This window comes from Arvicola amphibius, chromosome 12, assembly GCF_903992535.2.
Source record: "Arvicola amphibius chromosome 12, mArvAmp1.2, whole genome shotgun sequence".
In the NCBI taxonomy this organism is placed as follows: Eukaryota; Metazoa; Chordata; class Mammalia; order Rodentia; family Cricetidae; genus Arvicola; species Arvicola amphibius.
Genome location: NC_052058.2, coordinates 143,623,567 through 143,767,745, shown reverse-complemented (window position 1 = coordinate 143,767,745; position 144,179 = coordinate 143,623,567).

The window sequence follows — 144,179 nt, the reverse complement described above, 5'->3', positions numbered from 1 at the left end:
GAGCCAACATTAATATGTTAAAACGATGTCTTGTTATTTTTAAAAGGATGTTTCAACACAACCTTGAAAACCAAGGTAATAAGCAAACACATGTTTTTTGAGCGCTTCAAACATTACAGTGAATGCCTGCCCACTTGCCAGTTGTGAACATGGGTATTTCCTTTTCATAACCTGGAAAATGAGAACCATGCAAAAGAATCGACTTTTCTAGCTAGAACCTTAATCTTTGTGGTTGTTGTTTTTGGTGGTGTTTTTTACCTTTTTAAAAGTGAAGACAGAACCTCTTTCTTTGTCTGGGGAAGGGAATTTCATTAAAGGTAGTCTTTCAGAATAATACATTGCAACCCAGGCTGTTAAGGATGACAGACGGAGACAGAGGCTGGTTTATGGAAGCTACAATGAACATGGTATCGAAGTGAGCACCAGGCGTGGTTTCAGCCCCCTGATCTTGCTTGATTCTATCTTCATGTTTTACACTGTCTAACGGCAAGGAAACAATGACCAAACTACTCTAAAAGACAGAACAGGAAGAGTAGATGCTTATTGATAAAGAATTTTAAAATAATAATCACACTGATTGAATAATTGTTATTTACTCCTCGCCTTACCAACCTGATTATCCATACGAACAATTGCATGTCTTCATAACAAAGAACCAGAAAGTTCCAAAGAGGAAAACACACTGCTTCCCAGGCTTAGCTAGCAGAGCACATAGCCCCAAGATGCCTCCTGAGACAGATATTGAGAGCTGTGGCTCATTCTGAGTTCCCAGGCCCTTCAAGTATGAGACTTCAATGGCTTAAACCAGATATTTTTCTCAAGAAAAATTCCACATCACTTAAGAATTTATTAACAATTTACATAATTGCTTAAGTAATCTGCGTAATAGACAGAAAGTTTAATTTGACCCCAGTTCAACTGTAACACTTAAGGTTTTAAATTGAAATTGGTATAATTCATTTATGAGAGTAATTAAGCCCGGGTGTCTAACAAATACGCGTGCTGCCTGAGGCCTCCAAGGCCAGATCATGCTATTAGAATGTTTTATTTAAATATGTCAGATCTGTTCCTTGTGACACTCACCCGTGTTAAACCAGAGCAAATGGCTCCTTTGACCTTGAGCTCCACGCTTCTGCGGTGACAGCATTTGAGGCACACAATGCAACTCTCTTTCTAGAGGAATCCATAAGCTGAGGTAATTAACGAAAGGGGAAACCACACTTACCTTTCACTTCTAGAAAATATCCAAATATCCATAGTTTATTATAGATCATCCCATTTTCTTCAGCGTTAGTTTTGTTGTTGTTGTTGGGGTATTGTTTGTTTGTTTGTTTGTTTGATTGATGCAGGGTTTTGTTTTGTTGTTTTTTTTAATGCCTCGTAATAAATTTTGAGTTTAGATGACTGCTTACAGGCACAGGAGTGGGGAAAGTGGAGAATCTGCCCACCTTCCAGTAAATACACATTTGCGCGGTTAAGTACATAATGAATCCCCCCACATTTGAAGGTTAGGTGTCCGGCACTGCAAATAACAACGCCGAAAAGAGCCCCTGCTTGTGTCTTAGGAAGAGTTGAGATTAATACGTTCAGGGTCCCATAGAGTACAGCATCTTTGGTTGGAAAACGCTTCATCTCAGTGTCTTCCTCTGTCATTGCCACCTGTTCAGCCTCAGGGAGCAGAGAATATGCATGGGGGTCAGTTGCAAGTGGCAGCGTGATGAAGACAAAGCCCCTCTTGGGCCCACTCGAGATCCAGCCCTCCTCAGCACGCTCCTGAGTACGCCAAAGAAAATCGCGCAGTGCATCACTGTGATCAATACCCGATCCTGACGCTAAGGCAGCTTCCTTCACTCTTCACCCTCTGAGGAGATTCTGGGATGTGGGATGCTGGAGGGGTGCACCTGTGAGCACAGGTGAGAGGCTAGATGTGGGTGTCAGGGCTCCTTCCTACCACTCCTACCCTGTCTCCTTGAGTCTCGTACTGAGCCTGGGCTTTTTTATTATTTGCCGCAGCTGGTTGACCAGCAAGCTCTGCGGTGCTGCCTATTCCTGGTCCCACCAGAGCTGCAGTTACAGATGCTCAGCCATGCTCATCTTTGCCATAGATGCTGCAAATCCCAACTCAGGTCCTCACACGTGTTCAACAAGGATTCTTAACCGCTGAGCTGTCTTCTCAGTGGAGTACTTTTGAATTGTCCTTTGATGATGATTTTACTCGCTGGCTCAATTCTTATGTCCATCAATTCTTACTTCCTCTTCAATTATTTTCTTGCTTCTTAATTCAGCCTCTTCTGCTGCCCTTGATTGGCACCACTGAGTTAACGGTAATTGATGTTGTTCAAGAAGATCTTCTCCAGTGTCAAACATAGTGCTAAACGCTTGTCATCACTTACCCGTTCAATCATTTAACCATGGCCCTCCTGCCACCATCTTCACCGCAAGAATTCAAGCCAGAGAACCGCATGCAGGTGCCTATGTGACCATCTAGCGACGCACATGAATGATTATGCTCTCAATAGCCCATGAGATTATCAGTCCCCTTTATGGTAAAAATAAATAAATAAATAAATAGAATTTTGTTATTAAAATACAAATGTAGAGATCCACAAAACAGTTCTATAGCTTAATAATTTGCTTGCAGGTTCATAGCCTTGTAATTATAGTCATGACAAAGAAATTGAACTTCTTACCACAGAACTTTCTTCTGACACCAAGACCCTGCAACGATCCACGTTCAGCATTCTATGACATAAACACTTCCAACTGATGTAAACATAGCGTTTCATTTTGGGGGCTTTATTCCCTAAGAAGATATCTCCATATACTACATAAAATTCATCTTCTCTTAAACTTGATATGTTTTACCTTTATTTTAGCCTATTATTTATCTCTACCCCTCTCATTTTATTTTAAAAAATATTTGATTTATTCTAAAACAAATTAATAATATATATATATCATAATTACATATTGTGTATATATTATAGGGTAAAAGGGCCAGCCAAAGAAACACATTTTGATCCTGAGTGCCAGAGTCAATTCACTGGTTCTGAAACCAGAGCCAAAAGGTTCAAAAGGGCCAGTGAAACAAACATACCCTGCCCCTGACCAACCCAGCACAAAAACTAATCGATCCCTGAGCACAAAACCAACCAATCCCTGAGCATGAAATCCAGCCAATGTCTGATCTTGTCCATACTCAGGGGTTGAAATCTGACCAATTCCCACCCTGAAAATCTTCTCCCTGGAAAAGCTCTGTGCATAAGAATCCCTGTAAAAGCCCTGTACCTGTGCAGTTTGGAGCTGCCTTTCTCCACCCTGACAGAGGCAAACACTTCTCTTGATTCCTTCCTCCCAATAAATCTCCTAAATGAGCTTTGGGTAATGATCTTCTTTCACTGGAGTGAAGCAGGGCAGAGAAGTCACCATTTTTGCTGGAGCCGTGCAGAACTATAATGGTCCTCACCGGAGAGGAGCAGAACTGCTACATCTCTGTGGGAAACCATGCCCCACTGGAACAGTACTATAGGTATTGCCTGGCTTCCAACAGTCAGGATACTTTTCTCTTCTGAGTTGCAGGTGTTGACTTCTTTTCAATGGCCAGGATACCTTTCCCTTCAAAACTGTAGCACTCACAGGTATTGCCTGACTTCCCGTGGCCAAGGCATCTTTCCCTTTAGAGCTGTAACCCTTTTAGGTATTGCATGGCTTCCAGTGACGAGGAAACCTTTCCCTCCAGAGCTGTAACACTTACATACATTAAATATATTGTATTTGTGTGTTTGTGTGTGTAGACAAATAGAGAATGCATTAAGATCATATTCATCCCCTATACACTTCTTCCAATTTCTCCAATACCTTAAACAATGGCATGTATCCTTGCCTACTTTACATCCTTACTCATGGTGTGCTGCCCTTACAATGGGTGTGGTGGAATCATTTACTGGAGCATGAACAACCTCCCAGTGGCCATAATCTTCCAACCCGTCAACATTAAAATAAGTACTCCACAAGGGATGGGGCATCGGGAGTACCCATGATTCTTGCTGTAATTTTGACTGGTTTGATCTTATGCAGTCAATCACACTTGCTATAGACTCATAGGTTCACACCCATGTCGCATCCTGAACAAAGCATTTCTCAGCACTCCTCCTCATACTTCAACTCTTACAGAATTTCTACCCTCTGCTACAATGCGTCCTGAATACATGGCCAAGAAGGGAGTTAATACAGATGTCTCATTTAGGGCTGAGCCCTCATGACCACCTACCTGCCACACTTTGGCCAGTTATAAGTCTCTACATTAACTACTACCCATCACAAAATAAGATGCTCCTCTGTTCAATGTTCAGAGTAGCCAAGGTGGACAGATACAAACATAAGTATTTAGACAATAGCTTGACAACATGATTATTTAGCAAAATAACAAAAGGTTTTCTCCCAGGGTGTATTACCTTCCCGGCTATGGAGTTTGTTCTGGTTTACAGTACCAGACATGAATTCTCAGCTGTGGGGCAGGCCTCAAATGTAACCAGAAAGTGGTTGGTTACTCCATAACAATCATGCCACTGTTTCATAGCATGGAAGCATCTGTCCTAGAAGACTGAAATTTGGCATGCAGGCTGAGTGATGGGTAAAACCATCAATGCCTTTTCTCCCCCAGCAGCCTTTAGAGTACCATCTAGAAATAGAAAATCCAACCAGCAGGGAGAAAGCTCTCACGTCAGTTCCAGCTTGATTTCTTTATGCCCAGCATCCCAAGTGTATGGTGTCTTCAGCAGTAGAGTCTTAAGAACTACTTGTAGTGGGAAACCAACCTGGAAATGGTCTGTATTGTTTTGTAGCCCTCTAGTTCCTCCTTGCCCTATAATCCATAGGGAGATGCTTGACTTTGCAATTTTCATTTATAAACCCATGTCTTCTAGAAGTGCCATTGTTTACCCATGCAAGGTGTTTCTAGTCAAACTCTTTTTCAAAATATATAATACTTTCCTTCAGGGTTTGAGAATTTCATGCATAACTATAATGTATTTTGATTATATTCAGCCTCCAAGCCATCTCCAAACTCCTCTGAGTCCATCCCCTAATCTCCCATTATCTCACAAATTCATGTCCTCATATATGCCCCACTGAGTCCAGTTTGTGATGTGCATGTGTTCATAGTATGTGGCTATCCACGGAAAGGCAGTTGATCTACCATAGGCATACCTTTAGGGAACACTGAGAGCTCACCTCAGCAGGAGCCATCAACTGTCAGTAACTTGATTTTTCCCACTTATTAGAGGGAGCATTTTAATATTTACTACTAATTCCCATATTTTAGTGATATTTAGTAATCATTCACAGCTTCCAGGCTACTTAATATTGCAGAAATTTACCATGTTTATTTCCTATTTCTCTCTCTTAATCTGGATTCAGCCACTCTCTCTCAATTGGTGTTATAAAGAAACTTAAATGTGTCCACTTGTATTCATAATGAAGCTTTAGTCCAATGTGTGACACTATTAATGAGCAGGGCTGTTGGGAAGTAGCTAAGGTTAAATGAGGTCTTAAGGGTGGGGTCCTTAACCTAATACATAATGCATAATGATAAACACAATAGGATGAGTGTTTTAGCATCAGAGAATCAGACATAAGTGATCTTTCTTCCTGGATGCCCCTGTGTGAGCAGAGTCTAAATGATAGCTGTCAATAAGCAGGAAAGACGGCTCTCCAGAAACCAACTCTGCAAGCAGGCTTTTTTTTTCTGGCCCTTCCTGTACCCAAAACTGTGATAGAAGCACATATCTATTTTTAAATCCCCAGTATGGGATAATTGGCCTTAGGAACCTGAGCAAGAAAGTATGTTGGGGATAGATCTGTCCGAGCATTAGAAAGAAATGCCTGGTCAAGGGTGGTCCTCTCTTTTCAGCGGATAGAAGTAGGCCAGCTGGAGCATATGAAAGGGTGAGGGTGGGGGAGTCGGGGGTTAACTTTCATTAAAGTGTCTCCCTAACTCCCATCGACAGTTCCAATCAGTATTCAACACTGCAAGTCTTTTCCTTTTTCCAGTGAACCTATCCTGCTTCCCCTTCTCGGCATGCATGTAGGCGTGGCTGTCAAACCTCAAAAGGATGAGCCTCCTGCCTCAGCCTTCCGAGAACTGGGATTGTGAGCATGTCCGATCACACCTTTCTTTAACCAATTCTCAGCTCCATCTTTGCTGCCGTCCTTCTGTACCAAGAATTCTGGCTCTCAAGGGGACAGAGCAGCTGTGGTTGGAATATCTCATATCAGCTCATGGTTCTCTTCCATATTGTACAAACAGAGCTCTCAGAATAATAACACCACACCTGCCAGCATGCGTATGGCCCCTCCTGCACACACACTTTTCTTTAAATAGGATTCCCATAGGGGTGCTCTTCCAAGACCCGTCATACTCCCTGCCTTTACCTTCTTGTTCAGGCAGTTGCCAAATAATTGCCAACTTCATTCTTTCTATCAGACTTGCATCAGTGTCTACATAGGTAATTTAGATGGAGATGATTCATTTTTTTGGTAATTCATGGGAATAATAGTACTTCAGGGTTTCTTATATGATATAAGTTTATCCACCCCTTTTATATGCCCAAACTCATTTTTTCGAGACAAAGGAACATGTGGATCACCTACCTTATCTGGGTATACTTCAAATAGGTTACTCCATCTATTTTTCCTGTGGTAACAATTGACTTAAAAACAATAATGCAATTTTGTTTCTCATATAAATGACCTTTTTAATGTAATCGAGATGGCTGTTTTTTTTTTAATTTCAGTAATTTTTCTAACATCTCTTCTGTTGTTCATCATTCAAGGTAGTTAATCTCACTTCTATGAAATATTCTTATGATATATAGCTTCCAGCATTTCTCTTGTATTTCATGGATGTGACTTAATCTATCAGCTTGTAAATGATCTGTTGCACGCATTATTTGATCAGCACAAAACATCTGTCATGTATAGGTTTCATCTTCTTTGAGTTCAACATGTTTATGCTTTAGTTTGAATTCTTTCAGCCTGTTTTTTTGAGAAAAAAAAAGTCCCACATTTGCACTCTCTGAAGACATTGTTGCTATGTGTACCCGTCCTGTGTTCCTTCTAGCGTCTAGCCCATTTTTCAGATTTAAAATCATTTATCAACCACTCCACAATAGTTTTTTAATTTAATAATTGCAGTTTTTTTCAGATCTTTTCCAATTTTCCTTTCTTTCTTCTTTATCTATTATTAAAATCATTTAGAATCTAAAAATCTCTGTTTGGAATAATGAGATAGAAATTAAATCTCTTTCCTGAGCCTGCCAATCTATTGCACTTTCATCAGAGAAAAATATTGGTCAATTGGATGTCACCTACATTAAAATTTTGAAACATGTTATTAAGATAATTTAAAAAAACAGGTGGGGACTTGGGGAAGGCTAGGGAGGGAGAACTCTCAGAAGTTGAGAGTGCTTGCAGGTTTTCCAGAGGATCTGGGTTCTGTTCCCAATTGCCATGGCAGGCAGCTAACAACTACCTATAATTCCAAGCCCTGGGTTCCAGGAGATCTGATGCCTTCTTCTTCCCTCCGGAGAACCTGTACACATGTGGCATATGGTCACAGCAATACACTAGCAAATTAACATAAAATGCATGGTTGGCGACTTGGTTTACTTGAACACATGACTTTTTTCATTTTTTTTTATGATGAAAAGCCGAAATTAAAACTGGGAGAAAATATTTGCAAACTGACAAAAGACCGACATCTAGATTCACTACAATGTCTTAAAACTGAGCAGCATCTAATACTGCTAAGCAACTTAGAAAATTGCAGGGGACACCAAAGTAGGAAAAGCCATTTAGCCCTGCATAATATAATGATGGCAAATAAACACACAAAGAAGAAATAAAATCAGCCTTCAGAGAAATGTGGACCATAATCACAAGATTATTGTTACAGATATGACTGAATGACTAAATTATATATGCATATATATATATATGCATGTATACATCATAGAAAACACTGGCATCGACAGTGGGAAGAAAATCTATCATCCAAACATTGATGACATGCATATAAGATAGTACCAGCCACTTTGGAAAACAGATTGGCAGTTTATATAAAAGCTAAATATGTGTTAACCTACAATCCAGCATTCTTTAACGTATGTGCCAGACGTAGGAGGAAAGACTATGTCCAGACAAAAACCTGTCCACAGATATTTGTAGCAGGTTTCTTTTAGTAGATTGAAACCAGAAGCAACCCAATTTGTACTCCAAAGAGTAATGCCTAAGCTAGTTGTGGTATATCCATACAATGGAATATTACTGTGTAACAAAAAGGGATAACTAATGCTTGGATCTACAGAGAATTGTGTCAACTAAAAAAGACTGCAGAACATATGATTCCATTTCTGTACAATTTTTAAATTACAAAGTTATAGAAAGCTAATACAGATTAGTTGTTCCTGGGGAAGGAATTAACAAAAGGCAATTAAGCATACTTATTTAAAAAAACACCATTAGAGAACTCTTTGGTAAGGAAAATATTTTATATTTTGAGAGTATCAGTACTTTCTTTGGTTTTTGAACTATGTTTTGGGATATATTATACAGGAAATCTAAATAAAGAATAATAGAGAATATTATATTTTCTTAAACTGTCTCTATGTTTACCTTTTAAAACTAAAAGATAGATAAAAGCGAACAGTCTTAGTTTCGTTTCCATTGTGATGCGTTCACTTTTCAGCCTCGGTCCAGGTGGTGGTGACTTTGCCTTTATCCTCCACGATGAGCTTAGTGATGCTGGCGGGAACCCTCAAGCGTAAGCACAGACACAACGGCTCACGTCCGCTATCATGCAGGGACCACAAAGACAATGGTTCAGCTTGCTCGGGATAGGCATGAATGCCAGTTGACATTTATTTCTCAAGGTTAGTGCCTAGAGTATGGACCTGAGCGACTGCACAACTGCTTTGTACAGATTGGTGTCTGTATCTGAAGCTGTGCCTGGATCCGAGCAAATCGTAAAGCTGAAGATTATGGTTAATGTTATCTCATCTTCAAGAATTCCTTAAAGAAAGAAGATAGGATGTACGCAGAGAACCCATCTCCTTCCTTGGGAGTTCCTCCAGCAACATGGACCAGTGCTTGACTTACTTAAACCTCTAGATGCCCCAGTGAGCTCTGGCAAAATCTCTTCCTTTCTTTTCATTTTGGACCTTAAAAATTTGTCATCTTTGATGGACTCATTTTAACTCTTTGCCTTTGGTATTAACTTCTCGTGCTTAATGTTTTCTCTTTAAAATCCTTCACACAGTTTCAAACAACATTCACAGCCCTCATGCACACCCGCCCCGCCTCGCCCCATGCTTCCTATCATTGTGAAGCAGAATTCACTAAACTCAGATTTCTGATCAACTTGGCTATTTTTGTTTTATTTTTACGTTTTTTTTTAATTCATTCACCGCTATTATATAGCCTTATGGTTTTACCTTATCAGTAAAGCTAATTGGCTAGCTCTTGCGGTATATAAGGCATTGAACCCTCATGACTTAGGAAACCGTTACTCATGGACAGTGCCCAGCTCGCTAGTGAGAGTGTAGTTAGGCTATCTCGCAGTGCTGTGGGGAAGGAGGTTAGCCTGCTGGCCAAGAAAGAAAAGGGTAATTAGACCTTTGTCAGTGACTGTCTGAAGACATGATTTCATTGCACAAACGGACCTCTGCTGTCTTCACCGTGTTCACGAGTGTGAAGTGCAAGGAGGGTCAATACACACAGGGGCTCTGCTCTGCTGCAAAACCTCTCCCTTGTGCAAAGTTCACTCGGCTGTAGCTTTGCTGCTCTCAGACCCACTCAGAATGAGGACGTGCAGTAAATTTAGAGCACACACTGGAGTTACTGATGGGGTGTCAAACTTGAACAACTTCCACCTGAAGGAGTTACCTGCCAGGCAGACGTTTGCGAAATTGATCAGGTGTAATATATATATATATATATATATATATATATATATATATATATATATGCGCGGAACAAAACATAACACGATGGTCTTAGTTTATTTCCTTGTACTGTGATAAAAAAAAAAAAAAACGATGACAAAAATCAGCTTCTTCTGGCTCACCATACTCAGGTTCAGCGCATCAGGGAGGGGATTTTAGAAGCTGCCAAGTTGAGAGCTCTAACCTTCACAACTATTCCTTGAAAGAATTCTCATAGCACACAGCATCACTGTTGCGCTTTGGGGGTGGAAACATTATTTTCCACGTAGCAACTTAAGTTCTGTGTCTTAACGGCCCTGCAGGCGCACATACTGACCTACATAAGGTCAATGAGAACCTTTCCCATGTCCTATACACTCCCCACACCCTCACCTCTCAGGCCTACTTGTTGGAGATTGCTAGCCCCGACCTCCTTAATTAAGAGCTAATTAGACACCTTGTGCTTTTCAGATGTGAAAAACAACAACAACAACAACAAAAAAAAAACACAAAACAGAAAAACAAAAAAAAAATTACTTTGGTACTTGAGATTCGGGTACCAGTTCGTCAGGAATCAGCCTGTGCCTTCTTCCTTCCATCCCAGCGCTTGGGCGACCTCATGGGAAACTGTTGACAAGAAACTGATATAGTCTGTATGTCCTCACCTGGGCCTCTCCTTTATAACTGCAGCCCAGGGCTACGATGTCTTCCATGGTGGCAGAAACGTGATCTGACCTTGGTTTCCTCTGGCCAGAGAGGGCATTTTGAGTTATAGTTTGGGGTTAGGAGGAGTCATCAAAGCCAATTCTTTGCTTGGGGGCCCACTTGGAATTCTGGTATTAGCCTCTACTTTATCAACTTTCACATTAGACTCTATGTCTTGCAGCGGAGATTGATAGAATTCCACCCGGGTAGTCATTTAACTATCCATCGGCTACTTAGTTCTGTTTAACATTGAGTCAATACTCTCTGCTCCCCCAGCCAATTCATCTAGGTCGAGTTACCTTGTCTCAGGACTGGTACTCCGTCTACACCTGGCTCCATCTGAGCCATAAATAAAAATCCCACACACTTTCCTTTCTTTCTGTGCCACCTCTACCCTTCGAAGGCATTTCTCTGTGTAATAGCCCTGGTTGTTCTAGATCTTGCTTTCTAGACCACGCTGGACTCGAACTCACAGAGATCCACCTCTCCCTGCCTTCCTGAGTGCTGGGAACAATTTCTCTTTCTAAAGGTAAGTACATGAAGCTCCTAACATGGACATTCCCCGCCCCCAACCAGTGAATGTGTACTTTATTCTTTCAGTTGTCAACTGGAATTTTATTTTATTTAACTACACACCTAAACCACTGCATCCTACGCCGGCCCACACAAACTTTTCAAAGCTACAGCGTAAATGGTTGAGGTAGTTGCTGAGGGGAGTGTCGAATCAGCTTTTACACATCCTGCAGAAGATCCTTACTTCTTTCCTCAGAATGTGGGCTTGGTGGTTGCTGCTTTCTGCAGGAGGACTCAGGACAACCTGGGACATAAAGAAGCCTGTCTGAGTGACCGTTACATACCACGTGTGAAAGAGAAAGTCCTTAGTGAAGCTGGTTATCACAGGGAACCTGTGCTCCTGGAGATGCGCGGCTTTAATTAGCTATTGATCACTTAGCAAGAGGTGAGGTAAGATTAGAAAAGTCACATTGGATCAGAAAAAGACGGACAGGCCCGGCCCATACTGCACAGTGGAGATGCTGCTGTGAGGGAAAGAGGATTGTGGGAAACAGTGAGGCCAGAAGGGCCGTTTGCTTCAGTGGGGATCCATTGTGCCGGGTCCTGTGCGGTTCTTCTAAGGAGGATTTTGAGGTAAATCTCTCTTGTAAAAGCATTGTTTTTATTAATTATTTTAGAATTGAATATAGTGAATTTTGAATGCATTTACCCCATCCCAACTCCTCCCATAACTGCTTTCTCCTGCCTCCCATCCTTTCCTGCCAAACTTTGAATTTTTCTTCTGCTTGATACTGCAGTGGAAGTTGACCAGGAGAGATGAAACCTCCAGACTAGTACCATTTTTTAGTTCTCCATGTTCTGTGACTAAAGTCTGTGGTATCTTGAGCAATAAGATTTAACCATCAGGTTCTAGAGAATAGTCAATAGGTTTTCTTTGTTTCTTTGTTTTATTTGTGTTCTTTTTTTCAAGACAGGGTTTCTCTGTAGCTTTGGAGCCTGTCCTGGAACTAGTTTTGTAGACCAGGCTGGCCTCAATCTCACAGAGATCCAACTGCTTCTGCCTCCCAAGTGCTGGGATTAAAAGTGTGTGCCACTACTACCCAACTTGTCAGTAGGTTTTAATGCTTGGCTGTCTTTGTAACCTTTTTGGTCAACAACACAAAAAGAGTTAACCCATTTCTGGTTTTTTGCTTTTAATTTTCCAGTATAAAGTATTTTAGTTACAGTATTGCTCCTCCCACATTGTAGGATAACTGTTTCTTTCTATATCATATGTATATGTGTATATCCAAGAAGCTTCGGCGGTGGTAGATTTCTATTTGACATTTTCAAAAGATCTTTAGCATCAGATGTCCGTTTCCATATTTTCTCCCATATCTCTCCTATACCATCTCCATTTAACCTTTTCTATCCTGTTATTTATTCTGATCATTTATACTACTGAGTTCTATTTCCCCTCCCAAAGCCCCTCCTCCATGGCCCTTACCATATTCTGACACCTCCAGGTATTCCAAAGAAAACAAATGTATCTAAAGGTTCTAAGTCAACATCTAGTAACAAGAGGGATATGATATTTGTCATTCTGTGTCTGGGTGTCCTCATTCAGAATGACCTTTTTCTAGCTCTATCTATTTATATATGAATTTATTAATGTTTTTCTTATCTTATGAATAATATTCCACCCTCCACAAAACTCAACTCTAAATAGACCAAGAACCTCAACATAATACCTGATATGCTGAATGTGACAGAGGAAAAAGTAAACAGTACACTTAAAATCATAAAAGACTTCATGGAGAGGCCCTAATGCCTCAGGCATTAAGACCAACAATCAATAATGGGACCTTCTGAAATTAAAATTTTTTTTCTCTACAGCACAGACATACTTACTATAGTGAAGAGGAAGCCTAGAGGATTTGAGAAAAAAAAAATTATCTGATGTAATCTGACAGAGAGATTGTGTCTATAATGTAAAAGAACTCAAAAGAATTAAACTTCAAGGAAACAACCCAATTTAAAAATAAGATATGCAACTAAAAAGTTCTCTAGGAGGAAACGCAAATGGCCGAGGAACTCTTTAAAAATGTCGAACATCCTTAGCTATCAGGAAATTTTAAATTAAAATGACTTTGACTTTGAGATTTCAATTTACCCCAACCAGAATAGTTAAGATCAAATAACAATAAAGGGTGATGTGGATGTGAGAAAAGGGAGACACTTATTCACTGCTATTGGGAGCAAAATTTGTGAGGCAGCTATGGAAATCAGCGTGTATTCTTCTCAAAAGCCACACCAGCCAGCTATATCACTCCTAGACTGTTGTGAAATATTTGCTTAACTACACAAACATATGTTTTATTTGTACATTTTACAGCATAATTGTTTAACTACTAAAGATGTGTTGCTTTTGTTTATGCTGCATTTGTTTAACTATGCAAAGATGTGTTTCTGTTTTACCTTGCCTACCTAAGGCACCTGATTGGTCTACTAGAAAGTTAAATAATCAATAACTAGGCAGAGGAGGGCTGGCAGGCAGAGAAAAATGGGAATTGGCCAGCCATAGGTGGGGGGGGGGGAAGCAGCCAGACACAAGGAAGCAGGAAGTCGAATGGACGGTACATAGATGAGGTAAACGAGCCTTGGGGCAGCACATAGATAATAGAAATGGATTCATTTAAGTTTGAAAGCCTAGCAAGAAACAAGGTTAGTCTAAGGCTGAGCATTCATAATTAATAATAAGTCTTCATGTCATGATCTGGGGGCTGGAAATCCAAGAAAGTCAGACATATTGGACCTAGACCCAAAGGATTCTACCTCTTACTGCAGAAATAACTATTTATCCATGTTCACTGCTGTTCTATTTATGACAGTCAGAAAATGGAAAGAGCCTAGCTGTCCATCAGCTGATGAATGGATAAGGAAAATGTGCTGTATTTGTACAATACAGTATTACTCAGCTATTAAGAAAGACAAAATTTTGAAAATTCACAGGCATATGGCTAGGACTGGAAACAATTATTTTGAGGTTATTCTTTTCACCATCCTGAAAAAAAGTTTTATTGGAGCCAATAATTTTCCATGAAAACAAGTATTCCATGTGTATGAATGAGATGTTTCACCTGGGATTGTTAATTGAGAAATTATATAAAAACTCCTTTCTCATGACACTAATATTATACGGAAAGACGGTGGGATTTTTAAAAGTGATGCATTCAAATGATGTCTTATTTATTATTTTGGAATAGCCTAAACCTAATTATAAAATGCAAATATGATTATTAACTTTGAAAACTATGCCTTAAAGTCCCTGAAGAGAACTTGACATCCTTCACCTCTAAGAAAACTGACCCAGTGATGTGTTAGTAAGGCCATTAAAAGAGGATGCTGCTACTTTCTCACTTCACATGAAGAGATATTTTCCAGAGTCAAGGGCAACCAAGAGAAGATTAAAAATCCAACACAAGGGCTGAAGAGATGACTTGGGTGATAAAGTGTTTGCCGCACAAGCAGGAGATCCTGAGTTCAGATCCCCAGAATCCATGTAGAAAGACAATTAAGTTTGAGAGTGTAATCCCGGCATGAGGAGGCAGAGATGGGGGGGGTGCGACTCAGGAAAGGTTGATCAGTCACCTACTCTATCTATTTAGTGTGTGGAAAGTAAGAGAAGAAAAAAGCTCCATATTTACGTATACTATCCACATATATTTTCTCATATGTGCACATGCCCCCACACACATGCACATACATACATGCGCGCGCGCACACACACACACACACAGAGCTGGGGAGGGTACCCCAACACAGCATCTCCTTTCCAGATTTTGAACACCAAATGAGATGGGGCATAATAGCTGGTCATGTGCTGAAGTATTCCATAAGGAATGTCCTCCTGACTCAGTGTATATAAGCAATCAAAGTATCTGGAATTAACTGACAGAGGTGGCTGAAGGGCTACCGACATTCCAAAGAGTCCATAGCTATGACGAGATATGTTTAAATTTTACAGAAAGAATGAAAAAGAAGAACAAAGTAATGAGCAGAAGGGATGAGAGTGGAGCCAGCTGGCGTTAATAAATGACAATCTCCTGTAGCTGTAACTCATGTCTTCCTCTTTCTTTATTATACAGCCAAGGAAAGTCCTAAATATGGCATTGCACTTACTCTGGGGATTATCATCTGTGTTGTTTTATATAGCAGCATTAAGTTTATGGCCACCACTGTCAGCTGCCCATTAGATGACAAGAGAGCCTGGCATATCACCAGCACCACCCCCTCTTCCTGTACATTTTCCCACACAATGTGACATTGTCAAGTACACCAGAGGAAGGGGGAGACTCGTTGTCTCCTGCCACAGAGCAGTGGTGTACTTTATCTCGTTTATGTCTTTTGAAAAGCCTATGTCACTGGTACTGTGTGCATGTGGGCGTTTAGGTAATAATTGGGAGATGCTGAGCCAGGAGTGATGATGATGTCCAGTGTGATCTTAAATGTTAGTAGTCTAAAACAGGGGGATTGCTGTGAGTTGGAGAGCAGCTTGAACTACATAGAAAGACCTCATCACAGAAAAAAAAGGAAGAAAGAAAGAAAGAGAGGGAGGGAGAGAGAGGGGGGAGGGAGGGAGGAAGGGAGGAAGGAAGGAAGGAAGGAAGAAAGAAAGAAAGAAAGAAAGAAAGAACAATAAACAAATCAAGAACAATTTGGTCATTTTTAGGACTAGCAAGATGGCTCAGTAGGTTATGCCAGCAAGTAGGACATACCAGCAAGTCTGATGCCTTGAGTTTAGCCCCTAGGACTCCAAACAGTAGAGAGAATGAATTCCCAAGGGTTGTCTTCTGATATCCACATGCATACACACACAAAGCCTGCTCATACGAAGAAATAAATGTAAGAAAAAACTATCAAAACAGACATTGAGAAAATTAGTGCCTTAGTGCTTTCTACATAATGAGTTAAAATTAAAACCAGAAAGTTGGACAGATTGCTTAGCGGGTTAAAGGCTCTTTCAGAGAACCTGGTTAAATTCCCAGCACCTGGTGGCTCACAGGTGTCCGTAACTCCAGTTCCAAGGGAGCTGAAGCTGGAATCCCTGTGAGCCATGGTGAATGTCAGGGATTGCATGAACTCTGAGGCCCCATATTCATGTGCTAAAGCTCTAAGTCCAATGTAATTCTGTCCACAGACAAGCCTTGGTCAAAAAAAATGGGGGTACATTAAGGGTGAGGTTCTCAGTCTATAGGATTAGCAGTTTATCAGAAAACTAAGAGACACTCCCCACCCTAATCTTCCTATCTTCTCTCCTTCTGTATGAAAAGCACACTGAGAAAGGGACTTCTTGGAAATAAAGAAGAGAGTCCTTACTAGGAATGGAATTCTTTGGATCCTTGACTTTCCCCTTCCACACTCGAGAGAGAGAAAGAGAGAGAGAGAGAGAGAGAGAGAGAGAGAGAGAGAGAGAGAGAGAGAGAGAGAGAGAGAGAGAGAGAGAATGCTGTATAATACTACCAGGATTTGCTGATTTGAGGTTTATTATGGCACTTTGCTTCAGGTATGCTGGAAGACGGTGAAGCAATGCTGGGGCAGTCAGTATGAAAAACTGAACACCAGCTAATTAAAGCAAAAGTAAAATTCCTACCACCATCCAGCAACTGGACTACTTGTTACATGTTCAAACAATTAAATGCATGGAAGAGATATATGTGTACTTGTATTCACAGTAGCCTCAAGATATAGATTATTCTTACAAAGTAAGGTACTCCGATACCTGGTACTGAATGGGTGAAACTTTTGAAGACAATAGAATTCTCTCTCTCTCTCTCTCTCTCTCTCTCTCTCTCTCTCTCTCTCTGTGTGTGTGTGTGTGTGTGTGTCCTCTCTCTTTTGTCCACACACAGAGACAGAGACACAGAGAGATTCCACATACAGGAGGCACCTTGAGCAGCTACAATCTCAGCAATGAAGAGGAGAAGAGTGGGTAACAATGACCAGAGACAGAAAAATGGGGAACTTCTGTTAATGAGTATAGAGTTTCAATTCTCTGGCAGAAAAAAAAAATATTCTGAAAATCCATAGAGTAACAATACAAGAATTCTTACCACAATTGAAATGCACACTTAAAAAATTCAAGATGATAAATTTTATGTTTTATGCATTTTAATAACAATTTTAAAGCAGCCTCGAAGAAAGGACTGACCAAAAGATTCTCCCTGGGCCGGTACCCTTTGTGTTCCAAACATTTTCTAACAGTGCAAATTTTCAGTTCTTCCAGCTGTTTTATTGTTTGTATTATTTTTATGATTTAATTTGTGTTTATATGAGGGCAGAAGAGGGAATTGGATTTTCTGAAGATAGAGACACAGGTGGCTGTATGTCACTGGGCCTTGGCATTGGGAACCAAACTAAGGTACCATATAAGAGTAATATGCACTGTTAACCATTGAGTCAGCTCTCAATTTCTTGTGTCTTTTTGTTTCTTCTTCTTCTTCTTCTTCTTCTTCTTCTTCTTCTTCTTCTTCTTCTTCTTCTTCTTCTTCTTCTTCTTCTTTGAATATGGCCTCACTCAGAGCTCCAAACTGCCTTCAAACTCCTGTTGATTCTCCTGCCAAAGCCTCAGAAGTGCTGAGGTCAAGGCTATTCCAAAATAGTAACTCTAAGTCCAATAGAACTAAAGATCCTGGAATTCCTTTTCTCAATCCATACTGAAAAGACAACGGCTCTAGAATAAAGACTTATCCTTTTGTAAGTTTTGCAATTGCAGGAGTAAAACAGATTTAATTTTCAGTTTGATGGAACTGAGAGTTTGGGGAAGAGGTTAATGAGGAACATTTCATCCAGGCAACAAAGCACAGCTGCTGAGTCCTTGGATTTATAAGACAGTGTATGCTTCCAATCTGTATACATCAGTGGGCTTTCTGCTCCCACATCTTGGGCTAAGGATTTCAACGTGCTTTGTGAATAACTGTTCTCTAAAATTCTGCCCCCTGGAAGCCCAAACTGATATTTCTTACCATAGAGCACCAGCCTCATTCTGAAGAGTGTAGAGGAACATGGGAAAAACTTCTCAGCCATGTTTAGGTGTAGGTTGGGAAGCGTGAGGCATGGGAAAGAAAAGAGAGGAGCAGGGGTTCATGAAAACAAACTGGAAATTGTAACTCTCCTTCTAGTGGCATTTGAAAACAATAAACCACCGGGGTGTTTCTTGCCTAAAGAGTCAAAGAATATGTTAACAAGTAAGCAATGCACGCTTGTCATGTACTCAGACCTGTGAACAAGTCTGAGATAGAACACTGAGAAAAATTAAGTTTCTGACCTAGAAACGATTCCTTGGGAAACTAGAATAGAAGGATTAAATGGGGAGAAGGTGGAGGGGAGAGCAAGGTAAAGAAGAGAATATGGGGAGCAAAAACTAACACTAAAGACTTTTCAAAAACCATATGGGAGCCTATTTCTATAAGAACTTCTTAAAATATATGCATATTTTAAAGAAATTTAAATGGAGTCACCATATAATTCCCCAAATGTATAGCTTATGCTACCAAGTAAAACAATCAAGGTAAGGAGTGGATTATATGTAGAGTTATTGCCCCATAGATGCTTTTTTAAACATCACAGGGTATTTATTGGTTATACTCGAATATCTGAAGACACCACATCATCCAACACAAAGAAATTGAACTGATGGCCAACTGAAAGCATCACCTCTACTACCCAGCATTCATGGTTCTAAGTGGTACTTTGCACACTATTGGAATAGTAATCATCAACATTACACAACTACAAATTCTGTGACCTACAACTGCAACCTGTCTACAAGATATGTTGGAGTGATAGTGGCAGAACGTTATTGGAGTAAGCAACCACTATCTGATTAGATTTAAAGTAGTCCACTCTATAAGATGAAATCCATACCTGACACTGTTAAAGTGTCCAGAAACCTGAAACTAGGTAAGTTGTGGGCTAGAGATGTAGTAGGGAGGCCACTAGTTAGTTCCCAGCTGCTCAGTCCCAAAATAACCACACAGAAACTGTATTAATTAAATCACTATTTGGTCTATTAGCCCTAACTTCTTATTGGCTAACATTTACACTGTAATTTAACCCTTTTACATTATTCTGTGCATCATCATGAGGTCGTGGCCTACCAGCAAAATTTTAGCGCATCTGCCTCCAGCTGTGACTTCATGGCTTCTCTCCTGACTCTGCCTTCCTTTTCCCACCATTCAGTTTAGTTTTCCACACTTAGCTCTGTTCTACCCTAACAGGCCAAGCCAGTTTCTTTATTAACCAATGGTATTCACAGCATATAGAGGGGAATCCCACAGCATCTCCCCTTCTCTGTTTAAATAAAAGGAAGGCTTTAACTTTAATATAGTGAAATTACATAAAACAGTTATCAAGGAAAAATTACGCTTACAATATTTATATCTATTTTATCTTTTATCATAACTAAGGAAAACTATAACTATCAATTCTTCAACTCTATCAAGCCTCAAGAAGGATATAATGTTATCTAAGTAAACAAGAAGTCCAAATCTCTAGAACTGACAGAGACATCTCACTGCCTGGACAGTCACCCAAAGTTTGTCTGTACCATTGGGGCATTTATCTTCAGCCAAGTGCCCATACTATTCATCAGACTTTTCCATGAAGCAGGAAATTTCAAAGACAGTTCTGTCTCTATTGGCAGTTTGCCAGTAACTTTCTTCTGTATCTTGCAGAATGTCTAGCACAGTCTTTCATGAAGCAAAAACCCCAAAAGATCATATCACCTTTAGGCAAATTCAGTAGCCATTTTCTATGGGTCATACATGTCCAGTTTATACAGCATACCATCAAGCAGTCCGGGAAAGAGCAATTTTTTGCCCAAATGTCTAGCCAACTCCATAAGGAACCTCTTTGATGTACATCATTCCCTTAAAGTAGCTTGGTGTTGCCGGGAGAAGATGTGTCTCACTGTCATGAAAAGTCATAAATTTTTAAAATGTTTTAAACGCCATATTTTGAAGGTCTCTGAAATATTTGAAAAATACCTATCTATCTGAAATATATCTCTATATATCTAGAAAGCCTTAATATCAGGACTACAAACTTGACTATTATATATTATTTATTAACCTATATTACTCAAGAGCAGAATATACATATATTAAAACTGACCTTTTTTTATCAAGAAACCAAGATCCACACCAATCCAAAGTATTTATCTCTATATCATTTCCCCCTTTAAATGTAAACAAACATTTATAAACAATATTTGGCCATGTGGGCATAGTTCTTTCCAAACTGCTTCCTGATTTTTGTTGGGTGAACTATTTTGGGGGGTATTCAAGGCAACCTTTTGGGGGGTTTTGGTCCATCAAACCACCTTAGTCTGGAAGGATTCCACAGGTTCTCATCTTCTGTGGAACAAAAGCAGAGCATCTTTTCTAAAGCAATATATGCTTAGGCCCATATTTTAAAGTCAAGATACCTCTAAGATATATAAGTTGGTTTAGCTTAGCATCCTGTACAATGAAATGTCTCTCTGTACTTGGCTCATTCACAGTCAAAAACTCTAAATAAAACAAAATAGCATACATAATCCAGACTCTCTGTGAATTTTTTATCTTTACATGACTTGTTTCTTTACTCTTTTTAATCTATGAGTGTCTGTATTCTGTCTCTTTAAAGACTTTGTCTTATTTTTTTAAACAATTTACTTCTTTTCCAACTCTCTTATACTCCTTTTCTTCTCTTTCCCAAGCATACATATATCTATCCAACACTGTGGCCCATTTAGAAGTCTTTTTATCTGGATTTGTCTTTATTGCTTATCTGTAATTCTTTTCTGACCAGAAGTGCTTCTTAAAATGCTAAGCCCTTCTTATGAACTTGTATGACAGCATTGCTAGGGAAAATATGCCCCTGCCTTATTGTTCCACCCAGTCCATTCACTGCCTCTGAAACTGTAGGGTGGGATCAGTCCTCACTACCTCAACTCTGATAACCAGTTGGCCCATGCTGCCACAAAGTAATTTGCAGCACACTGCTCAGAAACCTCAGTTAAATGCTTGGCCTCCTCAAAGAATCAGAGCCGTTTATGCTGGTGAACCAGGAAGCCACGGTTTTAAGATGCATGATTTTTTTATTATTATTATTTGCATCACTGCTTGGCCTATTAGCTCTAACTTCTTATTGGCTAGCTTTTACATCTTAATTTAACCCATTTTCCATTATTCTGTGCATCACCACAAGGTCACTATTTGGTCTATTAGCCCTAACTTCTTATTGGCTAACTTTTACACTGTAATTTAACCCTTTTACATTATTCTGTGCATCATCATGAGGCCTACCAGTAAAGTTTCAGCATGTCTGTCTCCAGCAACAGCTCCATGGCTTCTCTCCTGACTACCTCTTCCTTCCTTCTCCCAGCATTCAGTTTAGTTTTCCCTACCTAGCTCTGTTCTACCCTATCAGGCCAAGCCAGTTTCTTTATTAACCAATGGTATTCACAGCATACATAGGGGAATCTGATATCATAGGGGAACTATAATGATATAACTATCATTATTCTGCTATAGCCACATGGCAATCAATTGACGCCTAATGACATATTGCCATAGCCATAGGTTAGTGTTTCATCCAATCCTCATCAGAGAAACATCTTGTAGTAGGTGACAGTTGACATAGAGACCTACAACTGAACACTGTATGAAGAGTGAGGGACTCTGAAACACTCAACTGCAAATGGGGTGGGGTATCTTTATCAATCTTTTCCCCTTAAGGTTCATGAATCTATGTGGAAGAGATGACAGAGATTTTAAGAGGTGATGGATAGCTACACAGGAACTGCATCTTATGGACACAACAGATCTGACAAACATAAAAACTCATAGAGACTGTAAGGAAGGCAAGGCATGATGACAACTTACACAAGTTAAACCCAGGCAAAAATCTGAGCACAGAGATCTTATTTATAGTCTCTAGGTTGAGCACAGAAGGAAGAGAGGTCAGAAATGACATGCTTGAGAGGAGATAGGAATCAGACCCTGGAATGCTCCATAAAGTTTCTTTTTTTTTTTTTTTTTTTTGGTTTTTCGAGACAGGGTTTCTCTGCAGCTTTTTTAGAGCCTGTCCTGGAACTAGCTCTTGTAGACCAGGCTGGCCTCGAACTCACAGAGATCCGCCTGCCTCTGCCTCCCGAGTGCTGGGATTAAAGGCGTGCGCCACCACCGCCCGGCCTCCATAAAGTTTCAATGCATGTATACTATGATGAGAGTAAGAATCTGGGATGTTAATAAATTGTGACCTAAGATTGAAATGTGAAAATCTGACCTATCTGTCACCATGGTTCAAGGAGCTAAAATGGAATTAAAAGTAAACATTGTGCGGGGGGGGGGGCAGTGAAGACACCATGAAGTTGGGCATCCAGAGCCTAAGCTTTGTGTTTCCACCCTCTTTCTTGTTCTATCTAGCGACCTAACTTCTGCTCCAGGCACAGCAGAAAGTCAGGGAGAGAACACCCTCCTGATGCCTTAACTTAATAGCGTTAACATTCCCAACCATCTCATATGACTTCCAAATCATACCTCCACAAATCATCAATTTGTGCGAGTTGAGCACAGGAAAGCTGGCTCTGGAGAGATAACATCACAGAACTGCTTTATTTTGTTCCAAAATGAAACCACAAATGTGGTATTGGAGACACCCCAATGCAACAATTTGTTATTGATGTGACCTTTTTTTAAAATCTCTAAAGGCTGACTCAAAATTTGAACATGTATAGTCGATGTATTCTGTATATTTATGAAAACAGAAAAATGCTTTTAAACACTTTAAACAGTATAAGAGAGCACTGTACAGTCACATAACTACTTTGAGTGTAAAAAGCAGAGGAGATCATGGGGCAATATTATTGTCTCTTGTTACATTTGTATTAAATTTGTTTTGGGCATAATTGATAACTATCACATATCACAAATATCTCTAACTGCAGAGAAGGCCACTGAGGAAAAAAAGTGGTTGCTAATGTGTTTCTTTTAGAATGTTTTCTTATTATCTAAGTACATAAAATTTGCAAAATGCTGAGAACATTATCTAAACAAGAGTATTAAATGCAAGGCAGACTGCTACATAATTATAAGAAATAAATGGATATTAGCAAACTAGAATTTCCTGCTTCTTACTCAAATCTTATAAGAAGTGATGCTTCCTATCAAAGCATGTATTTTCAAGTAGGCAATTCTTTACTGAGTGGCCCAAAGACCCACTTGAAATGAGTTCTACAGACGTTTAAAGGTGGAACACATTTTCAGGAAGTCCTGGGATTCTGCTATAGAATGTTTTTCCTGCTGAATAAGAACCTTTGTGAAGAGTAAGCAATCAAGATCAGAGAGCGCAGTGTATAATTCAGAAGGGGTCCCTGAATATATTCTCTTGTACCGTAGAGTGCTTGAGTTATGCCTGGCTATTTTCTCTCTCAGTACCTTCCTGCCAAACATATTTGCTTCACTTGTATATTCAGATACTAGGAAGATAAATGGAGAACATGAACCCGTCCCAGGATGCTCCAGTGTTTCTAGATTTCTACATGTAACCTTCATTTCTAAACTTTTATAATGGTAAAAGAAACCAGGAGGGAAACTCCTGGCAGCCGTGGGTTTACCAAAAGATTATTTTCACAACCCATCTTAATACTATATTAATATCATTAAATCTTAATGCTGAAATCTCATAAATCCTAGCTTTAAATTTTCCCTTCATTAGTTCAATCTAGCCACAACAATATACAGCTCAAATTTAGTGATAAATATGCGTGTTAGTTTTTGCAGAGAATTCTCATTGATGAAGTTCTCTGGTCTTGGTTCTGATCCATGATAGTATGTCTGAGGGCAGAACAATTTGCATTATTTGCGTGATATAAAATTTCGAGTCAGGGGCCAGAGTTGTGTCTCCATTTAAAGAATCCTTGTCTCACATGAAGGAAGCTCCCAGTTCCATCCCTGATGTGACAAAATCAGTTGTGCTAGTGCACATCTATCATTTCAGCACATGGAAGATATCAGTTCAGCACATTTCCGCAGTCCGATCAGAAGTTCAAGGTCATCTTCCAGTACTTAGTACGTCTGTAGCTAGCCCAGGCTCCGTGAGACCTTGTCTCAAAAAGCACCAGCAGTTTGATTCAAGGAAAATTTACACTGATGTGTTTATCTCGTCAAAACATATTTCCAGATAGGTATAAAATCACAAGGTCTACAGAATCTGCCTTGTCTTGGAGGAAGCATCGGACTTTACTCAAAGTATACCGTTATAGCCTAAAGCAATATAATTGCTCTTCGTCTACCAAGAGTTGAGAACGATCCATCAGCTCATCCGACATTAGGGGCTTAAGTGCAACTGAATCCTTGTCAGCTCATTCCAGTAGCTCCATCCAGGGAATGAATTTGCATTTCGGCACCATTTGATGGCCTGGAGTTCTTAATTATGAAACAAATGGAAAGTTGTTGCCTGATGCTGACAGCTCCTTTGCGTACCATTCTTCTCAGAACATGAATGATTAATGGAATTTTTCCCAACACCATCAAACCTGTTTATTGATGAAATTAGTGCTGAAACTGAAAGGTCGCAGAGGAAAGACTTTTGCGATCATGTCGCAAACCTGCCAAGCTCTCTGGTGACAAAGAGGAATAATAGTCTGCAATGGTTCGGAGTGGTTCCAGATATTCTGAGGATTTGGTTCTCAGTGGAACTTCTTTTCCGTTAGATGCTGCATTAGGAGAAAGCATTGCCATCCAGTTCAGTGTGAGCATTGCTGTCAGGCTCTGTGTCCTCATGGGGAGCCTATGCCTTTGGGAAGACGCAGGGCCGCCATGCTTTTGGGGCAGCTTCCAAAAGCCTGAGTCAGCAAGAATGATAGAGATATGGACCTTTTCCAAGTTATTTCTCTGGAAGTCCCCAACAAATCCCAGCAGAAGCTCAAGGCTGGCTGGCAGGGCCTCAGGAAGGGGAGTGGTGAGGCTATTTCCTAAAGACTTGTTTTTGTCTTACAAAACAAAATCTTTCCGGTGACTTAGATAAAGAAAATGTAAAAGTAAGGAAAAATTAGGTGCCACACCAAAGTCTAATAAGCCATAAGGCATAACTAAGAAGAAGCATCCTCATCTAGACCACAGTTTTCTTTGGGACTCTTCAAGTTCCATAAGCATACATGACTTTCATTTTGCACTGAATGATGCTATTCCATATCCCTGCAAAATTAACATCCTCTGACCATCTACCCCCATCTTTCCTGTGCTTATCTGCCCTGCCTTCACAATGAAAACCATGGTTGGCGTGCTTTTGCTCTATCAGAGCTTGCAAATATCCTTCCCTCTTTAATTAATTTCCAAAACTGACAGTAACCTCTGTAGTATGGTAGTAAATATGAAATTACTAGGTGAGTGTTTCCAACATTTGGCCGTGGCTGTGCAGATGGTAATTGTGCCTAGCCAGGAGAGTCAGAAATTCACTTCATTATCAAGAAGTGGCCTGTGAATTTATGGCCACTATTTTCAAGGTGGAGAATTCATCACACCTAACAGACCCAGAGTTGACACCGCCTTTGGTAATTAATCAGTGCTACCATTTTGCAGTAAAGGAAGAAAGTGCTGGCAGTATCTGCCGCCTTTTAATCACCACGCAGATGAAAGTTGCTGATGCCTGTTATTGGTTTTAATTGGGTGTTATTGGCTGTCCAACTTGTAAATTTTGGTGTTTCTCTGCCAAATCAATGTGTAATGTTATATCTGAGAAGTGTAAGTTGTTATTTCTCCCATTTATAACTCTATCTAATGATACAATATGGCTTTTTGTTGTTTCGTTCTGTTTTTTTTTTTTAGGGTTTATGTTTCTTTTGTTTGTTTTTGCTTTGTTTTTGTCTTTTGGAAACAAGAGTCTTACTTGTTCCAGGATGGCCTCAAACTGACAAGTTAACCTAGGATTACCGAGTATTCCTGACCCTCTTGTCTCTATATCTCAGTTCTGGGATTAAAGGTGTATTTCACCATACCTGCTCTAGGTGGGACACGGTGTAAAGTCAGGGCTTCATGCAATAATCAATAAGCATTCTCCCACCCAACTTACATGCCCAGTCTTCCTCAGTCCAGCAATATTTCTTTTTTAAAAAATGAGTTTTCACAGTGTCTGCTGGAGTGGCAATTAGTTTCTGGATATTAAAATGAATCAGCAGATAAAATGCTGAATCTGTAGATTCATTGAATTGGATGCAGTCAGTCTGCTTAGTTTTCCCCCCAAGAAGGGTTTCTGAGTCAACAACGTCTCTAAAGCATTATGAAGCAACGACTTCCCCCGTGAGCATAAATAATACAGCTCCTTTTGCTTATGAAATTCTCCGTCGTTGTGGTGTTAAGCCTTGGACAAGAAAGTAAAGAGATTCACCGAGGATAATACCTAATTTGTATGTGATAACAGCAACCATTGTCAGGTAAAAATCTCTGGGTACATGTTACTGATGTGGGTGACACTGTAAATAACAGGCTATCGGAGTTCCTTTCATTCCAATTGGCACTGACTCCTGACAAGTGCAGTGGAGCCCATTCTGTTTTGTTTCCTGATATTCATTCCAGTCAGAACCAAGTGAATAAAGTACAGGGCAGCTTTTGATTTTTTTTTTTTTAATGAGCAATCTCTGGAAGTTTTGCCGCCGGTTCTCGGTAGACATCTCCGTCTCTGAGAACTTGCTCCATGTTCACAGTTTTACTTATTCCACCCAAAGTGACAGACACCATGCAACGGACAAATACCAAGACAATTGGCCACAAAAACATGCAGATTAGCCTCCTCTGTTAGAATGGGGTCCCGATCTGAAGAAGGATGTGTGAGTTCTTTCTGTCTATTTCCAAAACTATGGGAGACTTATAACCATGCCCTGGGAAAGCAATAAGAATAAAAGATCCCCAAGAGACTTAAATCATCAGTGCTGGAACTATTTTATAAACTTGACAGGGTTTTTTTCTTTGGCCTCTAGGTGGCTTAGGCATACCTGGTATAAGGCTTTCCAACATTTCAGTGAGCAAAGGCTTTACACCCTCCTAATTCTGATAAATTGTTTCTACTTTTCAGTCTTTGAAATGTGGCTCCTGGATAGAGTGAGGTGAGTTCTCACGGTTTATCAGCTATAAACTGAGGCACATGGGAACATGACTCATTTTTTCCCTTTTTCTAATTTCTGGAGTCAGGTGTGCTGATTTGCAGAGAGAGGGATGAGAAAGGGGAGGCAGCCAACAGTACAGACAAAACAGACAAATGCCCACGCTTAATGGGAGTTTCTTGGATAATGTGTTGACACTTCTTTTGAATTCAGCCACAGTCTTGAGATAGCATATTAGAACTTGGCATCCAAGAGAATTGAATATAGCCCAGACATTGCCTGTGAGATGTAGAGATATCATTTAGCTTTTTGATATCTTACTTAGTGCAATCAGTGCACTCATACATCATTGTTGCTATGTCATGCAAACTCTGGATTGTTGGTAACTATTCCATGGTGAGTGGTCTGGACTGGGATTCCCTTTTGAACTGTAAGTGACATTTGTTTGTGTGCCTTTTGAACTGTAAGTGACATTTGTATGTGTGTGTTTGAGAGAGAGAGGGGGAGAGGGAAGAGTGAGAAAAGCAGAGAGAGAGAGAGAGAGAGAGAGAGAGAGAGAGAGAGAGGGAGAGAGAGAGAAGGTGAGAAAGTGGGCTTGTATATAACAAATTAGAGACCAGACTTGAGAACTATCCGTTTCAGTTACCCTGCTGACAGAAAATGGAGACCTCTAGAATGTGTTTCTTGCACCCAGGGATTACATTATATTTATGAGACAGAAAGAGGGGTGCCTATTCCCTGAAATCATCAACTACCACAACTGTTTCCCTCCTGTTCACCACAAGGTTTTCTCTGATGTCCTGACCCTGCCCTTCTTCTATCTCATATCTATACTATACTAGCTCACTTATTAGCAAAACTTAAAAATTTGTGAGAATATCAACAATGAAGAATAAAGAGTATGCATTAAGCATAGTCATTTAAAAATAAAAATCCCACCTAGTGGGATGACCAAGTGCGACAGTAGGACCTAATAGAGAGAGCAAACACAATAAAGTAAAGCAGAGTTGGCTTTTCCCTCCCTGACAAATTTAGACAATCCTTGTGTTAAAAAAGATGTCAGGCTCCATGACCCTTGACAGGTTTCATGACCTCTCTGAGACTCCGATTCACTGCGTCTAGGGTAGGAATAAAACAGCATCTAATAGAGTTAGTGGTGAATATTTTTGAGACCACATTGTAAATCACTCAGGGCAACAGCTGGCATAAGGTAGAGCTACAGAAACATTTGCAAAAGACAAAAAAAAGAAATAAAAGGATAGGGAGGATAAGATTTTCCTAAATGATATTGGACACCTCTTACTAAAGTATGTGTACATATTTGGTACAACATAAATATACATTTGCACATGTATACAAACAAAGGTAGAAAATATATTTGCACCAAAGGACTACACTGACATTTTAGTATCCGAAGTGGAAACAATGTTTTCACTTATTTTTTTAAATTGGCATCTCAATGGTCCAATGCAAGAAATTCAGATTTAAGAGGCTAGAGAGATAGCTCAGTGGCTAAACAAACTTGCTACAGAGCTTGACAATCTGAGCATGGCTTCTGGAATGCCATGTAAGAATTGGCACTGTCTCTTAAGCATCTATAATCTCAGTGTGCTTCTACATGGAAATGAGAGGCCATACAGGAAACTTCCAGAAGCTCACAGGCTGGTAAGCCTGACTTACATGATGATGAGGAAATGAGTCTCAAACAAGTTGGAGAGTGAGAACTTATACCTGGAGTTTATCCTGTTACTGCTCCTTATATATTGTAACACTCACATATGTGTACCCTCCAATATACAAACACACCTACTACAAATACACACACACACACACACATACACACACACACACAGAGAGAGAGAGAGAGAGAGAGAGAGAGAGAGAGAGAAAGAGAGAGAGAGAGAGAGGTACAAAGCATTCCATGTTTTTCTTTGGAGCTCTAATAACCTCCTTTTGGAGATGAATGTTTCATCTTTGCATCTCTCTGGGTCTTTCAAAAGTCAGGCTTAAGAGCTAGTTCAGTGGTTAAGAACACTTGCTACTCTTGCATATAAACTGGGTTCTATTCCAGCTTCATATGGTAGTTTACAACCATCTCTGATCTCCATGAGCACCAGACATGCATGTGATTTTCAGATATATGTTCAGTTAAAATACTCCTATGGGTAAAAGAAAACAAATATAAAAAGAATTCTAAGAGTCTTTTATGGTAGCATCCTTCCGTGTTCCTCAGAAGCTACTTACAGACTTGTTTGCTGGTATTCCTAGAGAGTGATTGGTGAGGATACCTGTTCAGTAGTTCATGATTGTAATGAGCTTTATGTCAGACACAAGAGTGCCTACTTAACCTGTTTGTACTAGTATGCTCTTGTGAAGGAGTTGCTTGAGGTTTATGTTCAATTGTTGCCTATGAGACTTAGCTCAGTTTTGACTCTTAGCTTCTTCCATAGGCTTCTTTAGGGGTTAGACTCATAGAGTTTCCCAAGCACAACATCATATGTCAAATTTTAATTTTATATGTTATCAAAAAATGACTAAGAAGCAAAGGTAGATATCCAAGGCTGATCTCATAAGTTCTTCTTAACTCCACTTCCTTAGACAATCCCTCCATCAACTCCTAGGGCTTGTTCCCAGGCCTGCTTATGGTCATACTGCGATAACAGCACCTACAGTTCATTGACCACAAAAGAAACAAAGACAACCTCAGATCCCCCTGTCCAGCAGCAGTAAGGAGCCCACCTTGGTTGGTATAAGACAAGAAATGGGCCCATAGTTGGAGGAAGGAATATCAGAAGCAGAGAACAAACACAATTCCCATCAGAATAGTTTTTGAATGTAAAATATTTTAATAACAGGAAACTGATCCTAATTCCAGGAACCATTGTCTTGTTACTTTAAAACACATAGAAAGAAATGGATCAGCAGACATGACTGAAAACATAAAGACCTAATATTTTCAAACAGCAACCACTGTGAACCTGTCTGCTCCATTGTGCTTCTGCTCAATGAAAATTTGAGGGAAAGGGGAGAATACAGATTATAGAAAAAAAAATCACAAGTGAGCTAAGACCTACTAGAACTAGACCCCAGCACAGGAACCCCTTTTCTGGTTATCAAGATGGACACTGATATAAACCTCTTGGTTTTTATTATTCATGCTATCCCCTTCTACAAGAAAACCTACTGCTGGCTCGGGAAAGTGGCTGAGCTCATGGTTTCATCTCCCAGTGATGCCTGGGCTGGTGTTTTGGATGCCCAAATGGCAGAAGTTAAGTGCAATCTTTTTTTTTTTTTTTTTTTTTTTTTTTGGTTTTTTGAGACAGGGTTTCTCTGTAGCTTTGGAGCCTGTCCTGGAACTAGCTCTTGTAGACCAGGCTGGTCTCGAACTCACAGAGATCTGCCTGCCTCTGCCTCCCGAGTGCTGGGTTTAAAGGCGTGCGCCACCACCGCCCAGCGTTAAGTGCAATCTTATACCAGCTGATAGCTTTTTAACAAATGAAATGTATTAGTCTAGTTTAGATTTGCATAGTGCTTGGGTTCACAAAGACAATTTATTTTGATGAATCATGCGCTCCATAGAAGCGACTCATACTTCTCCCCTGCCCACTCTACTCTCGTCTTCCCCCTTCTCCAGAGTCACTACTGTTTTTGCATCTCATATATACGTACATGCATTTCTCTGTGTACGTGATGTCATATGTCTATAAAAAAAAAACCCATTTAGGGTCTACAGGCCTAGGGAGACGGATCAGTAGATAAAGTGCTGAATACCTACAAGCATGAGGACCCGAGGCTGGACCTCAAACACCCATGGAAAAAGCCAGGCATGGTTTCCTGCCAGGGTAATGCTAGTGTTGGGAAGAGTACACCTGAAGCTCACTGGCCTGCTAATCCTGCTGGCCTGGTGAGCTTCAGACTCAGTGAGAACCTTTCTCAAACAATAAGGTGAAATGTGAAAGAGGAAGACACTGACATCCGCCTCAGCCCTCCTCACACACATGTACAGTTGTGTGCATGTCCATACACAGAAACATGTATACGTGAATAACTGGAAAGAAAGGAATTCCAGGGACCATAAATGAAATGTGGTGGTTTGGGGTTTCTTTTTGTTGTTGTTGTTGTTGTTTGATATATAATCTAGGCTTATTTCACTTTACATGATCATCAGGGTGTATCTAATTCCCAGGAAACAATGCAGTTTTATATCTGAAGAGAAAACAGTGGCTCCCTGTACCCCAGTTTTCTCATTCATTGGCTGATAGGCACTGACATTGGCTCCATAATGAAGCTAGTATAAAGAGTGCTTCAGTAAAGATGGATGTGTAAAGCGTCTCTGGGACATGTTGGCCTAGATCCTTTCAGGCACATATCCAGGAATGCAACTATCCCTGGTCACACCTGTCATCCTAGTTTAACTTTTGAGGGAACTCCACACTGATTTCCATAGGGACCATCCTAATTTACATTGCTCCTAGGTTTGTACAAGGGTCCCCCTTTCCCTAGATCCTCCCCAACATTTTCTGTTATTTGTTTCCTTTGGGATAGCCATTGTGAATGGAGTTTTAAAAAAAATAATGTTTACATTTTCCTGAGTGTGTGTGTGTGTGTGTGTGTGTGTCACTATGCATATGACTGGGGATGTGATACACATGTGCCATTTTGCACTTGTGGAGGTCAGAGGACAACTTAAGGAAGCCAATCCTGTTCTTTCACCATGTAGGTTCCAATGATTGAACTCAGGTTGACAGACTTCACAGCAAACGCCCTTACACGATGAGCCTTGCCACCCCTAGCGTCATTTTCATTTAGATGGCCAGGATATGTGAAGTGGCTGAACTGTTGTCTTCCTCATAACTTGTCACTAACTCCTTGGTACCATTCTGTGAGTTAAAACACGGTATCAGCCCACCTTGTATTGTCACCGCGTTTCTTGCCTAGGCACGTAGGATGGTGCTGAATGGCTGGAAGCTCTCCCTTGGGTCCTGAGACTGTGATCAACTGAAAATCCATGCACAGTATGGTGCACACATTCTGCAGGGGTGAAGAAGTCTGCATCTTTCCGAGTGGCTGAAGTACAGCCGGCTTGGGAGGCATGCACGTGGAAGGGTATCCCTGGATAAATTTTACCTTAGAAACGGTCTCCAAAATCTCGCAGCACTTGAAGCCTCCTCGTGGAACGAGGAGGTGTTATTTAAAATGGATGTCACTGTGCTCTGTGCCCAACTGTCAAATGTTTACTGCTAGGCTAGGAATCAGAGAACATTGAAATGATTGGTTTGAATTAGTTGATTCAACTCAAAGACTTAGAGAAAGAGAAAATGGTGAATATTTTTTGTTGCTGATTTCTGCATTATTGAAATTAGATTTTTTTTTTCTAACCAAGAGTTGCCCTCCAAACTTTTATCATAGTGAAAAAAATCACCTTAGAAAACTACTTAGGGACCAGGCAGTCTGCCTGTAACCATTGTACCTTGCTTGGATAAGCCATCCTACCTCTACAATTGGCAGTCTTGTCTTGTGAAACAGCTGATGGATTCCATCATTCCAAAAGTTCTTTCTTGTTATGACAATCAATGATTATCCCTTGGTTATGTGTTCCAATAAAGCAAAGTTATTGCATACCTATGAGTTTGTAATAATTAGACACTCCGGATTTAGTTCTTAAGCTTCAGCGCTAGGAAAACATGGAAGGGAGGAGATGAGGCAGGCAGGGAGGGATAGAGAAAGAGAAAAAGAGAGGGAGAGAGAGAGAGAGAGAGAGAGAGAGAGAGAGAGAGAGAGAGAGAGAGAGAGAATCGTTGATATAAGGATTTATGCACTTGATTTATGGTAGCATAGACATAGGAAAAAGGCCCTAATGCCCATAGTCCACCTTCCTATGAGATGAATAAAGGCAGTCAAGTTGCACATCTTCTATTTGCCCATTCTCCTCACCCACAAACTCCTTAGAGAGATGCTTCCAACCAGAATTGCACCCTCTGTGTCTGAGCAGACACAGGGGAGCCACTCTGGGACTTCTTGGCTTAAGCTTTAGCTGGAAAAATAAAAGGCAAAGTATGTAACAACAATATGCCACTTTTAATATAAAAAGTAAAGGGGGTACAGGTGAGTGTGAGCATCCTCATTCTCACCAATGGCCGCTGCTGTCTCTGAACAGAGATACGGGGCGAGTCTTCTTGGAGGACTACCTGACTTCTCCTCTCCCGTAGAGAAGGTGAACTGTGCACATGAAGCCTGAGGCTGGGAAGGACAAGGACTCCTTCCTGGAGAGAAAACTGTTCTTCCTGCAGCCTGAAACTGGCCCAGTGAGACTAATGTTGGCCATCGAGTTTATGGGACTCTAAACTAGTGATTCCTATGGTTTAATGCTGCTGCTGGGTGTGGCCATCTGCCACAGCAATAAAAGATAATTAAATCTATCATTTGTGGACCTGTGAATCTCTATTGAGCATCTAGGAAGAGTAGATGGAGGAGAAACCAAGATATGTTATGTGAGAAAAAAAAAAGTCTATTTTCAATGAAAGCAGATGAAAATATATTTGCAATTGTTTAATTCTAGTAAATAATGCGATGCATTGATTAGGCGTTCATGTTACCTTAACAAACATGAGAGTTCTCAAAAATAAATATTGAAATGAAAAGATTACAAAATGGTGGCATGTTTTTAATTATGGACTTGTCTAAAATAGTAGGATTTGAACAATAGAAATCAAATTATCTCCGATGCAGATTGTGCTGACGATGAAATAAACCAAATAACTAAAGTTCCTTGAAACTGAGTAACACCGGTGAGTCTCAATCTTAGATCATGCCTGTGTGATCATCCGGTGTGCATATGTGTTATCAAGCCAGTTAAGGGGGTCCTAAGACCCTTAGGCAAATGGCACACCAAAGCATAGTAATCAAAATGGCCAGGCAAAGCCACTTCCCAAGAACTGAACAATCAACAAGAGTAAAATATTGATATGAACTTAGTAGCAATTAAAAGCCAAGGACAACTCAATCTGACGCTAATGAGGCCCCGATAACAAAGCCTGCTTCCTGGAAACTGTGGGAATTCCAACCATCTGCTTGCCTACCTAAATGGCAGGAGCTGCATGGCATTGCGAAGGCTTCTGTAGCAGCCAGACGTCCTGGCACCATAGTGGATGAAGCACTACAGCACCCTCCCTTAGCCGGCTAATTTTAGTTTATCAATATCCGATGTGATTAACTCTTCAGAGCTCACTTAATAGCTACCCACATCCAAGGGGATTTTGCATTATCTGCAAGAGACAGTGCAGAAGGACTGCAGAAGTGGCCTACATGCTTGGCCCTTTCCGAGAACCTCTACGTCCCAATGGTTAATCACACATAGATTTTAGTAAACATTTCCATGACTCAAAAACCATTACGATTCAATTCTTTGTTACTTCCTACATTCTACAAGCTATATCCACAGTCAAATTTCTAAGTAGAACAAATGTAGGAACATGCATTTGAGCGACACATGGACGCCGTACAAATGCCCACCTCCCTTCTGAAAGGTTGTTTTCAATGTGTAAATCTTTCCCACACTTGCCAATTTTCTCTTTTCTTTTTCCCACGTATTTTAACTCCCCAAACCCTAAAGACCACCACATCAGAGTAAATATAGAAAGGATCCAAACTGAGGAATTCCTTTGTATAGAAACAGAAGGTTGCTTATTTTAGCTTTCTTCTAGGCAGGAAGCAACTGGACATAAGTAGTGTCAACTTCTTTGACCCGTTTGACTAAACACTTAGGAATTGTCACATAACCTTAATGAGATGCCCCAAAGGCTTTTCCTCTACTGAAATACAACCTCAAAGATGGGGAATTTTGTTCTGAAGACAAAGTTCCTACCAGCAGCCACCCAGGGTTTTTTTTTTTTTCCTTTGAAAGCACAGTCTTGCTACAGTTGAGTGATTATAACAGACTCAAAGCCTCTGAAAGTAATGGGATTACTCCAGCATCACAGTTCACTGGCTAGCCTCGTTTTGGAAAATTCATCTCCCTTAATGTTGTTATAGTAAGGTGAGGCAGCTCTCACCTACAAGGTGTAAGTTCTGATATTTTGCAAAGCAAAGATCAGAAGTGAAAAAGAAAAAAAAAAGAGGTATGAGTGGTGTTAGGGAAGCAAATAAATTAAAAAAAAAAAACACTCAGAAAACTGAACCTCTCACTAGGCCCAAAAGAGTTGGTTTTTTTTCCCCATTAATTGCCATATTCATTGAAGACATGTATAAGAGCTAGAACAGGCACGGGACTGTGCTCACAGGGGGCACTGCTGGAACAGAGCCATTCGGAGCAGCCTACCCTGGCATGCTGTACAGGGAACACAGGACATTGTTTCCATTCGAAATGCTTGGTTCTGCAATCACCGCATCTCATCTTCCATGAAGCAATCGCTGCACCAGATCAGAGAAAGCATCCTGGGTTCTAACCTTTCCTTCATGAAGCAGTACAGAGGGAATTTGAGCAAATGTCAAAAAACATTGCATGTCTCATATCCTACCAGACGTTATACAAAGCACAGCTTGGGAAGGGAAGGAGAAAAAGAGATATTTAAAGCCCCAAGGCAATAGGAGAGATTGGGTAGTGTTTTCTGTCATGATGTAATACTGAAGTGGACATCTTACAGACCAACATTCAGGTAGAGGGGAAGACCTGGAAAAACGTGGCACAGTCAGAAATCCTATGGGACTCAGGACAGTGTGGGCAAGGGGCATAGGTCCAGATGCCACAGATGCCGGAGGTGACGGATGAACCGTCTGTGTGACCTGGTGCGACCAGGGCAACAGGGCAGGGCAGCATTTTAGGTGCATCCATGAGGCAGCAGTGTGGTCCTGGGAAGGAGACAGTGATGGAGCAAATAGTAAGAATTTGTTTATTATGATTGTGTAACCCTGAGAAAGATTTCCCGAAAGGCTAAATCAAAAGCAGAGGTTGTCTTAAAGACTTGGAGTAGATCCAAAGAAAAGCAAAAATATTAGCCCCAACCCTTAGCTTCTCTTAACTTGGGCTGCATGAAGGGAGAAGGGATGGGGCTGTGCCTGCTAGCTCTGTTGATGTTTAGCAGCCACGGATAAAGGGGGAAAATTGCAATGTCAGCGTTGCAGATTGGTATGTTCATTAGAGGCCGCTTCCTCTCCTTGGTCATCTATCAGCCTTCAGCTTTCGACAAACAATAAATTAATTCCTGGAAGACGCATCTTTAAAATCTTTTGGGCAGAGTCAAATGGGTTGAGTTCACAGACCATGAGGGGGATCTGGGTAATTTCTAAATGACTGAGTTTGACGTCATTAGTGTCACCAAATGTTAGCGTGTGATATTGACTGATGTTGTCTGTCTGAATGTTAGTCTATACAGACAGATCCCGTAGAAGGCCAAGGCACATCTGATTTCTTTGGAATGGCTGCAAACAAAACTAGTAAGTCTAGAATGTGAACACACTTTCCTTTTCCACTGAATGTTAGATACTGCGATGACTCTTATCCAGCACGGCATGTTCTATGTGGCAAGGTCCTGATTCTGTTGCTGGAACACTCCGGACAAAGCACACAGGGCAGGGATGAAAGGAGCCAATGTGGAAGTTCAAAAAGAATATTATAGGAAATTTCTGTTAAAAAAAAAAAGGTTTACATATTTTTATAGAAGTCTTAACAAAGTGATTGACTTAATCTTAGTGAAAAGAATTAAAGAAAGGAAATAAATATAATAAGTAAATAATAAATCAAGAGAAGAATGGTCAAATCAGTCATGGTACATGTATGATAGAAAAGCATATGGCTGGGAGATAGCTCGATGGATGCTTAGAATGATTGGTGCCCATGAGGTCCCGGGTTCCAGCTCTATTACTGCAAAACAAAAGGGGGTGAGGGATAGAAGCACATGCAACCATTTAAAGGAATGTCATGAAAATACAATTGCGAAATGGGAAAGTATCCAAGGACAAAGATACACTGCTCACAGTGATCCCACTATCTGGGCGTCTAGTATACAGACTAATGCAGACGGGTGTAGTGGTTTATATAAGAAATGTCTTCCCTAGTGTCTGGCATTTGGACAATTCATCTCCAGTTGGTGGTAATATTTGGGGAGGCTTAGCAAGTGTAGTCTTGGCGGAGGAAGTCTGTCATGGGGATGGCATTTGAGAAGTTAAGACCTCACCCTACTTCTAGCTCATTCCCTCTGCCTCTGCTTTTTGCCATGTCTGCTGCCGACTGCCATGTTTCCCACCCTCGTGGCAGGAGGACGCTAAGACAAAATAATAAGCTTTCCTCCGGAAGTTGCTTGGTCATAGTGTTTGAGCACGGCAACAGTAAGTAACTGAGACACGAGGTATATTAGCAAAGGCAAAGACAAACGTGAGAAGAAGCTGTGTCGAACCTCACCCAGAACTCCTGAGAAGAAAGGGGACAGAGACCTGTGAGCAGCAGGTAGGAGGGGATTATCTCTACACACCTGTGCTATGTAGATGTCCCTATACTATGACCACTTGGAAAGTGGCTAGTCAAACTGCGGGATGAGTTTTTAACCTGTGTTTCATTTGAAATTGCTTTCAAACTAACATGCATAAATTACTATCATGAACAGTCATTATCAATAAAATAAGAGAATGGACCGAAAGTCTCAAAATCTCTCAATGCAAATTCATGTGCTTTTATTCATACACCACCCATGTCATAATGCATGAGTAGATTAAAGCCGTTGTTTTTTCACAAAAATATACACATGAATCAAAGGAAGGCTTGGCAATTCTTCTGTGATAGAACATGTCAGTGCCAACAATGAGTATGGTTATTTTTCCTAACAGTTGTCATTGAGTCCAATGGATTTCCTGACGCAAACCCTTATCTAAGATTTTAACCTAATTTGCTAATTAAGGGGAAAAGATGTGGAACCTTCGTGAGAGTTCTCCAATATGAGAAGATGTGGGCTAGTCGAAATCTCCAGGGACAGAACAGCCCACCTGGAAGTCCAGGTCCTGGAAAGCTTTTGGATTCTGGAGAGAAGCTGACATCAGAGGGCACAGCGCTAACACTGCCGTGTCTTTATGGGAGGGACATTTGGCTCAGCAACAAAAGCATTGAGTGTAGTGTTCAGTCTTTGAACTGGTGACCTTGTTAGTTATTGATATGGCTTCCAAAAGCCACATTGACCATTGGTTTCTTCGAGATCAGTGGACTGATCAAAAGGGAAGAAAGACAGGCAGGGTCCCTACAGTGGCCATTTAGCCTAGCTATGCTCCCCCTCTAGGCTAAGCCAAGTGGCTGTTTATGAAGTCTTGATACCAGAAAGGGAAAGTTTTTAAAATTTAGAGATTTTGATAAAGCTTTCAGATATTCCTCTGTAAGTCTGAAAAACTGAATTCACATGGCCAGTTACTACAACAAGAGACCCTCATCATAAAAGTATAATATGCTTTGTGTGTGTGTGTGTGTGTGTGTGTGTGTGTGTGTGTGTGGTGCTAGGCAGCAAACTCAGGGTATGGGGCAGCTAAATACAGGATTTCCTTATGAGAAAGCTCTCTAATCAATATTTGATATGATTTAACAGCTTCAGAGTCAAAATAATAACAGTAAGAAACTCAAGAACTGTTTCCTTTTGTGCGTGTGGGGGGGCATGCATACATGTCTGATTCCCCATTTACAGGTGTCTGTGCAAATAAGATCGTGTGATTTGAATAAGGAGCCCAAGGATAGAGCCCTGGTTCTTAAATCATTGTTGCAATATCTCTCAACAGAGTGAGGAACTCAGCAACACAGGATAAGTGAGCTAGCCAACTTGCTGTGAGGATCCCATCTCTGTCTCGGAGTGCTGGAATGACAAGCAGGTCCCCATGTGTACCCAATATTTTATGGGATTATTGGGGATGTGAATTCACTCCTCCTGCTTGTGTGTAAGCATTTCCTCTTAGCCATTTCTCTGCCTTCCACTCCAAGTGTTCCGTTCCTCTGTGAAAAGCGAGTGTGTGCTGAACACGTTTGGATCATACAAGAGCAGAGTGTGACCAGTTAGTTGAACATGTTAAGATGACACAACCCTCTGTACCATCACTGTAGCACCCAGAGATCTTGTGAATTCTAAGCAAAAGTATTTAAAGGGAAACAAATGGCCGTTAACATTAGCTGTAGGATTCATTTTCGGGGTGGGGGGGGGGCAGAAATGAACTCACCTAAATAAGATTACTTGTGATGATACAATTTAGATTTGTTTGACATATTGTGGTGCAATATTTGAAATTGCTAATAAGTCTCTAAAGCTGCTTCACACAGGAAAACAAATTAAATCTGCCTATTGTAAAGAAATTGCCTCAATATATGAGATGTTAAAACACAGAATGTTTCTCTTTAAGTACTCTTTAAAGGCAGTCCTTTAGGAATATATGATAAAGAATGAGAAGTTTGCTAGGGCACTTTAGCCTCAGCAAAGCCATTTATGCTTGCAAATGCCATGCTGAGTAGGCTCTGGAGAAGTGGCATCTTCACGGTGTGTTTAAAAGCCAGCTCGCAGTTACGGTAAGAACCGTTCAGAAGACTGACAAGTCTTGATCTACCGTTGTAGTTACTGGGAGAAATAAACCTTTTTGGTGCATTAGACCTTAGAGAACATGCACATTACAAATTAAACTCGAGATAAGTCACCGTTTGTCTAATTGATCAATTTAACATGTTTGAAACGTTTGCTATGTTAATAAGGAAAATCCTTTGGAACTCAGAGTTGGAAATGTGTTTTAGAATCCTCACGTGCCAGCAGTCGTCCAAATGATGCATTGAGCATGACTCTCTGTTAACTTGAATGACATCATGCCCCATGTAAGGGAGCTGGAATTAATCACGGTAACTCTGTTGTACGACCTACTTTGGCATTTTCATCTGATGGAGCCAGGAAATGGGCTGGCTAATAGTCCATTTTGGACTATTCGAAGATCTTAGCAATTCCATATTTAAGCAGGTTAATAGGATACTAATTGGGGCCTAGGTGAAAAGTTCATGAGAAAAATGAACTCACCTGGGCACGAAGCACACGGGCAGCCTAGCTGCCCTCACCCGCCATCACCGCTCTTCCAAATGCTTTCACCTTGCCACTTAGAGAGGAAGAAATCTTGCACCTTGGGACACTTGGACAGCCACCATTCTGTCTCCTGTTCCCTGAGAAACAATGGCTGGCCAAAGGCCAGGGTCATGGACCGGTAGCAAGGTCAGCCTTCTGCCTCGTAGGAAGTAAAGAAGAAATCCCAAAGGGTGAAAATGCATACTGAAATCAAGCCCACTTGAGAACTGTTATGGATTTCAGCAGAAGTCTGTTTTGTTAAGATTTCAGAAGCTCTGGCTTTAAGAAACATACATGAGCTCCTATTTACCACTCCTAAAAGAGAAGAGTGTGTCTATTGCTATTGTTTAGTACAGAAAGTTCTGAAAATCCCTAGTTTGGGTCAGTGTTTCTCCATCGACCTGCCAGTGGTTCTAATCAATAGCCCTAAAACGTAAACAATAATAATGTCTCTCGGCTTCCTCCCCTGTAAACGTCATAATAAATCCTCACACTTCTCGAAAATAGTTTGGCCTCCTTCCTTTCCATGCTACTCCTGGCAGTGAGTGTCCTTAGGGTATCCCTGTATTGTCATTTCTCACTTTGTCCTGTTAGAATGAAGCCACAGATCACACAGTGTCCTTTCCCTAATATTCCCCTGGGCTTTTACGTACAGAAAGAGTTAAGACTTTTTCTACCATAAAGGTTCATGGCATGTCTTCACGTCTTCCCCTCCCTCCTTGTACAATCCGTCTTGCAGGTTTCCAGCAGCGACTGAGGTTTTTAAAAAACAGCTGTAATCTGCGGCCATTGATGGTGGAGTGGATTGTTTGCCAAACTATTACCATAACTGTCAAACAAAACCAGAAAAAATAATCTCATTGCGCTGGACAGATGCGTTTCCTGCATTATTGATATGGTCACTCTGGAGTAATAGAGAAATATAAAGCCTTGTTCTATTTACAAAAGGAGATTGGCCAAGTCCTTGAAAGTGAACACGAGGGACAGGCATTTACAGGAAGTGAGATATAGGCAACTCAGGAAAAGTTATGTGCCAGGGTCACATGACCCTGGAGCCTGCAGGAGAGCAAGGCTGCTGGTGGCGTGGCTTCCTCTGAATCTGAAAGATCTCTTAAAGTGGCTAGGGACAGCCTGGTGGAATTTGTCACTCATTTTTTTTTAGTCCTATACCCCAACAGTTCACCCCAAATATGTCAGCTGGTCTAATGTGTCCCTTCCAATGGTCTGGGAAGTGAGTGAACCTCTTTACGCCAGTGTTTCATAGAAGAGTTGAAGTCTTGATCTCAAGCAATATGCCCCTGCTGGAATGAGTTAGACAGACCTTGGGCCAGTAGGCGTGTCTGCTCCAGGGCCATGCTACCATATTTAGAGCTATGAATGAGGCTGAAGGATTCTATTGGTTGAGCATGCACACTGGGAAATACCACTCACTTCCTGTTAATTATATTTAATCTACTCTGCACAGTCTAAGGTAGAGATATCTTTCATTCATTCTCAATATTCATTCTCAGTTTTATAGTCTAAGGGCTGTTCAACTTCTGTAATGTGTGGATGGACAGAAATCTTACATAGATGACCTAAAATGTCAACCTGTAATTACCTCTAGAGATCATTCTTACACCATCTTCTAGCTGTTACAGTGTCACATGCAAATATATACAATACATTAAAATATGCATCTCTATCTAAAAAATTTCTTACAGTAGCGCAAAGCAGACCACCATTTTTTTTTCTGACAGAAACAGAGTGCAGTTATACCTCAGATCTGAGCCGATCCTGAAGGACAATTACTCAGACCTCGGTAAGATGGGTTACATGGAACCTCACCACATATCCCATAATAAATACCACTAAGGCCGTTGACTGTGACCTGAAGAAGCTGGTTTTAGATGTTTCATGGCCGAAGTTCATACTTTTTGATGGCTCTGTTCTGAATTCACAACAAGGAGCCAGAGATCTTAATTCCAGTGTAAGCAGGCCAAGACTCTCTTAGCGTCCTTCTTTTATACAAATTCATAATTCTAATATATGTCACAAACAAAAGTGTTAAAATTAAGGAGGTCCTGAGAACAGAAAGACAGTGAGTATATGTGTATGGTAGTGGGCCAAGAAGACCCTGAGGATGCTCTTGTTGGAAGGGCTGATGCCTTATGTCTTCCCTAGATGGAATGTGTACAAGAGAGTTGGGGTGTATTCTGAGGCTATTTTTGGAATGGCTATTATGGCACAAGAAGAAAACCTCGAAGCACTCCTTCCACGGACAAGAATCTGAGCTTTCAGTGGGTGTGGTGTTCCACATCCTAACTCTCTGTTACTCCTTCCTAATGGAGGAAGCACAGGCCGCTGCTTCATCTGAGAAAGCCCCAGAGTTCAACTGGGTTTTCCGCCACAATCATCTTCTGAACCACATAAACCCAGGTCCACTTATTGTGGGTCAGAATTCTTCATCTGGAAATAAACAGGTTGGTTGGCGTCTGTCTCCTGAGCTGAGACATCGTCATTTTCTCCTCCTTTTGAAACTGTCTCTGGGGTTCGAGGTAGCTTTTATTGAGCCAACTATCTGCTTTCCCTGATGCCTTGCCTTATCATACGACGTCCTTGTGTTGTGGGTCACACCAACTGACCCTCCTATATTAAATCCCAAGCCTGTGGCTGGAAACAGCTGAGGAATTAATTCCAATGCTGGAGTTGAATTCCTGATACCACAGTGGAGTAAACCACATGCAGAAGAAAAACCCTGAATCGCAGGTCTTTACCGTAGGTAGTGCGGCCTGAACTTATCTGTTTTCCTACTTGGGTTTTGAACTAATTATTTTTTAATTTTTTTTTTTTTTTTTTTTTTTTTTAGAATGAGAAGTAATTTTGCAGGTAAGAAAAGAAGAAAAAATATTTTTTTTTCTTCCTGACTCCAAACGGGGTTTTTCCAACACTGTATATAAAATGACATATTGTCGATCATTTCATGGCCTAAAATCACACGCATCCACATTAGCCCAAACAGGTTCTGATGGTGCAAATATAGTTCAGTGCACACTGAGCATGGCGCCGAACCATACTGAAGGCTGCCGTGCCACCAGCTGAGCTCCTGAGCTTTATCGCCTGTCCTGAGCGCTAGATGCCTTGTAAGCTGTGTAACGGAGGTGGAGCACTGACAGACCGCAATGAAGACAGATGGACCCCCTCCTCCACGGGAGTGGGGAGTGAATTGCTCTGTTTATGGACACCATAAATTATAGCTTCCTCCATTTTCTGATAACCTGTGGTCAAGGTAAGGATGTCCATCTCATTGATAAAAGTTGGCTTGTTCACCCAGAGACACGGCATCCTGTTTATATGCACATATAACCGGGCACGAAGGTTAGAAAGTTTCCTACCGGCTTGCTGGATGGACTAGAGGAAAAACTGAACACTTCAAATCATCTTCTTCCCTTAAGCTGGAGAACAATGCACGCTCAAAAGGTAGCTAACGTTTCAATGGTGCATTGTACATCTCTTTTAAAGACTTATGAAGGGAAAGCCCTTTTTTCCCCCATACATAGCCGTTTCTAAAATGTGTCTAGAGAATCAAGGAAGTTTCCAAACCTATTACAAATTGATTCAATTAACCTTTGCATCTTAGCTTTGACCCAGACTCTGTAGCAGCCTCCTTAAACGCTGAACTACCCCCACCTAACTCACAGTGTATGTTTGTTTTCTTGCATGTGCGTACATGTACACACGCACACACTCATGCACACACGCGCACGCATGCGCATGTGCACCAGGCATCATTTACAACATACTCAAACACATCCTCTCTTACCCCGCTATAGCAACTGCAACGGCATTTTTAATTGAAAAGCATAAATTTGGACTGCTAAATCTATTAACGATTTGTTTTAATTAGGAACCCAGCTGCTTCCTGAGATTCTGCAGGCTGGGGTTCAGAACTCCTGCCATACTGAGAATGAGTCTCCAGTGGGTTGCTTCAGTCTCCCAGATCAGCATTTTTTAAAGACTCGGTGGTAGGAGAAACTGCGCAAGCTTCTGGGCTGTGAAATCCCTGCCGCATTTGTCCTTGGGGGGAGGATGGAATTGGTTTGTTAGTGTAGCCAGAGGCCCAGCCTTGACCTCTGTCTTGGCCCTGTTAGATCCATCAGGCAGCCTGATCTTTCGATCACTCTCCTTGAGTCCTTGCCAACCGGACTCAGAGATGAGTGATCGTGATTCATTACGGGGTTCAGACTTGTACTGCCATCGGTAGAGAGCTGCTAATTAATTGAAGTTCAAAGTTTCCAATAGGACCCATCATTTTGTTTTGCTCTAATGCTGAAGTTCAGATGACAGCTCTGTAGGAAGCAGCTCAGTAGAGGGTGAAGGGTGGGGTTTTCTTTTTGTGAAATATTTTCTTCAGCCAATGCCAACATTAAGAGGAATATGCATAATATTCTGTTCACCAGTGAGCAAATTCATCTTAGTATGTTTACTTTCTTATTTTGCCCATGCTTTAATTCAATCCTCACTCATAGCCTTCTGGGTCAAATGTGTGGTACTAGAAACATGAAGAAGATGGAAGAATTACATTGTTTAGGGAGTCTAGAGTTCAGCGGAACAAACTCAGAATGTGAAAGGATTAGCAGAATGGCGTGGGCCCTGGTCAGTGTGTACACAGCATGCAAGAGCCATGGTGGTTGGGAGAGCCATCATCTGTAAAACTGAGAGTACACTGTTGGGTAAGCACACATTACTAAGGGAGGAATTGGTGGATCAAAGAAAGGACAGGCACTTTCCGTAACTGACTGAGGGAAAAACTGTATCTTTCGCAAAGGCCTATGAAGAAAGGCTTTAATAAGAACAGCATGATGAAGTTGGAACTCTGAGAAGCTAGGCATGAGATCAGAGTACTGTAGAAGGAAGGTAGCAACATAGCAACGGAACCAAGAGGTGAGGCTTACAATGGGAGATGAGGAGATTAGGCCTGATTTTCAAAAGCCGCTGGACCAAGGACAAGAAAACATCAGTTTAATGTGACAGGAAGCTCATCTGGAGACTTATTTATATGATGGTGCATAAATGTAAACCAGAAATGAAAACACACTTGAAGGCACTGATAATTAGGAAATGTCTCTAGGATTTCAAATACATGACAGATTAGAAAGATCCTTAGAAAAGAGATTGGCAGCATATAGACAGTCACCTCTCTGTCACACTGGCAAGGGCTGATGAAAGACTATTGCACAGTGTCTTCTGGAGAAGGATAGTCTGCAGGAAGAAAGAATTCCTTGAAAACTGGTGGCTAAAGATGGACTGTAATGGGTTGCTTGCTTGAGAGCTGAAAAAAAGTCACCCAGTGATACCATATGCCAACTCTGCAATCACAATATGGAACGTGAAAGTTTGGAGCAGAACATGCTAAAATTTATACAAATTCAATCATAGAAGAAAAGTTTCAAAAATGCGTATTTGGTTTAAATGGACTTCATTAGCTCACTAACGTATTATCAATTCACTTATCAAGAAAGCGCTTTCAACATTTAATATAGCAGGAAATAGCCCTGAAACAGTAATTGATAAATGATGGTCTAGAGGACAAACGTAATACCCACTGTTGTCCATGATTTTGTAAATAAAGTTTGGGAAAACTTTATTGGAACACGGCTGCGTGGATTCATTTAGATGAACCTGTGGCTGTTTTCTTGTTACTGTGGCTGAGATGTTAATTGAAGAGATTTGCTGATTTACAAAGCTATGTAGTAAAACCATCAGAAGATGCTCACCCTAAGCACAGATGAAAATGAGAAAGGCAACGGGAAAAATGTTTAACTCATTGTGAAAGTTGAGATGTTGCCCTCCTCTTGTCCCCATGTGGCTGGACCAGCTAGAAGAAGAGACTACTTACAACCTCCCAGTAGGATGTTTATTGATTCTGTCCATGTGTTATCATCATACAAAGGTGGATAATGCATTTATGGCAAAGAGTGGTCAGTATAAGAATTTGGATGGCCTGGGTACAGGGTCCCCCGGAACCCACAGACTTAAACCGAGGTCTAGGAACCCCAAGGAGCAGCCACAGGAGGGCAGCAAAGTCACATGACGCCAAAGATAGCTTCTTGAGAGCAAGAGGGGCCAGCAATGTGCCTTTTTAAAGCATTGTCTGGGATTTAGTGTAATGGACGCCGCGATGCAAGGGGAATTTTGTTAGCATGACAAATAGCTTCCCTTGGATCAAATTAAGAAATTGTCAGAAATAAAACTTTGATTTGAGAGAATCCAAACATATAAAAACAAGGAAGGACTTGGATTAGCAGTTGATGTGTCAACTAGCTCCTGGAGACTTGTGTGTATGTTCATTTAAATCACTAATGGTCCCGTTTTATCTGAATTCTTTGCAGGAAAAATAACATAAGCCCTACCACAGCAATCCTTCCATGAAAAAAAAAAAAAAACATGGCTTCTTATAATTATTTTCCTGCAACAGTGAACACTGAGATGCGGTATTTCTTTTTGTCTTTCTCCCCTTTATCACGTTTATTTATTTTGTGGTCTGCTCATGGCAAACATTGGACTAGAGAAGCGGGTATAGCATAAGATTAAAAAGAGAGCGATGGGGGCTGTTTTGTGATGTTCAAATCATACTCACACCAGGAATAACAAATATCCCTCGGGGGTAACGCCTGACTTAAAAGGGGAGTTTTGTTTTTATTTCTCTTCTTTGCTTTGATTTTGGTCACTTGTTATGCCACAGTTTGATTTCAAAAATGTAGACAGACTTCTTCTAAAATCTTCGGCGTGGAAGAGCAGAGGTTTGTAATTGTGATGTAGACAAACGTACTCATTTCTTTTGTTCAAGTTCATTTAGAATTTCTAATTTTAAAAGCTGAGCTTACAATGAATTTCTATAGTCGGTTTCACTGGACTTATATGCCACTCGAATGCTGACATGGGTCTTACAGTTGACAAGCCAGTCTTGACAGTGACAAGGCCACAGTTCCACCTTACTGTACTGTTCTCAGTCCTGGTAAGGCTTCCTTGGTGGCATGGTGGTGCATCCATCAAATGTTTGCTGAAATACTTACTTTTTTTAAGCCCTTGATATTTGGGAGGAGATTGATGGCTGTCTGAAACTTCTTAATCAGGATCTATTTTGACCAGCTCTTTCCAACTGAGGAGAAGTGATTACTAGATAATTATAGCAATTAAAAGAACATTTTTTTTTCTTTGATTATCACAATAGTTAAAAACCTTACACTTTGGAAATGAGAAGGAACTTTAGTTTAAAAAAATGATTAACTTTGGAGAACTATGGGTTGTAGTGGGGGAGAGAGAAAGGTTGAGACAGACTGTAGGGAGTGAGGAAGGGGAGGAGACAGAGGCAGAGAACCAGCAAGCTTTGGAGCAGCAGTAGAAAGAGGTATACGTGACTGAATAGCTCTAATAATGCTTAGTCTTTAGAGAAGAAGAATGTATGTAGGTCTCTATCAGATTTGGATGCTAAATGCAAACCCCTTTTGCTTGCTTCATTTACATAATTGTTCCCGTGATGCATGATCTTTGCAACTTGAATTCTCTGAGATTTGCTTCCTGGGTCTTTTGTAGGACTGTGGAGAGTGAAGGATGTGTTTCTCAGGTAAGATCCCCTGAACACAGATTTGTATTTCCGCATCTGAGACACACACCGTGAAAGGATTCTGAAGCCGGAACAAGCGACATAGCTTCAGTCAAGGATAGAAGCCCGGGTTTTTGCCTGACAGCCCTGGATTCCAAAGAATCCTCTCCTCCACAGATAGCACATTACACAGTGTCTGGAGAGCTGAATCACTGCGTGCTCTAGCTTCTAATGACCCTTATTCCCTGTGCTCTCGATGTTCTACAAATTCATTCCTCATTAGAGACACTCCGTCAATTATAATCATACTTTTTTTTTGATAAAGAGCAACAGAGGAAAAACACCAGAAGAAGAAGTGGTAAGGAGAGAAAACAAGTGCAAGGAAAAAGAGTTTTATTGAGAAATACCCATGTGTAGCTTCACATGGCAGGCCTGTTTAGAGTACTCCTTCACATAACACTATGGTTTCGGGTCAAACCAGAAGCTCTTGCTTTATAGAAGCTTACAATGGAGGAGAAAGACAGAATTCTAGTGTCTCCACAAAGCTGAAAGAGTGTGAACAATATAATAACTTGAGTGTGAAGAGGCCACAGTGAAACTTCATGCACTATACTCAAAAGTTATTAAAATATGAATAAATCTAGTTCAAGAGATGGCTCAGTCATTAAAAGTACATACTCTACTTGCAAAGGGCCCACGTACAATTTCTTGCACCCAGAGGCAGTTCAAAACTGCCTGTAACTCATGTTCCAGGGAAGTCAGATGCCTCTGGCCTCTGTAAGTATCTGAACTTACTTCTGCATACACCACACATAGATAAACATACTTACACTTAATTTAAAAACAAAGAACCTTACATAGAAAACTTTCTAAGAAATTCACTAGTACCTTAATTCTAAAGCTTTGTTTAGTTAATGTTGTCAATAGAATTGATTAAATATTTGTACTTTTAAAATATTAATTTTAGCAATATTTGATGAAGCAGAGCTTTTGTGTTGGTATTCTGATTGGAATTGAACTGCAATCGCGTCGTGATGTTTGGATACTTTTACAAACTTACAATGTGGTCAGGTGTGTCAAGCACACCTTGTGGCTTCCCATTTATTCACTTCTCCCCTTTCACTATACATTCATTACTTTCCTCATTTCAATGACACATTCCTTGATAAATCAATGCAAGAAATGAAGGGTTTCTCGAGGCTCACAGTTTGAAGACCTAGTTCATCATGAAGGGTCAGGAGATGGGCTGTGTGCTTGAGGCACTTGGACACACTGCATTCATAGTCCAGAAGCAGGGAAAGAACTGCCAGTGCCCAGCTCACATTCTCCTTTTCCCCTTTGTAATCCATTTTGGACCCAGACCTTGCATGGTGCTGCCTATCTTTAGAGTGGGTCTTCCCTTGCCGTTAAACCTCTGTGGCAATGCCCTCATGGACATATTCCAAAATGTGTCTCCAAGTTGATTCTCAGTCTAGTCAAGCTGGCAGGAAAGACTGACCGACCACCACAGAATCCTTCCAAGTTTGGTTCAGCTGGCTGTTTTGTTATTATTCTCGATTTCTTCCCTTACATTCTGTTTTGATGTTATTTATGAGATTACATTTGAGCAGAAAGAGCTGTTTCTAAGAGAAGACAATGAAGCATGACCGAACAGTACAAAAAAGAACATTTTATGCAGGTACAAGAACTAAAGCACCTTGGCAATGAGGCTAACAAATACACAGAGCAAAAGCAAGGAACAGAAAGTGAAAAGTGAATGCATGTGTCCAGAAACTTAGGAGTTCATAAAACTGGCAGCGTAGATGAGTGGGGGGGCAATGCTTTTCTTTTCAAAAATGTATTACAGCAACTCAAGTGCCATTTGGAAGAAAATAATACTACATCTGTACCTCTCTTCCTATGCCACTAAAAAAAAAAAACTAATAAGATTCAAAACTGAAATCAGACAATAAAGAAAATATTATTGGGCTTCATAAGAAGTTGAAGCATCAGTATATTTAAACATGGCCCGTGGAAGAAAGGAAGGAATATAAATAACATAAGCACATAAAATGTAGAAAGTTCTGATGGCAAAATATCACAAACAAAGTAAAAATACAAATAGCTGACTGAAATAAATTATGACAGATGGAAGACCAATTTCATTAATGTACGAGGCTCTTCGACAAACATCACATAGAAATGGGCAGAGAACTCAAGATGGCAATCCTTGGGAAAATAAAAACAAATGACTAAACAAAGGGAACAATGCCAGCCTCATTCATTGGGAGCACACGCGAAGCACAGCGAAGATAGGCAGCATTTGTCTGTGACGTGACCGTCTGGGGCTTATAAGCCTGCTAATGTGTGCACGGACAGAAGGACCAAGTAACCACGTAAGTGTATACAGTGATAGAGAATTTGGGCAATGACTTGGCAAAGTCTGGTACAAATGAACACGCCTTTCAACAGAGAGATTCTGGTTACCTTACTGGCCTGTTACCCACGTGTTGAAGTGACCTATGTAGGAGCTGAAGAGACGGCTACAGAAGATAGTGTTTGCTCTATCTGAGGACCCAAGTTCATTCTCAAGTGCCTTACAGCTGCCTGTCAGCATTTGTTTCAGAGTATCTGGCAACTTCTGGTCTTCACAGGTACTTGCATACACATAGAACACACACACACACACACACACACTACATACAAAGAAAAACTCAAAAGAACTCTTCAAAACATGATCTACATACAATCATTTTTATGAAAATTTTATTTGAAAACTCTATTTTCAAAGATCCTTTTCTGTTGGTGTATGTGATCAGTTGATAGATGGTAAGGTAAGGCTTCTGAGCGAGGGCTCAGTGGGTACAGGACTTGCTGTGAGAACATGAGACCCAAGTTCAGATCCCAGTTGCGAGCCATTGCAGTGCACATCTGTGACCAGCCAGCTGAATGCCAAGTTCCAAGTTTAGAGAGAGACTTTGTCTGGAGAAATAAGGTAGACAAGAGTACAGGAAGACACTGAACATCTTTCTCTATGCTCTACGTGCACCTGTACATGTGCATACCCAGAGATAACATATACACCTGTACATACACATAATAAGTCACACAATAAAGAAATAAATAACTGTGGGAAAGCAAACTTTTACTAAAACTTAGTATGTGCACAAATGCTGGTTTATATTGCAACCTGGGATATATTGACATTAAAACTTTAAGGTTATAAGCCTGAATAGTATTATGATATAATTTTCTTTGTGATGAATGTGCATTATTGAGTGTGACGGAGAGGGTGATTGTGGAAAAAGGATGTGAAGGAGCTGAGAGTGGAGTCTGGAAGTAAAGATTGTGATCTTTACTGTTTTGTGTGCTGGTTTTGGTAGCCATTCCACAGATGGCCATGGTTGTTAAATGCCTAGAGCTGAGGTCAGCAGGATGACAGACTGGGAAGCAGTAGATTGCTGTTTTCACAGATAGATGCTAAACAACCAACTAGAAACTAAATCTATCCTTATTGGGGCTCTGGAAAGCATGGAAGATCTACAGTAACAAATAAACAACCAGTGAGGGAAATGTCACAGCTGAAATAATAGATAGTTTCATGGAGTTTTGCTCAGCCTCCCCTTATTCTCTCTCTTGTGCCAGAGGATACTATTAGGGGAAAATATGAACTCCATCTCCAAATACCTTCCATAAGTCAGACAGAGAAGAATGAACCAAATTATCAATGTACTGGCCTGTCTACAGGCTGATTAACTGTCTTGGATTTTAGGTCTGAAGGACTGTGAGGACAAGCCAGGTATGAGAAACTGCAGTGTGCTGGCAAGTTTTATGTCAACTTGACACAAACGAGAATCATCAGGAGAAGGAGTCTCAATTGAGAAAACGTCTCCGTAAGATTGGGTTGTAGATAAGCATGTTGGGCATTCTTGTAACCTGTGATTGATGGAAAAGGACCCAGATCTCTCCTGAGGTGGGTGGACCTGAGCTCTATTTAGAAAGTGAGCTGAGTAAGCCATGCAGAGCAAGTCAGTAAGCAGCACTCCTCCATGGCATCGTCGTCTGCTCCTGCTTTTAGGTTCTTGTTCTGCTTGAGCTCCTGTCCCAACTTCCTTTGATGATAAGGACGCATGAGCTGAATCAACCCCTGTCTCCCCAAGTTTCTTTTGGTTTCTTCTGTATTTCATCACAGCAATAATAATCCTAAGACATGCGGTGTGGTTAACTACAGATTCCCGGAGCCGAAGAGTAAAGTCGGAGAATCACAACAACTAAGGACTCATAGAGAAGTACAAGGGTTACTCCTAAGAAAACAGGGACATAAAGAAGCAGTCATTTATACTAGAGGAGCAGCAGGGGGTTAGGAGCACATACATAGGCCCAGGGAAAACACTTAGCCAGGAGATGATCAAGAGTACAGTATGATCTCTGAAGATCTCCTCTTGCGCAAAGTCAGTCTACAAAGACTGAGAAAGGTTGACTGTATTTTTTAATAGTAAATTTTTAACAAAAGACACAAATGTACAAAGAAATTTAAAAAAAAAAAAAACATGGCCTATTCAAAGGAACAAAAAACAAATCTCCAGAAACTATCCCTGAAGAAACACAATTTCCAGAAACATTGAACAAAGCCTTTAACGCAAATGCCTTACATATGTTTAAAGAATGAAAGAAAAATACAAAGAACTAAATTAAACCAGTAAATGACACACAAATGAAAATATTGTGGGAGACAGAATGATCAGAAAGAGCAAAGCTGGAAAATACCATGAATGAATGGAAAAATTCACGTACTGAGCTGCAGTGGAATTAAAATGACATTGGAGAAAGTCAGGGTTTTTAAAGCTGTTAGAGAAAAATCAATGTGTCACATGTGAAGAAGTTCCATAAATTTATTAATAGATTTCTTGGTAGAACCTTTTAAGACAAGAAACTGAGATGTTATACATAGAGTACTGATATACAGACAACTGTCAATCAAGAATTTTACACTTTCCTTTAAGAAGGGAGAAAAAAATATCATATTACTAGATAGACTAAAAATTGAAGGGACCCATCACCACTAGACCATAAGAAATACTGAAGAGAATTCTTCCTTTTTAATATATACTAGACAGATGTCTACACAGGACTTGAGTCTGTCTCATATGATGGGATGAGTGAGGAACAGTAATTCAACAGTCCAGAGCATGAATCAGGAAGGCCCAACAAGGGACACCCATGCTGTCACTCCTGATGATCACAGACCTTCTGTCAACCGAGTGCAGTATGTTTCTTATTGAATGCGATAAAGCTACCGATGCCTATTATGTATGCTCACTAACACATTGCCAGCAATTCTAGTGACAGTGTTCTAATACTGACTGTTCTCCTAAATCCAAACTGCTCCACCATTATCACAATTTTTTTTGTTGCAAGTTTATGTTTCAACAGATTGTGACTTTTACAGATTCTCCGTGAGAGCCGATATGGTAGGAATGGGTCTCAGTTCAAAGAGTGTTTCTGGTATCATGGTGATCTGATTCCCTCAGGAAGAGCTGCTGCACAAATGTTCACAGTGTCTGTTCTAGGGATCAAGGAAGTCTTAAAAAGCCAAGAGGTCTTAAAAGATCAAAAGGTATCGCTACCCCAGCTTTAGGATCACAACCCTTTCATGCCCCAACCCTGTGGCACTTTATAAATCAATCAACCTCTTGGAATCTATGTTTTAAAAACTGTACATGCAGGCTAGGGATGCCTCTTGACAGGAAGTCGGCCACCTGCACCCCTGTGATATAGATACAAAGATATGAGATAGGGGAGGCACCTAAGTATAACATGAAAGTCTCCTAATGCTGCTTTCGACCTCTGAATCAAGGGATTCTAAGTTGTGGGTAGTTGGTGTGAGAAACCAGCCATCACATCATACAAGCTAGGTTCATCTTCCCAGTCCTGGACATGGGGTGGTTGCTTCATCATCTGCAAGTGGAGATGCTAGCCACACTAGCCAAAGAAGTTTCTCCCATTCCTAGAGGGAGACCACACCATGGGAAAGCAGATTTAAATCGTAGGCTGTGAAGGGTTCTGAGTGTATTGGGCGCCTGGCTCATCTCAGAATCCTGTTGCCAGGCCAGCCAGGCTGACAGGAAGAGTGAGGTATAAGTCTAAGCTGCACATGCTCTGGGCTGTTGAATTACTGTTCCTCACTCTTCCCATCATAAGAGACAGACTCAAGTCTTGCCGAAACATCTGTCTAGACACTGTTTCCAGGCAACATGGTGCTCCATATTCTATCATTGGACACACCCAGGCATCAGTAGAGTGAGTGCCACTCCTGCAATCCTGATTCCTCTCTAAGCTTAGAACTTTCCTCCCTTTCCCCATGCCTGATTGTGGTTAAGATGTAAAACAATAGTAATATTAATAATAATTAATAATAATAATAATAATAATAAAAACATTCTCCATACTTTGTGAGTCTTTGTTCTTTGTAATTAAAATGAGGAAATACTCTCATTTCTGTTTTGGGATAAAGAAAATTAGATTTTTCCTATTCTTAAGGTCCAAAGTTCAAAGGTGACAGCAGTCTTAGGAAAGATAGCCCTTAGATCTAAAAGAGCAGACTTGGCAGCAACTACAATGGAGATGTGGGAACAGGTTGTTGTTTGTCTTTATTAGACACTATCTTTTCTTACTAACCATTTAACTCCAGGAGCACTAATGCAAAGAATGTGCTAGTGACAACCAGGAACCAGAGTCCTGATTTCCCCCTAAACATAGTAGTATAATTATGATGTCGGGTGATGTAACTGATTTTATAACCATAATGTTTTTTATAGGTTATAAACCATTGTAAGTATCGTATGAATACTAACTGGGTTGATGATGCATAGAAGACCATGGAACTCTACCCAGATAGCAGAGGGCATGCCAATGAAGAGGGTACTCACTTTCTGGACTGTGAACAGGGCTGAAAAGAAAAGCTCGGGAGAAAGGAACTACCGCAGAGGAAACGGATCTGGAGCATGGTCTAGTTCCTGATGGGCAGGAGGCATGATGCACTCAGGGACCAGCAAGATGGCCGGACTTTACAGGCCCCAGGGTCAAAGGCTCAAAGAAGTAATATTAGCATCCCACAGAAGGAGCCTGGACCACAGAGATGAGCTTCTGTTTGTGTTCCCAGAAAGATATAGTCACTGTGAGGAGTGTGGCATACAACAGGAAGTAGGTGAGGGGAAAAGGCCACTGTCACCTTCTAGTCCTCTTCTTCTGAGGTCTCCTGCTCATTGGGTTCACCTGGAAATCTATTGGCCAAGCACCCAGGGTGTTTTGATCCATGGAAAATATCAGGTGGGAAACTGATCAGAGAATGGAGTTGTAGAGGATAACAAATGAAAAGCAAGCATCATACACCTCAAATCATTTCAGGAATTAAAATACAGAAGAAACCACAAAATAAGCACTAATTATGTTTATTCTTCTCCTGACTTCTTAAGCCACCCACTTCTTCCTTGACCTTATAAAAACCTGAAGCCATAAACCGTGGATCAATGTCGAGATTCCAACTGGTCGGAGTCAGCATCCCAAACACCTTGAGAACAAACTTAGACAGTGAACTGATTAGGGAAGGAGTCCATAGTCACTTCCCTTGGCCAGATAATTCCTGGGTTAATCCACAGCTCTTTCCCACACCACTCCAGCCTGTGCTCTTGACACTTGAGAAAGACGGGGCTGTTTATATTTTGGTAGAGAGCTCATACTATCAATTTGCACATTAGTGAGCCCAGCTCCTGCGCGTTTCTATCGGGGTGTATTGAGTCATGGCTAGAGAGATAGCTGCTGCTCAGAGGGGGGAAAATACTTAGCTGTCTGATGAAATGTTTTAAATGCATAGGGTTCACCTTGGGGTTGGCTGCTGTTCAGATTTTATCCATTAATAACACACAGGGCTGCCTCTGTACTCTCCGGGGCTGATAGGAAAAACAGTACTGCTTACAGGTCTTTGCCTAGCCTGAGGGAGGAGATTCCAGATGCAAGCTGTGGACACACACACACACACACACACACACACACACACAAACCTAGTTCACATGCTTGAAATGGGACTTCTGATTCTTTTTAAATAAAGTAACACCACCAAGGACCCTTCCATTGTGTAATATTATGGTAATATGTGTGTGATCTGAGAGCCTGAATCTAATAAGCTTTACTCTTACACACACACACACACAGAGAGAGAGAGAGAGAGAGAGAGAGAGAGAGAGAGAGAGAGAGAGAGAGAGAGAGAGAGAGAGAGAGAGAGAGAGAGATCACTGAGTTCAAAGCCCTTGGTATCGTGGTGGATATGAAGGGTAAGTAAGACCCTCTGACAGTTTGTCCTATTCAGTTTTAAGCTGGTACTTGTTCTTATAGGAGGAAATCAAAGTAACTAAAGTAAGCCAATAAAAATATGCTGTCTTGACTTATCAGCAAGGGTTTGTTTTTAAGGAAGGCCCATTTTGTGGTCCTCCACTCTCCGTAGGACATGTAAGGATGTTTCATGAAGAGCCTCTGAGCAATTAGGTTTCTACCATAAGTTGGTCGGCAGATGTAACCTGCTAAGCAAAAATCAGGATCATTTTGTTTGCAGTCTACACACGATTATCTAAACGCTGATTATGGGCATGCTTGAAGTGTGTAACGAATAGCCTTTGCCACAGAGAGGGGTGTTTTAAGCGTTACTTAGGAAACGAATCGTTGGTGTGTGAAAGCATAGAAATCGAGAGGAACGCTGAGAAGAAATACACAGTGGATGATGACTGGATTGTTTCCTATAGACTCGGGCTGTGCACGAGAAGGGGATGACTTTAGCCAAGCCAGAAGGAATTTAATTTTCTTATAAAGTAGAAATGCCTTGACTTGATTAAAGTCTGTGCGTGAATGTGTGTGGAATGTGGTTCTGCATCGGTTCCTCTATGTGAGTGTGTGCACACACGTGGTAGAGTGGATGCATGGACATCAGAGAATGGACAACTTCAGACGTCAGGTGTTGCCACTGCATTGTTTGTGGGGGGGGTCTTTTACCTGTTCCCTGCATGGAAAAGGACTCAAATCGCAAAAGTGGTGAGACAGTAAGGAAAGTCACCAAGAGAACAAAAATGAAAGGAATAGAAGAAAAGTATTATAGTATTAGAAGAGAAACAGGGGATAATGCTTATTTTACAGGAATCATGAAGGAAAAGAAAACAATGAAACTTGATTATTTTTTTCAAATTAAAATTTAATAATTTTCAGAAATAGATTTTATATATATATATATATATATATATATATATATATATATATATGGAAGTCACCAAAATGACTCAGTGGATTTGAATTGCTTAATCCAAAATGACTTTCACAGCCTTGACGCCTGAGAAGCCTGTTGCATATATATATATATATATATTCTTGATTATCATTGAATTTTTGCATGTGAAATTATTTTATCACTGTGTGTTGGTTTAGGTGAGAGCAGATGCACATCTGTCGCTTTAGCTTATACAATTTATTTGATTTTTTATCTAGAAGCCTTAGAGACTGGTATTGTTATCTTTGTAATATAATGATTTCCCTAGGAATCGTTGACTTGAGACGTTTGTTATTTCGCAGTTCTTAAGGGAATTACAGCGTGCGTTTGAGGCCACGATCAGAAGAAAACTCCTAAACCGTAAACATGTTCATCACGAAAAACGGATGGAAAAAAAAACTTAAAAGTTAAACACCTGCCTCAAAATCTAGAACAACAAATAAGCAAGGAGGCGCGAAGTGTGGGAACAGTAAATCTAAAGTCACATGGAAGGTACAGAAAATTAGTTGCAGTAATTGATAATTCTGAGTTCCGTGTTTTAAAAAAATTTACAAACTAGACAAAGTCCTAGCTAAATTCATCCCCAGTGACAGTTTGACATAAAAGAAAGAATGATGAAGAGAAAATAAACACTGGGAAGGAAAACAAAAGTTCAAATGATATGAATCTGTTTTACAAATTTCCATGCAAAGCTTAAAATGTCCCTAAAACAATAATCTCCTCTAAATGTGACCTAAACTGAAATGGATTCTGTTACAAGCTGAAAGCATAAAAACTGGGCCAGTGGCTTGGTGGGTAAGGGCACCTGCCAGCAGGCGTTATCATCCAACCAGACATTTGTCTTCTGACCTCCACGAGGGTGCCCTGGAGTGATGGTGGTGCCCACACACAAGAGAAATATATAACATATTAAAAAACAACAAGCTAAACACCAACAACGAAACCCTCTAGATGGAAGGAGGAGGAAGAACAGCTACTCATGACTTGCTACCTGAAGTTCTACATCCAGATGACTTCACGGGAAATTCTCCGACATTATTAAAGGGTAGAGATTATGCTATCAATTGCTTCAGGGGATTGAAAAGAAAGATGGCCCTACAATAGCCATTCCAAGATACCCTGCTATAGAACCCTTCACCCTGTGGCTCACCAACCCCCATTCCCCCGGGAACATTTTCATTGTTTTGTGTCTATTGTGGACAATTTACATATAAAATGGTTTGTGCCTGTGATTAAAGTATCATTTTTTAAAGCCATTTTTTCTACCCTCAGCTTGCTAGACTTGGTTGGCTCGTTTACTGAACGCCGACATCATGTGCCCTGTGGAACCAGATGAGTTAAGCCAGCGCTGCATTACCCCTTATGCAATTATTTCAGACATCTCTGGCTCCATTATCTTAGCTTTCTGGGTAAATTTCAAACAGACACTAAATTGAGTAATAACTTCAGTTACTATAACAATTATCATTATTTAACAAAAAGAAACCTCTGTATTGAAGCACATAATTCTTCATTTTCCCTTCCTCCACTGCTAAGTTTGATGAAAAAGCCCAGATTTTATGATAGGATGATTTCCAGTGTAAAGCAAAAGTGCCCTTCTTTATTTATAGCAGGTTTGAAGTGAGAAATTTCTTTGAGAATATTTTGCCAGGAAAAAAAATCTTTGTTTCCCAAAGGATCCCAGAATGCTTTTTTTTTTCATTCCAATGGTGAGAACTATGTAAATTACCATGTCACACATTTTCCCTTTGTGGTGGACAAAATCAGACTCAATTCTTATTTGTGGAGAAAAGAATATTAATCTATATGGTGAGGTTATAGTTTTCTTTTTCTCAGATCTTATGTATATTATTTTACTGAATACAGTTAACCTGCTAAGTTAAATTAATTAAATTGAGCAAATGCTTATTAAATACGTAGAATACAGGGCAGTGAAGGGCTAAATACTAGTACTGACATTGTGTTATGGTTAATTGGGCATTTCTCATATAGTTTGGCAAACAAAAGGCATAAAATCAAATAGCCACCAGCTAGATAATATCCCAACCTTGCTGAACAGTGAATGAACTCCTTGCTGCCTTCCCTGGTGTCTTGGTTCTGGCTATTACAATTTTTACTGCCATGGATAAATAAGTCAGCCCCTCAGGAGTTATCTGGCTTTTGTATCTAAGGATTCAAACAACCCAGATAAGAAAATACTTGAGGGGGAAAAAAATCCCTGCTCTAAATATATAGGCTTTCTTCTCTTCTTATTCTCCAGCCCACACGCTGTCATGGTAATTTATAAAAGCATTATAGAGATAGCTGAAAGCGCATGGAGACCAGATACAGGTCCTGGAAACATGGCACATCATGTGACACACAGGACTTGAGCACCAGAAGATGCAGTATGTTCTGATTTTCTGGAAACAGAGGGTGTCTTGACTGTCTATTCCTTCTTAAGACTTCACCAAGCAGTGCCAAGTGGTGCTGGCACATGCCTTTAATCCCAGCACTCAGGAGGCAGAGATAGGCAGATCTCTGTAAGTTCAGGGCCAATGTGGTCTACAAGAGCTACTTCCAGGACAGCCTGGGCTGTTGTACAAAGAAACCCTGTCTTGAGAAGTCAAACAAACAAACAAACAAAAAAAGAATCTGTTAACTGAGGTTTTCTGTCCCACCCGGTCCTGCACTATTAAGTCCCAAAGAATCACACAGAGGTTTGCGTTAATTATAAACTGATTGGCCCATTAGCTCAGGCTTCTTTTGAACTCTTATGACTTATATTAGCCCATTATTCTTGCCTATGTTAGCCATGTGGCTTGGTACCGTTTTTGGTGAGACAGTCACATCTTGTTTCCTCTGTGACTGGGTCACCATGACAGACTGCAAAATCCTTTTCCCAGAATTCTCCTGCTCTCATTACCCCTCCTCTATGCCCTGCATGGTCGCCCTGCTATACTTCCTGCCTGGCTACCCGCCAATCAACATTATATTAAACAAGTACAAGAAACAAATGTTTACAGGGTAAAACCATTGTCCCACAGCAATTCTCCCCCCCCCTTTTTTTAAAGAACCAGAACTCTAATATCTAATATCCTTTGTTTAGCTTTTCTCCTGACCATTATCCATAACAACTTGTAACCAACATTGTAAACTAAGGAAAATAATCGATAGTTAATTTTTGGGAATGTGGTTATAGTTTTTCAGGCTACTTCCTGTTGGTTGAGGGCACTGATAATCTTTTGGGGACCTCAAGAAAATTTAGAATTATGATCAGTTCATGACTGGAGTATCCAGTGAGGCTTGATCTTCTCAGCCAGCAGTATTGAGGCTGTTCTGGATGTAGAACTCAGACATCTGGTCCATCCACTCCTATCAGAGATTTCTCAGGGAGTCTTCCTTGACCAAACCTTATTTTTTTTTTAGCCCAGAAGAAATCCATAGCCTCTCATTTTCTGTGGAAACAAAAGTAAAACCTCTTCTCCAAATTAGCATATCTTTTGACTTCAATTTTGAAGTCAAGGCATTTACAAAATATTTATGTTTTATTAATCCAGCAGCATTTATATTCCAATGTCTTTTAGCAGTTGTTGCTCCTTCCCCAGCTATCAAGCAATTCAAAGACAACATAATAATATACAGTATCCAGACTTTCTCTGTATTTTTCATCTTTACATAGCTTTATTTTAATCTTTATTTCTTTCTTTTATTTTTATTTTTAATTTTTGGTCTTTTGAGACAGGTTCTCTCAGTGTTTATTTGGCTCTCCTGGAATGCCCTCTGTAGACCAGGCTGTCCTTGAATTCACAGAGATTTGCCTGCCTCTATCTCCCAAGTGCTGGGATTAAAGCTGTGTGCCACCACACCTTGAACTCACAGAGGTCTGTGTGCCTCTGCCTCCCAAGTGTTGAGATTAAAGGTGTGTGCCAACACACCCAACTACTCCCTTTATTTTAAGGACTTTATCCTTTTTTCTTTTTTCTTCCAAGCCTACACATATTTTTAAACACACTGTAAAACATTTAGAGGTTTTCTTCATCTAAATTTTTCTTTACTGTATCTCTCTCTTGTTCTGACCACATGAGTCTTTAATTTGTTAAGTGTTGTGGCTAGGATTAAAGCTGTGACTTTGATGGCTAGATCAAGCCCATTCCTTAGCTTTCTGAGATTCCAGCCTCATGGCAGAGGTACCAGCCAGAGCCATGTTTATTGCCACAACTCTATGGCATTTTAAGGTCTGTACCACCACCAAGAAGCATGCTGTAGGGCAGTCATAAACACCATGTAAGTGTTTTGTGGCAAAGCCTATTAAAAGGGCTGCAAACATTTTGCAGCTGAAGCTAAATCAGGAAGCCTCTCTTAAATGAGACACATTTGCCTCTAGCAAACAGAGCCCACCTGAGAAAATGCTGCTATCAATAGCCATGCTTAACTCTATTCTTTCTTGTCTAGAATTACTTTCCAAGCTCTCTCAGGCTTTATGTGGATGCAGTTGTCCACGTGGGCACCATTTTGTTGTCTGGGGTTTTCTGTCCCACCTAGTCCTGAAGCTGTTAAGTCCCAAAGAATCACACAGAGGTCTACATTAATTATAAACTGATTGGCCCATTAGCTCGGGCTTATTTACTCTTATAACTTACATTAGCCCGCTCGGTACCTTTTTTGGCGAGACAGTCACATCTTGCTTCCTCTGTGATTGGGTCACAACGGAAGACTGCAGAATCCTCTTTTCAGAATTCTCCTGCTCTCATTGCCCTGCCTCTACTTCCTGCCTGGCTCCCGGCCAATCAGCATTTTATTAAACAAGCACAAGTAACAAATGTTTACAGGGTAAAACCATTGTCTCACAGCAAAGATCTTTCAATTTTAATTTCGTGCGTGTTGGGAGGGGTGGATGTATGTCTACCATGCCCACAGAAGCCATAAGAGGGTACTAAATACCCTTGATCTGGAAGGTGCTGAGAACTAATCGCTGGCTCTCTATAGGAGCAGTATGTGCTCTTAACAGCAGAGTTCTCCAGTCCCTCTGCCCCTCTGGTATACGTAAACTCCCCAATGACCTTTGGAAGATCACCTTGAAAAGTTGATGAGGTTTGCTTGAAGCCAAGATACTTTGATGTGCAAGATGGTTTAGCAGGTAAAGAGGCTTGCTGCACGAGCCTGATGACTTGAAAATTTGATCTCAATAATCCACATGATAGAAGACAGTTCATTCCTGCCAATGGTCTTCTGACCTCTATACTCACACTGTGGCATATGAGTGACACACATACATACACACATACAATAATAATAATAATAATAATAATAAATTCTAAAAATAAATTTGTTTTTAAAAAATAAGTTATGTAGCGTTTATATGTCCCCAAATAGGTTCTTTTTCTGTGCTTTGTCATCCTTGTCTATTCCTTTCTGGGTTGTTACACTATCTTCTTTATATATAACGAGCTAGATAGTCTCTTGTTTAATCACAGTTGTATGTTTGGAGGCAGCAAGAGAGGAAGAGGTGGAGGAGAGAGCAACGATGAGGTGAGACTGAGGGCCTGAGAGCTTAGAATCAGAGGATGTGATTCCACAGACTGCTTTCTACTTTGGCTTTACAAACTCCTACCAATACATTGTATCTTCCTCCATGGTGATGGTGGAATTAGGTTTATCTATTGCTGATTCTAACGTGCTAAGCGTATCATTCTATGCTTAGAGTATGACATAGTATGCTCAGCCTCTGAAGCAAGAAAGGCTGGGGAAGTTAGGAAGGGCTACCTGACCTGGAAATTGATAAGCAGGGCTGGATTGTCTCAGGTGGATAGGTAAATTTCCCTTACTACACAGCCAGAGAAAGCCAGAGTCCAAGCACTCACGTTATTGCTTTCGTCATACTGGAAAGTGTGACATACTAGGAAGAGTACTTGTCATACTAAGAATTTCATCATACTAGAAAGACTATGGCAGAGACATCCTTACTGTGAAAAATAAAAGAGACTTCCTGGTAGTATTTACTGTGTTTGGGCTATACTACATGTCTTTATGATATGCTCCTTAAACTTATAAAACAGTGTGGAAGCTGTGTGGATGTCTACTGTTATCAATAAACCTGTGCCTCGTTCCATCCCTTGTCTTGTTGGGGCATTGAAATTACCGCATTCACTCACTCATTCCCTCAGACACCAAACACGACTTACAGCATCAGAGTCATAAACCCGCAGAGACAATGACAGACAAGAGCTGTGGCTGATGCCTGAAATCACAAAAATGGGAGGTAAGGGAGACAGAGTACTAAGAGCTGGAGAGGGAGAAGTTCTGCCACCTATTAGTGTGGGGCTTGGAGGTCCCCGGGGCACTAGAATGCAGACATGAGTCATCAGAATGACTACACATTTTATGTTTCAACAGCAATGAAGACCTATTTGGTATGAGGCTGGAATCTCAGGCCTGGGTAGATAGCTAACTTGCTAGCTGAGTAGGTCAATCATCTAACTAAGGGACCATCCTTCAGGAAGGCAGATCCTCCTTAAACCATGTTGAGGAGTTCGGAGGAATAATGGGCTTGTCTTTCCTTGTTTCCCCTTCCTCTTATTAAAACATGATTTCCTAACACTTTGGGCTCCAATCTTTCTATAAAGCTCCCCTCTCTGCCAAGTGGTTGACCTTCATGCTTGCTTAACTCAGATGCCCTGGTTTTTTTCTCTCTTTCGTCTCCACCTTCTGCCTCCAGGCAGTTGTTGAGATTTACAACTTCCCTGCCCAGGGCTTTACTTTTAAACACTAATAAAATTGTCCTCAAGCTCCTGTTGAGTCTGTTCCTAGGTTATTTTATTAATGAAACTATGGACCCCAAGAGAATACCCCTACTCCAGCAACAGTGGCAACTCTGGTGAAATTTCCCAATTGCTGGTAACATTTCCATTGTTTGCCAAGGTGGGAAGGCTTGGCCGTCCATCCTGGATGATTAGTAGGAAAGTCTGACTGTGGTGGAAAAACTGGAATGGCCAGACACAGAAGAATCAGAATGAAAAGGGCAGTTACTCATCAACTAGGTGAGATGAGGAGCAATGGCTGGATACAGCATCCGAGGATGCCGTGAAGGACAGATGTCCTCTCTTCTAATGACTCAGCACACTTGATGACTCTGCACAGCTACCTGAGATACTAGCTGGCTTAATAACTATTTGAGTTAGAAAAATAGTAGCATTTTATGAGGCAAGAGAATCCTGAATTGGCTCACAGCACTGCTAGAATAACTTCAGCAAAGCCCCAGGTTGGCAAATGCAGAACATCCACAAGCACATCTTTATTAGCGCTGATCACTGTTTAGGCTATCTTTAAGAGTGCTCTTTTTAATTTTCTTTTTAGGATAAAAAGCTGAATTTCGTTGGCAGGAAGGTAATGGTGAAGTGTTTAAGTCATGGAATGAGGATTCCTCGCCTCGAAAAGCGAAGCCCACGTTTCCTATCTTTACATGTTGAGAGAATACTTTGTCAGTTTCAGAATAAAGAAACATTAAAATTCAGCCCTCACTTGAAACCTACAGTGAACAAAAATAAGAGATGGATAGATAGAGAGATAGAGAAAGAGGGGAGAGAGAGGGAGAGAGAGAGAGAGAGAGAGAGAGAGAGAGAGAGAGAGAGAGAGAGAGAGAGAGAGAGAGAGAGGAGAATTGTTAAATATCCGCACATCAGCCAATGGACCTGGTGATCAGCAGAGCAGCTCTACTGTCAAAGAGGGGCTGCTGGATAAAAAACACACGTTTCCCATCTGACAACCCTTGGCATCTCATTCATTGCCTCTACAAATGCACACGTGAAAACCGCCAACACCAGCAAAATTGTGCCCAAGTTTCTAGGAAGTTAAGCGAGCCAAGCAGGGAAAGGAAAAGCCGTTAGATTGCATGTAAAAAAACCTAAGGACCCTGAAAAGTGACCTCCGGATCATTTTGCCAGCGGATAATTCCCAACGCTTTTGGAGAGAATTGTCCTTCTATTCATAAATCAGAGCGCAATTGGAGACAGGCGCACAAAAGTATATAGGGATATTGAGAATGAGCATGCATGATGGGGCTGGGGAGAATGAGAAGGCGGGTGGGAAAAATGACGTGGAATAATGGGCGTTTCTCATCACTGGGGCTCTCTGCCTAGAGGAAAGCCTTGAGGTGATCCCTTGGCCTGCATTTTCTAATGAATCATCTCCCTACCCATCTTTCCCATTGTCAAAGAACACGTAGCTAAGGGGTCAGCATCAATTAATTGACTCCTCATTAGACCCGGAATTATCAACACAAGATCAAGTTCTCAACAAACGCTTGCAAACCATAGGATCATTCACTAGTCAAAGTTCGCTTCTCAGTCACACTAACCATTCCTTGTAAATATGATCTCATTTCTTTACCCAAACTATTGATCAAAGAAATTAGCACAGCCACTATTGTATATCAATATAGCCAATTTGGAAAAGTTCCAAGTTTGACTGCTTGCCCAATTCATAGCGTCACACCCAGAATGACTTGATTCTTGACCTGACTGAATTTGTGGAAGGAATGAAAAGAGGACAGACAAACACACATATGCATTGAATAGTTGGATCATATATATATATATATATATATATATATATATATATATATATACATATATATATGTATATATACATATGTATGTATTTGTGCTTGTATATGTGTATATTTACATATATGTTTACTTCTGACCCCAGCTACATATTTATGTGTGTGTGATGTATGTATTTATCCATAGCCATACCTAGCGTGCGCACTCTGATTGAATGAACCCCAGTGTCTTTGTTACAGTACAGGCGGGGGAGGGGTTAGCTAGTCTCTATAGGATGTCTCTATAGGCCAATAGTCTCCAGCTGCAAACATCTGGAGGAAGAAGCTGCAGTTGCTAGTTCTTACACACAGCGGCTAATTGTTAGTAAATGCTCGGACTTGCATGCACTGTCAACCTCTGCACTAAGACCCGAGGAAGGCTTTGTCATTCTCCCATGTGTCTGAAGCCTTGCCTCTTGACACGCTGTGCTTCTGTCCACAATATACAGAAACTAGAAGTTTCGTCTCCTTTTTACAGATTCACGCAAGCCTCCCTCCACTCCACACAGCACGGGGAGAAAGCATGATTGTATTTTAATCGCATTTGGCTTATTCTTGAGAATACCGCCTTGTGTCTGGGGTGCTCTTTAGATATGTTTTAAAGAATTATCTGTTCATCGTATCTAAGCATTTTTGATTAGTTTTGCCATTTGTTTTAGTTATTACAGCTAAAATCCTCAGGTAAGTCTGGTTTGAACTCTGCAGCTTTAGCGGAGTGTATAGGCACGCCCATGCATGGTGATGTCAACAGAATTTATTAGTATAGTACGGAGGCTACAATTTGTAAGCACGATTTCTCTATTATTCTTATGTCACAGCTTCAAATTAAACTAGATTAGATGGAGACCCCATGCCCAAGTTCCACTTATATGGTGAGTCTCAGGGCTGAGTTTTAAACTCAGACTTAGTAGCATATGCTAAAACCCATGGGTTACTTTTTATATTTTAATTTTTTACAATTTATTTCTCTATGGTTCCTTTTTTGACTAGCTTACTCTACTCACTGCACTTTAGGGACAGTAATGTGTTTGGGGACCTGTCCTTGGACACGTATATCTGTATTGTTCTGACTTTCCTGTGGAGGTGTGCACAAGGAGCCATGTTTCTTTCTTTCTTTCTCTCTCTCTCTCTCTCTCTCTCTCTCTCTCTCTCTCTCTCTCACACACACACACACACACACACAAATCATGCAATGCTTCAAGATAGGAATAATTAAAAATTTGTCCCTTGCACTTGCTCTTGTTTCAATGGCTGGTGATGGATAAATGACATTGTGATTTATTAGCATTTCTCCATTGACAGACATTGATATTACTTTTCACTGTATTTTGCTCTGTGCTGTCTGCAATAAGCACAAACAGTTTTCCTAGAGTGTCAATCTCTGCTAACACTGCTGATCAATCCAGAACAGGTTATATACGAAGGAATAAAGATCATATCAGAAAACGCTGCAGAGGGGTCCTTCAAAAAGTTGAAGTGACTGTGTTCAGATGGACCCCGTTAGGGACAGCTGGGTTCCCTATCAAGTAGCTGACTCCCACAAGCTCCAAGTTTGAACGCTTTACCATCTTCATAGGAAGAAAAATATGGTCATGCTTTAACTACCTTTTTAAAATTCTTGAGTATACTGCCACTGTGCAGATTTTTGGGGTGCTACTGATGTGTGTGTATGCTGGGGCATATTTCACACCTTCAGCAGTCAGATGTCCCCTTGTGTGAGTAGGTTCTTTCCTTTCAGCATGTAGGATGCAGGCATTAAAATCAGGTCCGTAGGCTGTCTGCAAACATCCCTAGCCACTGTCTCATCTGGCCGTACGCTCTTTATCCATTTGAAAAACAAAGAATTACATTACAAGAATTTTAATTCTTTATACTCTCTTTGTCATTAAATTGTGTTTAAATGCCTCTTACTACAAAATGAAATCTTTTTTAAAAAAAATAAAAGGTAGTTCAATTACAGGTAAGGGTTTCTAGGACTTTTATAGGGTACAGTGTTGTTTCCCCTGATATAAACAAGTCAAAACCAAGCAGCTTATCTGGCCAGCGAGTTACTAAAGTTCTGATAACAGCAGTACTTTTTGGCCAGAGCAGAAACATGGATCTTGGTGTTGATTTTACTTCTGAGATGGGCCTCTGAGATTTCACAGGCAGAGGAGTGGAACTAAGAAGTCTTGAGTTCTGAATAAGAACAAGGGCTAAAGAGTATTTCAACCAACCATAAGAGATTAAAAAAAAAAAGAAAGAAAAGCTGTTGAGTTTGACTTAGAAAATGTTGTTCTGGCCTTCCCATGGTGATGGCGGAATAACCAAAGAAAGCAAAACCAGAGATTCAAAGTTGGTGCTGTGAGAGCATGTTAGCCATGGGTTTAAAGCCACACACTGCCCTGTCATCTACCCGTTGCTGTGAAAATTGGCTAAGGTGAGCCTGATCAGGTAGCAATGAGGCCACAAGATGTCTCAGGCTGCTGCAGGCCGACAGATGGGTACAGGTTTTTTCTGAGTGGCATTGGAGCTGCAGCCCTACCTAAGCCAGGAGCACTTGCTGAAGAACAGGAGACCCGCCCTTAGCGTCACTTCTGAGCATCCTCCCCTGTTCACACAGGTATCCCCTCCACTCTCCAGACTGGAGCCTTTCCAGTTGACATTGTAGTGTCTTGTATTCCCAAGTCCCTCTTCCAACATAGCATCATAGATTCACAGGCCTGCATCTTTGTCCTGCCCCCGAATTGCTCAGAATAACAGCTCAGGAGCAGACAGGACCTTCTCCAAGTGACACCCAATATCCTAGGTATTTTACACTCCATGTGATTTTGTTACTTCTTATGTCTGCATTGTGTCAAATTAGCTAATCTGCACAAGTATGAATGGACAAATGGTTTGACACTATTTTGTTCTCCCAGAATACAGATAAAGACTCAGCAGGACTTCCATCTAATAAAACTTCCACCCCAGACAGTGATTCTGATGATGAGAACCCAATCCCCATCCCTGCCGGCCATTTCAGTGTTCACTAAGTCACCCTGGATAGGTGAACTGTCTACTTAGCTCTGTGTGGGGTGAGGCTTAGACCTCATATTCATATAGGCCAGGACTTTTTGTTGTTGCTTTTTGTTGTTTTTTTCTCCTTTCATTTAGCATATGAGGACCATTTTTCTTTTCAGCATTTTTTTTCTGCATTTAATGTGTGGATGACAGGAAAATGCCCATAATTCTTTGCTCTGCAAAGCTTGTTACACAACTCCTTAACACAAAATTTGATGTGAAAATTGGTTCTTTTGAAATTTGTGTGTGTGTGTGTGTGTGTGTTTAAAATTTTTTGGCAGGCTTTGGGAAAGGCCTATTTCCTGGCACTAAAAGTAGCCATTCCTGGCGTGAACACCCCCTGACAATCCCCAGCATATGGTAAGACAAGACGCTTGCCCACCCATCGGGTAAATGCCATCTCTCTGACTGGAGCTATGATAGATGTCATGCTTGGAGAGCAGTGACTGCTGGGTAAACTGCCAAGCAGCCCACTGGCCAAAACTAGTGAGCAGGTCAGAATGTTCCAGGCCCCTGGGTGAGGCTGACCTGTTGATGCCGAAAGCAGAGACCACATACCGAGAAGATGTCTATCCAGACAGGTCTGCCTTTGACTGCTGAGGGGAATATTATTACTGTTTTGCTAACGTAGCTGTGGGGGTTTCTGGGGGGGAAAAGGAGGAAGAAGAAGAATGAAGGTAGTTTGGCTGTTTAAATAGGCATGCTGAGAGCATGGGCTCCACCTTTGAGGTCAGAACTGCCAGAGTCAGCCCTGCCGTGTATGAAAATGGACATTGCCTGCTCAAAGAGGAGGGCATTGGCAGCCAATGCTTTGGAAACCCAGATTGTCAGCGCGTTCTACCTTGAACACTGATTGCCAGTGTCAGTCATCTGTCTGCTTCGATTCTCTGGAAACCACTTTGTAGTCTTGTGCAAAATACATGTGCCTCGTACAGAAAAATCAAACGCTTCGAAACCTGCCCAAAAGGATTAAAAATTATTTAAATAGCAACACCTGGGTATAATGGCAAATGATGTTTGAAAAAATAATTTAACAAAAATCCTTGAATTTATATGATCTGGGCTTACCCATAACTTGCATGTTTCATGAATATTTCCTTTCTCTCTCTCTCTCTCATATTCTATATATATACTTTTCTTTCTTGATTTATCTTCCAATACATACCAAAAGAAAAACAAAAGGACAGAGGGGCTAAAGGAGTGTAGGGAGAGTCGGGGATTCTGGAGGGATGGGGGAGGGTAGTGAGGGAGGGAGAGCTAAAAAATAAGAAATGGGTACGCAGGTCGGGAGGGTTATACTACCGCGGTTAAGGCATGACTACTGAATGTGTTCAGGTGATTTCGTCTTTTGTCTCTTTCTTTCAAACTCCCTCAACTCCTCCCTCACCCCTCCCTCTCTCTCTCTTTCTTTCTCCTTCCTTCCTTCCTTCCTTCCTTCCTTTCTTTCTTTCTTTCTTTCTTTCTTTCTTTCTTTCTTTCTTTCTTTCTTTCTTCTCCTCTCAGATATTCTATCCCAACTGCAGTTTTCCCTCCCTTCTCTCCTTCCAGTCCCTCCCTTTGCCCTTCCCTCTCCCTCAGATTCATTTTTCCTTTGTTTCCCTTCAGAAAAGAGCTGGCCTCCCAGAGATATCAACCAAACATGGCATAGCAAGTCCCAATAAGCCTAGGCACATACCTTCATATCAAGGCTGAACAAGGCAACCCAGTGGGAGAAGAAAGGTCACCAAAGATGGTGAAAGCATCAGAAACATCCTTGACTCTCACTGTAAGGAGTTCCACAGGAACACCACAATACCCAATCATAACATATATGCAGAGCACATATGTCAGATCCATGTAGGCTCCCTGATTGTCACTTCTGTCTCTGTGAACCCCTATGCGCTCTGGTTATTTGAGTCTGAGTCTTGTTCTTGTGGTGTCCATGATATCTCTGGCTCCTACAATCCTTCCTCTTCCAACTGAAGCAGGATTGCCAAAGTTCTGCCTAATGTTTGGTTGTGGGTCTCTGCATCTGCTCCTAGCAGTTGCTGAATGAAACCTCTCTGATGACTGTTCAGGTTAGAGTAGAACAGAATATCATTAGAAATTGTTTCAGTGACTTTTTGTTTCTTGTTTGGTTCTATGCTAAGTCTCTGCGACATCCAACATCTGGATCCAGACACTTCAGACAGTTCAGGAATGGGTTCCTTCTTGTGGCATGAGTATCAAGTTGAACCAGTCATTAGTTGGTCTCCCACGAGTTCCGTGCCAACGTTACCCCAGCACATCTGGAAAGGAGGACAAATAAAAATCCTAAGGTTTTGTGGCTGGGTTGGTCTCCCAGTCTCTCCACTGGAAGCCTTGCCTAGCTGCAGAAGATGGCCAATTCAGGCTCCGTATTTCCCATTACTTGGGGGAGACTTTGCTAGAAACACCCTCATAGATCCCAGGGAGTTTCCATTACACTAGGTTTCTATCTCACCCCCAAAATGTTCCCCAATTTCAGTTGAAATCTACTGTATTTCCCCTTCCCAGGGAGAGTCATGTGTTCTCTCTTTGAGCCATCCTTGTTACTTAGCCTTTCTGGGATATTGATTATAGAGTGATTATCGTTTACAGCTAATATATCCAATTATGAGTGAGTACATGCCATGTTTGTCTTTCAGGATCTGGGTTACCTCACTCAGGATGATCTTTTCTAGTTCCACTCACTTGCTTGCAAATTTCATGATGCCATCTTTTTTTTTAACAGCTGAGTTGTGTATATTGTGTAAAGGTACCACATTTGCTTGGTCCATTCTTTGGTTGAGGGACATCTAGGTTGTTTCCCGATGCTGGCTATTACAAATAAAGCTGTTATGACCATAGCTGAGCAAGTGTCCTGGTGTTAAGACAGATCATCCCTTGGGTAGAGTTCAAGTGTGGTATAGCTAGGTCTTGAGCTAGATCAACTCCAAGTTTTCTGAGAAACCACCATATTGATTTCCACAGTTGGTGTGCAAGTTTTCACACCTACCAGCATTACAGGAGTGTTTCCTATGCTCCACATTCTTACCAGCATGTGGTCTTAACCATGCTGACAGGGGTAAGGTGGAATCTCAAAGTCATTTTGGTTTGTATTTCCCTTGTGGTTAAGGATATTGAACATTTAAGTGCTTTTCAGCCATTTGAGGTTCCTCTGTTGAGAAGTCTCTGTTTCACTCTGTACCCAATTTTTAATTGGATTCTTTGGTTTGTTTATGTCTGCTTTCTTGAATTCTTTATATGTTTTGGTTATAAGCCCTCTGTCAGATGTGGAGTTAGTGAAGATCTTTTCCCATTCTATACACTGAGATTTTGTCTTATTGACAGAGTACTTGGCCTTACAGAAGTTTTTCAGTTTCACGGGGTCACATTTCTTGATTGTTAATCTTAGTGTCTGTACTACTGGTGTTCTATTCAGGAAGTTGTCCCCTGTGCCAATGTGTTCAAGGCTATCCCCACTTTATCTTCTGTCATGTCCACTGTATCTGGTTTTATGTTGAGGTCCTAGGTCTACTTGGACTTGACTTTTTCATGGATCTATTTGCATTCTTCTACATGCCGACATCCAATTATGCCAGCACTGTTTGTTGAAGATTCTTTCTGTTTTCCCTCGTATATTTCTGACTTCTATATCAAAAATCAAGTATCCATAGATGCGTGTATTTACGTGTCAGTCTTCAATTTGATTCCATTGATCAATGTGTCTATTTTATGCCAATACCATTCTGTTTTTATTACTATAGCTCTATAGTAGAGTTTGAAGTCAAGGATGGTGACACCTCTGGAAGTTTTTTCATTGTAGAGGATTGTTTTAGCTCTCATAGGTTTTTTGTTTTTCAGCTGAATACTGTTCGTTCAAGGTCTATAAAGAATTTTGTTGGAATTTTAATGGGGGATTATATTGAATCTGTAGATTGCTTATGGTAAAATGACCACATATTACTATGTTAATCCTACCTATTATAAGCATGGAAGATACCTCAATCTTCTCATATTTTCTTTAATTTCTTTCTTCAAGGACTTGAAGGTCTTTTCATTGCTGGTTAGAGTTACTCCAAGATATTTTACATCACATTTAGCTATTGTGAAGGGTGTTGCTTTCTTGGTTTCTTTATCAGCTCATTTTTAAGAGGGCTACTGATTATTTGAGTTAATCTTGTATGCAGTCACTTTTCTGAAGGTGTTCATGAGCTGTATAGTTTCCTCATAGAGTTTTTGGACTCACTTGTGTATGATATCATATAATTTACAGATAGTGATAGTTTGACTTCTTCCTTTCCAATTTGTATCCCCTTCAACTCCTTTAGTTGTCTTATTGCTCCAGCTAGAACTTGGATTACTATATTGAATAGATATGGATAGAGTGGATAACCATGTCTTGTTACCAATTTTAGGGAAATTGCTTTGATTTATCTCCATTTAATTTGATGTTGGCTATTAGTTAGCTCTAAATTGTCCCTACCATATTTACTTATGTCCCTTATATCCCTAAGCTCTCCATGAGTTTTAGCATGATGGAGTATTGGATTTTATCAAGGCCTTTTCAGCATCTAATGAGATGTTCATGTGACTTTTTTTTTTATTTCCGTTTGTTAACATGGTGGAGTATATTGACAAATTTTTGTATGTTGAAGCATCCCTGCATCTCTGGAATGAAGCTTATTTGATCATAAAGTACAATCTTTTTGATGTGTTCTTGGATTTTGTTTGCAAATGTTTTACTGAGTATTTTTAAATCAATGTTCATGAGCAAAATTGGTTTGTAATTCTCTTTCTTTGTAGATGCTCGGTGTGGTTTGGGTATCAGGGTGATGGTGGACTCATAAAAAGAATTTGGTGATGTTCCCTCTGTTTCTATTTGGTGGAATAATTTGAGGAGTATTGGTATGAGTTCTGCTTTGAAAGCTGGTAAAATGCTGCCCTAAAACTGTCAGCCCTAGGTTCCTAATGGTTGGAAGGATTTTAATAACTGCTTCTATTTCCTTGTGGGTTATAGGTACACTAAATTATTTGTTTGATTTTGTTTTAACTTTCATAAATGGTATCTATTGAGAAAAGTGTATATTTCTTTTAGATTTTTCCAATTTTGTGGAGTACAGATTTTTAAAGTATGGCCTCATCATTTCTTGGATTTCCTCAAAGAGTCTATTTTTATATTCCTGTTTTTGTTTCTGATTTTGTTTATTTGGATATTCTGTCTCTGTCTTTTAGTTAGTTTGAATAAGGGTTTGTTGGTCTGGTTGATTTCCTCGAAGAACCAACTCTTTGTTTCAATGATTCTTTGTACTGTTCTCTTTGTTTCTGTTTGATTGATTTCAGCCCTCGGTTTGATTATTTCCTGTTTACCCAGATTTTCCTTTTCTAGGATTCCCCCAGTTTGTGCTCTCTTTATTGTTTCTATTTCCATTTTCAGGTCTTAAACTGTTTTATTCATTTCTTTCAACTGCTAGTTCATTTTTTTCTTGCCTTTCTTTAAATCTCTTTTATTCATTTCCTCTAATTGTTTGCTTGTGTTTTTCTGGATTTCTTCAATAGGTTTAATTTTCTCTTTAAATTTTAAATTTAATTTTCTCTTTAAAGACCTCTAACATTTTCACAAATTTTGTTTTAAGGTCTTTTCCTTATGCTTCAGCTGTGTTGAATACTCAGTTTGGTGCAGCAGGATAGCTGGGCTCTGGTTGTAACATATTGCCTGGCTGTTGTTGATAGTGGTTTTACACAGGCATCTAGGCATCTGGCTTTGGGGTGATTATTGGCCCAGGTGCCAATTTCTGAATTTGTCTTTGTTGGATGAGTGTTTTGTTTCTTGGTTTCTGTTTCTTCTTTGATGTTCTGGTCTTTGTGGCCTGGATTTCTGGCAGCTGGTGTGAGGGGTAACCTCTAGTCTAGAAGGGAGACTCCATTTGAGTTGGCAGCTGAACTTCTAGTGGCTAGTGTGGCCTTTTCTCCAGTAAGAGGTCTCCACCTGAGTTGGGGGATTAGACATAGTGATGAGCAGGTGAGTGGTGTTTGGGGATAACGTGTATGTTGTCAATTGAGAGAATGAAGGAGGTCTTCAAGTGAACTCTCTATCTGGAGTTCCAAAGGCTGGTGTGGCCTCTAGTTCAGCAGTGAGTCTCTGCTTGGGTTCACCTCTCCTTTCTTCTGAGTGATGTGGCCTGCCCTGAGCAGTAATTATCCACCCAATGTGGAGGTGGGGGCATGGCGGCTGGTGGCAGGTGTCGTGGAAGAAAGGTGTGACAGCAGGTTGGGTCTGTTGGATATGAACCAAGGGCATGGAAGGGTTCTGAGGAAAAGTGGGTCTTTTACCAGTTTTTCTGACTGCGATGACCTGCAACTATAATAGTATTGTTTTAATATGTGTATGTAAATATCTACATTAATACACACATACACGCACACGTACGCACACACACACACACACACACACCCAATCCCTTAAGCTGTTCTCCATGAAGGCTGTCTTAGGCTCAATTTTCTAATACTATAACTATCCTCCTGATTACACCTTTTGATATGTTAAGAAAGGTCCCAGAAGTTACTTAGAATAGTCAATGAATCAATGAAAGTTAAATGACGGGAAAGTTCTCTGTGATTTCTATTGCAAACCTCCAATAAAAGTTTACAGATTTTTATGTTCTTAGCAACACTGACTTTTATAAAACATCATGATCACAGACTAATTTTTTTGTGCTTTGTGGAAAGACAGAGCTGTAAGTTTTTATACCCTAAGAATGGAGGTGCGTGCTAAGGAGACAATAACACGCCCAGCGTGGCTTTAGCTCAGATCATTGGGGAGGACCTGACTGGAATGAACAACCTCAGCAGGCAATGGCACAGCTTTAAGACACTGTTTACTTTTTCCATCCCTGACCTCCATCCCTGGTTCTCCATCCCCACACCCCCTTGCTTCCTGTCTCTTCTTCCTTTATATCAACAGATGGCTACTCTTAAATAGATGTCAAACTAAACTCAAGGTTACCAAAAGAGAAAAAAAATTTTTTCTTTTCAAAATTACAGTAGCAGCCAATGGTAGGTTTTGATTCATGGGGTGACTTGTTTTGGATTTAATATCATGAACTCATTCTTCTATCATCTATAACAATACTGAGACATAAGTCAGAGTGTACTGATATTAATATGAATGGTTTTGACAACCCACCTGAAAATACTGTTTGCTCTTGGTTCCTAGAGATTCCCCAACTCAGTGTTTCTCACAATGCATAATATAGCCATCCCTACCCTGGACATTGTCTGGAGTGGGTGGCTATTGACATCTAACTAGGAGAGAGATAACAGAAATCTAGAGTACACAGAAGGAACTCTTACAACCAGTCTCTGATCTCACATACCAACTGTGCTAAAAAGCAGTGCCCCAGCCAACCTTACAACTCAGTCTTTACTGGTAGGACCATTGAAAACAGACAGCCCAGGCTTGAATCCTGGCCTTCCTGTTTGAACAACAAGCCACCAAGGGGGTGTCGGGGAAAATAGAAAGGATTGACAGGAAGCAAATGCAACACCCGTTTAGCACAAAAGAGAAGAAGTTTACTGAGTATGGTATAAAAGGGCAGGAAGATGAGCAATGATCTTGGTGCCTCCTGCATTAAAGAGTGATGGGGTGGGGATCTCCATTATTGAGAAGTACTTGACAGGGTCAGTCTCCAGGTGTGCCATTTTCCGAAGGGGATCCATACTACGCAGGAACTAAAGTTGAGACTGGTGACGGAGAGTTTCACGTTAGGGTGAGCTTCTGTGTACACACCTTCCAATCCTGCAACCTCTGCCTCACCACTAGGAGTCATGAAGATCAGAGCTGTCTTCACTTGTCAAAGCAGGGTCTTTCTCAAAGGTTTCCATCTCAGGGTGCCGGGCTTCAGCTGGGTGGTATCAAGGTAGAACATTCCAAACAAGGATAACAGATGGGTTTCCTGGGTCAAGCATGTGAAAATTCCTAATGGGATCTGACCTCGCTTCTCTGTCTTCTCAATGACCGTCCTGCCACACTCAGCACTTACAAAGACTAAGTTTTAGACACTAAACCTATGACCTCAGTGAAGCTTGAACAACGAATAAGGCATGTCCTTGTCACCGGGGAAGCCTGTGTGTGAGGATAACATCATGAAAATTGGAAAATGACATATACACCACAGATATACAGCAGCAGTAGAGAGATGTAAGTGTCTCAATGCCTGCTGAGAAGTATTTTGAGGTTTTGAATCGTTTGTTTTATAAGGAAAATGATAATGGGAAGGTAAAGGAAACTTCGGGAAGTACTTAGTGGTGGGTCTTTAGGTCACTGGGTGGATGCCTATGATGTGGGAGCACCCTTCTTTTTGCACTTCTACCCTGGGCCATGAGGCCAACAATTTTTCCTGCCACCTGTCCCCACCACTAAGTGCTGCCCCTCTGTGGGCTCCACAGTGGGTGCCGTCTATCCCGGGCTATAAGAAGGCTCTAAAACTGTGATGAGTTGATAAGTCGGTTATCTCAGGCATTTTATTATAGTGTTAGAAAAAAGAGATTAACATAGGAAGATTTGCTGTGGTGCTTCTTGGTCCTTGCAGTTTTCTCGGGCCCTTTCCCATGTATTCTGGAAGGATCCCTTTGGTTCTTAGTCGTCAACTGTATCAACCTTGTCAATTCTATCAGCTGACGAGCATTAGCTTTTAATTCTTCATTCTGACCATCATATCTTTTTCCAGGATTTTTAATTGTATAGAAGTTATATGCATAGACTTAAACACATAGTGTCAAGCGCCTGCCTCTGTCTCCTGTCTTTCTAAACATATTACCATTTAGTATGCCTTCATATCATGTAGTTTCCTGTACCACCATCTTAGCTTCTTTATTGCCAAGAGCCCCTTTCCAAAGGGGAGCATGATGTTCTCTTGACAAACAGCTGAATTATGTTTCATCTTGCCCAAGGATCCCCACACCTCATCAGGCTGCGCCAAGGGTCTCAACCACCGCATCTTTGGTTCAGATTCTCCAATGTATTGTGTTCCTTTTGCATCTCTGAGACTTTGGTCTCTTTACTTCTTCTCTTTTCTCACCTAGCCTTATTTCCTTTTTACATCTTATTTCCTTTTTACATCTGTGGTTTAAGTAGTCTTCCTTGTGTGGAGACTTCCCTCTATTCACTTAAGAAAAGTGAATGAGTGTGTGTATATGTGTGCGTTTGTGTGTTACGGGGCATAATGTGTGTGTGTGTCTGTTTTATATGGGCATAATGTGTGTGTGTTATATGGACAAAATATGTGTGTGTGTTATATAGGCATAGTGTGTGTGTGTGTGTGTGTGTGTGTTTTATGTAAGTTCTGGGGATGTGAACTCAGGATCTCATACTTGTGTAACAAACATTGCACATCTTGGGCCAGCTCCGCAGCCCATTTTTCACCTTCAATTATCAACTTTTATCATAGCAACATTCTCTGTCTTTCCTATTGGATGTTTATTATACATCCCAAACACAGTCATCTGCATTTGGTGATATGATGATGGTCAATACCCATGTGACCTCCCATGCCAACTCTATCAGGAAAGTAGTGGGTGGCCATGTGAGCAGCTTTATGGTGACTACCAGCTTGGGCCCAGCACCTTAGATACTATGAGGTGGTCTGTGGTGGACAGACATGTAAAGAAAGTCTCAGAGGGTCTGCTCTACCTAGAGTCTTCCTAAAAATACACACTTCGTTTTTTTTCCTTGTGTCTCCATCTCTCAAGCTTATGCTGTATAGAAAAACTGTGTACTTCGGGGTAAGGATGTATCTTAGTAGTAGGTTTCCTGCCTGTCATGTGAAAGGCCTTGGGTTCCATCCCCAGTGTGGAAGGAGATAAGGAAGAAAGGGGGAAGTGAGGAAGAAGGGAGGAATGGGGCCGAAGAGATCAAAACCTACTTGGTTGTCTTTTGGTGAGGGGTTCATTTCTGGAAACCCCATGGCTTATGTATACAGGAGGCAGAACATGCACAATTGGAATATCCAGTGCCCCTCTTCCCCAGGATCCCACACACCCTGCTGCCCTGGGGGACATCAGCTGGCAGGAGAATGGAATCTCTTCCTTAGGCCCCATACCATTTCCTGCAGCCCTCATCAACACAGACACCAATTAGTGGTCAGTACGAAGGTGTTTGGACTTGTTCATTGACTCCGAGTTCCTGATGTGGTTAACAGGCCTGGAAAGAGCGGGCTGAGGAAATCATGTGTTTGAGGACAGGACTCGTTGCTCAGGAGACAGCTGCCTTCCAGACACCAGAGTGCAGCAAGGCTACTGTGGGCCCTAACGAGGCCTACAGCACACAGACCTGACCACAGCGCACAGAGGCAGGGCTTAGGAGAACAGACGGGGCTGCAATGGCCCCAGCAATCTGAAGCCTCTGTGCACTCCAGAACGTCTGCCACCCATCACTGTCACTTCATAGGGACGCCAGGCCCCCTACCTGATCCCAGGTAGGAAGCACTTGACGGTGGTTACTTGTACAGCTGGGATAGGCACAGCTTGCCAAAGCATTTCTTCTCTGGGGGCCGCTGGAGGATAAGGCCTGAGCAGTTTCCTAGACCCGGTCCCAGCTCTCGGTTATGAGACTTCAGGGAATGGAGGTAGAAGGCTCTGCTCTGGAAGAAGGAGAGAGGGCTGTTTCTTCAGAGGATGCATGTTATGTTCCGCGCTTCCTCAGCTCCCGCCTTCCACATAATAAGCCATGATTCTCCTTACAGAATTTCAGATTCTGTATTTTTACATAGTGCTCTACGGCTATGGATTCAAAAAGTCCAAAAAGCAATATCCAAGGAACTCAGGACTGGCAGTCAGGAGGTGTGATTTCTGCCTGAGCTCTCCAGGTCTTAGCTGGGTGACCTTGGACTGATCAGTGCTGTCCTCCAGATGCAGGTCAGCAAGATGGTGAGGCCTTCCTTGTCCATATTACTTCTGCATAGCCTGAGAGGGGTATTTTTTTTTTGAGACAAGGATTTACCATGTACCCCAAGCTATCCTCAAACTCACTCTCCCCAGGTTCCCAGTCACTGTGTGCAGTACACAATTGATAATTACAAGTGTGCAGTACCAGGTACAACTTCCAGCTTCCAGCAGCAGGGTATGAATTCTGTGTGAGAACCCCAAGGCCTCTAACAGCACTGCGAATAGAAGACTTGGCGAAAAGACAGTCAGCTGTTTTCCTGCTGGAATCTGTCTTTAAAAAAATAACTAAGTGGTACTCTGATACCCAAAGTAATATATATATACATATATATGTATGTATGTATATATACATATACATATATATACACACACACACATATATGTGTGTGTGTGTGTGTGTGTGTATGTATGTATATATTCACTCAAGAATACAGACGACAAATTCTTAACAGGATCTTAGCAGGTAGACAATCTCTTGTGGGACAGACAGACTGGAGTATAAGCGTCCATTAGCTTGTTAGAACTATCAATAGAAGATTGGTGGGCCCCCTGTGTTGTGGAGACAAGAGAGATATAGGGATACAGCCAAGCTGAGAAAAGCAGAGGGAGGGAGGGAAGGAAGGAAGGAGGAAGAGAGGGAAGGAAGGAGGGAAGGAGAGAATGAGGAGGAAAGGTAGGGTGGGAAGGAAAGAAGTGGGAATCATGAGAAAACAGTCCCCTGATAGAATCTATCTACAGAACATGATCCAGCCATGTGCAGGCTGGGACGCTGACTGATGGTAGCGCTTGGTCACTCTCTTTGTAACTGTGACCTACGGCAAGATTCTTAGGAGTTTTTATTCACTCTGCATTCCTCTGCCACCTACGTTTGTGGACTAAGTTCATAACTACGGTCCATATTGTAGTAGGTGACTTAGTCAACACCCCAATATGCAAACCAACCTCTGGTACAAGTGTGTCTTAGGTCAGCCTAGCAGGGTGGTGCACGCCTACAGTCCCAGTGCTGGCCAAAGAGAGGTCACAAAGATCAGAAGTTCAAGATTCTACTCCATTCATTGCACGTGAGTTGTAAGACCCAATCTCAAAATAAACAAAAAGAAACTAGTGGATTAGCCAATAAAGAAATTAGGGGATGGAATGTTTTATAGAGTATCGAGAGAGAAGGAAGTGCCCTATATAGCACATTGCTGAGTAAGGAGCTTCCATGCTGTGCCCACCTGTGTGGGCCTGACTTGGGTCAGTGAGAACAGAGCAATACACTTGATTCCTGGGAGAGAGAGCAGCATGCATGAGCATTGCATGATGGGGCTTCCAGATGGGGCTTCCGATTGGACATTTACATCTGATCAATGAGTCTTCTCAGCTGGTAGGAGGGAATCACCTTCTCCCCACCCGCCCCGATTTTCCTTCTCCTGGGGGCAGCGCTCTCTGGAGCTCTGGAAAGCCCCGATGCTGCCTCCTGCTCTCACCAGTGAGTGGTAAACGGAAAGCCAGGTGTTTTTACTGCAGACACTCCACCGGCCAGGGTCCGCTCAGCACTTGGAAGGTAACAAATTTGCTATGTCACAATTGATAATCAACTCTAGTAAAAGAATGTCCAAATCAATTGAGCTTTAGCAAGGGCAAATGGACTGAATGCAGGCGGGCTCCCAGCTCAAGCTGGCTGGGCTTGATAAATTTGCCCTTATTATGGCTATCGATGTTTAAATTTCTTCAGGGATGTTGTTACATGGGTGCCTGGTGGTGACAGAGGGACGGTGACCTCCTTCGATCCTTAATCTACACCTGTTAGTGGGCTCCCTGGTTGCCTCAAGTATACTCGGGCTTAAAGGTTAACAAAAGAAAAACAGGCTGAGTTTACGCCACGGCAGCCACAGATCAATGGGAGTAAATAACCTTCTCTGTCTTATTTCCCCAAGCATCATCGATCCGCGTTCTTTGTTCTTTGTCATGTTTCTGTCTTCTGTTCCCAGGGGACACTCAACGATCAGCTCACATTGGACATGTTAACTGGCACATTATGACAGCAACCATTTTTGTCACACAATGGGGATGGATATATATATATATATATATAAAGAAACTGTGCTTTAGTGTTTTCTGTCGTGTCGACTAGGACACGAATCTCCAACATAAAATTCCTTCGCCTGCGTTTTTTTTTTCTGCACCACAGAATTCCGTAAACTTCTTAGATGTTAACAGAATGACTTATTTGCTTTAAATCTATATCAAAGCAAACAGTGATCTATCTGATCGTTAAATCTCCGGACTGCAAAAGATGAGCCTATTGGCCTCAGGATTTACTTGTCTTTGGGAGCAGGGTCCTTTACTCCCCCTGAAAATTTAAAAGCAAAGGCAAGCCTTCCTTCGTTTTCTTGGTAAAACACGAAGGAGTTATTATTCGGGCCTCGGAAACCTCTTTTCCCCAGAAATCTTCTAGTAAGATATGTGCTCAAAGTGATGAGCACTCATGGAAACATGTATAAACAGAGACTGCTCATTAGTTTCCTGGCCACCCAGACTCAAATAATCCCAAAAATTTATATGAATTACAACACTGTTTGGTCAGTGACTCAGGCATATTTCTAGATAGCTCTTACATCTTAAATTAACACATTTCTATTAATCTATGTATCACCAAGAGGCTGCGGCCTACCAGTAAGGTTCAAGCGACTTTTAATGGCTACATGGCATCTCCTTGACTCTGCCTACTTTCCTCTTTTATCTCTGCTTGAATTTCTTGCCTTGCTATATTCTGCCCTGTCATAGGCCAAAGGAGTTCCTTTATTAACCAATGGTAATAAAACATATTCGTAGCATACAGAGGAGAATTCCACATCAGATATGTCTTGATTTCTTATGAAATTTATTCCATTTAAAATTGAAATAATATAGACATATTCATTGCAAAATAAAACAGTATTTTAATCCAAAATTTAAAGTATAATCAATGTTCCATAGCGGCAAAAGAAAACAAAACAAAAAAAGCTATTGTAATAGAAGGCATATTTATATGGTTAACAGACAAATTTAAAAAAGAAACTAAGGTAAAAACAAAAGACCTTTATGGGCTACAAAATCAAGGTAGGAGGGCCTGTAGAGATTATTCAACAGGGAGGAGAGATGGCTGCCCTTGTCAAATACCCATGTCTGTTCCCAGAACTCATGTCATGTAGCCCATAACCACCTATGACTCCAGTTTCAGGGGCATCTGCAGCCCTCTTCTAGGTTCTGTGACACCCTCATGCACGCAGTACATGTTCACACACACACACACACACACACACACACACACGTTTGTTTACATATAAAATAAAAATTAAAATAAATTAAGTAAGGTTCAGTGAAAGACAGCCCCCTGAAAGTGCATGCAAAATGTTTTTCTTTGGATTTTTATTGATTGGTTGTTCTAAAGAAAATAACTTGGAGGAAATTAAGGATAATATTAACTATGTTCAGGCCTGCTGCCTTAGGAAGCAAGAGTACTATGTTATATACTACAAATGAAGTTAGATGGGAAAAATAAATCTCAGTGTCTGTAGTTATTGTTGTTGGGCACAATAAGCATATGCCAAACAAAATAAAGTCAGTACAATCGTTTTGTGAAAGAAAAATAGTCTAACAACTAGATGGTGCCAGTGCTTCCTCTGTGAACACCATTAAAAGCTTTCGCTTGCTGGTCTAAAACAGCAAAGCAGAGAGTTCTTATTCAGCTCCCTTAGGATTAAATATACTGAAGTCATGTTTTTCAGATTCATTGACCAAACAAGCCTTCACTGATTCATGGACATGGGTAAATCCTATGATTTTCTCTTCTACTTGTCAATCTTTAGCATACTGGTAGAAACCATTAATAATTCTGCAAATTCACTGCTCTCCCAGTTCCCAACCTTGCATTCTGTTGAGTCTGCTCCTTGAAGACTCGCCATCCTTGTAACTTGCCGATGTAGTACATCAGCTTATCTCTGACACTTCTCTCCTTGCAGAAACCACCGAAACGCCATGGTAGACTAGTTGAAACGGCCACTACAGCGGCTGGAGCTGGAGTGTTACATCTTTTTGCTTTGCAAACCCTCAATAGTGAATCCTCAAGTGCCACCCTCGCCGAGCGGGCTGTTCATGTTCTTGTGAACAGATAGATGCACTTGGCTTTCGGTGAGTGATATTTTTATTTTTCTTGCTGTTATGTATGATGTCATACCTGCAAGTAAAGGTTTATTTTGACCCTAATTTCTAGGATACAGTCCATCATGATAGGGAAGTTGTTGCTGCAGATGCCTGAAGCAGCTGGCTGTATTACACCCAATATCAGGGAACACAAAGCCATGAACTGTTACTAGCCTTCTTTCTTATACTGTCCAGGATCCCAGCCCAAAAATGATGCCACACAGTGAGCATGTTCTTCCACTTCAATCAATCCAATAAAGATAGGCCCCATAGAAACGTACAGAAGGCCATTTTCCTGGTGATACTACATCTCTTCAAGCTGACCGTGAGATTAACTATCACAGCAATACAGGGCGGTGGGAGCTTGAGGTGGAGGGTCATACGGTATCCAAAGTCAGGAAGCACAGAGATGAATGCTGGTGTTCAGCTTTTCCTTTTTGATTTAGTTTAGGATCTCATTTGGGATAGAGCCACCCAAATCTCAGAGTAACTCTTCCCACTTTAATTCCTTCAATTTAGAAAATCCCTCATGGACATGCCCAGAGGTTTGTTGCCATGGTGATTATGTTCTTTGTTTTGCATGTGTTATGCTGGGAGCTTTCTGAAGCAGCAAATGTGTGTTCTGCTCACCTTAGGTCACCCCTCTTATGCTTGATGTAGTTAAGTTGTGTCATCTCTCCGTTCACATATTTATAGAAAACCACCTCTAGAAAACGTTTTGTTTATATGTGTTATTCGGGAAAGTAAACCATATGCTGCAAACACAATTTTAGAATTATTAACCTTTGTTTCTATTTTTAATTTATTCCAACTATTGGCCCCTCTCAAAAAGGTCAGTACAGTTATTAAGAAAACATGTTCAAACTGGAGCAGAAATAAAAATGGAGGCAACTGAAAATATTTCAACCTTTGGATTTCTACCAAATAACCTCTTCTTTTCTATCCCCCAAGCCATCACTGCAAGTTAGAAAAGACTAAAGGGCTATTTTCAAAGCCTTAAATCTATTTGGTTTTATAGTAAAAGTCTGTTTGGGAATTGTTTATCCCTCAAGTAAGAATTTTCTCAGATCTTGCCATACTTTAACAGCCAAGAATTTTCCAGAATGTGTATTCAAAGACACCTTTAGTACAGACAATGAAAACACATCATTACCCCTTGTGGAATGGCTACAGGGCTCCTCGTTCCTTTTCCAGCTTGTCAAGATCCACCTTTCTTACATAAGGTTTCAATGTTACAAACAACCTTGGCAAGCGTTTAGATCTGCCCAGAGCTTGGCCCAGGCAACAAAAGTCCTGCAGTTGCTTTACTAATTGGAACATTTTTCATACATAAAAACTTCCCTAAACTTCTGTACATTTTTTTAAATTAGCTTACCTGTGCTGCAATGGGGGCAGGCTTATCAAATGAGTCTCTCCCACCACTCCAACACAGTGTAGACAATTCTGAATTCCTGATCTGAGCTTGACTGTGGGAATTCACCACGGAGCCCAAAGGGTGCTGGATGCAAGTAGATCAAAGACAACTCTACTAACTTTGTTCCCAGAGATAGTGACTCTGCCAGATTTGGGTGTCTGTTGGTCGGGGCCACTAATCATAGTGCTGCCATTCATCTGGGTAGGACGTATATTATTAGATGACAATTAGCATTAACGTTCCCACTGAGTATGACTTTATTATCAGTATGCATCATTGTTTATTTGCCTTCTTTTGTAAGTTGAGGACACACATGAGCCCACTTTTTTAACTGTGTTTACCCAGGGAGACATCCAAATTAAAATGTGAAGTTCTTGAGGCCAGAGTCTGGACCTTGTTCAGCTTTGTATCCCTGTTTTCTTGCCCAGGGAATACCCACAGGAGGGATTTACTAAAATTGTATTAAATGAAAACTGCTCCTGGAAGCCACCAGATTGATCTTTCAAAATGTGGTCCTTCGTGATGAGCTAACTGGAATGACAAGGATAAACGACATTTTAGGGGCAAGGCTACAAAGGGGGCTTTTAAAAAAGATATCCTTCTTGAAGATTGGACAAAGCTCCAGATGTTTTGAGGGTGGGTCAGATCTTCTATGACATGGTCCAATCGGAGAGAGCCTACCCCAGCTGGAACCCACTGATCTACTTTGGCAGGAGACTTCCTGGATTCTGTAGATGTCAGGGTGGTCTTCAGTTTCTGCAATTTCAATAAACTCTTGTGTAACGTGATGCTGTTGGTCTAAAGAACACACCTGCGGAGGGAAACTGTAAGAGACAGACAGAAACCCCTGGTTCTATCCTGGCTATGAAGCATCAGAAATTGAACTTTGTGGTTGATTCAATGTGTCATAGAATCCCAGTTTTCTCAGCTGCTCCACGAAAAGGCAATTCCAATGCCCCAGAGAAGGCTTAGAGCAGGCCTCCACGATTCTTCTCTCAAAGGTTAAAAAGGCAGCTCTCTTGGTTCTTTGAGGGAGTTAAAAATCTGACTTGAAACCTACTAGGAACTTCTCTAGGGTCAGCCGTTTTCATTTCTAAAATGAATTCATGTGTTCGTGTTCTCAATTACCTACAGAACAAATCAAGGGCCTTTAATGTCAAGAGCTCACATGGGTTTGAGAGATGGCTTCGTGGTTAAGAGCTCGTACTTCCTCACAAAAGACCAACGTCAGGTTTTAGCTCCCATGTCAGGAAGCTCAAAACTGCCTGTAACTCCACCTTCAACGTGATTTGATTCCTCTGGTTTCCAGACGTATGACACTCATTTATACATACCTACTCATAGGCATATAAGGTAGATACAAATAAAAATTAGTGTTAAAACTAATTATTCCAAGAGAAAAGAATTGCATTAAATATTATTGTTCCCCTTATAAATATACCTAATAAGATCACTACATACATGAATACTCACTACTGGATACTATCATTCCTTCTGCATAGGAATTTTGTAATATTTATACTCAAATTCACCCTTCAAAACATCATTAAGTATCATCCTGAAAGCAAAGAATGTGTTGAAGTCAATCTTTTTTCTAAAATGGGTTTTAAAGGTGCTTCATGTTTGAAATAACTAGTATTGTTCCTCCCTCTATATGCTGCATTTGATTTTGCATCTGGAAAATAGATCTGCTTAACTAAATGTGAAAGCATATAGAACCATACGATGGCCTAGTTCTCTATTGCCCCCAGATGATGGCCCTGTAGCAGGGCTTAACTGCTTTTCTCTACCCAAGACTTCTATGTAAAATACCATTGCTCAGAATTATTTGGCTAATTGTGCGATGGTAACAGAATTATTCTGAAATAGCCATTTTGTTAATAAACTGATACAAGACGCTGAGGGGGGTAGCTCAGGGATTAAGAGCACATGCTGCTTCTGCAGAGTATCGACATTTGGTTCCCAGCACTGCCATGACAGCTGACAGCCATCTGAGGGATATATTGTTCTTTTCAGACTCTGAAAGCATTAGAGACACATACAGACATAAATACATATATACACAGAGCCAGACAGTCATACACATTGGTAAAGATACCTTTTAAATAAGTATTTATTATTTTCCCTGACACTTGTTCATGCCAGGCCATGACGAGAGGTGATGGGATTCTCTAGGATTCTCTAATCACACACACACACACACACACACACACACACACACACATATATATATATATAAGCTTTTGTAGCACTAACTGACTAGGATAGTGAAATTACTTACTGTGTAGTAGTTTAGAATATTTTGGGGTATGTGTTTCAGGGTTCATGGGAAGTAATGGACCATCATGACTAAGTCTGTAAGTATATGTTCATTTAATTTTGGTGGAAGTGATCCTTTATTAACCTGTTGGGCAAAGTTATCTCTCCCTTCTGTGGCTCTCCCAGCATTATCCTGTCATCCTGGCAGGATCTTCAACCCGCCCACCAATATGCCTGAGCCATGCTCTTGAACCCTCAGAGGTGAATTAAATAACCTCGTTTCTTTCTGTAGTCACTCCACCTCAAGGACCTCAACAAAGGAACGAAAATAAATAGTGACACCATCCCTGACTGGCACGTAAAACTTTGGAAGGTCTTAAGCTGCTTATTAAATTCTGTAGTCATGAATTCGTACAACTGTCATCAAAAGCAAACACGTAGTACCTTCCAGCCTGCACAATAGACAAGAACCATGGCTGCCCCTCTACTCTCCTATGAAGGAAATAACTAGAAGTATCTGATGAACAGTAAAATAGACACACTTTCGTATCAAGAAGAGATCCTTCATTTTCCTTATGTTCTCAAAGCCATCCCTTCTTCCAGGAGTACAATACCTTCACTACGGATAAAGCACCTACCTGTTCTGGGAAGGCCATGCCATCTTCCTTTATCTAAGTACCACAGCCAGTCAATCAAACAGTCTAGGTATTTCTCTCCTCTTCATTCTTTGATGAATGACAGGGATAGGAGACTAACATCCTTACAGATGAAGATGTGGAGAGGTGATGGCAATTAGAAGCACATTTGTAGGTTAGCTCCTGCCTGTAGGGTTCGCCGTGACCAATGGCAAACTGATTTCCCTGTTAGAGGCCTTGTACATATGACTCATTCCTTGTGGTTTTCCCAGAAAAGGCTTTGAATTTTGAGCAGACAAATTTGTTGAATAAGCAGATGCCTCTCACTGTGGTGCTTCATGAAGCAGCAGCCAGCACTAAGGCAACAAAGGAATGGTTCGCATCTGCTCGAATTAATTTTCTTGGGGTTGATGGAGCTGGCCCTGCACCTTCCAGACAGAACACAGAATTCTTCCTTCTAATTCTTTCCTCTCAGCAATTTCCACTCAACAAATCTGCATTATGGCCTTCTCAGACACAGACTCATCATGAGGGTCTAACCAACATCAGCACTTATTGTTCAAGTCATGGGACAGCCAAGCCATTTTAATTTGGGGAGTGACTTCCTGTGATTCTCACCCATGAAAAATTTGGGTTAATTTCATGGAGAGTAAATTTCCTGTCAATTATTTTGTTATGTTAATAATTGATTAAGTCATGTAAAATCAAACCGTGTCTTGAAAGTATATGTTTTCTAGGGTGATAGATAATTATTTCCTGTGGAAGGTTATTATTTCCTATGTATTTTGTAGGGTTTTTGGCAATATAACTCAAGACACACCTGCATCTGGATCTCTAGCTAAAGATATTTTCTATGAAGAACTTAAAAATTTCAAGGTAATTACTTTAAAATTATGTGTTAAAGATATTGTAATGACTACACTTTTATCCTAGCATGAGACTGAGATATGGATCATATGATTAGATATGGTTCTAACAAATCCATAATGTATGGGTCTTAATAAATAACATATTTATTAATAAATAAATTTCAGTAACATGAAATAACGGACCAATGGAATTATAAACTAGAAGATTCTAAGAGTTAGACAAATGAAGTAAGACAACAGATAAAGTAATATGATGTGGGATTTCTTTCTGTATGTTATGAATATCTTTTATTACCTTTGGCTATTAAAGAAGCTGTTTCAGCCAATGATTTAGTAGAGTGAAGCCAGGTGAGAAATTCAAACAGAGATATATAGAGAGAAAGTAGGCAGAGTCTAAGAGATACCATGTATCTGCCAAAGGAGAAGGACACCAGCCACCAGCCAGAACATTCTCCCCGGGCCATAGCCTCTTGGTGATTCACAGATTAATATAAATAGGTCAATTTAAGTTATAAGAGTTATCTAAAATATGCATAAGCTATTGGCCAAACAGTGTTATAATTAATATAGTTTCTGTGTGATCATTTGGGTGTGGGCGACCGGGAAATGCACGAGTGGTCTGCGTACATTAATAAATAGATGATAGATATAGATTAAATGATAAAAAATTCCAACTAGAAAGTGTAATAAATATACTTTAAAATTTTATTATATGTTTTCATTCTGTAGTTAGGGCATGTATGTACACATTCATGTCATATTAATTGTCTGCAAACCATTTTTTTAATACTTTGCATGGCACTATAAGGTCTTAATGTAGTTAGTTTTTCCCTGTTGGGAACATTTCTTTTTAGATAATGAAGAATAGTGCACCTTGCCCAAATTGTCATGAAATTCAAATAAAAAAGTCTAAATTAATGAGGTTTTAGTATACGTGGCACATGGTGAGAACCAAGATCAGATAATCTTCAGATTCTGAACTAATGGCAATTCAGCTTCCCTCTTCAGACACGTCAACCTGATTTAACAGTTGGCCAGGTTTATTTAAAAAAAAAATACACCTAGCACACTTCTTAATTAATTTGAGATACCATCAAGTTCTGTGGTTCATGTCTCAACCGCTGACATAAACACACCCTACCCCACTAACTTCATTATATACTCAAGGGTTCTTGAAATTGAACATAAGATTGTTTAACCTAAGGAAAATTCAAAAAGGGGGATTTTATACTTCTGTTCCTTTGTTTAAATGGATTTCTAATTCCTTTATCATATAGCTGTTAACTCACTGTTAAATTTAATTTTACAAATCAAATGCAAAATCTTTGGGTTCTCTCAGGTCTCCTCAATATTGACATTGATGTGAAGGGCCTTTTGTGTCAATATTAAGAATGAATATGTCTTTTGAGTTGGGTTCCTAGATTTAAAATGATGACTTCAAATATTATTTACAGCTTGACAAGATGATACCTTTATGTAACTATAGCACTTCTGGGGTAGAAGCAAAATAGTCACAAGTTCAAGGCCAGCCTAAACTATGTAGTGAGACTGAGTCTCAAAATACACACAAAATATATACAGAGAAAAGTCTATACATATTATAAGTTCATGCGAATGTAAAGGGCTCAGTGCAGATATGAGTGTAAGAACTCAAGAGCGTTTTAAACCTATTCCTCTGTATTCCATGTATGTTGTGTGTATTCTGTGTATATTGTATGTATTCTGTGTATGTTGTCTGTATTCCATGTATGTTGATACCTGACTCACTGTTTTCTACAATTTCTATCCTAAGATTTTTTTTCCACAACAGGGTTTCTCTGTGTAGCTTTGGAGCCTGTCCTGGAACTAGCTCTTGTAGACCAGAATGACTTCAAACTCTCAGGGATCTGCCTGCTTCTTCCTCCTAAGTGCTGGGATTAAAGGCATGTGTCACCAACACCCAGCTCCATCCTAAATTTTAATAGACTCTTCAAAGCATGTCTTTTTTATTATTGACACACTTTTTAATGTATACTAGAGCCTCAAAATGTCATTAAACTTTTTAATATAGTTGTACTATCTCCAAATAACCACTTGGAAGTGAAATACAGTACCTGGTATCTGAAAATATTCTATATAAATAACCTCACAGTAATTTGTTCTCATGCTCCCATTTACTGAATACATTTAGGCAAACACTTTTTATGCTAGCATGGGAAAATACAGTGTCTCTCTTCTCCCACATTCTTAAGTCCAGCATCTTATTTTATTTTTTATTCTTCGATAAATTCACTATTTTTTCATTGTTATTGCTTCATTTTATGCTTACTTTTCAGAATAATTCTACTATGTAAAAATAGCAATGATAGGCATGATTCCTCTAGGATATTTTACATTTATTTAGGAATAATGCTTAAAGAAGCAAGTGATAACACTCATATATAAGAACATATTAATAAAATTAATTTTCAAAGGACATGACATTGACTTAAGTTACTCTTGCTGTTTAAATGCATATGGTTATAAATTAGGTATAAAATATTCATACTTACAAATTGTTTTAACTAGAATTTTAAGCAGATTCATAAATGAAATGCACACAGAACCATAAAGCCAATGCAATTCAACAAGATGTTTAACATGATAGATGACTCAGCTTTACGAAAATGCAGACTGTGAAGCTTCCCACATATCCTGGGATATGGTTGTCTGTCATGGTCTGAGCTTATCCTTCAATATTCATCCTGAGACTTAACTACAGTTTTAAGAGTCTTGAGAATGTGTTGACTGAGGTTTCTGCCCTGCCCAGTTCCCGCAGTCGTTAAGTCCCAAAGAAATCACACAGAGGTCTACATTTATTATAAACTGGTTGGCCTAGTATCTCAGGCTACTTATTAACTCTGATAACTTATATTAGCCCATAATTCTTGTCTGTCTTAGCCACATGGTTTGGTACCTTTTTCAACAAGGCAATCACATCTTGCTCCCTCTGTGTCTGGTTGACTACTGCAGACTGAAACTTTCCTCTTCTCAGAATTCTCATCTCCCCACCTCTACTTCCTGCCTGGTTGCCCTGCCTGTATTTCCTGCCTGGTTACTGGTCAATCAGAATTTTACTAAAAAATAATACAAGTGACAGGATAAAAGACCATTGTCTCACAGCAAGAATGGAAACTCTTACCAAGCTACGACGTGATAGAAGTGCCATTACAATAAACAGCTTACGACAGCTCTGGAGCAGAATTCCCTGTTAAAGGGGTGAGTTTAGTATGATTGTCTCTCCTTTCCTTCAGTGCTTGGTTCCTCCATGTTATGAGTAAGGCAAAGTTCCTTGCTCGACACATGCCCCATGATCTTGTACTTCTCAGTCTCTGTAACCATGAGCCAAGTCCGCTTTTATTCTACATATGGAGTCCAGTCGGTGTTATTCCTTTATATCAGCAAGAATCAAGGGATTCTATGATCAGTTTGTCTTTGTGTTCAGTATCAATATTGTTTTTACAGATTCTGAATGAAGCATAAGAATATCTGTGCTATGTAAGCCTGCTGTTCTGACTCCCATTGCTACTCAGACTTAGCAGTCTCATCCGTTATCCAGACTCCGCACTAGACCTGTCTCCAAGGCCCAGTTGCAGTGGGCCATTCCAGTGCATCTGGACCACTGCTTTGCTCCCTAGCCTGCAACGTTGTTACTGTGTTATTGACAAATGTGTTCAATGTGCATCTTACTCAATGGCCGCTGAGGCTCTAACAAGAGAAATGCTTCATTGTCTCTTCAGCGTGTTACCTACTACTCATGAAACAGCACAGGCCGTTGCACATACAAACCTAATCCACTTGGGACATCCCTGGGTGACTGCCCCATTCTTCACACTCTTGCTTAAGCAATGACCTCAGGGGCAGCTTTACAGTAGGGCATTGACAGATGCAGTCACAGAGCTGAGACTGGACTCTGGAACTTGGCTTCCAAAATATGCTTTGTCAGTTTGTTCAGAAGGTGACTCTAAAAATAGGAAAACAAAGTCATCGTTGAGGATTAGAGTGTCTTGGAAGCGGGTTTATCGAATAATCTCACTTTGAAATAAGCTACTTTACTTTAGTTAGAGGCCCGAATTTCAAACCTGGTTCTTCATCTCTAGCCATCCATTAAAATTTTGTATTGGTTCCCCCTGAACATCTTAAGAGGGAGCTAGGTGTTGTATCAATGGGATGGACCAGCTCCAAGCACTTTTCAACTCAGAATGTTATGAGCATGCACAGCGGCATGACGGGAAGTAATAGACTGGGCTGCTAACTCTGTCCTCGGATATGCTTTTCCTTACGTTCTCTGAGCCTCAGCTTGCAGAACTATAAGATGAGAGCAGGACCTACAATCTCCATCGGATGCTGGTGACTTAGAGCTTAAAAGTCTTGGATGAAAGGAAACGATTAGGGGCCACATTCGCTTATGCCAAGGCAAATCAAATTCAACTTAATGACTGCCAAAACCATTTCCAAAACAGTTCAACTTCCATCAGAATACAACCATTACAGTCAGCAATATTAATCGCTTTATACTCATAATTTCCACTGAAAGTAGCCTGGTTGAGCCCCCAGATTCCAAATAATGGTTCCAGTGGCGTGGTTGTGTCCTCTATTGAAATCAGGCGTGTCTGGAGTGTGACATGGCATCTGCCTCACAGCTGTCTGAGGCACTACAAATAGACGGGGGCCCTACCAGAGAAGCAACTTCTTCAGCTGACATTTCAAGGGAATGTTCGGGAGAAGTAGCACATGGCTTCCTAGCTTGGAGTCCCGCCAGGATCATTAGAGTTAATGACCATCCTGCAGTGGTGGAACATGCCGTGGGTGCCTTAACGATCATCCTGACTTCCCATCTGAAAGACGTCATCTCTGACAGCTGAGGGTCTGCTGCTTCGAGCCCAGCGCATGAAGAATCTACAGGGCAGTAAATCAATGCACTACTGTGGGCTTTTTGCAAGGCCGGCTGGGATCTTTCTGGTATGGACGGCAAAGACCTTGATCTGCGAAGGCCCAACTTAGTTTTATGCCAAAGCCACTTCCACACTATCAGTAAATTTGTGCTTAGGGGGTGCTTATTAAGTTTAATAGTGGCTTAAAAACAGCCTAATTAGAAAGGTAAATCTGCCGAGGAGGTAATAAAGTCATATCTTCTATGTGTGGGTTTGTGTGTATTTCAGTCTAGCCTTATACTTGTCATTATGTGCATTCTTTTAACTCAATGATAAGCACGCGGTAGGTTTACGATGAATAACTCACGAGTGCATTCTTTTCAGGACATTATAAAGATGGATTTAAGATCTATCAATGTGTTAATAAATGCCCCAACCTGGTTTTAAATTAAAATAATACACAATTTTCAAACATTTATGCTAAATGATTTTAATACATGCACATTAGTTCTCCTGACCTTAATAGTAACATAATTTTTTTAAGAAAAATAAAACATATAGGAAAATTTATAATTGAGTGTGTTGATAGCTTTCAGTAATTGCTAATCCACTAACAACGTCATAGAGCTGGGATTTTGATACATTCCCTCATCTTTTATGTACACAACGACAAGTTACTCTACTTTTATATTAAACAATTTAATTTAATGTGTGTGCTGGATATGTAATTTAAATCACACATGTGTTTGTAGTAATATTACAAAGCTGTTCTTTATTGCTCTAGTGTTTGGCTTTTGCTTCCTGATGCTACCAAAATTGGAGTCTCTTTTATTCCCGAGAAATAAAGGAATTTTTTCCAGAACAAGTTCAGTCCATACATTAAATTAAATTAAATGTTTAATATAAAAGCTAATTAGCAGGTTGTATCTTTAAGAAAAGTCCACTAAGCCAATTTAGTCTAGGGTCAGCACAATTTATCAAGAAGGGGCACACTGGACTAAAACTATATAAAGAGCTTTGTTCTTCTTAGGAAAGAACGTTCATTTATGTCCCCTCTTATTCCATATCATCCTTCTGCAGCATAAAGCAGACAGATATGCCTGGAAACCTCGTTCAAACTTTAGGAGCCGAAGTGAAGAAAAGTATAATGATATTAATGTGTTTCATTAATTGCCGGGGATGTAACCTCATTTGCTCAATTGCCCTGGGGCTACAGTTATGGCTTGACATAAAGAGAAAGCGGTAAATTGGGAAGCAAGAGTCTTTATGTTGAAAACAGAGCTTAGAGTCAGAGGTGGGAAGCCACGTTCCGAAGAAAGCCAAGACTCTGCTTTGCCCATTTCAAGCTGCGCTAAAGGCAGCACAAGGCAGGAATGCAAGGCAACGGGAAACAGCTGTGAAGTCCTGGGAAAAAAGAGGCCAAGTTCAAGTGGAATTTCTGATAACCACATCAGCATTATCTTTCCCAGGGGTAATTGCCAAAACTGTGTTTGTTTATGGTTCCTTGAAGATAAAGAAGAAACTTTGGACTGAGGAGGAGGACTCCAAGTCCCTGAGAAATGAAAGTGTTTAGGATTCTCTTGCAAATCTTGGAATGCATGTCAGACAAGCCTGCCTAGGGGGTATTTCCTGCCCTGCTTTGCAGTCCTGCTGGGCAATGTCCTCCCAAAGCATCCATATTAAGTTGCTCCACTCATTGGCAAGACTTCTTTCCAAGTTTCGAGGCTGGGCTGGCACTCGCCAATGAAGCTTGCTGCAGGAGACTCACTCACATGGGCCTTCGAAATGAAACTTGTGCCTCCAGTCCAGCCTGGTAGCTTGGAGCGAAACACTGATGGCACCTGGTTTATGGGCTTGTAGTTCATTCTCTTGTGAGTTGTAAAGTTTCCAGAACTTTCTGTTGTGTTATTTTATGGAGTTCCACAAAGAAAAAATAATGACAAACGCATGTTTGTGGCACATGGGATTTTCCATCATCTGGCTATTGCTGCAATCCCTTTCTAGTCGTCCCCCACACTTGTCTGATGAATCTGCCATTCGAGCTTGGGACTGACGGTGTGGTGGCAGCAGTGGCGGTGGCGGTGCTGTGCGTGCTTTTGCTGAACTGTCTGCTCTGAGGGGTGCACAGGTGACAAAGGACTTTGCAACTCACTCACCTAGCACAGATTTTGCAGCGCATCTCCACTCATGCCCCAACACTGAACACCTACTTGTCAAATACATGCAGAGCTCTTGGAGGTTAAAATGGCCTCCCTCCTTTCCTTCTTTTGATTATGCCTTGCAATTCCTGATTCTCTTTCACAGAGGCTATGTGTGGGAAGATTTGTTTTCATTCCTTTGACTTTCAAAAAAAAAAAAAAATGGCTGTGATCATAACAATGTGATTGTAACAGTGTGGGAATGTGCCTTGGGTGTGTGATTGAGCTTCTCATAGAAGTGACTCAGCACCGTTAACAGGGTTTTTGTTAAAAGTACTCGATAAGAATAAATAAGTTTATCAAAAGAAGGAAAAGAGGGAGGTCACTTTAATCTCCAAGAGCTCTGCGTACATTTGACAAGTAGGTGTTCAGTGTGTGGTTTTTAAACATAAAGCAAAGAAAGCCAGCCTAAAACCACAATCCCAGAGAACTTGGACAACAATGCAGACACTAAGAGAGACTTACATGGTTATAATCTACATGGGAAGTAGAAAGCAGAAAAAGACAAGATCTCCTGAGTAAATTGGGAACATGGGGACCTTAGGAGAGGATTGAAGAGAGGAAGGGAAAGGCAGGGAGGGGAGCAGAGAAAAATGTAGAGCTCAATATATATCAGTAAAAAAAATATACAGAAAAAAAGAATAAGTAATAATTAGCTACTTGCTTACAGGATACCGGACATAGAAAAAGTTTTGTAGATTTTTGGCAGAGAGAATGTGGTCAATATTATAAAGTTTGGGGAAAGAGTGATTTCCTTTTACCTGTTTTGTGGAAATATGCTAGGAGATTGTGATAGGTGGAGACTAATAACAGAGAAGTTGGGGTATCAAAAGCAGGACAGGTGAACATATAGACAAATCAGAAAAAAAATCTGTAGCTCAGGGCAGCAGGCTTCTAAGAAGATGGAGTACCAAAACCAATGCTCAAGAAAGAGAGAATTCTTGAGCCCTGGTTCATCCCAAGGGTATTTGGATGCTGCAGTGGAGGACGAAAGCTACTGAAGATGAACAAGGAAGAATCCATAGATGGATGGATAAAAAGGAAATGGTTTTTCTTTGTCTCTCTGTGTCTGGCTTATTTCACTTGGCAGAGTGTCCTCCAATCCACCCCTGTAATCCCAAGTGTCAGAGTATTCTATTGTACCATCAAGGCCTGTTTTCTTTATTTACTAATCTGTTGATGAACACCCGGGTCAAGTCCACATCTTATAGATAGTGCTGCAACCACATGGAAGTAAGCATGTCTCTCTGGCATACTGTTTTAGCTGTAAAATGACAGTTTTTAGCTCACCGTTTGATAGCATCAGAATCACAAAATTCCCATCTATCATGTAGTATCTGCAAAACTACTGAATAGTTGGGAGATAAGATTTGAGTGTCAATCTCACAAATTCTGGAATGGCATTAGGGGCTCATATAATCCTGGACCACAGTTTGAGAATCAGATCCAGAAGATAAGAGCTGTAATAGAAAATAGGAACTTGCAATGCAGCCCAAACTGAGACAGTTTTTATTGTTTCAGTAATGAGATGTAGCAACTCTGTTCAAACAGCCTGCTATGAGCTGAGTGCTTGCTATTTTTTCATTCACAGTCTTCAGTACTTTCCATACATACCTACTCTTCAACATGGTCAAAGGATGTGGGGCCTTTGGCAGTTTATGAGATCTTATGACATCTCAGAAATTTTCCTTGTCTCCGCTATTGCATGAGAACACAAGAAGAAGGTTTCTTCCATAAATGAGGAAGTGAACTATATCAGACTAGTTCCTTCATCTTACATTTTCCACCCAAGAACTGGAAGATATGAATTTCTTTTGTTTGTAAGCAACCTAGTCTGCAGCCTTTTAATATAGCAACCAAACTAGACAACAACAGATCCTTGTAGGATTTGAGATCTGTATTCTATAGATGAGAGATTGTTGTCTTTAAATTTTAGATAACTTATTGTGAGATATGGTGCTAATGACTCTTGGGTCTGGAATCCATGCCATATTTTTATATTTTAAAAAGAAATCCTTGACTCTTTCATGAAGGTTTATACACTATTAAGTAACAGAGGTCAGCTTTTAACCAACTCTATTGGCAAATCAATGGCACCGCTACTACTACCCATTTAATCCTAATAATACTGCAAAATAAGGGTGTCGTTATGCCCATTTTGTACACACGTATTGGATCTACAGAGATTAAATTGTTATATGAAATCATAGAAAAGAGAGAGTGGAAGCATCCAAATCTTTCTGGTACTAAAGTTAGACATTTTGCCTCCTGGAAGAATCACTATCCTTAAAAGACAATAATCAGATAATAGATAAGATTTATCAAACAGAATGACAATTCTTTTTTTTTTTTTTGGTTTTTTGAGACAGGGTTTCCCTGTAGTTTCTAGAGCCTGTCCTGGATCTAGCTCTTGTAGACCAGGCTGGCCTCGAACTCAGAGATCCGCCTGCCTGAGATCCTGAGAGCTGGGATTAAAGGCGTGCGCCACCACGGCCCGGCTTAGAATGACAATTCTATGTGATATTTTTAACCCTAGAAGAAAATGTATTCTATATCTAGGGCAGCATTCCTTGTCAAAGATTTAAAATAATAAACAGACCTGCATACTACATAAGTGTAAAAAGTTTTAGAAGACATGAATCAGGAATAGACACAGGGAGGAGCTCCATGTAGGAAACAGAATGATCAGAACTGACCTCACCCCAGGACCAGGCAGTTCATGGTTTGAAAGGAACACTGATCTTATTATTTGGGAATCAAAATTCTTCATGTGGTTGCCAACACAAGTGGTCCAATCCCTACCCATCCTCCCCTTGCCTTTTCTAAATACTCAATTTGGCTACAAAGTGGATGTCTCCCCTTCCGGTTCCCACCAGGAAGTAGTGTGATGTCATCAGCGTCTCTGGTTGGCTATTTGCAATGCAAAGCTCCGGGGTTTGGCACAAGAGAGAGGTTTCCTGTAGAAATGTGCTTAGTCCAGAAGCTGAGGCTGAGTGGGAAAGAAGCAGGTCCCCTCCCAGTTTGCAGGGGCTGTCAGAGTAACAAAGCAGAATAGGAGAGATAGGAGCCCAGCACCTTTGGGTACCACCCAATAATCACATGACAAACAAATGCATCTAAATGTGACCAGGACTGACAAGTCTGAGCTAAGAGCGGGTGGCATTGCCAGGCTAGGATGGAGGATGAGTGGGTGTTTCTCTGCCTATTCCGAAGACCAATGGGGAGGCACTAACATGGTCGGGCAGCCCACCTGTCTGCTTGGATGCCATTTGCCTTCTCAGTGTTACTTCTGAAAAACTGCACTTTTGCGTGTGGCTCAAGATGGTGGCAACTGGTCCTTAAAGAAGAACCAGTACTCATTTCAGGAACAGGACTAGACTGCTGAAGTCCCTGTGCATGCTCACACAAACCCAGGAATCAGGCAGAGTCCAAAGTAGGCAGAACCCTTTAGGGGTACAGAAAGCATCGTGGTTAGATTCTGGGGATGGAATCATCTGGAATCTACCTTTCCCTTAGATGGCATTTGTTAATATTTTCCTTACGAAGTACATCGCTCTCTCTGGAGAGTTTTACTCGCTGGCAGTGGTGTTGAAGGAGCCTGTCTTTACTCAGAACCCCAAAGGTCTCAATTATGACACCACATCCTTGTTCACTTTCCAAGAAACTGATCTTTTTCCTTAATTTTCTTATTGTGTAACCTTCCATTAGGAAAATTTACCACTCCCGAGAGATGAAGTATAGACAAATAAGTTCTGTTGTAGATTATGCGATGAGTAGAGAAGGTAGGGAACAATAAAAAGAGAAGCTGCTCGAAGCCTCTCTAAATATCAAAAGGCCTAGTAGTAAAGGCTGTATGTGTTTGTTGGGGGCTTTCCAAGCTCTCGCAGTGCTGACAGTATTGTAAGAATTAATTATAATCTCACAAAGCAAGAAATATCTTTAAACCTAGTTTTAGTCATCAGTAAGTATGTGATGGTACACACACAATCACTTGGGTTTCCAGCTGCCTAGAGGGGATGGCCAGATGTGCTTCTCTGTTTTAAAAAACTACAATGGATACTTCACTTTTGTGTTTAGTATGAACATTCCTATATATTTTATTTACATTTTATGTATTACTAATGTGCACCTCTCTCTGTCTTTCTGTGTGTGTGTGTGTGTGTGTGTGTGCCCGCGAGTGCACGCACATGTGTATATCTCTATGTGTGTAGGGATGCAAGTGGGGTGGGGGTTAAAGGACAACTTTCAGAAGTCAGTTCTCTTCTTCCTACAATGAGTTACAGGAATGACCTCATGTTCGAGGGCCAAAGCTCTTTTACCCACTTAGCTCTCTGCTTGGCACAAACTTTTCTATTTCTAGATTTACGTAAAATTATTCAGATCATTTTCTTTACTTTGTTATCTTTTGTTGATTCTTCTAGATTTTCCCATAAACTTTAGGCCCCCTTTAAGTAAAATGATTTCAAAAACTTTTGCAGATTTTCTTTTTTGACTAAAAGTGGACAGTATTTTCTCAATATTCAGCTTTGGCCCATCTTCATCTCAGGTGCAGGCAGAAGCAGTGAGATCCTCATGCAGATTGCTCTTAAAGTCTTTGCGTATCTATTGATACAGATAATGTCCAAGGCTGAAGGAGTCCTTCCAGAGTCTCATTTATGAATAAAACACTCTAAACTAGAGAATAAATGCACATCTGTCTCCTCTTACAATACCCTTCCAACAACTGTGCTTAACATTAATGAGCCACTTCTGGGTTCCAGGCAATCACTCTGTACCACTAGGACCTAAAATTGTATATATACAGTGATGATAGTCTGACAGTTTTCTGTTTTTCATCTTAATATGGCAAAAAACACTCTACTAATTTCATCACACATTAGGATCCAGCCTCAAAAAATAATGACAAAGAATTTTGAAGTTCGTTACATGGTCATTCTCCATTTTTTCATATGTATAGAGAAAGACACCAGTGAAGTTACATGGGAAATAGCCTAATTTGCTATAAAAGTTATTGCTTGCAAACAGAAGGGGATTTTCTGAGGACCAGATATGGCCCTTGGAAATATTTTCAGGAACACTACTGGGAATTAAGATCAATGATAAGCCTAATACTTCTCTATGCAGAATTTTCTTTACCATTCCATGAAATACTTTTCCATTAATTACTGTAATCATTAAAGTCTCTGCCCTGCCCTGTGTGATGTGGACTTTCAGTGGCATCTGGATTAAGGTCTCACCCTCTTTGACTCCAGTCAGAAAAAGTCTCAAGTATCAAGACCACAAGGTCAGCTGACCGTTTAAGAAAATAAACTCAGTTATTTTAGTTTTACAGTTGTGTTTGTGGGTCTGTTAGTGCAAACATGTGTGATTACTAGCATCTCTAACTAAGAGGATTTTGCCTTGATTCTCTTGAATTCTTTTCAGGTTCCTTCCAGTGTTTCACTCCTGTAGGGGCTGGAGAGATGGCTCAGTGGTTAAGAGCATTGCCTGCTCTTCCAAAGGTCCTGAGTTCAATTCCCGGCAACCACACGGTGGCTCACAACCATCTGTAATGAGGTCTGGCGCCCTCTCCTGGCCTGCAGACATATACACAGGCAGAATATTGTATACATATAATAATAAATAAATAAATAAATATTTTTTAAAAAGATTTGAGGAAATCCTGAGTGAATGTGTACTGTTGACATAGGCAAATCCATGGCAAGGATCAGTACCTCAGATCCACAGAGACTGGCAAAGATTTCTTCACATGGGGTAAACACAGAATGACAAAGTTTTCCTTTGGTTCAAGTACAAGTACTTATAAGCATTTGGCCACTGTGTGCAAGATCTAGCAGCTGCAGCTTCCTCTCCCTGGATATTTACAGCCTGAGACTGCTCCCCCACAGACACCTTTAGGAAGACGGACCAGTTTCTTCCCCCAATCTGCTATGTACAAGGGTTCAGGTCCAGGGGTACTATGGAAGTTGATGCCACTTCGTTGGAGTGGTCACATCCCACTTGATGCCAGCTTTACTGTGCATGCATCTGTCATTTCTTTAGTGTCTGTCCTTTCTTCAATTTCTCATTTGTTTCATGTCCCTGCCTATCAGGGACCAAGCCACACAAGGACTGGGCCCACCCCTGCACCCTTCTTTATCTATTTTATTTGGTTTCATGTTTTTTTAGTATCTGTACTGAAGACTGGTTTTACTACTTAAACTTCAGTCATGACCTTTTCCCTCACCAAAAAAGATAGGTAAGAAGAAATGTGTCCTGATAGAAGTTTAGACTCAGACTTCTACAGCAGTGGGAGCCTCTTCCCTGACTCTCGAGTTAGTATTTAGTCCTTCTAGAGCCAGATAAAACAAGTAACTATAAAAACCATGATTACATATGTAATACACATCTCATCACAAGCCACGAAAAAGAAGAAAGAAGATGACAAACTGACAAATCCTATTGCTAGATGGTAATGCATATTTTTCCTTATTTATTATACAACCTGTTGTATATAATAGGTGGTGAAGAAATATTTGAGACAATTCATGACCCAATAGAATGACTACAGAAGATATTACAACAAGGGTTCATCTTCAAACCTCTGGGCTAGTAAAGCTAATTGGTCAAAGGAAAGGAGAGTAATCCTAGAGGAAATGCAGATTTGACAAGAAACAATGACAAAATACCAGCTGAATGGGGACCAGTTCTTGTGGGATGGTACACATAGTGTTCTTATTATGAAACTTAGGGCAGAGAAGAAGCTGAATCTAAGTGACATTGAAAATGGTCAGTGAACAAAGAAGAAGGGGTGCTCTGAAGAGCATTGCCAGAAATCTACTTATAATACCACCTGATCAACATTTGCATTAATTTGGATGCCTTGATTAAAAACCCATTAGAATTTCTATTTCTTTAATATTCAATCATAGCATAATAAAAACAAATATATAAATGCCTTATTACATGCCAGAGGGTTATTTAAGGATGTCATTAAATAATAACATTATTCTGGAAACCCTCCTCCTACCCTCAGGACCTCAGAGGAACTCTGAAATACAGGCTGCAACTACACAATGAAGACCAAGAGGTGAGTGACCACCCACTTAGTGGGGCACCCAACTCTTTAGGCCCTCCATATCGGGGCAAAACCCTAGGCTTCTCCCTACATGTTTCAGCTTCTCTAGTCATCCAACAGGAAAACCTCATGTAGGTAGGCTACTCCAATGCCCCCACCTGATTGATTGGACCCTGTAAGCCACAAGTCCCACTTTTTCCCCAAACCCTCCTTTCCTTCATGACCTCAGAGGAACTCTGAAGCATACTCTTTGGCTACACAGTGAGGACCAAGAGAGAAACTCTACAGTGCAGGCTGTGACTACAGTGTGGACCAAAAGAACAAACCAAAATAGCACACCAAGAGAGTAGACCAAGAGAGAGTAGGCCAAGGAAGTTCTCAGCAGCCCCCTGAGACATAAGACAGTGATAGTATAAAGCAGACCAACAACAGTTCCCAAAGACACAGATAGAGTTGCCAGGATTGGACCAAGAAGCAAAAACACTGCTGGCACCAAATGGATGAAGAGAGAGGTAGGAACCAATGCAAGAATTCAACAACATAAAAAGCAACATGGTAACACCAGAACCCAGTGGTCAAACAACAGGAAGACTTGATCATCCTAACCCAGAAGAAGCAGAAGAAAACAGTTTTTTATGTGCCATTATGCGGATGATAGAGACTTTAAAGAGGAAATAAAAAAAAATATCTTAGAGAAATAGAGGAAAAGAGAGACCAAAAAATGGAATAAATTCATAAATCTCTTAAAGAAATCCAAGGAAAAACAATCAAACAGGTGAAGCAAACAGTTCAAGACTTGAAGACTGAAATGGAGAAAACAAGATATTCCATGACAAAACCAGATTTAAACAATAACTATCCACAAACCCAGCCCTACAATAAACACTAGAAGGAATACTCCAACCCAAGGAAGCTAACTGCACCCACAAAAACAATGGCAACAAATAGCCTCACACCGGCAAATCCCAAAGAAGAGAAACACGCAAACACTACCACCAAAAAATAGCAGGAATTAGCAATCACTGGTCATTAATATCTGTTAATATCAATGGACTCAATTCACCTATAAAAGGACACAGGCTAAGAGAATGGCTATAAAAGCAAGATTCATCCTTCTGCTGCATACAAGGAACACATCTCAACCTTAAAGACAGACATTACCTCAGAGCAAGTAGGGAAAAGATTTTCCAATCAAATGGACCTAAAAAAAACCTAGCCGGTGTGGCTATCAAAATATCTAACAAAATAGACTTCAAACTAAAATCAATCAAAAAAGATGGAGAAGGGCACTTTATAGTCATCATAGGAACAATCCATCAAGATAAAGTATTAATCCTGAACATTAATGCTCCAAATACAAGAGGACCCACATATGTAAAAGAAACATTACTAAAGCTTAAATCACACATCAAACCTCACACACTAATAGTAGGAGACTTCAACACCCCACCTTTCCCCAATGGACAGATCTACTAGCCATAAACTTAACAGAGAAATAAGAGAATTTACAGATTCGTGACTCAAATGGACTTGACAGATATCTACAGAGCATTTCACCCAAATGCAAAAGAATATACCTTCTTCTCACCACCCCATGGAACCTTCTCTAAAATTGACCACATATTCAGTAACAGAGCAAACATCAACAGATAAAAAAAAATTGGAGTAACCCCCTGTATTTTACAGAATCACTATGGTTTAAAGTTAGAATTTAACAACAACACTAATTGCAGATAGCCTACAAACTCAATTGAACAGCGCTCAATTGATTTACCCCTGGGTCAAGGAAGAAATAAAAAGAAAATTAAAGACATCCTAGAATTCAGCAAAAATGAAGGCACAATGAACCCAAACCAATGGGATACTATGAAAGCAATACTAAGAGAAACGTTCATAGCACTAAGTGCCCTCATAAAGAAAGTGGAGAAATCTCACACTAGCAGCTTAACAGCACACCTGAAAGCTCTAGAACAAAAAAAAAATCAAATCAAGGGCTTAAATCAATAAAATAGAAACAAAAAAAATACAAAGACAATGAAACAAAGAGCTTGTTCTTTGAGAAAATTAACAAGATAGACAAATCCTTATCCAAACTAATCAAAAGACAGAGAGAGGATATCCAAATTAACAAAACCAGAAATGAAAAGGGGGACAGAACAACAGACACTGAGGAAATCGAAAGAATCACTAGCTCTTACTTCAAAAACCTGTTCTCCACAAAATTGGAAAATGTAAAATCTAGTCACCATAGACCCTTCATCCAGCACCTGATGGAAACAAGTCAGACACCAGCAGTGGAGCACTAGACTGAGCTCCTAAAGTCTGGTTGAAGAGTGGAAGGAGTGAGAATATGAGCAAAGAGGTCAAGACCATGATGGGGACACCCACTGAAACAGCATACCTGAGCTAATGGGAGCTTACCAACTCCTGATGGACAGGGAAGAAACCAGCATAGGATGAAGCTAGGCCCTCTGAATGTAGGTGACAGTTGTGTGGCTGGGGCAGACTGCGGGGTCAGTAGCAGTGGCACCAGGATTTGTCCTTGCTGCTTGTACTGGCATTTTGGAGCCCATTCTCTTTGGAGGGATACCTTGATCAGCCTGGATATAGTGGGAATGGCCTTGGTCCTTTCTTGGAGCAAAGTGCCTTGCCCTCTCTGGGGGCTGGATGGGGGTGGGGTAGGGGAAAGTTGGAGGAAATGGGAGGAGGGGAGTGAGAACTGGAGTTGGTATGTAAAATGGAGAAAAGATAGTTTGTTTTTTTTTAAAAAAAAATAAATAATAACATTATTCTTTGAATTGGAAACAGTTTATCCTTCCTGTCATAGATGAGCCTACAAATCAAATGTTGATTACTAATGTTAACATTAGTCATATCAGCTGGAATTCCAACCACCATCTTTGACTCAACAGCCCTTGCTGAGAGCCATAGCTGAACACAGTACACTACATCCTAAGATATATCCTCAAAGCTCTGGCCTTGGTTTATACACTTTTCCTCAGAGGGTGATGGGAACGGTGGAGTTTGGAGACAGGAAGTCTGAAAGAAGCCACTCTGGTGGCCTCTTGAACCACTGCCAAGGCCATTCCCCCTCTGCTTGTCACAGACAGTGAATCCTACATTCCTCGCCACTCTCTCTGTGGTCTCCATTAGAGAGTCCAACAGTTACTAGATAAAGTTAAAGACTCATGTAGTGATCTTCACACTAATTGGACTGTAATGTATAGCCTCGGTCAAGCGCGTCTTTCCCAGCCATCCTCTGTGCAGACAGCAATCAAGCCATTTCCAGAAGATGCATTGGCTGTTGGGACCCGAGAGTAACCTTATGCTGCGCTGGCCTTTTAGCAAGGAACACAATTAATTTTGATACTGAAGGGCAATTAAGTGTGGTTAAAATGAGGATCTCTTGGAACACAGAATGACAGAGGCTGTGGAGGAAATATTTTTGCCTCAAATGTTTCAGAAGCCAATAAGCACTCCCAGCTCTTGTTATTCCAAGTCCAGTTGCCAAATTCCCATTCCATTGCAGCACATGAGAACCGAAATGAGCGGTTGTGTTAGCCGTGTTGCTATTCTGAAAGATTGCTTACATCAACTATTTAGCCAGCTGCAGTTCTGAAGAACACATGTTGCGTCTGGATACCTGTTAGACTCATACATTTGGAGAAACACCTACACAGACTTTTTTAAAACACATGTGCCCCACTGTGGGTAAGACACCATGTGTTGCAACTTGCTCAAGCTCATTTAGAGATTTTCCAGAACTTTATCACACAACAATTTAATGCAAATGGAAAATAGAAAAAATAGCTAAACAGACAGTTTCCGGAAGTAAATATGAGGTGGTAATGCATCTCTGAAATATTGCCTGATATTATGACATGGTAGAGCAATGTAAATTCAAAACCTAAGGAGATATTACTTTATAATATCAGGTCAAAAGGGAAAAAGCAAGAAACCATAAATATCATAAATTAAAAGAATGTGGAAAAATTGTGACATAATGTTCAGAGCAAGTGGCAAGGTCACATGACAAACTTACATTGGCGATCAGATTTCTGGTTTATGAAAATGTCAAAGTGTGTATAGATATACATGTGAACATGTGTATCCACGAACATTCATATCAAAACTATTAACACTCAATTGTCCATCCATTTATGAATGGATAAAGCCATGTTGTGTATAGAGCACACAGAATATTATTCAACCACACTAAGAAATTGGGTTATGATGCATGTTACAACATGGGATAAATTTTGAAACTATGAGGTTAAGTTGAAGAATAGAAACTCCACATTTGTGTGTGGCCGGTGGTAGGCACATGCCCGTGTGATCTGATCTCTTGGGTGGTGAGTCAGGAGGTTGGTGAATTTAAGGCCAGCCAGGGCTAATTAGCAAGGACCTCATGGGACAGAGCAATGGAGGAGGAGGAAGAGAAGGAGGAGGATAATGAGGAGAAGGTAGAAGAAGGAAAAAGAGAAGAAAGGCAATAGAATGGGAGGAGTAAAAATAAACGGCCAGATCCTAGAGTTTAAATCCTGAGTCCATAAACATGAAATGTACCACAGAGACAAAACCACAAAGACCAAAATTATGTTCATGCTGCCAGAGCTGAGGGGTTTATAGGAAATAATAGACAGTGGTGAGTTTGCAGTAGGTTTATGAAGATGATAAACCTTATGGATATTCTAGAAATACAATAACTAAAAATTGCACATGAACTCATTAAACCGGTAGAGACTTACCTGAATAAACACATTAGTGTAAAAAGAAACACAGCCGTCTCTCACATTGGGTAAAGATGCTTGTTTGTGTTGCTATTATTGATCAAATTAACAGACAGATCATTAAAACTTCCAGCCACCTACTGCTTGAAATTTATATCTACAGGTAGACATCTTATCTTTCCAAATATACACGTGGAAGACACATCAGAAGAAGTCTTGCTATTGTTATCTTCTTCAGAAAGGGAAATTCCACACTGGAAGTAAAGGTAGTCTCCAAAATTCATGGAAAATTCCACGGTGATAAGGCTCTTAGGATAAGAAATCATCTTGACTGTGAAAATGGAATGAGAACAACCTACATGTGACACCCTAGGTCGGTTTGGGTCTGTGATTAAAAACTTCCAGGAGAAGACAGTCTGGGCTTCAAAGGCCCATTCCTCATGCACCAGGAGGGCAGCTGCGGGGATGTTTCTCGTCAGAAGGCTGATGAGATTCATCGCAGTGCCGCGTTCACAGACCATGCTCCCATCAGCCTGATTACCATCTCAGTCCACTGGTTTTGATCTTGAGCTTGCTGTCACCGAAACCATTAACACAGATTCATGGATGCCTATCTCTAAGTGGGTCTTGTTAGTGGTCAGGAAAGATTCTTATATTAATCCTCCACTCTGCCAAGCTTACAAGATAAAAACAAATGCATCTTTATCAAGATAATAGGAAGTCGAACTGGCTGGAAACGTCCTTGCTGTTCAGATCCTTGGCATTTAGAGTAAGAAAGGGATTCATTGCTCATGTTAAAGCTCTGACATTGCAAGATTCAGGTGGTGTGGGAGGACATGAATAATCCTGGTAGATCCTGGATTGGTGCTTTCAGGTGACTTACACAAGGCAATTCTTGTCATCTCCCAAACAGCCTCTCCTTCTTCCACCTGTTGCCAGTGATGTCCCAGAAACCTAAAAGCAGGGAAAGGACTGTCCTTAAAGGCTTTGCTGGTCGTGGTGATGGGGTGTCCTTGCCAAGATCCAACTTGTAGATTTCTGACCTCCAAAATCATGAGAAATTAAATATTTATTTCAGCCATCACTTTATGGTAATTCTGGTGCCAGTCACATGAAAATTATGCACTTGCTTCAGTGCCTAATGAGAAGCATCTTTAATGTGTGCTCTTCCTACCAGGCACTGCCATGACTAACAGGGCACTTTCAGGAGACCGGAATGGGCAACACTGCCAAGTGTCCACCTCAGTCATTAGGGTATCACATCTGCATCCCTCCTGGATCTGTTTCTCCTCAATAATATCATATCATAGAATGAAAAGAAACCATAAAACTATACTCTTGTTTGCCAAGCAACATGAGCATATTTTAAGAAATGACAGAAGCAATAAAGTAGCAAATGTTTAGATCTATAGGCTAGCCATTGGTTAACACTGTCCAGTATGGGGTTCTAACTGCTCAAAAGAGCATGCTACACTTTCTTAAGAAAGCACAAGCAGGGTTGTTTATCGAGCACTGCAGCATAGAACTGGGGTCAGGATGCAAGACTTTTAGGCTCCATTCTAACTCTCCAGACGATCAGCCTATGGCCTGTCCATTGCTAGTGGAAAGAGAGATTGAACATCTTTAGAACTCACATGGGCCTCTCTCTGCCAGTACACTATGCTCAGCCTAGGAAACACCTGTAAACAGTTAAGAACAAAAGTAAAAGATGGAAACGCGGAAGGACTCATACAGATGTGGGGAGCGACAAGACGCAAAGGAGGATAAAAGAACATGGAGTGAGGTCATGGAAGTCATTGTGTTCATGTCCAAATTGTCGAAGAACAAATATAATGAGTAGACACACATTTAAATAATGCACAATACCAGCAAAGTATCAACTGTAAAATAATATCCCAATGCAAAATCAAAAGTAAGCGATGTCCGGACACTATCGCTACCCTTTTCACTGACCTGTAATAATTTTCTTGTTTCAATCCTAGACACCACATTTTAGATGTCAAACACTAATTTGGACCATGTTTCTTTTACCCTACCTGAGAATTCTTTCCAGTAATCTCTGAAAGGCTGGTTTGCTGGACATGAATTCTTTAAGCTTCTTAGTATCATGGACAGTTTTTCTTTTTCCATCAACTATGGTAGGTAGTTTGGCAGGGTATAGTAGTCTAGGTTGGCATCCATGGTCATTTAGATCTTGTACATTATTCCAGGCTTTTCTGGCTTTCAAAGTTTCCACTGAGAAATTAATGACTATTCTGGTAGAGTTTCTTTACATGTGACTTCTGTTTACTCTCTTGCAGCTTTTAGTACTGTTCCCTTGTTCTTCATATTTAGTGTTAAAAGTATGATATGCATGGGGACTTCAGTTTCCAACCATATTTTTAAAAATATTTTGAAAATTTAAAATATGTTTAAGTATTATTGAAATATCTGTCAACAACATTGCTACTGACCAGTGTCTTCCAAATCATGCCGTATGATAATTTGTGACTGATCTCCACAGTGGCTTCATCCACTAAAGGAATCGCTGTGTCACCACAACCTGCCCCTGGACCTAATGGTTGTGAGGACTTTGGATTTGTCCTAGGCTGGGTCTGTCCAACGTTAGCTTGTCTTATCTTTTGAAAATGGCTTCTACTTCCCTTTGGCCTGTCAGAGAACTATGTTGATGCATATCTGTTTGACCTTCTTCTCTGCATTAAGTGTCCACCACTCCCTGCCCTTCTCCAATATCCTCTTCTTTCTTTCATGAGTTTCTAAAGATCTGCTTCCACTGTTATTTGAGACAATGTCAATTTTGTCCTTATTCCCCATCTCTTCCTTCACTGAGTTGCACAGGGGATAGACACTAGTCTACCAATTTACCAATATGTATTTGCTATGAAATTGACATTCTTTTTTCAACACTTATGTTATAGAAAACTTAAACTCTCCATCTAACTCATGCCTAGTGTTCCTTATGATTATCGTTATATAGTTACAAGTTTTGAACAAATGCTTGCACGTCATAGTTAATAAAGTCTACATTTTGTTTGAATTTTTTTGAACCTGCGTATCATTATATTACATTCTTTATCTCTCTCTTGCATGTTTTTCTCTCTCTGTCTCTCTCTGTTTCTCCCTCTCTCTCTCTCTGTCTCTCCCTCTCTCTCTTTCTCTTGCATTCTCTCACAAGCTCTCTCTGGTTCTTCCCTCTCATTTTGTTCTGGAGATCCACCTGAAGCCTTCGAAATGCTAGACAAAGTTTCCACAGCTAATCTAGATCACCAATCCCAAGTCTTTGCTTGTTTTTAACTTTAAATTTTGAGGTATGACTTTAGAACTCACTAAGCTGCCAAAGCTGGCCTTGAATTTGAAGTTTTATTATAATAAGTTATATGCGTTTATTTCCACATTGTCTATTACTGGTTTCCATGAAAGCTACAGTAGTTATATAACCTTCCAAGCTTAAAATATTTACTCTTTCACACTTTCCAGAAACAGCTGTTTCTTGTTCTCAGCATTAAACTCAACAACATTGTTCAAGGGTTTGTAAAGACAAAATAAATTTAACTCAAAATGGAAAAGTAATATATTTCTCTAATTGTTACTGGACATAACTGTAAATACAAGTAAGAATTGATCATTCTTGAATAAAAATAAATACAAACATATTATTAAGAATATTTGTAGACAAAATATTTATTGATAAGCCAGAAAGATCATATTACTAGCAAGCATGTATTTTAATGGGATAGCTCTCATATCAGATGCTGTTTCCATTTGCCTGTGTTCTCTTGAGCACTGGAAATCTGACTATTACACAGGAGAGGCACTAAAAGTATAAAATACTCAAGATATCTTACTATGTATGTATTGATTCTAAATTCATTTTTATAGCACCAGAATTTAATATAATTCATATATATATATATATATGATATGTGTATATGAATTTCAATGTAGCATCAAAAAACCCCAAAAACACACATGATGGCTTTTATTTCTAACTAGACAATTCTTTTAGTGTGCAATTAGTCACTATTTGAATGTAATTAAAGCTATACAGACTATTATTTTAAAGTTAATTCTTCATGTTAGTCTAGCCCTGCAGCAGCCACATATGACTGACAGGCACCATGCTGGTCAACCCAGAACACTGCATAAACACATCTTTTCTATCACTGTGGTAAACTTCACTCGGTAAGGCTACCACAGAGGAGAAAGAATATTTCTTAAAACTTTGTAACTGATAATGTAGAAAAGCTTGCTGGAGGAAAGTCAAGCATGAAAGCGGAAGGGAAAAGATGGTAGCAGAGGAACGTAGCTATCGTTCTGAAAGCCACTTCTTTCAGGCATCTGCTTCTTTCTGACAACCCTGGTTTGTTTTCAGTAAAACGACCAACTACAGTCAGAACCCTAATAAATAGGGAGGGAGAAAAATAATCTCAAGATATGAATAAAAAAAATAGACAGACAGCTCGGACACATTTAAGAATAAAGCATTGTTGAGTAGAGTCTAATGTCTTAACTATGTTTTTGTTGTGTACATTTTAAAGTATTTCGACTGCAGGATTTATATGACTGTGCTGGATATTACAAGGAAGAAACAGGGGCTGGAGAGATGCCTCAGAGGGGCTGGAGAGATGGCTCAGAGGTTAAGAGCATTGCCTGCTCTTCCAAAGGCCCTGAGTTCAATTCCCAGCAACCACATGGTGGCTCACAACCATCTGTAATGGGGTCTGGTGCCCTCTTCTGGCCTTCAGGCATACACACCTACAGAATATTGCATACATAATAAATAAATAAATATTTAAAAAAAGGAAGAAACATCTTTCCCTGGATACTGGGGAAATCATTCTAATGGCAGGAAGCTGTGTTTTCTATAGAACCTCTGTTAGTAGCAGATGCAATTCCAGGTACAGGACTTCCCACATGGTTCACTAGGATGCAAGAATCCATGGTGTGGAAGTCGGGAACAAGCATACTCTAACCACAGGAGCAGGAAGAATTGGATGAGACCATTGCAGTCTCCTCGCTGAGCCGACAAGGTGAGATCTGGGGCTGTAGAGAACTAGATGAATCTTGTCTCACTGCTCCTAAGCCCTAAAATGAAGAGAGGTCCATGGAGATGTTACTGTAAACTACACCCTCAACATAGGTCATCTCACCTAGCCTTTCCAAGAACTCTAGGAAACAGGTTCAACTATCATCCTCAATTTTAGAAGTAAATGAAACGTTGGGATCATGAAACTTATATCTTTTTTTTTTTTTTTAAAGGTGCAGGGATGGTTTGCATCTGCAAAGCCAACATTTTGTCCCTCAAGCCTACAGCTTTGTTGTATCCTAGGGAGGCCTTGCATGTTTAGCGCATGCCTACTCAAGCACAGTTTCTCCATCTGTACGGTGGTTATAATCAAAATTATGCAGACAGATGCTAATAAAGAATATAAGGCTGGTGAGAGGGCTCATAGGAAAAAGTGTGATGGCATGGGTTGAACCCCTGCAACCCATTAGAGATGGAAAGAAGCATCTCCTGAAAGTTATTCTCTGGCCTCCACAGGTGTTCCCTCTCTCTCTCTCTCTCTCTCTCTCTCTCTCTCTCTCTCTCTCTCTCTCTCTCTCTCTCTCTCTCTCTCTCTCTCTCTCTCTTTCTCTCTCTCTTTCTCCCTCAGTCCTTCACTCCCTTCCTCTTCCCAACCCCTCCTCACATACACGCACACACCATAAACACATGCAACAATAAAAAGTAAATATAACTAGGCGTAGGCTTATGGTGTTAATGTTACATCACTCCTGCTTGCAGGAGGAAGAACCAGAAGGTTATGTTTCATGACAATGTGCATCTTAGAAAACTGATATATTCCTTTTGCTTGTGATAAAGAAGAGAGCTTTAGCTGGCCAACATACTATTCTACGTTGCCATTCAGGAGCCTCAACCTTTAATGTTTGAATAGTTCTCCCATGTCTGGATATCAGTGAATGTGAGCTATGTCTTTTGTGACAGGACTTATGCTGGAAGAAGACATGTCATTTGTTCTCGTGCTCCACTGAGAACTTAGATTGCTACCAAATTTAATTCACAGAGTGGCTGGGAAATAAAATCTCATTATATACCCAGCTACTATGGAATGAAGAAGTCTGATTATTAAAGGGACTGTAGGTTTTGGACTGCCACTGAGTCAGTTTATCATCAACATTAGCTCCTCCTTTCCTTTAGGGTTTTACCTCCTTCCCATCCCAGGTACTCTTCTGCCGGTTTGTGAGCTTGCACATCAAGTTAGGAGTCCTTCTGAGGTCTCTTTAGAAGTCCTGTCCCTAAAAATTATCTCTCATAGTATCAAAAGTTTCCATGAAAAATACCAAGGAAGAAAAGCAGTTAATAGTCCTTCTCAGAAGGGAATGAGGTGTCCAGGCTTTCAGAATCCCTAAATAGATGAAAAAAGGAAGCAAGGATCAAATCAGGATGCCTCAAGGCCGGGTATTCAAACATAGACATGCATAGGAGAAAGCACACACAGAAAGGAGAAACAGGTGTGTGCTGACCTACAGAGAGTGGCCATTAACACAGAAGGAAGTAGATTCAGAAAGCAAGAAAAGGTATAGAATCTGCAGCCCTCAATTCCAGTCTCAGAGAAAACATTATCATAACAACTATGAAATGTAATCTTTCCCTGAACACTGTATATGTGTAAATTGAAAGAAAAGCAATTTGAACTAAAATAAAGCTCCAAACAACAAAGTTGCCAGTTTCTCAACTTTCAGAGCAGAAGCTAAAAAAGCAGTAAAAACTGCAACACCTTGAAATATTACTAACTTCGTAATAATAGCAATGGTCCCCAAGGAAAATGACCTGGAAGAACTTCCAGACAAAAAGTCAAGATAGTGATTGTAACATGTTTGAACAACTCAAGGAAGATATGGATGTAATTCATGACAACAAAGTGCTGAATGAATGAAATTAGGAAGTCAATCCAAGATATGAAAATAGAGTTCACTAAAGAGATAGAATTGCTGAAGAAAACACAAACTGAAATGATGCTGGGTATGGAAAAAGTAAACATGTTAGTGGGACTCGCTCCTCAAAAATAGAATATGTCATGTGAATAGCAGTGTCAGGGCTAGAAGACAATGGAGTACAATTTTATCATTCAAGAAAAATTGTTGACATATTTAAAAAGAAATGGGAATAGGAGATAGGAGATCTTTGAGACACCATGAAAAGACCTAACCATTGAATTCTAAAAATTCTAGTACAAAGAATAGAATACTTCACTATAGTAATGACAAAGGCATTATGTTGAGTATTTTCAACATAATCATAAAAGAAACCTTCTCAAGCCTAAAGAAAGAGACGACCATTCAGATTCAAGAAGCCTGAAGGATATCTTATAGACTAGACCAAAAAAAATGACAGTCCTCAAATATCATAAGGATAACATTAAAAACATAGAATAGATAAAGGTTAGTAAAAGCTGCAAGATAAAAAATGTTAAGGCACTTATAAAAACATGACCATCAGAATAACCTGATTATTCAACAGAATAATTAAAGCAGACTGTTTGGAAAGATATACACACAATTACAGACTCCACTATTATAACCAGCAAAACTATCTATTAAAATTGAAAGAGAAATAAGAACTTCCTATGACAAAAACATATTAAAGAATTTGTGACCAGTAATTCAGTTCTATAGTGGGTATTGTAAGTAATTGTTCAGACCAAAGAGTAGGATAAACAGAGTCAAGAGGCCACTATGGATAAATAAACAAAAATAGAATAGTGTGCTTCCAAATATAGCTAAGAAAATACTACAAGATCAACAAAATGACAGGAAGAAATACACAATCTTCAATAGTAACTATGAATATCGGTGCTATCAATTCCTCAAGAAAAAGATGTACACTAGAGTTGATTTTAATAAAAATGACCTGTCTTGCTTATGCCTCTAAGAAAAACATCTCACCATCAACTATAGATACCACCCATAGTAAAAGGATGTAAAATAGTAGCCTAAGTAAAGGGAACTAGAAAATAGCAGGGGTAGTTATTGTTATATCTGACAAAGTAGGCTTCATAACAAAACTAGTAAGGAAAGATAAGAAAGATCACCACCATAAACCAAGAGGATATTGTATTTCTAAACATGGTCACACCAAACACACATGTGCCCAATTTTATAAAATCTATACTACTATATAGAAAAAAATAAATTAATACCAACACGGTGATAATGGATTATTTCAATATACTCCTCTCATCCAATAGGAAGATTGTCCAGACAAACACTACACAGAGAAGCATTAGAGGTAAAATAACCTCATAAAATAAACAGAAGCAAAATACATCTATAGAAAATTCCACTCAAACAATGAAGAGTTGTTAGCAACCTATGGAACTTTCCCCAAAACTCACCTCATAAAAAGACACAAATAAATCTCAACAAATTCATTAAAAATGGAAATAATTTTTAAATTCTATTGCATTGCAATAAAGCTAGCTATAAATACCAGTAGAAACCAGTATATATAGAAAGTATATAATCTCATGCAGAAAAATCTGCACCATTGAATGATTACTGAGTCACCAAGGAAACAAAGAAAATAAAAATTTTCCTAGAATGAATGTAAATGGAAAAAATAACAAAATCTTTGAGACACAAAAAAGCAGTCCTAAGAGGAAAGTTTATAATATTAATTGCCTTCATCTCAAAATTTGAGAAGTAGAAAACTATTGACTTAATGAAAATGATGCTCATTCACAAACCAGACCCAAAAGCAGTAGATGGGAAGACATAATCAAAAAGAGGGATGAAATTAATGAAATATAAATAAAAGCCAAACAATACAAAGAATCTACAAAAGTAAAGGTTGATCCTTGGAATCATAAACCAGATTGACAAATCTAACCTAAAGAAATGGCGAAAGCAATAAAATTGGAAATGGGAATGGGGACATTACAGCATATACTGATATTAGTCAGAAAATCATAAGGATACCCGCAGGCCAGCCTGGGTCCTCGGAGTCTGGGCTGGCTGAGGATATTCACATTCCTGCCCTGTGACTTGCAGTGGGGTGGAGGGTGTGAAGGACAGGTGCCACTATGATGAACAAATGTTTGGTGGAGAAATGGGAGAGAAAGAGAAGCAGAATAGTTCATGTGCTGTGGAAAGAGGTAGAACACATAAAGCCAAGGCGGTGAGGAACAGGATAAGCTGGGTAGCCATGGTGATGTCTGAGCCTGGGACGCTGCCAAGAACAATGTCTGGTTCTGTGGTCCTACTATAGCTGGTCTCTGTATTGACATCCATGGCATATGCTGCCACCGAAGGCCACAAGAATGCCCATGCAGGTGTTGGAGGGCCATGCTACCATGAGGGCCTTACCAATCTGAGTGGCCTGTACTGTCACCTGAGACCATGGTGATGTTTGGGTCTGAGCTGCAGGGCCTTGGGTTGGTCCAACCCATTTAAGAACTACTGAGCATCTTAAACACGTCCTGCCCAAAGGTAGCTGCAGAATCCCCACAACTTTGGGCAGCAGCAGGATATCAGAGAGGTGTTTCAAAGAGGGTCCAGTGATGATGATGTACCATAAACCAATAATTCAATGCAGTGAGCATATGCAAGTAAAGCTGATAGGAAAAAGGGATATCCTGTGTGTCACACCATGGCTTCCAGTTTCACTGGGATGAATGAAGAGGTGTTGGAAAGGTGGGAAAGACAAAAGAGCAAAATGGTTTTTTGTTTGCTTGTTTGATTGTTTGGTTGGTTGGTTTTATTTGATTTTTTTAAAAATTGTACTCAAATATTTTTCCACATATATACAAGTTATCTGATTCTTGACAAAGATGCCAATAACATACACAGTAGAAAAAGACAGCATCTTCAGCATATGATGCTGGTAAAACTAACCTCAGCATGAAGAAAAAAGAAAGCAAACCCACATATCTTTTCTCTTTGGGCACATGGTGTTTCAAGGGTGAAGCGTAGATGCCGAGGGACCAGAAAATGAGTGGAATTGGGGTGCATGATATGAGATTTCTGAAGAATCAATAAAAAATTATGTTAACAAAAATACAAAGAAGAAAATCATAAGAACATACTTTAAAAAACCCTTTATTCCACTAAATTGGAAAATCATGAAGAAATGTTAAATTTATAGATACATATGACATTCCAAAGCTAAAACAAAAAGATAAATAATGATTTAAACATTAAAAGAGAGACAAGATGAAGCAGTAAGAAAAAGTGTCCCAACAATTAAAAATCTATAATCAGACGGATTCATTATAGAATTTTAGTAAAACATCAAAGGTAAATTAACACCAACACAACTTATTTTGTGAGTTAGAAAAGATGGTGGGCTTTCAAAGCCTTTAAGCTAAGCAGTATTATATTGATATCAAAACAAGTTAAAGGTACATTTTTACAAAAAAGAAAAGAAAATTACAGACTTACCTCCCTAATGAACAAGATACAAAATTTCTCAATAAAATTCTGTCAAACTAAATTCAAGATCACATGAGAAAGATCATTAATATTGATCAAATTGGTTCCATTACAGAGATTCAGGAAAGGTTCAACATATATAAATCAATAAATGGAATTCATCACATAAATTGACTCAGAGAGAAATCAGATGATTATTTCAATATATGCAGAAAAGTCCTTTAATAAAAACTCAACATCCCTTTAAGATAAAAGTCATGGAGAGAGTAGGGATAGATTAGGTCAATAACCAATGTTATACTAAATGAAAAAATGCAAAGAATTTCCACCAAAAAAAAGGAAAGAGAAAATGATGCCCACTCATCCACTTCTATTCAATATAGTGCTTGAAATTTGAAATGAAAAAACATTTAAAAAATGTGAACAGGAAAAGAAGTTAAAGTATGTCTATTGGCAGATCATGTGATTCTGTATAAGAGCCCCTAAAGATTCTTGAAAACATGCTTAGAGCTTACAAAAACTTTAAACAAAGGTGTAGGCAATGAAAGTAACACATACAAAATGAGTAGCCTTCATATATATCAAGGACAACACACTGAACAAGGTATCAGGAAAACAATCCCATTAGTAATAGGCACGAAAATAAAATACTTAGGAATAAACTTACTCAAAGAAACAGAAGATCTTTCATGCTTATGGACTGAAAGAATTAACACTGTGAAGTGACTCTTCTATCAAACGTAAAAGAATCAAACTTCCAGGATCATTCTTCAAAGACACAGAAAAAATACTCTTACAATTTATATAATGACAATAACATGTATTCACATAAAAGAATATCCAAAGCAATTTTGAAAAAAGAATTCTGCATGTGTATCTCCCTATCTTATTTCAAATTATACTATATACCTATAACAAAAACAAACAAAACCAAAAAAAAAACCAAAACACCAGACACATTGGACTCAAATATTTGTCCACATATATACAAGTTATCTGATTCTTGACAAAGATGCCAATAACATACACAGTAGAAAAAGACAGCATCTTCAGCATATGGTGCTGGTAAAACTAATCTCAGCATGAAGAAAAAGGAAAGCAAACCCACATATCTTGCCCTATACAAAATTACTTTCAAATTGAGCAAGGACCTCACCATAAGACTCGACTGTCTTCAACTGTTTGGGGATGGAGTGCAGAGGACACTTCAGTTTCTATGATAAAAATGACCTCCACTTCAAATCAGAGACCTGAAAGGGGTAGACGATAAAGTGGGGATAAGCCTTGAACACATTGGTATAGAACATGACTTTCTGAACACTGATAATCAGGTACTAAAATCAACAATTAATAAATGGTACTTCATGGAACCAAAAAGTTTCTGTAAGGCAAAAGACACCATCATTCAGAGTGACAGCCAACAAAATGGGAAAAGATTTTTTTTACCAATTCCACTTCCAATAGATGACTAATATCCAAAATATATAAAGAACTCAAGATACTAGATATCAAAAACAAATAGTCCAATTAAAAATTGGGGGACAGATCCAAAAGAGAATTTTCAGTAGAGGAAACTCAAATGGCTGTGAAATAGTTAAATGTTCAATATCTTTAGCCATCAAGAAAATGGGAATCAAAACAACTTTGAGATTTCATCTTATACCTGTCAGAATAACTAAGATCAATAACACAAGTGACAGTTCATGCTGGTCAGGATGTGGAGCAAGGGGAATACTCCTCCCTTGCTGGTGGGAGTCCAAACTTGTATAACCACTTTGGAAATCAATATGGTAATTCCTCAGAAAGTTGGGAATTGATCTACTTCATGATCCAGCTATACCACTCTTGGGCATATACCCAAAGGTCCATCCTAACCATGAAGATATGTGCTTTACTATGTTCATTGCTACTTTGTTCATGATAGCCAGAAACTGTAATCAACCTAGATGTTGTCCCTCAAGAAAAGAAGAATAAAGAAAATGTGGTGTATACACCAATGGATTATTACTCGGTTATTTAAAAAATGCCATTATAAAATTTACAGACAAATGGATGGAACTAGAAAAAAAATCATCCTGAGTGAGAATCCCCAGACCAAGAAATTTAAGTATGGTATGTTTTCACTTTTAAGTTGATATTAGTAGCTAAATAAACAGTAGCCAAGATATGATCCGTAGACTTACAGAGTTTAAGTAAAGAGAAGAGGTCTAGAGGGGCTGCATGAATCTTCTTGGGCAAAAGAAATAGAATACATTTTATGGGCAGACTGGGAGTGGGTGGGAATGGAAGGAAAGGGCTATTAGGTATAGGAGAGATAGGGTGGAAGGAGAAAGTTCAGAGAGAGATGGCTGGAATTGGAGGTCATTTGGGGAGTGGTGTGTGAACCAGTGCAGTGGAAACTTTCTGCAATAAATGACGATGACTCTAATGAGCACTCCTAGTAAAGGAGGATTTGGAGCCACAATTGACCATCTCTTGTCTCCAGGTGAGGCTTACAGTGCAAGACTGGGTTACATTCAATTGAGTTGTTGGCCAAGGAAATCCCATAGAAATCCCCCCAAACAACCCAGTCTGTGGTTAAGACAAATAATCAATCTCCACAAACTGACAACAGGTCTCCATTACAGAGAATGTACCCACATAACCCATTGAACACAGAGAAGTCAAGGTGGTATCTACATGGAAGCTTTACCCCTCCATTCTAGTCTCTTTGGTGCGGGAAGGGACTCTGCAGGCTGTTGAAAGAGGACTATCTGACACCAGCCTAGTCACAATACCTTTGACCCACAACCTGTCCTGACAGCAAAATATGCTATAGAAATGATGGCACAGAAGTCGTAGGAGTAGCCAATGTCTGGTTGGCTTCATGGCAGTGAACCCATGCCTGACACTACTTGGGTGACCATGAACCAGAAACTAGACAGTTCAGAGATCTGGGATAAAATCAAACACTACTGGTCATTAAAAAAAAAAAGTAGCAATGAAATGATTCTTAGTGACATTCTGCTATACTTGTAGGTCAGTGCCTTATCCAGTCATCACCAGAGACGCTTTCTATGGCAGCAGCAAATGGGAACACAGGCCTAGTCAGACATTATGTAGAGGGACAGAGTTAATGGAAGATTTCCATTGCATACATCCCCTGGGAGCTCAGGAACTCCTATGGAGTGTGCACACATGCATGCGCACGTACGCGCACATACACACACACACACACACACACACACACACACACACACACACACATCTCTTTGAAAGGAAGTGCCCAAAATGAGTGGACAATGCTTCTCCCTGAAGACTTGAGATATTAAATGAAAATCTCAGTGTCAGACACAAGTCATCTCACTATGAGTTATTAGACAGGGAAGCCCCAGAGGTATTCAGAAGAACAAAGATAATTGCCATTGCTCTGGGTTTCCCACCCTACCTATTGCTGAAGAAATTACTCACTTTGGATGTAGGTCTTAGAGAAATGAACTTTAAACTGATAAGGAAACTCTCTTCATGCTGGCTGACTTATATAGCGCCAAGAGCTGCTACACAGGCTGCTGGGAAGAAAAGGCCAATGGCCTCACCAGCCTGGGACCCCAAATGTGATAATGCAGACCTTCTGGCAAGTACTATGTATGGTGCAATAGTGACGTGAAGGTTGTAAGGATATCTGAACACCTTTTGATTGAATATGAGATCTGCCCCACAGGAAGGATTTTATACTCTTTAATGAACACCTCATCAAAAGCCCATGACAGAAGAACCCAGAGGCCCTGACAAGGGGGTTAAGGGATCTACTAGTGTTTTACCAAATGACTGTGGTGTCAAACTGTATTCTAAATACGTGTGTTTACACTTGATGTATGCCGCTTTCTACTTTGGTAGGAGAAGCTTCTTTTTGCAGTGGATAGTGGTTAATGAATCAGCCTCACATAGCAGCAAAGACCTAGGCAACTTCCTGAGAGACGGGAGAAAGAATGGTAAGAGTGTGCAAGTGGTGAGGGAAGCTATGAACAGCTGACTTCTGGATATGATGTGGCCATTGCACGCATCAACTCATGGAGGCTGTGTTTACCTCTACAAGACCTACAGACGATGAAGCAGGTGAGAATTCTATAGATATGGGGAGGGGTCTCCAAGACCCCAGTGTAAACGGAGGAGCTATTGTGCAATAGTGGCTTCTAAGTGAGAGTCATTCTTCTTTGGGGATATGGACTATTAGGGTTGCTCTTGCCCCAGTGGATAGCCATACAACCTCGTACACATGGGCCACACTAATTGGACTCAGTCACCCTAACAAAATAACCAAATGATAAGAGGTCTTGAAGCTGGAGAGGAAAAGAGAGAGAACACTAGAGGGGATAGGAAAGAGGTAGTGCATTATGGATGTGATTGTTACAAGTGGAAAATACCTTTATTATTATAGACTTATTTTTATTTCTGTGTCTATGTGTATATATGTGCATGTGTGTGGAGGTGTCCTGAGAGGTCAGAAAGTACTGGATCCTCCGGAACTGAAGAAGCAAAAGTCACAGAAAGTTGTGAGCTGTCTGACATGGGTGCTGGAAACAAATGCCCAGCTGTGGAAGAGCATCAGGCACTCCTGTTGAGCTATTTCCCCAGCCCCTCCCCAAATATCCTTTAAAGGAAAATAATCCTATTTGATAGTCCTTTAGTTAGATGTATTTGGGGGATAGAACTGTTTTGAATTTTTAAAGATTTGCATATAAATAAAAAGCTCTCTTGGACATAAAGCCCAATTTTAAGCATGAACCATTTCTGTTTCATATATACCCCATGCACATATCCTGAGGTCATTTTATGCAATACTTTATTTAGCGTGTCATATTTTCATGGCAACCCATTGCATAAAGTGAGGCACAGGATTTACCAAGGATAGAACCGCAGTAGTGTTGGAAACGCTTGAGACTTTTGGAACATTTTGTATTCTGGAATCTTGATGATAGTCTCCCTCTAACGTGTTTCTGGATCAAACTGTCTGAACGTTTCCAGGTTTTCACAATGCAGTGATGGGCTTCTTCATAATGAGTTGCTGTAACTTTTCACCAGATTCAACTGATGAATGAGTGCTGTTCTCAATTCACTGCATTTTTTTCCTTGAATGGAAATGGCCATTAATTTCTAGTTTCTTTTCACTTAACAAGAGCAAAATGGCACTGTAATTATGCCATGACTTTAAATCCACTTGAGGATGCTTTCGCGTGTTTCATTGTTATCTATTCTTCCCCTTTGAATTGCACCAGGTTTTTTGTAGCTGCTTGCTGTGTGCCAGAACTATATTTTTGGATTTGTTGCTTAGACTCCTAAAAAACAAGATTCCTAGATACTTTGAATCTTACCATTGAATGTGATTCCTCTCTTGCAGAACATGGAGGGAAACGAAGAGCGAGAGACCCATGTTTCCGTCTTCAGCAGACTTGGGTTTTCTTCGTCACTGCTCAGGGCTTCTCTCCCAGCATGTCTGCTTTTACAGGTTAGCCACTGTCTTTGCTTTAGAGAATGGTGCAAAGCTCCTGCCTGGTGTATGGGAAACCACTCACTGGTATTAGGTTTGCTCAGTGGGTGGTTTTCATAAATGTTTTTCTTTAGAAGAAGCATCCCTGGGAGGCATGGAAGGCACAAGGCTTGCCAGCAGCTACTAGGATATGCTGGAGGTTCTCAGGGTTGAATCTATTGCTCCCATGCACTGATTGAATTTCTGTTCTGTCAGCCAGTGTAACTGCACACTGTGATGTACTGTTCCATGATTTCAACCCAAAAGGATGCGGCAGAACAGAAGACAGGATCCCAGAGAAAACGTGAACCAATGCAACATTATGCAAATGAAACACATGGCCTGATCTAGCATGAGAGCTCTTTACACAGAAGAAGGGAGATGGAACCCCAGGGCCAATATTTGCATTGTTAGCAAGAATAAATTATTGTGCACATAGCCAGAGAGTTGAGACAAAGTAATGGGAATTTGCTTGTGCCTGTAAAACCAGGAGCTGCTTCTTTTTCTCCATCCTTCTATCATTTTGGATATGAATGACTAAAAGCTAGGCTTGTGTTTAGAGAAATTCCTTGGTACAATGGACAGAGCCCCAGGCTGGGACACTCTCTGCTTTGCTGTCTACCACATGTACACCTGGGTTTGCCCCTTGCCTGCCTTGGACACCTTGGCTGCTGGAAATGACAGTGTTCCACAGTGAGCCTCTGGCATCGGTCTTGGGTTTTCAATCTCCCATTCCAGTGCTGTGGGTGTAGTTTAGGTTTGAGCACACACTGTCATGGGAGAGACCAGAAGTGATTCTGTGGCTTGTCACAGGCTGGGAACAGTTTTGTCTCGGTCTTCTTTTTGAAAATATTACATTATTAGACATATTCTGCATAATCATCGAAAAGAGCTTCAGAATGCCCCAGTTCAAATTTCCAGATATGCAAAAAGGGTGCAGACTCATATTATTGTACTTTTATTTCATGAGCGTCACCAATAGCAATCATAAGGCCTTTTCAGAGGTACCACCAACTGACAAACACAGTGGGGGCACTTCCAAAAAATTACTGAAGATGTATTTGAACCTACCTGTGGGTTTCCTTTTCCTTTACTCTAAAGCCTTTGAAAGATCAAGAGTGCCAGTAAGTTGGCTTGATTAGTAGAGGCACTTTCAACCAAACCTGAGGCTCTGAGTTTGATTCTCAAACTCTGACGGTGGAAAGGCAAACTTGATGTCGAGAATTCTGAACTATTGAAACATTTTTAAGACAAGAAAAACCATGACTTCCCTGTACATCTATACAACACTGATTAGATTTTGATGTGAATGACGAAGCAAGCACTCATTCACTACAGAGCATGTGAATCTATCCTGATGCAATACCATCTTAGCCCTTGTTGTGTGGTATACAGCTACTTCCTCCAAACTGAAGCATTCCCTCCTAGTAGGAGACACCTAAGACCTAGGGAGGAAACAAATTTTACAAAGCTCTGGAAGTTGATGAGTATTATAAGGTTCGTAAGGTCCTCCACCATGGCTATAAAACTATTGCACAGTTACTGAAGGAAGGCACTCTGCCTGAAGGATTTGGATGCAAGTAAGGCAGAGAGCTTTGAGGATACAGCTTTCCTGGGTTGCCACCTATTCTGTGGCAGGTCTTTTCAGGGATGATGGTTTCATTGTGTTATTCATTTTCTAGTAAGTAATGTCTCTCTCATGCTCCTGTTTGGTGAACTCAGTGCTTCAGTAAATTAGACGTCAGTGGAATTGTTTCTCTGGCCTGTCATTATTGCCCTACATGAGATGAATACATGTGCATTGATGTCTCCCCAGGAAAAGATACACAGTAGAATTGGTGCTGAGTAGAAACTGGCAGAACCAAACATGAGCTGGGGAAGGGTGGTTGTGTGTGGTCTCTGTGGTGGGTGATAGTCTGTGCAGTTGCGGTTGAATATTCTGAGAGTGAAGGGTCTCTGTGGGCAATTCTAATATGGTACCTTTCCCCATTTAGTATGAGATGGCTACCTTCTTGTTGAAGTGATGGCTGCATGCACTCGGTGGTGAACAATAAGAAATGCAAGGAAGGCTGAGCCTTCTCAGAATGGAGCACTTTGGGTAGGGCGGGGAAGGATCCAAGAGAAGCCATTATTTTTCTGCATGGTATGGGGTAACATGTCTCCCTGATAAGTGGAGTATGCCTCATAAGCATAGGCATAGCCTCAAATAGGTTGATGGGAAAATTGTCACCAACGGCACTGCTCAGTTACAGTTTATACTACAAACATGCCAAAGAAGATAGACTTACTGGGGTAACTGTGGCACAACTGCTACAGAACCAACCAATTGCTTTCTGATTGGATTTAAGGCCCACTTTACAGGAGCGAGCTCATGTTGTATAGAGTAAATCAGGGTAAAAGCCCATGGTTGGGGAGGTCATACTCCCAATGATGAATGAATTTCTACTGTTTTATTAAAAGGATATTATATTGCCTTATAAATGTTTATATTTATTCCTATGCACATATAATAAGTCAAACTCCTTGAAATAAGTCATTGTTGCTATTGCATAGTGACCCAATCTTATCTCAAAATGGAATAAAAGAATCAGAAACTTATACTGCTTATTCTGTAGCTCAAGGAACTGACAAACTTCATTAAAAAATTATATTCACATGAAAATAAATATAAAACTAAATGTGTAAAATAAATATATGCTAGATTAGAAGTCTATTCAGAAAGTAACACTCCATGTTAAAGTTTATTCCATGAATATGAAGATAATTCAATTTAAGGAAATAGATGTATGTTATTTTATCAGTACATTAAAGAGGAAACTATATTTGAGAATCTGTTGTTAGCTTTTACAGCATTCTAAAAATATGCTAATGTAATATACTTCAGTGTGATACATCTGATACACATTGATAAAACAAACAACCAATAATGCATATTAGATACAGCTCCCATTAGTCAAGAAAAAGAATTTTCAGTGTTTCACTCAGTGTTCCAGTTTTCTCAAATACTAGTGAATGTAACAGGAAAAGAAAATCACGTATAAGGGTAGATAATTAAATATATCAAAATGAGAATATGTAATTTTTGTAATTTTCCAATACTGAATGTACAACTAGAAAATCACAGGAAATTAAATTACTAAAAAAAAAACCTCATGAAATTCGTAAGAGAAACTCTAGAATAGACAGTTATAAAGGCAACTTAATGAAATAAACATTGATTAAGAACTGACTTAACATAACTTAAAAAGCTATGGTGTACTCCAAAATAAAAATCAGAAATGTTTGGGTCTTTTTTTTATCCTGTTTTTGTTGTTGTTGTTGTTGTTCTATTCTGGTTTGTTTGCTTTTATCTTATTTTATTTACTACTATTTTATTTTTATATGCCTATTTGTATTCTAATAGAGAGAGAGAAGGGGTGTGAATTTGGGGTGGGTAGGAGGTAGAGAAGATATGGGAGGAGTGGGGGAAGGGAAAACCATAATCAGAATATATTGTATGAAAAATATCTATTTTCAATTTTTAAAATAGCATACAATATCTAGGGAAAAAAATTACTAATCACCAAACCTTTCAACATTCATTGCAAGCCAAATACAAACTTTTTTCTGATGCCTAAAAATACTTTCAGAAGTTGTGTTTATTAAGCGAATAAAAGTCCTGAGCATACTAATCACTATATGCAAAAATAATAATTATAAAAATATCATGAATTTGAGAGGGGGTGGAAGAATTATGAGGGAAGTTGGAAGGAAGGAGTAGAAATTGTATAAATATAGTATTTACACATGAATTTAAAAACTGAAAAAATTAAAAAGAAATGTATGTAAAAAAACTAAAAGATTTTATTTAATATGTGGTACAATATGCACCGCTGTACTAGAGACCAAAAGTGAATTATTTCCAAGTTAACTTACAAAGGTGATGATATTCTAATTTATTTGAAGATAGAATGTTTGACAAAAAAATCTGTATTTCATGTGTAATATCTACTTTTAGAATTGTCAGAATTTTTTTCCTGCATATTTTTAAGTAAAAACTTGATAAGCACAGTCTCTCAATTTCTTTCAGATGAGACTGTTATAATAAAGTGCTGGGAGCACGTATCCTCATGTGGACAAGTGTGTGCTCATGGATTTCTACATTAGTGTCTCTTTTCTGTGTGTGTATATATCACACAAACATGCTGATGACCTTTTGGAGGATTGTAGCTTTGATTTTTTTCTTGCGTTGTTTTGTCCTTGGAGTATACTATGTGTATCATTTATGTAACATTTTTCATCACAGAAATTTGAGCAGAGAAAATATTCACGCGCATTCATGTTATAGTTAGAAGTATATCTATTCTCATATAAAATGTGCCAGGAAAAGATGAAAGAGAATAACTTATTACTTCAATCTTTGAATGCTTTCTTATATTAGGATATAGCCATAAAGCAGAATATCCAGCATCAAAACTAATGTCTAAGAACATTTATGTAACGGATCTTCTTATGGGGAATACAAAAAGTTTGATGAAGAAAGCTATGGCAGAGCCTATTTGGAGTACTTTCCTTGTTCCCCTTGAATCACAAGTGTACTAACTGAACAGAACCACAGTGTGAAGGAGCCCTTGTGTGGCTAACAAGGACTGTAGTCGGCTTGCTTCCTAGTCAACCTGCTCTCTCATAGGCAGTTGATCTCATCCTCAGCCAAGGCCTGGAAACTGCGCATTCAGAGCGGGATGAGAAGCCGCGGTAAGGAGCCACTAAGATTTCTTACACACATGCAGATTGTAACCCTGTTCTCTTCCGTTGCATTTACACTACAATTTTTCCAAAAATCTTGAAGTCCAATAATTAAGGACCACACACTTTTTCTGTAGAGTATTTGGCAACTATCACAGAGGTTGGCGATCACCGTGTGCAGAGGATTTGTGCTCCAATGCTTCATCATGTATGCAAAATTATATATGCAATTTAACTTTGAAAAATATCATGGGGGAAAGTTGGACAAGAATTACAGCAAACATTTATTTTCTTCTTATGCTTTGTCCAGGGGGTCAAACCTCAACTCCCTGCTTATAGCCAGATAACATGTGTATGAAGCTGAAATAAGCATGCAACAAACAATTAATGTTCAACTGCAATCTTTGAGTATATTTGGCAGATGGCTATTTGACTGACAGTTATTATAATCATGTGAGTCAGAGGATACAAATCTGAAAGTTCTCTGTAATTTTCTCGGGAACCCACGGGCACACACACTTTTAAAGCGAGGTCTCACCTCAAACTCAACCCCCTCTCCTGCTTCCCAAGCAGCTGGCCCCACACCAGCCCTGGGACCTACTAATTAACAGCCCGAAGCTAAACTGGAATCAACTCACCTCCCACTAAACCAGTCAAACACTCCAAAGTTTGGACTTTAATAAAATTAAGGGGTGGCTTTTATTTTATAATACTTTTATGATTCTTGTCAAATGCTCTATAATGAGTATAAATTACTTTAGGATGCGAAAGGGAATCTTTGGGGTTACTCTTGGTGTTCTTGTTTTATTTTATTTTAGTAAGAAAAAAAAGCTAAGGATGTACCTCAGAAAAGAAGTCAAGTAGCTGAGAGCTATTACAGCCCTTAACTTTAGATATCAGAGAAGTCTATCGCATTACAAAAGACTGTAGCTTAACCTTTCCCTCTCCATGCGTGAGATGTTTCTTCTTGGATGCTTTCAGGCCACTCTCAGTCAGGAAGATGTGGCTGGCCATTAGGCTACCATGTGGCCAGGCTCTCTGAGCATTCTTCTGCATTTGTTTTCCTGCAAGAAGCAATGTTTGCATGTCTCAGTTGCTAACTCAGATGCCCAAGGCATCCTTCATAACCTCATATGTGGCCTGTGGCAAAGTCCAGCTGGACTGGACAGAAGTCCGGATACTCCTCTCCCGGGTGTGCCATGTAATTCATGCCACCTCATTATTATTCTGGATGAATACTTTCACCATGTGCCATTGAATTGGGCAAGGACCAATTTTCTGCTCTTAGAGAAAATGTACCACAAACTTCACTGTGCCTTCAGTATCTTTTCCCTTTATCTGATTTATCAACTTTCCCTCCCTCCCTCCTTCTCTCCCTCCCTCTCTCCCTCCCTCTCCCTCTCCCTCTCTCTCTCTCTCGCTCTCTCTCTCTCTCTCTCTCTCTCTCTCTCTCTCCATATCTGTTCACCTCTATGCTTTCCTTTTTATATTTCTAGTTAATCCCCTCCTACCCGACTTCTCTGCTAGCCATTGGCCACTACCATTGCTCTGATCGCCCCTCTGGCTTGGAGCCAGCCCTGGGCCTGTGTGTCTTCTCTTGACAAAGTCCAATTTCTGCCTCTGCACCACTCGTGTTTAGGGAGCCCTCCCTCCTGAAGGCAAATGTTACCTTTGATGTGTTATTCCATTAGTTCTGACACTTGCAGAGTGCTAATAAATCAAAGGCTTTTGTGTACCCATTAATCCACCCCGGCACTTTCAAAGCATCCTCCCGATTATTTCGTGAAGCAAGGGCCCTCTGTTTAGAATGTCCTGTTTAACAGGCCTTGTCCACTCACCACGTCAAGCGTGGCATTTCAGAATGCTGGGCCTTGTTAAGAACTGCTTCCCACCTTCGATATGACTCTGAGGCCCCATTTGTAATCACCATAAACCGGAAGAAAGAGTCATAAGGCTACCATCAGCCCTGCCGAGACGGTGGAACAGAAGAGTCTAATTACGGAAATTAAGGTCTGGAAGAGACCCGGGTTGCAAGAGAACGATGCGCGAGCACCTTGAGAGCCATCGCCCAAGTATCTCTGGGTTCGGAGAACGGAAATACACTCCCATTAATTAGCCTACTGTACCAGAAGAGAATAATTTAAATGCAAAAGGCAATCTCGCTGCCCTTCTGATGGGGCAACATTGTCCTCGAATGAAGGATTGGATTTCTGCACCGGGAGCTCATATGCTCAGACGTTAAGAGAGCAACGAGGGAAGGTGGAAGAGCGTGACCGGGCGTACATTTTGAACGGGAGATCTGGTGTTTGGCCGTCTCCTTTCCATCTCCATTTTCAGCTTTCTCACTGCAAAGGAAGTAAAATCATTTTCATTTTAATGAGTTACCATGAGGATTCAACGCAAGAATTGATGGTCCGGGGACTGATGAGAAAAGTTGCGGGAATGTTATTGTTTTAGAAAGAAACAAGCGCCGGCCACATCCAGACACACGTACACGGGATTTTTTTTTTTTTTTTTAAACCAAGTGTTTTTCCTCTTTGCCTTGCCATTTAGGCGACTCTGCTGACTGCTATTAAAAGCTTCTCAGCACAATAGCAGTGGGCCATCAACAAAGGAAAGCCACACTTCAGAGAAAGCCATTGAGACCGATGGTCTCCCCACACCCACCCCCTGACCCCGAGAATCAGCTCAGTCGCTTGTCCCCTCTTCATTTCCCCTTCCTGTGTCCACAGTGAGGGGAAGTTGGTTGCAACCTTTTGCAGATAATGTGACACAGGGCACACAAGAGCGGAAGGGAGAAAAGTGCTTCAACAAAAGCCTGGAACTTGGGTTGAGGTAAATTCAGGAAGGAGAGGGAGAGGAAATGGCAGCCAGCTTGCCAGAGACTAAAGGAAGAAAGTTCTGACCACAGCCCCGGAGCAAAATGCTAGGTCACCTATAATAAGGGCTTTCGTGAAAAATCTTCGACTCAAAGCGAAAGGCGACACAGTGACACAGAGAAGTTTATCACAGCAACCTTTGAAGCAGTTAAGGCATCAGCTTGCCTTTCTAAAGGAAGTTCTCAGACAAAAGGGGGTACCTCTGCAGCCTGGGAAGAGGTCTATTGGCAGTTACTCAGTAAGCTCATCAGTCAGTCTTCGGGGCTAAACTTTCTTCTTTATGTGAAACCGTGGGGAAATGGGATTCTAAAGATGAAGTGGAGACCAAACACATGTTTCCTCAATTAAATGGCTTTCACTGGTAGCTTCTACTTTTTCCTTTTTTTTATATCCTCCTAAAATTTTCCTATTGGTAAAGACAAAGGCAGAGTATAGTAACTGATACACACACAAGGAGCAGTTCACATCTAAAATCAGAAAAAGAAACATAGCTCAAAAATCACACCATATTTCGGCGGTTCTCCACCTGTGGGTCACGACTTCCTTAGGAGTCCATGGATGCTTTCACAGGTCTTGCATACCAGATATCTTGCGTATAAGATATTTACATTATGATTCATAACAGCAGCAAAATTACAGTTTTGAAGTAGCAATGGAAATAATTTTATGTGTGGGGATCACCACAGCATGAAGTACTATATTAAAGGTTTGTAGCCTTAGGAAGGTTGAGAACCGCAGCTTAAAATTAGAAGATGCAAATGTCATAAGGAGGTAAATGTAATTTTTCTTCTAAGCAGCAAATACGCCAGCTCTCTTGGCAACAGAATGCTGGACTTCTAGGTAAAATTCCGAGGTCAGCCATGCATCCTAGTAGGCAAGCTAGGCTCCTACACATGTTCCAACCCTGAAGTGATTGCCTTGTCCCTGATTAAACAGACTGAATATTTACACCCCCCACCCCGAATTCATGTGTAGAAACACCACCCTCCACCTTGATGGTATTAAAACACAGAGCTGTAACAAGAGTGCTCTGGACCAAGCGGTTATCTCTCTTATGTAAGTGACTCTCAGCAAATCTGTTTTGGTTATTTCTTTCCTTATGCCTCAGAAAGATCTAAGTTTAAAGCCTAGAGTGCAAAAGAGAGCCTTCACTAGAACATGACCATGTAGTCCTGGGTATCAAATGCCTAGCCTTTGGCACTATAAAAAAAAATCAGTTCCTAATTAAAAGTCACCTTGAATTTTATATTTCTATAGTAGCTTGAGCTAAGATACCCACCACGAAGTCTGATTCCAACTCAATAGACTCATAACTCTATATTAATTTAAATTTTTTTCTACTCGATCATTTCCAAGTGGACTAACGAACCTTTCATGGATGCTGTGTAGATGTAAAGGCCTCGCAAGGAACCCTTGCTTAGTCCAGGCCAGTTGGTTCTCAACCTTCCCAGTGCTGTATGTGAACGTTAATAAATTCCTCATGTTGTGGTGACCTGAAACCATGAAATTATTTTTATTGCTACTTCATAACTGTAATTTTGCTAACATTATAAATTGTAAAGTAAACATCTGTATTTTCCGACAGTCAGAGGTGACCTCTGTGAAAAGGTCATTTGACCACCAGAGGGTTGACAACACACAGATTGAGAACCACCGGTTTAGACAAAGTTCTGACTTCTACCTTACCACCCGAGGTGCCAGCAAGAAATCTGAAAGCTATTTATTTACTATAAATCACAATGGAATCATCCTTAGCTTATGTGCCTGAGGAGGGAAGGCCTGTCTTTTTAGTCATTTTTCCAGTTTATGGGAAAGCAAGTGCAAATAGTTTGGACTTTGTAGTAGCAAACAACAGTCTATCTTCTCTTCCTGTTGGTGAGGAGACTCAATGGTCACTGTTCAGCTTCTCACAGACCTGCCACCTGGCATTCTAGAAAGGCACGGGTGGCATCTCTACTGACTTCAGGCCTCGGGCCTGCTGTAGGAGACTCACAGCTGAAACCTCACCTGAAACTCATCCATTCTTTGTTTACATTCTGTGGTCTCTGTAAATTCATCAAAAGTGAATGTCAAAGCCAAAATCCCAGTTCTCGAGAGACTGAGACAGAAGGATTATGGGTTTGAAGTCACCAGGATGAAATAGATGCTAGCCTGAACTATAAGGGAAACCGTGTCACAAAAGAAAAGAAAAATGGAAGGAAGGAAGGAAGGAAGGAAGGAAGGAAGGAAGGAAGGAAGGAAGAAAGGAAAGTGAATTTCATACAAGCCAATGTCCATGCTACTTGGGGCATAATTCAAGATATTATTTCAATTCTATTTGAAAGCTTAGTAAACAAACAAATACATAAATTTCAAGCACCAGAGTACACGCTCATGACTGGATAAATGGCGTATAGACATGTTTTCTTTGAATGGGCTATGATAAAGCATATGCCCCGGATTATTTTTCATTTAACCTTTAGGTTAAAAAATGCCAGACAGTTATAGGTAAGTCTCAATTCATAAAACCTGCAGAAATGTGTTCGACTTTATTTCTCTAGTCAGTGACACGGGTGTTTTGTTTTGGGGCGTGTGTATTTGTGTGCTCCCAAAGCCTGGATTTACACTGACTTGTGTACTCCCGCCTTCCCTTCAATCACAGCCATCTCTTCCTTCATTGAAGGAGCAACACTATTACACAGGAAGACAATGACCCACTTAATTATCAGCAACGCTCATCATAATATTGTTTCAAACTAGGGTGAACACAAATTTTGTCTAGGCAGATCCTGGCAAAGAAATGTATCCCTCTTTAGCCAGACTCACTCACCATTGCTTCCAAGTACACAGCCGCCTTTCTTCTCCCTGCCAATCTACCTGATTCAGGCCAAACACCCTCCCAGATACTGGAGCAACTGGTACACCCTGCCTTGGAATTTGTTAAAATCTGAATGCTTTTTAAAAAAAAAAATTAAAAAAAGAGTGCTTTATAAGTGGAGATTGAGTACGTTTTTATTTTATTTTATTTCTTCCTGTCATGTATAGAACAAAACAAAGCTGTCTGTAGAAAACTATAAAGCAACCTGAGGCCAAACATGGCTGTAGACGTAACTGACTTGCTGAGCACTGCTGAGTTATTTACTTAGGATTTTGTGTTAGATGTAAAAAAAAAAATCCACGTGGATTTCTCTCCAATAGTCAAGATTCTCTATAACTACACAAGGCAGGAGTCAGGGGATGATTAGATGATTATAAGCGCAGAATCGCCTTTGCGTCTCCCAGACTTTTAAGCAGCTAGAATTCAGATTTCCTGTTTCACCACCCACCCCGACTCTACTTGGCATTCTTTGCAGGCGAGGTGCTTTTAAAGCTAAGGATGTTTCCCTTCTTTTTATGCTTAATATTACACAAGACTTTGGCCATTCCAGCCAAGCTCATGTCACGCATGACAGTCTGTCTCCATCAGCCATCAGATCATTTCTCTGGACGAGAACCGACTGTCGCCCGGGCAGACTCGAGATGAAAGGAAGGGTTAAGTTTGCTTCCAATATTAGGGAATGATTCGGAAATAAATGTCGAGGTTAAAAAGTCCAGATGGTAATTCAACTGTATCCTCACTATAAACACGGTTTGATTTATGGGAACTACTAATGGTATCTCAGTTTAGATCTGGGCGGCTTTGCTTTTCCTCGTCCGAGTTCTAAATTCATCAGATTCCTTAACTCCCGCTATCAATCCTTCACTACAAAGAGACACCCCTGGTCAAGAATTTGGGAGTATTTTAAAATGCATAAATTGATGAATGCTAACAAGCTTAATCCATGCAAATTACTGTCTGTTGCCGTTATTTATAGCCTGGTGGACGGTTCTTTTTCAAACGATCTTCAGAGAGGTCTGACAATTCACGCGACCAGCGGTGAACCATCTACTGCCTTTTCCCTCTTTTGTAAGAGATCATACAGAATCAGGTTTCATTTCTTTTTCTTTGCCTGACATGGGAATTATTAGCTTTCTTGGCTTTGCAAAAGAAAAAAAAAAACGGAAATGTTTATCTCCTGGGGCAAATCTCAAGGAAACAGCATGTTTATCATGTCAAGGGGCTGCAATGCAGAGGCAGCCCCAGGCCCACAAGCTTAACAGAACACAAACTGGAGGAGAAAGTGTCTGTGTGATTGAACATCAATGGTACAATAATCCACGTTTAAGAGCCTTCTGGTATCCCTAGACTGTCTTTGTTCTCTGACCTTTGCTGATTAGGTGTCGTGGCTGAAATAATACAAATCGAATTCCTTATTTCCATTTAACAATACTTATTGCACCATGCACCGTCCTGGAGAATGAAGAACCTTCAGCATAGCAAGACAACCAAAGAGTTCCAGGACATAGTGAACCATCCTGATTAGCATCTAATTTGAATATCACATGGGGAAAGAGGAACGTGTGATTCACAAGGTGGTTGGAATGAATGATGAACTTCCATCTGGCTTGTTATGTTGCAGGCTGAAGCCTCTGAAGTCTTCTGTGACAGGTCTAGTCCTTCATTTTGATTATGAAAATTATGAAACTGTTAGCAATTCCTAAACAGGGTGCATTTACTCCTGTATCTTTGTGGTTCCAAGTGGTATCTTAGACATCATTGATTCATTCATTGCATAACCAACAACCCCTTTTTAAGGTGGGGGAACTGTCTAAGTGTGAAAATTATTAAGGACAAAGCACTGCATGGTCTATGCATTCAAGTGTGGGACAAAAGAGATGGTTGCAATAAACCATCCGTCCCTAAGTGGTACATTCAGGATGTCACATGAACATGAAATAAGGGCTCTTTTTCTTGCTGGGCCTAAGGCTATGACCCTCCAGAGTTCAGAAGAACAGACTGGCGAGTGTCAGTGAGAAAGACTGGTGTAGTTAACGCATTGTCTTTTCATGTATTAAAGACTGTTTTGGGGAGGAAGCGTAAGTATAACCAAGATGTCTAAACACGGAGACACGGCACTTAATGTTAGCTGTGTGTTTGTGCATGTGTGTATTGTATAATTAAGGAAAGGACAATTTGTGAACGATGAAAATTTATATTTAGTGCAAGAACAAAAGGTCCGAAGGTTGTCAGATGGAAGCCGATGGCGTACTGAATGGACGGAGCGGTTATGGGAATGGAGGATCAAGACAGCTGACAACCAGCAAGAGACCGATTCAGTCGTTCCTTGACCCCTTGGGTCTGAACAGAAGATAGGGAGAGGTGTTAAAGTTTCTTGGGTTGTTATCCCGGGAGCCCTGAGGGGAGGGATAGCTTTGGTAGAAAAAGGAAACTCAGTAAAAACACGTTGAGAAGAGAACCATCTTTGGTTGTTTTAGTCTTGTATTGAAGCTGCTCCTGCCACAAACATTTGGGCTATGAAAGATGGGGTTAGCTTCAGAAAAGTGGTCCAGGCTGGATGTTGGTGTTTGGTGAGGGATGTGAGTGCTGAGAACAGTCTGTAGGGTAAAGAAAGGAAAAGGAACTGGGGAAATAAAAGTAGGACTTGCATTTTGTTCTAAAAGATGGGCCTGAGAAACAGAAGAACCATGGAAGGGAATTCATTGCCACAAAAACTGAGGCGAAAGAATATTTCTAGAGGGAGATAAAGGCAGAGTATGACACATGTTAGGGACACAGGGGCTCAGAGGAAGAACTGATTTTTTTTTTAAATGAGAGAGTTTTTGGCACATGACTATTTGGCAGTGAGAGAAGATTTCAGAGGCCGGAAGAGGGTAAACAGGAGGACAGGTGGGAGGGACGGAAGAGGCGGAAGGAAGAATGCTAGGCCTTGCTTCAAACACAAACTTTTGTTATCAGGGCCTGAAGCTCTTTTGCATCTGTGACATGTTGTTCTTCTCCCAGCTGTTCCAACTCACTGGATTAGATTGAGTTTTTGCAGTCAGATGAGATTTTAATTTATTCGTCAGTTCTCAGTAACTCTCGTTGTGCCTGGCAATCCACAGCAGATTATTAAATAAATGACTGGGGCAGAAATGATGATCACTTTTTTCATTACAATTTTCCCAGGGAAACACCAATTATTTCAATTGAAATTATTTAGGGGCACTGTAGCACAAACCTATGTGACAGGAATTAAGTCTCCACAAGGCCAGGGCAGCATGGATTTAATTACACCTTCAAGGAAAGCCCACTCTGTTCTCTCTAATGGAAAAACCGAGTTTTCAAATAATTAAGAGAATTAAGACTTATGTATGCTCGAATTATTATACCAGGGACAGTCCCACAGCACATTCAACCCTGCCATGGCAGTGTTGGAAGAACTGAAGGAGATGTCAATGCAGACAGCTTCTCACTTTCTGCCTGAGGCTCAGAATCAGCTCCCAGGGAGTTCACTACCTAAGAGCACCACTGGAGGCTTCAGGAGCTTGCCAGGCAACCCCTGGATGGCTCCTGTCTCGGAATACATAGCATAGTATGTCACATTTTGCCAAGAATGGATGTTTAAGTAGTCTCAACTTCATTTAAAACATTTGTTAAAAGAGAAGGGAGTGCAGATAGAAATGTAAAAAGGATTTGCTTTATTATTCGGGGATCTTTGAGGCTCAGGAGGGACAAGGTGGGTAAAAGATTTGCATGTGACCACCTCAGAGATGTTACTTACACTAAGCAAGGAAGGTCAGAGAGGGGGGGGGGTACACTTCAAAAATTTCTTTCCATCAAAACATTCTTTAATGTGGTATGTTTATAGTTTGATGATTCTGGGGTGAATTCTCAAAATCTAGTTATTGAATGCCTACAGAATAATCCATGCCACAAGCAGCAGCTACACACATATACTCTGGTCATCCCGTAAGATGTCGCCACCAAGGTGGATGAAGCCTTTGCTGTCTGATCTGGTGTGGATCTGAAATGTGCCCCCAGAGTCCCAGTGTAAAATCTTTGGTCACTGGGCTGAAAAGGTATTGGGAAATGGTTGAACCTCTAGGAAATGAGGTCTTTGAGGTGTGCCCTAAAGGTGGATGTTGAAAGCTGGTCCATTTCTTACGTCTGTCTTTACTTGCTGGATGCATGACGTGTGTGGCTTCCTCTGTCACACATTCCTACCAGAAGGGACTGGAGTGCCAGAGGCTGAAAGAAATAGGGACAAGCCACTATGAAACCATTAGCCAGAGTAGACTTTTACTCCTTTTCAATTTATTGTGCCACACATTTTTTTCATAGGGACTGAAAGCTAACATAATATTCAGACAGGAAAAAAAAATCCTGAGTTGCATCCCATCAAGAAGAAGAGTGTGCACCCGTATTTCCTGGACCATAGACTATTTCTGTAATCACTGTTAGAGGAATTAGATATATACTAGTTATAAAATGTATAGTCACACATTTTTCCCCAAAGTTCAAGACCTTCCCTGAGCTATGGAACTGGTCACATCATCACACGGGGACACTGTTACTGTCGTAAACAGCATCACAAACAAGCTCCACAGGTGTGTCATATTTAGGACCTGAGTGACAAGGGACCTAAGGTAAGTCTTGGACAGCTACCTTCCGAGCTTGCTCTCCACGTTGTTAATGGAGAAGCAGCTCAAAGAATGGAATACACAGCACAGCCGCCTTCGCGTTTGTCAGCTAACAGGAAGTAAAGAGAGAAACTTGCAATCCTATCGTGTTTCCAAGAGATCAAAGAGGAGGCTTCCTAGTTTTGCCAAGAAAAGCACAGGCAACGGACAGTGCTGTTACTACACAGCTTGGCTATCCTCAGAGGACTTGCTGGATAGAGTAGAAACACTCAGTGGCCTGGCAGGTCAACCCTTTCTCCTGGTTTCAAAGATTTAACAATTGTGGATGTAAAGCAGATTCCGAAGGGTTCCAATAACACGCACAAAACATGTAAATTCAATGCTGTCACTATAACCTCCCCCTAAACCTCATCTCCAGAAAACTCTCTCCTCAGTCTCCCAACAAAGATCACTTTCCTCTTTGCTTGGGAGAAAATCTAGTTATTCACTCTTTATATCTATTTTTTATACTGAGCATCTACATAAGCATGCCTAAGCATGTAAGACGATGATTGCATCATTTTAAAATTCATACAAATCTTTTGTGCCTGGGATTATTTATCCACATTTTGTTGAAGTTTTATCAAATTCTAGTGAGTAGTGTGGTTTACCCATCTCCTTGTGTGTCCACTATTACATACGTAGTAATCATAAACTACTTATTGACGGGCATTGGCTGTGTTTGGGCTGAAGTTTCTTAATAATATGCTACATTTCTTGGTCTCAGTTACTCAGTGTACATTTGAACATATTGTTCAAATATATAGGATATGACCTATACCCCTAAGATAAATTATTCCCTTTCCCTAATATATTTCTTAATAAAAATTCATCCATATAACTACAGTGACTATATTATAATAATTTTCCTAATAAATACTTTGTCAGTGTTCATTTTCTTTCCTGTATATTTATTTCTATTCCTTTATGATTTTCTTTTTCTCTTCTTTTGAAAGAAAAAATCTTCTGTTCTTATTTTAGCTTATGACTTCTTATTTTGTTACATTGCGTATATAAAGCTGTAAGTTACCCTGTAAGTCTGGCTTTAGTTGCCTTCCTCAGTTTTTGTTTGTTACCCATACTTTCTGTCTATGATCACCCAGGTACCAATGTGATTTTTATTCTTATTTTGACTTTTTTTTTCCTCGACTGCTGTGTTTTTCTACCCAGCTTCTGGAATATAGTAGGCACATTTATTTTAAATTCTCTGTCTCGTAATTCCAGGAACTCATTCCTTAGTGACATGTGTGATGCCTGGGGTTTCTACTATTTTTTCTTTATGTGGCTTTATTTTCTTTTAAGCTCCTAAGGTTTTATTGTGCTCTATACATTACATATTCAAAATGGGTTGTGGAAAAAATGTGAGGCCCAAGTTTATGCTTCTTCCTTCTTTGGCAGTTGTTTCTGCCAGGTACTAGCTATGTTAGCAATCTGGAATTCTCTCCTCTCGACTTTCTGATTAAGAGCTATAGAGAGTCCCTGTGAGAGCTTATCTGTGTCCACACAGAAGCTGGGCGTTCTTCATTGGCTCAGCAGTAATGGGAGACCCTGATGCTAGCTTCCAGACTCTACTTCCCAATTCTAGAGTTGCCTTGGGTGGTCAGGAAAACTGATGAGCGCTCAACCTCTTGACTAACTTGCCCTCAACTACAGCTACTACGGGGGCAAAGTGGCTTCAAATTCCATACTTAACAACATTTTCGGGACCGCTATCTTTTCTTGTGTCCTAAGCCTCCTTTTATTTCAGAGTCTGTTAGCAGTGGTATATCCTTAAAGAAAATACGTCTGGCTTCCCTGCTTAGCCTCACCAGCCCAAATTGCCTAGTTCATCATTACTAAAAGCAGAAGGCAAGTCAGTGATATGTTTCTTACCTAATAGAAAGAAAAGACTCTTAAGAGTCTCCTTGCTTTAATATGTCAATTTAACCAGCCAACGGAAGTTATCAGACCTAACTTACTATCCTTGCTGGTCCTGATGCAATTGGATCCTTACTCAATTATACCATTATAGCATATTGCTCTGGGCAACTTTTTTTCTGTTAGAAGCATATGGTGTTTTTAGTCCTACTGTTGATTCCTTTCCACCGGACTTGTTTAAAACATTCTCGTTTTCAATTTAGAGTCCGGGTTGCACATGCATTACACTCTGAAACGCCTGGCCAGCTTCCTCGGGAGATGAAATTATGAACTGGACACTTAGATTTGCATACATTTTTCCAGGATTTATTTTCAGAATTATCCAGTAACCAGTCATACAAGCTTGGAGAGAGGAAATGCACCTGCCTCACCAGACTCGAAATCACAGATCTTCCTTTCCCGTGGCTATCACAAAACAAAAGAACCAGAGGTTAGGGACTTTTGTTTGGGAAAACAACTCTAAACTTTATGAAACTGTACCAAAGGTCCTTCTGTGTTTTTAGTGACAGCTCATAAGGCTATGAGCCCTGTGCTTATATACATACCCCAATAGGATGGATGGATTCATAAAACCTCTGTGGAACTGCCAAAACGAACGAGAGAAAGAAATTTGTTTAGGAAGGTTAACAAAGCAGGGCTTGGTGATGAACACTTTTAATCCCAGCCCTCAGGAGGAAAAGGCAGGCAGATCTCTGTGAGTTCGAGGCCAGCCTGGCCTATAAAGCTAGTTCAAGGACAGCTACAATTGTTACACAGAGAAATCCTGTCTCAAAACAAACAAGCAAACAAAAAGTGGTTAGAAAAGAAACCCTTATTGTGCTTTTACTTATAAAATTTGTATTTTTGTTTCATGGGCTACTTCTAAATGTATGTTCATGTGTGTGGTATGTGTGTGTGTGTGTGTGTGTGTGTGTGTTTGTCTATGTATATGTCCATATTTGGGTGCACACATATGTCATGTTCACATGGAGGCCAGAGACAACTGCACATACACACACAAAACTTTACCAGCTCCACTATACCCGTAGCCCAATTTTTCTGTTTTTAAATGCATTTTTTTCTCTTGAACATCCTGATACCTTTAGAGAAATGTCTTTTCCTTCCCTATATGTATCTGTGATCAGCAGTGATTTTTATTTCACGGTCAAAGCCTTTCATCCAGATGTGGAAGCAGTGCTCATCTGGGCTCTGAGCTCTACTCTCTGGGATGGGCAGGTGGTCCACACCCAGGCTGGCTGTCTCCTACTGTTTCCCCTGCTCTCTTTGTCTCCAGCATGTGGGATATGCTGTATGTCGTCTACTTTAGAACACCCTCTTCCAGCATCTCAGGCACTGGCTCTCCCACCTCTCCACCAACTCTGTGTATTTCTGCCTCCGCTGCATGTGATCTCATGGCCTCGGCAAGTGAGAGAGTAGAGCATGCGGAAAATGAACGGATGGTGGGGACTCCATCCAGGCAGCACTGGGGAAGTTGTCATCTGTGTGGAGTGGGGCTAGTGACGCATCTGTGTGGAAGTCAACTATGATCTTTTTAAAAAGCCCAAACACTTGCTTCTGTAAACAGGACCAATGAGCTCCTTGGTTTGCCAAGCTGGACTTGGGTGCAATCATTACTTTGGGTTTTTTTTTTTTTGTACTCTGTTTGGAAAGGTGGATATTTGTTCATATTCAGCAAAATTTCATGCAACACTATATAAGAAGCTTGGGTTCTCCTTATTTAGAGAGGCTGTTGGGAGTGGCAGAGGACAGAGTCCTTTAGGATTGACATGGGTTCCTGAGCTCTTTATTCCTCCACCATTTCTGAGGGTCTAGCTTAGTATCCTGCCTATGTTCGGTGGGCAATTTATCCACTGAGTGACATCCTCATCCCAGAGACCTTTTAAAAAGAGTTCCCATGACTCCAGGGTACAGCCATAATGGACGAGATAGTCACCAGATGGGAGGCTGTGCCACTCTGCAAGATTTAATGTGATATGGTATGAAATAGGAATGGGATTGGCATGAAGAAGAAAGGTACCATTTGAAGTAGTTAAGGAGGAAGTAAAGAACCAAAGGCCCAAGCACAGAGGGATGTAGGATGGCAGCTGAGGGACCCAGATGACCTTCAGGCCAAGGTAAGACCATATGAGACTGAATTGTACCCCAACTTGGAAGAGCTATTTAGCCAAGTAAAGGACCTTAGTTTTGCTTTTCAGACACACTCGGAACTTTCCAGGAAAGGGAGAATGACTGTAGAGTGAATCCAGAGGTTCCAGCCATTTCTTCATTTTCCTGAATTCATGAAAATTCTCCTGTGGGCCTTACTAATTAATCCCTGAACATGCTGGCTTACTCGAGCTCTCCTTGAATGGAGTCAAACAGATGCAGTGTGTTTATTGAAATGGACTTTTGTATTAGGGTTGTTAGCCATCGTGCTACCAGCAAAAGAGTTCTGGTGGCACGGTTACAAAGCAAGGCCAAAGCTGGCAGTGGTCTCTCAAGGAAGAGTTCCTGGTTATGTGTTGGAGCAGGTCACGCCTGCTGTTCATCAGCCATGTTCATGGGTAGAAGCTCACTGGCCATCTGATTTTAGGCGCCTGCTTTAGCTCCAGGCTGTGTGTTCTTTATTTTTCCCCTCTACCAATTTCTACACAAACCAAGCAAGGGAATCCTAACAAGTTTCACTGTTATTGCAGTGCATATTAAATGAATTAAGCATAGGGAGTCTACCTCATGGAGAGACTAGGAAAAAGAATCATAAATACGGAGGAGCAATAAATTGCCCTGTCAGTAGCTGACACACAGACTTGTTTGTTCTAGAAAGCAGAAGAAGGAACGTCTCCTTCAGGCAGAGCTCATGTGGCCCACTCTGCAGAGGGGACAGATGAGGAGTGAGCATGCTTGTGGCTTTTTGATGACTTTCATCATCGTTGAGAGCTGGGGAGTACCAGGCTCTGTAGCAGGACCATTCCATGGAGTAGTAGCACAATTGAGAAAGTATGCAGGCAATTCGGTAAGAGCTCAGTTCTTACTGAATACGGAACTCAACTTTGAGAATTAAAGAAAATACTGCCCTTCACTCTGTCACGGAGGAACCTATTCTACTGAAGAAGCCAGAAAACATTTACAAGAGGACCAAGGTTGAATTAAGTTACCCACAGGGGAGTATTTGAGCCTGCTGATCACTCACAGTGGAAGCTCGTT